The sequence below is a fragment of the Euprymna scolopes genome, chromosome 26 (assembly GCF_053919585.1).
Source record: "Euprymna scolopes isolate OS-2025 chromosome 26, ASM5391958v1, whole genome shotgun sequence".
NCBI lineage: Eukaryota > Metazoa > Mollusca > Cephalopoda > Sepiida > Sepiolidae > Euprymna > Euprymna scolopes.
This window is the reverse complement of record NC_136507.1, coordinates 30,661,829-30,806,007: the sequence shown is the minus strand read 5'-3', so window position 1 is coordinate 30,806,007 and position 144,179 is coordinate 30,661,829. Positions and strand designations below refer to the sequence as shown.

Genomic DNA, 144,179 nt, shown 5'->3' with positions numbered 1-144,179 from the left:
ATTACTAGCAAGCTGTCCGGTGCTGCCCGGTTGTAGCATACGCTTAAATATGATATTTTAATTTATGCAGGCTTCATATTTATTTGTATAGAGCCAATTCTCTATTGATTATTATATTGTACCCAATATATAGTAGTACTCCCCCCCTTGGCATTGTCAGATCATAAAATATGCTTAAGTATATTTTAATTCATGCAGATTTCATGCTTATTATATTGTACCGAATATATAGTAGTGATTTCAAGTTAAAAAAAATAACTTTGTTGCCATCAGCTAGAATTGAAACTAAAACCTTCAGTACTCCAGCCATAGTTGTTATCATTTGAACTAATGTCAAATGGATAAGAAAACATAAAATTAACCGATTTTAATGTATAAATGTATATTTGTGCATACATACATTGTGTTTTACATTGAATGGTGATAAAACAAAGTTTGTTGGATGTTCCTGACAGAAATTTGGTGGGCAAGTCAGTTATAGACTAAAGGTTATTTAGAACAAATCTGATTGGATTGCAAATAGGACCATAAAATTTTTTATTTATTTTTTTTTTGTGTTGGGATGAGGTAACCTGTACTGTGATTTATTGACTAATATTGATTTTTTTTTTTCTTTTTCCTTGCAGTATGAATATTCTTTTAGACTGGAGAATTCCGCAATAAACTGTCTTCCTATGGACAACAGTTAACAGTGTTCTTGAGCAACAACAGACCCCCCTCCCTTCCTTTCACCTTTACCTGCAATCCCTCCTTTCCTGCCGTCTCTTTCCTCCTCCTTCTCCTCTTCTTCTGTTCTTTGTATTCTTGTCAGTCCATTTGATTCTCCCTTCAACCTACCCCTCTCTTCACATCCTCCTTCTCCAGAATAACATTTTTTTTTAAACTTACCAAAACCTTCTCCATCCAACTTTAACATCCCACAATCCCTATTATACAGTTTGTACAATGGAAGAAGAAAAAAAAACAAAAACAAATACATTTTTTTTCTGTTTGTTTGACTGGAACTTATGTACAAGAAATGCTGTTTCACTGAAAGACGAATTAAAAAGACAAAATGTCTGCTGCTGTAGCCACTTGGTAGAAAGAGTCCAACAAAATAACCAGTGATGGACTTGATGATAATAACTATAATAATAATTAAAAAAAAAAAAAAATTAAAAAAAAAAAGCCTTGCTATTTAAAAATTCAGTACAAGTGCACTTTAATTCACTAGAAGTATTTTTTGTTTTTTGAGTTGATTTTTGGAAGAGTTATACTAACGAAAAAGGAAGACAATCCAAATTGTAATGAGTTTTTTTTTTTCTAACCAAATTTTTCTGATAATAAAAAAAATGGTTGGTAAATAACAACGTAACATAACAAAATTACAAAACCGAAATATTCATTTCAATTTAAAAAAACAAAACAAAAAAAAACAAACAAAACAATATAATGTAAAAAGCAAATAGGAATATTTTTATTGCCTTTTATTTTTCTTAAATTTCTTTAATAAGTTCAAGTAGTTTTCCTAAAGCATTGTTTAATGTGTATATAAGAAATTTAAGAAAATTAACACTAAATATTATAAAAAAAAAAACCTGCAAATAACATCAAGTAGCCACACACGTCTGATATTAATAAATTATTCATCTGAAACAGATAAATTAATTTCTAATTTCTGCAACCTGCTCCATCTACAATAAAACCGGCCATGCATGTTTTGAAAGTCGAGCATATGCCTGATGAAGGGAAGACATCCCAAAATATAGCATCACGGACACACCACCTGCGTGCCTGGTGTAAGAAAGAACATCATAATCATACATGTAAAATATTGTAGAAAAGACTGTGCATATACATATGTATGGTTATACATAACCACATGAATTAGATCAATAAAAGTGAAACTGCATTGCTGGTTCCATCATTATATATTAAGTTGCTTCAGTTTGAGTCTATCCATTACACCTTGTTCTGCCTTCTATAAATTTTAATTTCTTAAAGAAGTCTTGAGAATTGTAGCAATCATTTCAGAATATCTTGATATGTGACTTGTTTTTTTTTTTTAAGTTGAGTCTAGTGTTTAAAATGTAGAAATAAAATAGAATATTCACCTGTAACATAACAAAAAAAAAAAAACAATCAATTTTTCTTTGGTCCATAGCATAATCATGTTGACACACCGGTTCCTGTTAGATCGTCGAAGTTGAACAACTTTGAGCCTGGTCAGTACTAAAATAGGTGACCAATGGGGAAGTACAGGTGTTGTATGTGCTCTCTGCTTATCTTGGCATTGTTTCCAGTCGTGCTGGACTTCTCCTTACAATTGATTTAAACAGTACCGATTCAGGAGAGGTGTGGTTGGAGATTGAGCAATCTTTGCATCACAATTACACACGCAGCTAACCTTACAGAGGGTATCCATTGTCTCTTGAGGCATAGATAGAAAAAAAAGCTCTTCTAAATCGAGCGTGTTAGCATTTATTTTTAGAGATTTTATTTAATATAAAAAAATATAAAAAACTAAATAAAACATTAAATATCAAAACATTTATTAAATTAATTTTTTTTTTAATTGACTATTTTAGCAACAATATTTTACAATAATTTTTTTTTTTTTTGTTTATTAAATTTACAAATAAAATGTAACCTTCTATATTTCAAAATAATTAATTTTAAAATGAATATTCTTTTTGGTACTTATGCACTTATGTTACCATGCTGAAAAATAACGTTATTTAGGAATCCATTTTTAACATAGGGAGGGGAAGGTGTTTTGTAACTATTCTGTACTTTCACCTAATAATTTAATAAAAAGATATCGTGAAACTTGAAAATATTATTTTTAAAAATAGCATGGTAGCTTAAGTGCATAAACACCTTTTCTTTTTCTTTTTTTCTTTTTTTAAATGAACAAATAAAACAATCAGTTAAGAATATTATGGAACTAGCATGATCCGTGGAAATTTCACAAAATGAGAAATATATTTAATTAACAAATGTTTTGATAAAACCGATGTATAATTGACTGTATTTCAAAATATTTTTTTTTTAGTTTATATATAAAATGTAGCATTGTATGTTTCAAAATAATTGATTTTAAAACAAATAATTTCTCTTTTCGCTAGTACATCTCTTCCAAAAATGGAAAAAACAAAAATACTCCTGGTTAGTTAAAATGCACAAGTGCAAAAAAGTGTTATTAAAACTGAATAATGATCAGAACACAAAAGTTAGAAAAGAGATTAAAAAAAGAACAAAAAAAAAAGGAGGGCAAAAAAAACCCCGCCCATTACAATCCTTTTTAATGTATAATTTTTTCACTATTAAACGAACCTTTGCATCGTTCTCATTCAGAATAGTATCCTCACGATTCCTCTTTGTGTTTCGACTACATTTCCAGCCTTCTACAGATTTATTGTTTACAAGTAGTCACCACCAGAAATGAATAAGTATCCCCGATACTCCTGTTCCGGGCACTGTTTTCTGCACATTCTCTTTCAGTGCTGCAAACAATACTAAAAGTCCAACTTATAAATAAATATCATGGTTATAATTTTTTTTAGAGTTTACAAGTGATACCCGTCTACTTAGTTGAATCACAAACTTGCAACATCAGATCCTTGCCTGAATCCTTATCCTTAAGTGGCCTTTGGACCTAGATAAGTGATGACTCCCTTGTAATATAAAAAAAAAATAAAAATAAAAAAAAATTAACATTGTCCTTAATTAGAACCGCTGAGGAGTCTAACCGGGCCGGAGATGCACACTCGCCTAAACAGTCTGATTGCTCTCCCAAAAATCAACTCCCCACTTTAAACATTCAGTTCCCACTCTCTATCCCTCCTCCTCCTCCTCCTCCAGGGTGCTCAGTTCTGCCTCTCACTCTTCTCATTACCTTTGATTAGTTCTGGCCTTTTCTTAGTGGTCATTGTTCAGAAATTGGCCGATCCATACATCTATTGAAGATATCATTAACCCCTGGAAGACCGCAGACCTTGTTTCTCTCACAAAGCTGATTCCAGCAAAACTCTTCCCACTCAATGAGGGTCATATTTTCTTCAAACAAAGAGAATATATCTTGGGTGGTCTAACTCTGGCTAGAAATAATTTTAGTCCTCTGTGCTCCCTTCTTCCATTGGTCCAGCATCCAACAACTGCATGTCTGCCATTTACTTTGTGCCAGATAAAACATGTTATGTATCACGCGTTTACATCTGTTACTTAGTTATCTGCAATTGTGGCAATCGCATTAATTTCTAGCAGATAAGCTTGAGAGCCGAGGTTCACTTCAGTTGTGAAGCTTATCTGTTAGAAATTTGATTTGAATTTGTGTAAATATCTTATTAGCTATAATGTTTTTATAAAGTTACGTTTTTTTTTGTTTTTTTTTTTGTAAAAATGTAACCAAATACTTGACCATACTCAATTCTGACAAAAGTTGATGTGATAATTCAAATTGGTTCCTAGGTTGCTAGAATGAAGTCTATGTGAACCACTGCTAGTATGACAATTGCCAATATTCGATTATCCTATGGATCTGGACTTTACGGCTACACTGTATAGTATTTGCTCTTTATGAATGTCCGGCGTGAACGCAGTGACCATGATATTTAAATACTTGAACATTTTGAGTTGTGTCCATACCATGGTTTGCAATCCTCAAGGTGTTCATCTCACCATCTTCTGTCCTCGAGAGGCCTTTTAGCTTTAGTAAGCTGTGACTCATTAGTAAAAAAAAAAAAAAAAAAAGAAAGAAAAAAAGCACTACAAAGATACATATCCACTTTATTGTCGTATTTCCTTTGGTCAAAGATCTGATGTTTCATGGCATCTTGTAATTCTAATTACAGGATGCCATGAAACATTGGATCTCCCAGCTTGACGGTTTTGAAGATTGATTCTATTCTAATCCCATTGCCAAAGATCCATATTGATGGTCTGTATCCAAGTTTTCTTGAATCGTCCAACTATCCTCTAGCTTTCCACCTCAAGATCTCTGCACTTTTTATCCAAGAATTGCTCCTCTCGATGTAATCAAACTGACATAGCTGATTGACCATCAAGAGTTCATAAATTTTTGACATATTCAGTCTCCAGCATAGATAATGTTCCGTGCTTGATCTAGCCCGAAATGCGTTTGAAAAATAAATAGCATCAGTGAGGACTATGGTAGAAATATTAACGTGATACGATTGATGAGGAGAATAGTCTAAACATAAAACAAGATGCAAATAATAAATTCTCATCCCAAAAATTGCAATCAAATTTACCCTATAGCATAAAACAAATATTTTACGTGTCAGACTTTTTTTTTTTTTTTTTGAGATGAAGATTGTTAATGTGGATTATTTGGACTACTATTCTCATCTTATTTTCACGTTTCGGCTGATATAACCTTCTCGTTTTTTTTTTGTTTTTTTTTTGTTTTTTTTTTTTCAGGTGAAACTATATGGAATTTCAAACCAAACCGGTTATTTAATCTATGACTGTTTATTCTTGTCTCATCAACCATGATTGGGTAAATGCGTTAATTATTGTTTGTAACTTTTCATTTTTAACGGAAATAGCTCCAGACACGACATGAAACCACCTAATGTAAGGAGGTAAAAATATATTCAAATACTTAACCCATACATATACTTGATAATTTAAATGATTGTTAATCATTTATCATTATTTTACTCTTACCTATAGATTCGATGCTGAATCTTATTTCCCTCAATACTACATATTGTTATTTTGGTATCGCACCCACCAATGTGCTAATCAGGAGATTATCTCTAAATAAACACAATATTGTCTCTGAAATGATCGTACAATATCCTTGGTTGTTTTTTGTCGATTTCTAGGAACATATAAAATGAACTTATACAAATTCAATAAATTTATTTACATCACATTTAGAATATATATATATGTGTGTGTGTGTGTGTGTGTGTATGTTTATATATATATGTTTGTTTTAAAGGTTAAAAAAAACTTCCAAGACTAATGTCAAAAACTAGCCAAAGATAAGCATTATATGGGTAGGTTCTGATCCAGAAACCTTGTTCATGAGGTTTAAAGAACAAAATAAGAGAAACAAGTTACGATACGACCAAAAATAAATCGAACGTTCACTTTCTACTTTTAAGTATGGATTGTAGTAAGGATTGAACCTGCGATTTTCAAAAGAATATCACTTGACACTGATCTTGAATCCATGCCATGGGTCCAAGTTCGTCATGAAAAGAAATGCCTGCAAGTTGGAAGTTATATCAGTTGAAACGTTGTGAAAAATAACAACCAAGATAAGGATACTAGTTCAATTAAAACTAAACATTTTAATATTTAATTTAATCCAAAAAAACATTTAAACTAAAATGGTTCTTAAGTTTCTTTCCAGAAATTAAGAATTTTAATTTTTTATTTTAAAAGTTGGAAATTCCATTTTTTTTTTTTTTTTATGTTAATAAAAATGTATTTCTTGATTCAAAGTGATTGTTTTTTTTTTTTGTTTTTTTTTTTAACTTGCAAAGCATGCTCTAATGATGAGACTTGAGTCATTCTGGGTTATGAAAAAATAAAGGATAGAAGATTGAAACATTTAAACGTTTTTGTTTTTGGTGCCCCGACAAAGGAGGTATTGGACCTAGTGCTCATCTGAGCTCCAATCTCTCGTCCCCCCTCGCCAATATTTCACGAGAAACACCCGTCTGGCTGAAACTACTGTCAATAATTTTCCCCACTTTTTATCTGTGCCTAAATCCATGAGCAGAGCTTCTTTCTCAGAAGTGCACGACTATGGAACTCTCTTCCGTTTGCCTGTTTCCCACTTGACTACAACTTGGATGTCTTCAAGTCCAACATAAACAAATTCCTGACAAACCGCCCCTTTAAGTAAGACACTCTATCAAATCTCCAATACTAATGATTACTACAATACTATCTCATTGATTACTGTACACGCAATAACCCTTATCCCTGAGTGGCCTCTGGGCCTTGATAAGTGGTGACCATGTAAAAAAAAAAAAAAAAATTCACTCTTGTTCAATAACCATGTCTTAGGATTTTAAAAATTTTGCACAAACATTAGTCATGGTGAATGTAAATTTTTGCAGGAACAGATTTTCCAGGATAACTCTGGTTGCCTGCCTAAGGACCGTTATAGGGGGTAAAATTGCCTCAAAATCGTTCATCCATTTGTTAGTTCACATGTTTGTCAATAACCACTCCTTAAATTTTTACACAAACATTAGTCATCATATTGAAAGTAATTTTTTTTTTCACTGGGGGGGGGGGGGCTTGCATGGTCAGCTTGTTCTTTAATTTTTTCTTTAAAATAACTTCTATCGCCAATAGTATGGTTACCAATATTTCTGAGTAAGTAAGAATATATGACGTGTTTGCATGGAATTTGGAAGTAACTGTGAAATACCAAAATCTCTATAACATCTTGCTTGATGAATTTTAAATAACTGATGTTCAGTTTTGCTCTATTTTTCAGAATTTTTGAGATGAGGATTGATAGATATGTATTAGTTTGACTACTGTTTTCATCTTGGATGTTATCTGCAACGTTTCATGGTTAACATAGACTGTGTCATTAATTTCTGAGCCAATCAACCTGGGTGTGGCAAGTTTGAATTCGGTTTGTTCCACAGAAACACTATCACTTAGGATGTTGGCAACCTTCACATGGTCCCTCCTGTAAGTATCTGATGTCGTTTTACAGGGTGGAACAATAAAATTGTCGCCATAGAAAAGACATGATTCCATTTCTGTTTGATGAAAACCGGTTATCTTTTTTTGTTGTCTGTGGCAGCAGGGCTCAGCGCCGGCCTACAAGTCCAAAGAGTTCCAGGCTTGTCTTCAGAAGGAGTGATACTGAACCCGCTGGACTACTTCGTTTGGTCATACATCGAGAACATCACCAACATGACCTCCCACAACACCAAAGCCAGTCTGACAAATATTTGCTGAACTCTCGCCAGTGCTTGTGGAAAAGACATGCTCCCAGTTCCAGACCCGTATTGAAGCGGTGATTGAGGCTGAAGGCAACTACATTGAATAGATGTCAATTCTACTACATAATCAAGTTACCTGAATTGATTTTTTTTCAATAAAAGTTTTAAAATAAAGCTGTAGTGTTCTTTTGTTTAAGGCGACAAATTTTATCTTTCCACTCTGTAGAAAGAATTTTAACTAGAAAAATGAGGGGGGGGCAACAATAGAATCGTCTGATTCATACAAAATGAATGACTGGCTGACAGAAGAGCAGTCTACCTCCTTTAATTGAATGACTCGGAATTCTGTATAGATTTCCAAATTCGACAAGAATCAACTGAAAAAGGTCAGAGGTTACACCGTTTAAAACGTTGTCAAAATAACATCCAAAATAAAAATAAAAACTAATTGCAACCTTTTGGTTCAGAATTTTTGTTCCAATTCAAAGTGCCCCTTTTTAGGGAACTGTATTCTTCTCATATTAAAAACTAAGCTTATGTCTACTTGCCTCCCCACCAGGGTAGAGTTAAATAGGAACATCCAAGATGAGAACAGTCGCATGAATTATCCGAAAAAGTATTGACAGGAAAATTCTCGAGTCTGACAAGATGCATTGGCCGAAACACTTTTGTGAAAATAACACCTAAAATAAGAAAATAATTGTGGCCTTTTTGGCTCTGAAAAAAAAAAAAAACCAAACAAACAAACAAAAAGAAACTAAATATCTGGACTAAATCTATTCTGTCCTGTCATTGATAGAAATCCTTTTATACTGAGGCAATTAAATTTTTTTTTTTTTTGGGGGGGGGGGGGGTCCTTACATCAGAAACTAACCTTCTGTCTAACTCTTTCCTCATGGGGAGGTAAGTATATAGAAACATTCAAGATGATAAAAGTCCAAATAATCCCGAAAAGTATTGGTTGATAGGAAGATTCCTGAGTTTCACAAGACGAACCTGAAGAATGTCAGTCGAAACGTTGTGTGAATAATCTCCAAAATAAGAAAAATCTTCTGAAGAATATAATTAATACAGTTTGTATCTTGTTACATCTATTTCTTATTTTATTTTTCATAGCCGAAATCACATTTTTTCTTAGCTGTGGATGATGATAACTATGCACTGGCCATTTACACTATTAATACAATACCGTATTTAAACTTCCTCAAATTTATGTCCGTTTGTCCGAAAAGTGAACTCTTAGTTATCTTAGGTCCGATTTCAATTAAATTTTAAGGACCGATTAAGCTCATCATCATAAGAAGTTCTTAAATTATATTCAATCAAAATTGTTCGTTTACTTTAGTTATGGCTCTTTGGTTCCGATTTCAATTTAAACATCAGGAATCGTCTGGATCTTCATGTATATCTGTGGTTTGACTATTTTAGGTCTGGTATGAACTCAGGTTTTCAAGAAATATTCAACCCCCCCCCCCCTAAATATTTAAAACTTTTTTTTTTGGTTAAGATTAATTTATTCTCAATTCTAAAATGTACATATTTCAATCTATATATCAAGAAAAGTGAACGTGTTTGTGTACATTTCCCTACTCAAATAACTCTGTCAATTTTAAGTCTACAGACTCGAAATTTGATATACAGGGTACTGAGATTTGGGAAAATCTTGTGATTGGTTTTCGGCCAGAAATTTGGCTGTTAAGGGGTCAAAGTTCAACGATTTGATCTTTAAGAACTCTACCAAACTCCTCTGCCAATTTTGAGTCTAAACACTTGAAATTTTAAATGTAGGTTACTTGGACATGGATCTAACTTTTTAATTTGATTTGAGCCTGAAATGATGAATGTTAAGGGGTCAAAATTGAGGTCAAAGTTTAAAAATATTTAACCTTTGATGTCTCTACCAAATTACTCAACCAATTTCTGGTCTACACATTTGAAATTTTACATAAAGGGTATTCAGAGATAGGGCAAGCTTTTTAATCGGTTTGGGTCGAAAATTTGAGCTGCCAAGGGGTCAAAGTTCAAAAGATTTGACCTTTGCGATGTTTAGCAAACTTAGACAATTTTGGGTTTAAACATTTGAAATTTATACATACGGGTATTCAGACATGCGGCAAGCATTTTAATCAGTTTGGGGGCGAAAATTTGGCTGCCAAAAGGTCAAAGTTGAAGGAGTTGATCTTTACAGATTCTACCAAATTCCTTCGCCAATTTTGGGTCTAAAGACTTGAAATTTTAGATGTAGGTAACTTGGACATGGGTAAAACTTTTTATTTTGATTTGAAACCAAAATAATAAATGTTAAGAGGTCAAAGTTTAAAAAAATTGACCTCTGCTGTCGCTACGAAATTACTCGGACAATTTTTGATCTAAACATTTGAAATCTTACATAAAGTGTATTAACACATAAGGCAAGTTATGAACAGTACATAGGGCCCGAAGAAAGCCGAGCTGAACTGTTAGTCATTACTAAAACCGACATAAATTAAATGAAAAACTTTGGGAAATTAATCAAAAACTAGCAGAACCTGTAGAAATTCCACGGTAGTTGAAAGCATTGAAAGTAAATAGAATGTCCTCAATAAAATAATCAGTTTAATATTAGTTTTTTTTTGTTTTTTTTTTAATTACAAGAAATAGAACTATAGTGAGGCATCACTTTTTTTCTGGAGATTATAGTTTAATCAAAGCGATTATATATCAGTGGAGGTTGGTGGTAGTGGTGGTGGTCTGCGCACTGGCTGGCGATAACTAAGTTGTCTTAAACAATTGTTTACTGGGATTTTTAGAATATTCCATTTTCATTCTAAGGGAATGCATTATTATAACAGTTGGGACGATTTGGAATATTCCATTTCCAATGTAAGGGATGTTCAGGATGATAACGATCAAAGATAATAAGCATATTGATATATAGATTATTTTGTTTTACTCATTTTGAACCTATTTGCGTAAAAAAAAAAAAAAAAAAAAATTACTGTTTAACAATTAAAACAAGTTCAAAGCATTTATTTTACTGCCAATATGATTATTGAATTATTTTACTCACATTTACGATTTATGGCAAATAAAATTGGTTAAAAACTCTCTTTTTAAATATCTATATATTAATATTTTAATTTTTAAATATTTAAAGGGTTAAATGTGTTATCGGTTTTTCTGTTATAAAAAAAGAAAAAATTTTTTCGCCACTATCCAGAAAAATATCAGCTTTATCAAAACATATTTGTTGATTAAATATATTTCTTCATTTTGTGGAATTTCCACGGGTCCTGCTAGTTGTTATTATTAGAATACTGTTTTTTTTTTTTTGTTTGTTTTTTTTTTACAAAGATATGAAAAGAAAAATTTTTTTATCTTTACATAAAGAGGGATAAATTAAGACCTGTCCAGATAGGTTAGTTTTGAATTCAATTTCCAAAAGCTGTCCAACACATGCTAGCATGTAAGACAGACATTAAACTGAATATGGTGATGATGATGTGTTACATATTTGGGACTGTAGACCAAGAAAAACATGGGATGATGTGATAAAGCTGGATTTGAGAGAAAGAGGGATGAATAAAAACCTGGCCAGAGATAGGTTATGTTAGTTATTTTATCTAAATGCTTTTTGCTCCTGGACTGTGGCAAAAAAGGCAAACACAACAAAGGCCTACCTTTAAAATTTTATTAGATCCTTGGTTACTAAAAATAAAAAAAAGGAATGCCTGCTTTTTGCCTCTGTAAACACAACTGGTAACAATCTCGAAAGATGATAGTCTTTGTATCTTCACAGGAACTATATGTTGGTTCATCCGTCTTTGAAGATATGAGTTTGCAGCCGTTGAAGGAGTCGACCTTATGTAAAAACATTTGGTTCTCGCGCAACGAGGATAGTACAGTAGTTCTGAGAAATGTTCAGACCAAATTGGAAGTCACTAATGGACTTCAATAATAAAATGTCTCAAAGAGACGAAAGTTGGAGGCTACATTATGCCTCAAGCTTGGAGTGAGTGTCAATGTCCTTCTCATATGGGATGCTTGAACGAAACTGGAGTGGAATTCGGCTCCATCCGCACGATACGGCTGCCTGGTTGAAACTGAAAAGAAACGTCCAAATACAAAAAACCCGTGCAAGCGAAACGCTACGCAGTAAATACAATCAACCAATTTGATTGGGCCAAAACAACTACAATGGGAGACGATGTAATTGTCAAATTTCTAATAGTTAATTAGAAAGTTAATTTCTAAAAATCGTTTAATACATGCTGACATGCAAGACAGACGTTAAACTACATGATTATGAAAGAATGGATGAGAGCGTTTGGGTAAGTGGATGCAGAACAGTTGAGGTAGCAAGGCCAGTTCAGAAGGGAAGGCTAAAGAAAAACATGAGGAAGTGATAAAAATGGGCTTGAAAGAAAGAGGGACAAATAAAGACCTGGCCAGAGATAGGTTAGTTTGGAAATCAATTTCTTAAAGTCGTCCAACACATGCCAGCATGTAAGACAGACATTAAGACGAATATGCTGATGAAAGAATTGATGAGATTCAAAGAAATGGTCAGTTGGTAGAAGAGGGCCAAGAAGAAACATGAAAAGGAGTATTTGAAAGAACTAAGGATAAATAAAGAATTTCTTTTGAGGTAGATTTTCTGTTTAAATCAACGCCCGCATGTAAAACAAGTGGCTGGTTAATTTTAACGCATCCAGAACCAAGTTTTTATCTTTTCACCACAAATGCTCTGAACCCCCCCCCCCCACACACACACACACTTTACCCCAATTGATAAGAATGACCCTCATCAAACTTCTGGGTCTGACTTTTACTCCTGACTTGAAATTGAAGACTTGCATCAAATCTGTTACCAATGTCTCTGGAAAAATAGTTGCGTCATTTTAGCATTCCAGAAGGTATCTAATCCCAATGCAATCCTCTACCTGTATAAGTCAATTATGTCCTAAAATGAAGTACTCTTGCCATAGCTTGGCAGGAGTTGCTGGAAACACCCTATCCTGCCTTGACAAAGTTCAAAACCTAGTTGGTGATGCCCTTTTCTCTTCCCTGCAACCTCTTTTCCACAAAAGACACGTTGCGGGCCTGTCTCTACTTTATCGTTATTTTCATGGGAAGTGCTCTTCTGTGCTTCAATCTACGCGCCCTCCTGCAAAACTTTCATAAAACACTCATCTAACTACAACCACTATCAACAATTTCCCCTACTCACTATCTGTGTCTAAATCTAAACACAAATTCCATAAACAAAGTTTCTTTCATAGAACTGCCCACCTGTGTTTCGCTTGCCTACTTTCCAACTAACTACAACATGGTCATCTTCAAGTCCAATGTAGACAAGTTCTTGTTGAGCTGTCACTTTAAATAATCAAATTCTACCAAATTTCATACACTATACATTGTTGTCGTACTCACCAGCATACGCTCATTAATCTTTATCCTTGAGTGGCTTTCAGGTCTTGATAAGTGGGGATTCCCTTGTAAAAAAATATTGAAAACACTGCGGCAAGCGACAAGGATTAGAGCTGGCATTTATCTTTCCGCCACATTAGGAAGATGTGACACAAGGTCTGAAGGTTGGATACTAAAAGCCAGCGCCTTGGAGGAAGAGCATTCTGGCCTACAAAAAAAAAAATCTAAACACAAATTCCATGAACAAAGCTTCTTTCCTAGAACTGCCCGCCTGCGGAACTCTGTTCCGCTGGCCTGCTTTCCAGCTAACTACAATATGGTTGTCTTCATGTCTGATGTAAACAAATTCTTATTGAACTGCCCCCCCCCCCCACTAAGTAATCCATTTCTACTCCATTTCCACCATTAACTATTAATGCGCTGTTGTCTTGGTGACCACCATACAGTCATAAAGTGACGGTCCTGGATATGACCTCAAACCAGTGGTGAAGCCCCAGCTTGCGGGCTTTGGGGAGTGTGGAGCCACCCTTTAATCATCATTGCTCCCAGGTCCACTCTGACCCGGAGTGGTAGTACCTGTTAGGGTCCCAACTATGGGTTAAATAGAAACTGACTTGAAAACAACAAATATATTCTATTAAAAAATTTTTCTTCAAAATCTTTGGATTCAGCATTAAATAACCCGAAAAGGGTTGATATGCCGTAAAACAAAAACAACCAACAAACCAACCTAGAGTGACCTTCACGCCTTAATAAGTGGTGATTCCCATGTTAAAAAAAAAACAAAAAAAAAAAAAAAACAATAATGATTAGGTCAAGATTTATTGATTCTCAATCCCAAAATATACTTATTTCTCATACCAATAAGAATATATTAAGGGCAGGTGATACACCTTTTAGCTTTGGTAGGTAATCACAAGGGCTATGACAACAGCATATTCTTTTCATTGTTTTGACTCTTGAATGTGTATCCGTTTATATCTTATATGCTTTTATATAGAGTGATGTGGTTCTCGGTTGATTAACTGTGTCGGATATACACTCGAGAGTTAAAACAATGAAAAGAATATGCTGTTGTCATAGCCCTAGTAATCACCTAGAAATGGTTTCTCGATATAAGCATTGGTCTCCATTACCTAACTGGTTTGGTGTCATTCAGCTTCTAAAAATCTTGCCTAAATGACTTCCAAAGAAAATTTGTTTCATTCCAGGTTGTGCAGTTTAAATAAAGACCTGGTCAGAGATAGATTAGTTGATAAGTCAGTTTCTAAAAGCTGTCCTACACATGCCAGAATGTGAAATGGACATTAAAATCAATATTATAATGATGATGATGATGATGATGTTTACAAGGGAGGTAATTGTGTCATGGCAAAATAATTTAATTTTTATGATTTTCTTTAAAGATTTAATAAAAAAATATATTTATTCATTTATCTAAAATATAAAACTAGTGTCGACTGTCAGTTAAAAATTACAAGAAAAAAATTATGCTTCATCAGTGTTCGCACTTTATATTTATCAAAATATATTACTAAAATATTCATATAAAAATCAGTGATTTCACGGCTTAATCACATTGAGACACCAGTTCTTGTTAGATCACTGAAGTTAAGCAACGTTGAGCCTAGTTTGTACCAGATGGGTGACTACTTGGGAATACCAGGTACTTGATATTCCCATGAAACTTCCTTCTTAGGAGGAATCCTATTCAACCTGTCAAGGGTAAGTGATGCTTAGGTATGTTATAGTTATCTCACTAATTTAATTTTTCGTATATAGATCAGCAGCAGCAGCAACAACATCCATGTTATCATCTTACTTTGTTCTGGAGTCAAACATTTTCTGGCAAAAAAGAAAAACACATTTAAACATTCCGATATAAATAGGTATTAAATATCCTGTTATGATATTCAAAATGGACGATACAATTTTTTTCAGACGTATTTTGTATATGCTAAAAGTTAGAGTGAGCCAGCCTGATGTGAATGGCAGACTACGTAGCAATAAAAGTTAATAAAAATAAATGCAATAACATATTTCAAAGTAGAATTTGAAAAAAAAGAAAGATAAGTGATGACTCCCTTTAAAAAAAAAAACAAGGGAGTTACCACTTATCAAGATTAAGTGGTGACTCCCTTTTTTTTTCTTTAAAAAAAAATAAATAAATAAAAGACTGCCCAGGTAAAGAACATTTCAATGTAAAATTAAAAAAAAAAAAAAAAAAAAAAAAAAAGAAGTAAATGATCTTAAATTTGTTTCAGTGATTTGTCACAATTTCTTCTCTTTTTTACAGTTTATGCGAAGGCATAAAACGTGAGTGGCAAAGATGCATACGTCTGCTTTCAGCTGTTGAAGACCACATCCACTCACTCTGTGCAAAAAAATTAAAAATAAAGAAAAATGTCTGACACGACTGACATTAGTTCAGAACCAGAGTCCAGATATCTCTTTTTGCACAAATTTTTGTATTAAGATATGAAACAAAGACTCTACTCTATAAATTAATTCAATATATTGCAAAGAAGAAAGTAAAATTCTGACATGAGTGACGTCACTCATTCAGAGCTAGCCATTGGATATCTTTTTGCGCATATCTTTGGATTTTAAGATATTAAACAAGGGGTCTATGTTGCGAGTTGCATTTCAGTGAAAAGAGAAAAGGAACTGGAACGAAGATTTGAAGGAGGACACGAACACGTGTGTGACGGGTTTTAAGAGAAGTATATTTTTTTAGGACAGAAAGAGGAAGCGGGGAGTGAAAAAAGGGATTATGGGATTACAACGTAAAGGGAGGTAATCATAAAAAGGTCTATGGTAAGAGTTATCGTACTTACTTTCAACACTCTACTCTAGAAATTAATTTAATATGTTAGGCTTTATCTTGACACAAAAGAAATATACAGAAAGTCAAAAGGACAAGCGAGAAGTTGAATGGCTCACATAAAATTTGAAAGAAAGAAATTTCCAAGAACTTAAATGTATAGAAATGAGACAAATTTAATGAGATGAAATTGTTTATATTATTAGCATGTAATGAAAGACATCACACAAAAAGGAAAAACAAAACCTTTTTATTTAATTATATTCACCGTTTGGTGTAGGTGTAAGAAAGATGGACTGTCCAAGTGAAGAAATATGAAAAAAAGTTCTTTGAGTTTCAGAAAGTCTATCAACATTTATCTTCAGTTGAAGATAGTCGATGTTTGTGCCTCCATTGAACAGGGGTAGGAGAGAGAGGACGTTATTTCTGGTTGCTTTCAGAGTTCTCTCTGCTGACCAATTATGCTTTTCAAAGGGATTGAAGTAGTTCTTCAAGAGACAGATGGAATTTTTGTGCTCTGCAATCTGATTGGTCCATGTGTGGCCAAGTCTCTTGCAAGAGAAAATAAGACTTTATGGTATTTGTGCATCTATGTTGCCGTGCTGAAATAATAATATTATTTAGAAACCTAATCTTAACATGGGGAGGGTGTCTTGTAACTGTTCTATACTTTCACCTAACAATTTAATAAACAAAAATATCGTAAGAAATGAAAATACTACTTGAAACTACAAGGTGCCTTCAATAGGTTTGCAAACATTTTTGTATGGGCACTTTTACTGATAGTACACACATGAAACTCCAGTCCCCTTTGAAGTAATCTCCTCCGGCTGCAATGCACTTGTTGTATCGTTCCAACAACTTCTGAAAGGACCCATGGAAGTTCTCTGTGTGAGCATATTAATGACCTTCATCACAGCCTCTTTCATCTCCTCAATTGTCTCATAACGACAGCTTCTAAGATTTTCCTTGGGCTTATGGAATAAACAAAAGTTACAGAGGGCAAGGTCTAGAAAGTGAGGAACTGTCATGATGCCCATCTTAGCCAAATAGTCTGTGACACGGATGGAGCACCCTTGGGACAAACTTTGTACAAATCTTCTGCATCTTCAGTTGCTCATGAATAATTGTGTGTACAGTTCCCACACTGACATCAAACTGTGCACTTATTGTCTCTATAGACACACAACGGTCCTTATCCATGAAATTCTTTATTTGGCCAATCAACTCTGGTGTTCTGACTTCTTTACTTTCTCCCACACAGTCTGGAAACTTATTGAAGGCATCTTGTACGATTAAAAAAAATTGCACCGATAACAAAGATGCACAAGTGCTGACATTATCTACGACTGCTGCAAACGTAAGTTTTTAAAAGTCAGTGGAAAACTCGATTGTTATTTTTGAGAACATCGTAAAATATTTGTGAATGAAACTAGAAGGAAGAGGGGAAAGAAGCTTGGGAATTTTTAATTTAATAAATTATAATTAAACAAAAGAAAAAGAAAACCTATTCAAATGTTTGCCTCAGAGCCAATTTTCTTTTCTTTTTATAAACCTGTGTTATACAATATTTGCAGCCATTAAAATATTGAGTCAAGTGAGAAGGAATATTATTCTTATTTATTTTCAAATATATTATTTACTAGCAGGAAGATCTGACGTTGCCCGGGATCGAATAAGAAACACTAGTATGCCCTTTTCACTAGGATCATAAATAGAACAGTTCCTATATTTTTCCCAATTCCGATACAATTACCGATTCTTTTCTAAATTCCTAATTCTGATACTATAATCGATTCTGATTCTTTTAAAATCTCTAAATATTTAGCTATAGAGTTGTTATTTTTAACAAAATTTTTAATTTTCGGATTACTGTAAACAAAAAAAAAAAAAAAAAAAAAAAAAAGTCATGCCTAAACCTAAATGTAGATTCCATGAAAAAAGCTTCTTTCTAAGAAACTGCACACCTATGGAACTGTCTTCCGTTTACCTGCCTTCCAGCTGATTACAATATGGTACTCTTCAAGTCCAATGTAAATAAGTTCTTGATGAGCCGTTCCCCTTAAGTAATCCAATTTACCAAATTTACACTATATTAACCCTTATCCTCGAGTGGCCTCCAGGCCTTGATGAGTGGTGACTCCTATGTAAAAAAAACAAAACAAAACAAAAAAACAAAAAACACTGTAATATTGAAAAAAAAAAAAAAAATGTAATATATACTTATTTTCTCAAACATAAAAATACACTTGTGGAGGTTTTGATCGATAGAGTTTAGTTTCAATTGTAGTTGAAAAATCAATAAATATTTATTATTTTATTATAAGCACACGAAATGGAAAATTAAGTTTAAAAAAAAAAAAAAAAAAATTAAAGAATCGTTTTATGCATCAGAAAATAGGCACAAATATTTCCGATACCAATTCTGATGCCTCAGAATGTCCTGATTTTTCTGATTACGGTTAATCGTCCCAACACTGCTTATGACACAATATTACTTTCATTTCTATTTTTAACTTGCCGAGTCGTAAATGGTGCTAAAATATATTTTAATTCATGCAAATTTTGCATTTATTACTACAGAGCCAATTCTTTATTGAATATTATATTGTACCTAATATATGGTTCTGATTTCAAAAGTAAAAAAAAAAAAAAAATGACTTGAGTGTCATCAGCTAGAATTGAAACCAAAACATTTAGCGCTCCAGCTGTGTCTCCTATCGATGTAGCTATCTACATAGATAGAATAGAAAGATTTAATATTAAACGACTCGAAGAAATGAATTGAATTTGGGCATGCGCAAAAAGAAGTGAAAATATGTTGACTAGTTGAAATAAACAGTTTACATTTCAACTTGTCAATATATGTTTGTACTCATTATTCATCCAGCCAAACAAAGATTTTACTTGTCATAAACCATCCTTGGTGTATGATTACTATTTCCTGTTAATTTCAGTGTTTATGTGGCCAGTAGTTTAAGAGTTTATCAGTTAAATATTTTCACACGTACAGATACACACACACATGTATGCATCTACTGTTTTATTTATATACATATTTATTATTATCAAGTCAAGGATACGTCCTCGGCAATCAGTTCCACCACTAACTATTAATACACTGTTGTTTCAGTGACTATTGTACATTCATTAACCCTTATCCTCGAGTTGTCTTCAGGCCTTGATAATTCGTGACTTGCATGGTAAAAAAAAAAGAAAATTTCAGTTTGAATTGCAATGATGGCATGTTTTTTGTTTGTTTGTTTGTTTTTTACCGTTAATCTATTACAAAAAATTTATTTCAACTTTTAATTAATAAAAATGACTTATTTTTGGCCGCTATTGCTGCTCCACAAATTCTTGGCATGTTTTCCATCGAAGACTGAAGATACTTCCTGCAAGAATTGCAAAAGGTGAGCCGTGCTCATAGGTTGTTTAGCTCTGACTTTTCGGTCAAGTTCATCCGACACGTGGTATTTATGACCGCGTTTTTTGTTTGTTTGTTTTTGTTTTCATTTAAAATGATTTCCAATTAATATTAATGTTAGTAGTTTTATTCTTATTTTTTTATGGAAATCATACCAGACAAGGCATGAAGCCACATAATGTAAGGAGTTACAAAAAAAAAAAAAAATAAATAAAATAAAACTTGCCATGAAATAGATTCTGTCCCAGAAAACAGCAATTCTTCCCTCTTTGTCAAAAACATTGATTCTGGAATGTGAGGACTAAAGGACAAAGTAAAATATTTGAATGATAGAAAGTTGGAAACTTAAAGACAAAATATTTCCTCCTGCTTAGTCTATATTGAGATTTGCTTATTTTAAGCAGATGTCCAATGACTAATTTGCATATGTGGAGACCAATTGATTTCAACAAAAAAGACAGATTGAAAGCATATTTATTTATGTATTTGCAGACTGTTATTCTCATCATCATAGCTGTTGTTGTAGTTTCACGACGTTTCGACTGACTATTCCTCTGGCCTTCTCCAGGTGATTAACCGCGACAGGATAAGAATGCAGAATTTCCTAACTGTATCCTCAGTAATAACTGCTTTCCATATTTATCTTACCACGTTTTGGCTAACTAATCCTCTGGCCTGCTTTGGGTAGGATTGAAACCGCTATCTTCAGATAATGCTCACCAGGAACCTTAGAGATTGAACGCCTTTATCCACTGCGTCATGGGTCCGGAAGTGCAATCAAGATTGCATTTTTTAGATCTTATAAATCCAAGTTTTTATTCTTATCTGGTCCTTCCATTGTTGGGTCCGTACCGAATGGTATTTTATATTTTTATTGGAATCCTTTGAGATGAGTAATTTGTGTATTTATTTATTTGTGGACTGTTATCCTCATCTTCATAGTTGTTGTTTCACTAACTATTCCTCTGGTCTTCTTCAGGTGCTTGTTAACCGTGACGGGATAAAAATGTAAAAATAAATAAATAAATAATAAGATTAAAAGCAGTCGACTTTTGCAAAAAAACACCCGTCTAGCTGAATCCACTGTCAAAAACTTTCCCCACTCTTTATCTATGCGTAGATTCCATGAACAAAGCTTCTTTCTTAGAACTGCACGCCCGTGGAACTCTGTTCCGTCTGCCTGCTTCCCTCCTGACTACAACTTGGATGTCTTCAAGTCCAACGTAAACAAATTCCTGATAAACCGCCCCCTTAAGTAGACACTTTAAATATCCACACTAACGTACTGTACTTACAATAACCCTTATCCCTGAGTGGCTTCCGGGCCTTGATAAGTGGTGAGCACCTTGTAAAAAAAAAAAAAAAAAAAAAAGAGCAGAGCAGAGAGAAAGTGTTGGTGCTAAAAATTTAGTAAGAGTCATTTCAGTGTTTGGTAAATAGAAATTCAGTTTGAAGTTTGAATTGCAATTATGGCCTGATTTTTTTTTTTTTACCGTCAGTCTATTACAAAAACATTTACTTCAACTTTTGATTAATAAAAAAGACTCATTTTTGGCCGCTATCACTGCTTCACGGATTCTTGGCATGTTTTTCATCAAAGATTGAAGGTAATTCTTGCCAGTTTTTCTGCAAGAGTTGCCAGTACTAGTAGGTTGTTCAACTCCGATTTTTCGGTCAAGTTTATTCAACACGTGGTATTTATGCCTGCCTATTTGTTCATTTTCATTCAAAACTATTTTAAAATGAATGTCAGTAGTCTTACTGGTATTTATCTTTTTTATAGAAATCACTCCAGACAAAGCATGAAGCTACTTGATCTAAGGGGCTAAAAAAAATAAATACTACTTAAAAATAAAAAAATAAAAAAACTTGCCAATGATGAGTGTGAGATAGAATAGATTGTGTCCCAGAAAACAGCAATTCTTCCCACTTTGTCAGAAATATCACTCCTGGGACTAAAGGACAAAATAAAGTATTTGAATGATAGAAAATAAAATATTTGAATGATAGAAAGTTGGAGATTAACAGACAAAAAATATTGCTTATTTTCAATAGGTGTTTGATGATAACGGATTGATTGGAAGTGCCTACTGTCAGTTCGACAGTTGAGATTCAATCCCAACTTGAAGCACTTGCTTGTCTAACCACACTGAAGAGCTGTGATACAGTGAAACACTTTATTTGTGTATATATATATATACTGGTTGGTTGGTTAATGACCAAAGGAAAAAATCGGTTCACAATTATAATTTTTTTTTTTGGCAAATGCCTGTATTTTCTTCTTTATTGTCTTATGAATGTTTTGTAACCTGTAATGAAAAACATTGTCTTTAGTCTATTTGATTGCTCTTCAGAGACAATCAAATATCAGTAAAAACTGACACAACGTTTTAAAACAAAATAAAAGGAAGAAAGTTGTGTAAGAATGATAAGAGAGATGACAGGTCAAAAACATGAAAAACTCACTTTAAAGATAATACGCAGACAAAAGACTCCTCCTCAATAACAAGACATTTGACCCGACGGTGGAAGAGTTCTCAATATATATATATATATATAGTAATCTATAAAATATATATGGCGATTAAGCTACACTGAATATTCGGCGTTTCATCCACTCTAGGATTCCTCAGGCTTATAAGCCTCTGTTGTCAGTATTTGCAACAAAAAGGTAAAATTATGTTTATATAACATTGGCATGCCACATTCCACACACACACAAACACACACAAACACACACACACATACACACACCGACATTGCTGCTGAGGTGCTTCAAGCCAATGTTATTATGTATGCTATATAATATTCGTAATATGCTTATAAGCCTGAGGAATCCTAGAGTGGATGAAACGCCGAATATTCAGTGTAGCTTAATCACCATATATATTTTATAAATGACTAACTAGCTCTACCTACGTATTGAGCACTTTTGAAGTAAATACTTAAAGTTTACGCATAAATCTATACTTTCGTATATTAATTTTATGTGAGTAAATGAAGTAGTTATATATATATATATATATATATATATATATATATATATATATATATATATATTTAATAGTACAGAAGTTCACAAAAACATTGGTACCGGCGGTTTCAAGCCCAACATAAAGGGACCAGCTGGTCCTCTTTATGTTGGGATTGAAACCGACGGTACCAATGTTTTTCTAAATTTCTGTACTATTAAATAAATAAATATTAAGCTCTTATATCGAAAAAGTTTTTCTTTGTAATCAGGCACTTTGTTGAAATTCTTTCCCCAAAAAACAGTAAACAAATATATATATATATATATATATAAGAAATTCATTTTTATACTATGAAAAGGTTAGTAATTGCAATTACGAATAGGAAATTGGATCAAAATTTTTGTAACTTGTCTTCTTCCTAAGATTAAGGGTGGTGGTGGTGTTTGATCAACACTGCTGGGGAGCCATGATGTAATACACTGTTTTGTTTTTGAATCCCCGAAACAGTGTTTCATGGTAAACAACTGATGATCCCTTGAAAAATAAAAAAACTGGTATTATAGTAAATTTGAGAGAGTTGATGCAGTGATTGCAGGTGATTAAATGACTTACTGACTAGATGCATTTTTTTTTTTTTAACGAATGATAAAAAGTAATTTTTTGTATGGTTTCAAATGTTAAAAACTTCAAAGACTATATATATAGGTATAAAGAATCTCCCAAAGGGAGTGCAACACTGGTGTTGGTTGAGAAGCTTGCGTGTCTCAGTGACCCCAAAAGCTAAGCCGATGAGGGATTAGTCTCCTGGTAGGGCCACCCAGTTGTCATTTAAAGAAAATTGTGGAGATGGACCTGATGTAAAAATTTACCCATTAAAAATACTTGTAAAACAGGCAGAAGGATGCAACATTTTGTCGTCGATGGGACAAAGGCTGAAACTCAGCTGACAGTTCAGGACCTATTAGATTAGCGACTCTCTTTTGAACCCTGTCCAGGAGTGAGAGACTAATAGTAGGTGCACCAACCCAAATGTGACAACATTACTTCATACATGGTCGAATAGTGGCCTGGTTCTCAATGTGAATGAATCGAACAGGATACTTTCAAGCGTAAGTAACCTTCTGGCATGGTAGAGAGAGCCCACCTCCATATTACGAATATTATATAGCATACATAATAACATTGGCTTGAAGCACCTCAGCAGCAATGTCGGTGTGTGTATGTGTGTGTATGTTTGTGTGTGTTTGTGTGTGCGTGTGGAATGTGGCATGCCAATGTTATATAAACATAATTTTACCTTTTTGTTGCAAATACTGACAACAGATACATATATTGACCTCATGTCTAACTTGCTGTGGTGGAAGAGGGCAGGTAAATGTACTTAAGCGTGAAAGAACAATGGATTAACATTCTGTTCAGGATTGTTAGTTTTCGGTTTTAAAACGGTTTGTGTTGGTTGAAAATAATTTGAGTTAGCATGTTCCTGTGAAAACTGACTTGCTTTTGGAAGTGAAGAAGAAAGTGAATCGAAATGAAGCAGAGAAAGAAAGAAGTAGCAATTCGAGCTATTTACTTTTTAATGCTTGTCCAACTCGTGTTTTAGTCTCACTATAGATCCAAGAAAATAAGTTTTAACAAAAATTGGTGGTCCACGAAAAATGGATAGACCTGTAGAAATGATGACAGACAATAAGTCTCATTTTAACATTAATAATAGTTTTATTGGCTATTTTTGTTAGTATGACTTGTATAGAGAAAGGATTAGTCGTGGAAGAGTTCCTATGTAAAGACGCGTTGATGAATTATTAGACAGACCTGTTTAAAAAGAAAAGAGTTTGTGTGTGTGTGTTGAAGTTATGGTCTGTAGCCATGATGTATTATTTGTCTGCTTGGAGTTAGTAGTAGAAGTGTGGGTCACGAAAGATTAGAGACAGCGCTGTAGGAAGATAGATCATTTATGTACCGTATTGCAGTGGTAGCCATGTTGGATTCTTTGTCTTCTCGCCTCAGTTGAACCTTGGGGCCCAAAGGTCGGAGTGGGTTGTGTTGAGTTCCAAGAGAAAAGTTGGGGGCAGGTCTGTGCCACATGGAGTCGTTGTCAGTCCAAGAACAGTGAAGAAAAAAAGACAGAAAGTTGCCGGTTTAAACTTTTATAAACTCACGTGATTGAGAGCTGGTTTCTGATGGGATGATCCAGAAAGCAAGTATATTCAAAATCTCGAGCTGTGAGAATTCACTCCTGCTTGTGTTCCTTGCAATCCTATCTGCTACAGACCTCAAAGAAATTGGAAATGGTTAGTGGCTGAAGACGGAAGAGTAAGGATTGGTGAATGTTGGAATTTTTTTGTACCAATAATTATGCTTGCCCCTGTTCATACATTTATTATATTTTTATCCTGGTTCTTATATTTGATTTTCTGTATTTCGTATCTTTCATGATTCTTAGTTTCGTAAATTTTGAGTTCGTATGAAACTCCCTTTAATTTAAAGGAAAAGAGCAATGCTAGCTCCTTGATGACATCAAGAGCCCAGCGCGAAATTCGGCCTCTTTTGGATTCCAGTGACGTGGATATTGGACGTGGTTTCATTGCCCGGCGCAGATATGGAATTTTGACGAGCCCTCCTTCAAAGAATAATACCCGGCAGCAGAACACTGGGACGCGTTGAAAGCAAACTTCTGAAGATTTATTTACGTGGTTACAGTTTGCACGTATTTGGAAGGAGTGTAATTTTTAAAGGACTTTAAATTGAGAAAAGTAAAAGGCAAATACCTGACCACCATCAATTTGTGAGTACGTTCCTAAAATTTATTGCACGTGAGAGAGTGATTAGAAACTACTATTTTAATCATAATATTGTGTTCGTTCATTGATGCGACATTTTCAATATAAGAACCAGCATTTTTTTTGCATTTGGCATTCTTTGTTTTTGAGGACTTAAAAACAAGAAGAAAGGTGAAATTATTAAGGTCCTCAAGACGGTTAATAATAAAATAACCGATTCTCAAAGAGAGACGGTAAAACCTGGGTGAGTGGACCTCCTGAAACTGCACAGAACCACACCTGTCACAGGACCACTTCAAAAATGGACAGGAATCTGTCAAACTGATTGTTGGGGACGTGTCTTCGACTGGGATGACCAACCTCCCTTTGCACAAAGATGGAAAGATGAAGAGTTAATCCTTTGGTGACCGTGGGAGGAAAGTGATTGGGGGAGAGGATACTAATTATTTTGATCAAAGTTAACACACACTCATATACACACACACACACACACACACACACGACGCACCTGCTGTGATATGGGAGGGAGGCGGTGATGACTAAAAAAAAAACCCCTGAAAAGGAAAAGAGATAGAGGAAAAATGAAGAAGCTGGATGAGATGAAGAAGATAGAGAAAAAAAGAAAAAGAAAAAAAAAGAAGTGATGTATTTAGGTGAAATGCCGAAATACAAGACAACAGTTTAAGAGTGAAGAAGAATTTGGTACTCCGTAACAACAAAACCCAAAAATAGAAAATAGATTCCTGGTAGCAGAGAGAGAGAGAGAGAGAGAGAGAGAGAGAGAGAGAGAGAGTGAGTGAGTGAGAGAGAGAGAGAGAGAGAGAGAGAGAAGGGGGGGGGCAGATCTTGGCGGCTGTTCGTTGTTAATAGACTTAGTCAGTTCTGAAGTGCCACAGGTTCCAGATGCAGCTAAGTTAGGATTCTAAGAATTCATTATGGCAGACAAGGTAAAGAAACAAAACAAAACAACAACAAAAAAAACTATGAATGTTTCTTTTTTTTTTTTTTTTTTAACTTTTTCTTCATCATTATCGTTTTTACTTTATATTTTTCTCGAAAAATTAACCCGTTCTTAAAGTTTGCTGTTTTGTACGTATCTATATGTATATGTATATTTTTAATCGTCTTTCTTTATTGTCTGTTTTGAATGAGTCAAGTTTAAAATTGTTCAAAGTTGCATAAAGAATGGTTTCGAGATTGTGACGTAATTCATATTTATTTATTTATTTATTTGTTCACATTTTTTATTCTTAAGTTTTTTAAAACAATTTTCGCAATTTTTGTGATAATTTGATAAACTTTTGGGTGCTTATTAAGGCAGTCGACATATCGATTTTTTTTTAAATATATGTCATTTTAAGCAAAAAAACAACAGTACTTACCTAATTGACATGTCGAAAATAGTAATATATCCAAAAATTACGAAAATACCGAATAGAACAACTTCTGTTGTGTTTTTAGTTTAAAAAAAAAGAAAGAAAGAAAGAAAAGTCTATCGCTTTAGGCTACAATTTGTAGTACAAACGTTGGAAAGCCATTAAAGCAGCGAAAAGGGGGATAAGTATGTCCCTTGTATTCGCAATCTTCAAGGTGTTCGTTCACATCTAAGGAAAGTGCAATTTCTCACACTTTTCCGTATAAATTACTTGGTTATCTTTCAGATGCAAGGTTCCTTGTTTACTTGCGATTGTAACGATGTAAGATTCCGTTGTACGGAAGACCAAATCGGCCATAATTTAAATATTTAAATTTATTTACTGAATTTAAATATTTAAATTGATATACTGTTTAAATGATAATATACGTCTACGATGTTTTTATTGGCGCTTTTCTTCGTATTTTTTAATAACATTTTTTTGCACCATTTACAAGTTTCTTTTTACAAATATTTTTTTAATACTGTAATAGTAAAATTATTTTAGTAAAATTCTATATTGGATACGTTTTTTTATGAAGTTTAAGTAAAAAAAGTTCACTTTTTTTATTATTAAAAATACATTTCATGAAAACACTCATTATAAAATGTTCACGTTGTTTAATTAAAAGTTCTTAATTATAATCTAATAGTTTTATAATTTTGTTATTTTGTTACAAATTTCTAATAAAGATTATTTTAATTTTAACGGTAATTTAGTTTTCATTATAAACTCCGTCATGTTAAAGGCTTGAAAATCACTTTAAATCAATTTTAATATTAAAAAAAAAAGAGAAATCAACAGGAAAAAAATCTCGTGTGAAAACATTACGAGATACTTATTCCGTATAATTAATAAATGTATCTTTATTTTACTATTACAGTATTAAAAAAATTATTTGTAAAAAGAACTTGTAAATGGTGCAAAAAATGTTATTAAAAATACGAAGAAAAGCGCCAATAAAAACATCATAGACATTTTGGCCGATTTGGTCTTCCGTACAACGGAATCTTACATCGTTAAAACCGCAAGTAAACAATGAACCTTGCATCTGAAAGATAACCAATTACTTAGTTTTAACTATAAATAATTTTCTACTCGAATTTTCGTAATTTTTGGACATATTACGAGTTCCTACATGAAAGTAATGTTTTTGCTTAAAACCATATATTAAAAAAAAAATCGATCTGTTTACTCTTAACAAGCAGACAATTTTTACTTTCTTCCCATCTTAACAGTCACATTTAAAATCATTAGTATGCTGAAAACGAATATCACATTTAAATTTGGCACAGACAAGTAGTTTTCTAGATATTAAGACATTTTTTCCAATGCATTACTAAATACTTAACAAATGCCAGTGGCGTTCGCCATTAACATATGAAGTGTTTTGTAACACGCATGCGTATTAGTACTTTTCAATTGGGAAAAACATGGCCACTAGTGAAAACATAATAATGAATTGCATTGGATCGTAAATATCTTAATGTTTATCAAAAAAATGTTTTTGCCCCAAATTTAAATGTGATATTCGTTTTCAGCATACCCGAAAACTTGCATAACGTCGTCATTTTAAAGGTTTGTGTTGAGGTGGAAATAAAGTTTTAAAAAAAAAAAACCTATAATTTGGATTATTCGGGCTACTATTCTCATTTTGGTTGTTATTTTTAACGTCGTTTCGGCCGATGTAAACTCCGACTTTCTCCATGTGCGTCATTTTGAACTTGAGAATCTTTATGTCGAACTCCGAACCTGTACATAATTTCGAGGAAAACCTTTTATTTAACCAACGAAGTATATTGTTCTTATTCCGTCAGCCATGGCCCGGTAAAGTTTTAATTTAATCGCTTGTGGTAAAGATTGAACCTAAAACCCTCAAGAGACTCACTTTCAACTTTAACCGCCACACCACGAATCCAGTATTATGTCCAGTATTTTGTATGCATTTTGAAAGCTTTAAATCTAGTTTATTAATTACGATTAATACATCCTTCGTCAGAAATGGCGGACAAAAAATTATGCTCCGCCCATGTTCACACTAATATTCCATATTCATATAGAATAACGTTTTAACACTGAAGTTTAAAAATAAAAGAAAGAAAACGTCTCAAACTGGAAAGTTAAAATGTTATCAATCGATATACAAAGAAGAAAGGGTGAAAAAAAAAAACGAAAATAAAAATGTCTCATTATGAAAGAAAAGTGAAGGATTTCCCTCTCAATTTATTTTAGATGGTTATCAAACTTGCTATTTGCTTTCTCCCTTCCTCTAAACACTTGGTCACTTCTGCATGTCAGTGACATATAGGCAACGGAGACGAGTTATCGATTGCTGTTGTGCTGTTTGTCAAAAGAGATGTGAACCTCAAATATAAATAAGTGTTTACGATAACGTAAAAATAATAACAAAATAAATAACATAAAAATATGATAATCGAAACATTTATTGAATAAAAAATGGGTACTCATGCCAAGTGCATGAGTCAAGTGCACTTATTGATCCGTGCTGAAATAATAACTTTATTATTTAAAAAGCCATTTTTCACATGGAGAGGGGAGGGTGTTTTGTACCTATTCTGTACTTTAACCTTACAATTGAATTTAAAAAAAAAACATATAAAACTTTAATTAAACTTGGAAATACGATTTAAAAAAAAAAAAATAGCGCGGATCAGTAAGTGCATTAGCACCAAAAAATGTAATATAATTTCTTTTCAATGAGTGAACTGAAAATAAAATAATAAATATATGATAGAAACATTTATAGATTGTTTTTAGAATTATTTGTTTTTTTTTATGGTAAGGTTGTATAAAAATGTAGCAAAATATAATTAAAAAACATGAAACATTTACAGAGGTTTAAGAATAATTTGTATGTTTTGTTTTTTGTTTTTTTTTTTGTGCAGAAAGATTGTATCAAAATGTATAAAAATATCATTTTAGTTTGCACGCACTTTTAGAAAAGGAAGAATTATCGACTCCTGTTCTTTGGCTGACAAGTGACATCTGTCGGCGGTTTTTGAAACTATAATACACACATTCGCTTCATGTCACAGCCATGCAGACGTGCCAACACTTGAAATTGTTTCGCCCGGCTGTTTTTTTTTTTTTTTTCCTCGCTAACGCTTGTGTGTGACAAGACGAATATATATATATATATATTCATACACATACAAATAAATACAGATTGGTTTTATATAATATATATTCGTAGTTACGCAACAGAGCATTAGCTGTTCTCAAAGTTAATCTTCTGCAAGTTTTTCAACGAACTGTTGGGAATTTATCGACCCAATTCCACGTGTAATAAAAGACATACCTTTCATGGTTTCAACACGGGACCCCTACGCCCCTACGGTCGTTCACATTGCGTTAAAAATAGAAAGTGATATTTGCTTCTTGCTCGGGGTTGAGCCCTCAAGTAAAAGATTAAAGTAAACAGTTGACACGACAACGCAAGTCATACGTCTCGATAAAAGAATTGAGCGCTCTGGGCTGTCGACAATACGAAGCATGCAGATTATAATAGCTCTTACGTAACGGAGGTAATTAGCGCGCTTTTCCATTATAATTAGATATCTAAATAATTTTTTTTTAAAATAAGCACTTTAAGTGGAAATGCTATTTCCTACTGACGTATGATGTCGAAATTAGTAAAGATTCCAAAAATTACGAAAAATAATCAAGTAGAAGATCTGCTAGAACTTTTTCTTACAAAAAAAAAATCATTATTATCAACCCGCCATTTTCGCAATGCAAAATTCAAGGGAGATAAGTCAGTTTGTCATACAGAATTGTTCACACCCGATAAAACGGGATTATTTGATAAATTTCATTTTTTCTTACGATTAATTTTATATTCGATATTTTGAGGGTGAATTTTTATTAATTTCCATATTATATGTAAGTACGTAATACTGATTTTACGTAAAATGCACTTTTTTAATATCCAATTATAATGCGCATGCACCGAAATGTCGTATGGTTAAGAGATCCTTACTATTGGTTGGTTTGTAAATCTGCTTAAAAAGTTTAACATGTCTAGCCACACTAGTCAACCGTGATGCATTTATGGATGACTGTGTGTGTGTGTGTGTGTGTGTGTGTGTGAGGTGTATGTGTGTTTATTGTTTACGTTAATTCTTCCGAGCGTGACGTCATAATTTACACCATGTGTAAATTAAAAAAAAAAAATGGCTAGGGACAGATAATTGTTAATTACCCCGTTTACATGACGATTATTAAAGTTTTGTTTTGTTTGTTTTATGGCATATCGACCACCCATCAGTTATGCCGAATAAAGTTTGTCAAATATAATTCGATACATATGATACTTATTTGTATATAGAATATATTGCTTTTAGAATACCTTCCTCTTAAAAAACATTGCTCTCAGAAAAAATTTTTTTTTTTAAATTTTAGTTTTTGAAAATATTAAGCTTTGTCAATATCCACATCCAAACTAAGAAAAAAAGGACTTTGAAAGTAGAGATAAAAGAAGAGTAAACAGGAATGCCTTTCGTAAAGGTTTTATCAACTTAAAAGTATACACGTGTTTTCGAGAAATCAATATGGCAGAATCCTTAATTCTGGCCAAGGGGAATAACTACGATCCTTTATTTCCGGAAGAGTCAAAGCAATTTATTCTAACATTTTACCCTTCAACAATAATTAAGTATGGAATTACAGAAGTTAAATTTAGTCTGCTCAGTACTAGGTTAGGAAGTCCTTATATTTACTTGAAAATCGTCACATTCTGGACGATCTCTGCACTGACTCACAGGGATTTTGGTTCTCAGTGTCCACATCTTGGGGAGCATGGATATTTTCAGGATCAGGTAAGGGATTCTTCTCCTTAACATAGGTATAGTTTTCGTCAGTTGCCAGTTCTTTAGGGGCTTCAGGGCTTGCAGGATTGTTTTCATCGTGTTGGTCTTCTTGATTTGAGGAATTAGGAGCCAGGTCTCGCACATTGACAGTTGTTTCTGCACCAGAGGGTAATCGCACATGAGCATAGTAGAGGTTGACGTCTAATAAGGTAGCAGGGGTTATCGGAGAGTCGAGCTTACTAGACTTAGTATGGTTTCTGACATATATTGGGCCCGGTTTTGCCCAAGTGGGAACAGAAGTTCCGGAGGAAGATTTACGACTATATTTGAACATTCTGTCATGAGGAGTCATATTAGTGACAGTGCATAGTAACGACCTAATTGATTGGAGAGCATTTGGTAGTATATCTTCCCAATGGAGCAGTTTCATGTTGCTAGAGTGTTAGGTCATTTGGATGGCCTTCCATAAAGTCCCATTGAGTTTCTCAACTTGCCCATTACTCTCAGGGTGGTATCTACTTGTTTCAGAGGTGACGATACCTTTGCCACGTAAGTAATCTTTGATTTCTCCTGCAAGGAAGTTGGCAGCCCGGTCAGTGTGTATCATATTGGGCATACCAAAAATTGAAAATAGTTGGTTTAGGCAATGGATCATGGTTTTGCTAGTCATATCTTTACAGGGGAAGGCAAAGGGAAAGCGAGTATATTCATCAATTATAGTGAGTAAGTATTTGTTACCATGCACAGAAGTAGGTAAAGAGCCTTTAAAGTCGATGTTTAATTGCTGGAAAGGTAGTATCGCCTGTACGAGTGTTCCTTTGTTACAACTGGCAAATTTAGGTTTCAGATACTGACAGGAGGAGCACGAGTCTGTTATATTTTTAATTTGTTCTAAAGAGAAAGGAAGGTTTCTTGTCTTGATGAAGTGGTTGAGTCGTGTGACACCAGGATGGCATTGTGTAACATACAAGTCGCGAAGGTCTTGCAAAGTGTGCGTTAATGCAGAGATGTGAGAAAATGTGTCAGCAGCTGTATTTTCCGTTCCTGGGCGGTAAACAATACTGAATTTGAATTGTAACAGTTCGATCCGCCAACGACATATCTTATCATTTTTAATTTTAGATTTTCTCTTATTATCAAACATAAAACTGATGCTCTTTTGATCTGTAATAACTTTGAAATGTCTCCCAAATAGGAAATGTCCCCACTTTCGGAGAGCTTCGACAATCGCAGCAGCTTCTTTTTCGACAGCACGATGTCTAATCTCATTCGGGTTTAGTGTCCGCGAAAAGAATGCAACAGGTCTACCCTGTTGGTTTAGAGTAGCAGCAATGCAGTAATTACTGGCATCAGTTTCTACTACAAATTCTTTATCCGGGTCAACAGTTATAAGGGTAGCATTTCTTAAGTCGGTCTTCAGCGTCTGAAAAGAATTTAGAATAGACGGGGGCAGTGGAAACACCTTGTTATGATTGAGAGGCAGTATCTTATCAGAAAAGTTTCAAATGAATTTACTATAGTAAGAAAACATACCAATTATTCGTTTTTGTGACCGGAAATTTAGAGGTGGTGGCATTTCAAGGAGTGGTTTTAGCCTCAAGTAATCTGGAGCAATTTGATTGTTCTGGATTGTGTAACCAAGAAGTGTGATAGAAGTAGCAGAAATGATGTTCTTACTTTGGTTGAGCATGATGTTGTATCTTTTCGCTACATTATAAAACCTTTGAAGGTTGTAGTCATGCTCTTTTTGATCCTTTCCGCATATTGTGACAGTTTTTACATACACAAAAGTGTCTGTTAATTTTTCTCTTTCTACAATGCCATCGATGCATCTTTTAAAGGCACTTAATCTGTTAGTGACGCCAAAAGGGATAAGAGTAAATTGGTAAAGTTTTCCATTTACTTCAAATGCTGTGTATTTCCGATCGACGTAACTAATTAGGATTTGATGGCAAGCAGACTTCAGGTCGAGTGTTGTAAAAACGTTGTATCGAGCTATGTCATCAACTATTTTATTAATGTTCGGCATGGGATAGGCATCCAGTTTTGTAAATCTATTTATGGTGTCGCTGTAGTCGACCACCATTCATTTTTTTTTAATTCTCGTTAGAGGTTACTAAAACTTGGGCTCGCCAAGGAGATATAGAGGGTTCTATCATGCTTTCCCTCAACATTCTGGCAGTTTCCTCTCTAATAAATATGTTGTCATTGAATGAGTGATGACGAGATTTGGTGGCAATAGGGGTCGTCCCTGTAGAAAGATGAGAGAAAAGGGGAGGAGGAGAAATTTTGATACATGTAAAACTGTCCCTCTTACGCATTGCTCCGATAACAAGTTCTTCCCCGGGACCGTCGAATTTCAGGGTCACAGTTTTATATTGTTTTAGGAGGTCTTTTCCGATAATCATATCAATGAACAGATCCTTAATTACTTCCACTGTCATGGCGTGGTGGTTTTTACTGTTTAGGGAGATGTCAACAATAGTTTCGCCGATGATTTTGGCATGATGATTAGGGTCCGCCAATGCTACGGTTTTCTGTTTGGGAATAATAAAAAGTTTCAGCTTTCTTGCTGTATTTTTGCTGATAAACGTCCCCATGATGCCGGAGTCCACTGTAGTGTTCATTATTTACCCATTTATTTTGCATTTTGTGTATGTAATGTCTTTGCCACCCGTTCCTAGTCAGGAGAGATTGGGTGGGGGTGGGGGTTGGGGATGCGGGTCGTATAACACAGCAGCAGTGGAAGAGGAAGATTTACATACCTTCGCCCAATGGCCATTTTTCTTACATTTCCTACACTCGGCGTTACGCGCAGGACACATCGCCCGTGAATGTCGTGTGTTCCCACAGAAGAAACAAATTCCTTTTGGTAGGGTATTTCCTTTTATATGGCTAAGGGAGTGTCTTCTGGTTTAATTACAGTAGCGGCTAGGTTCGGGTAGTTATCGAAGCTTATCGTATGCTTCTCCGCTTGTTCTAGAGACCTAGCCATTGTAAAGGTCTCTTGTAGAGTTGAGAATGGGTTTTCGAGTAGGCGCTGATAAATAGATGAGGAGGAGATGCCGCTAATAAAAGTGTCACGGATATATTGCTTTTTGTTCTCCTCAGCGCTTACTGCTTGAAATTTGCAAGATTTGGCAAGTGCTTCCAGTTGTTGCATGAAATCGTTGATAGTTTGTGTCGGTTTCTGTTTATTTGTCAGAAGTTGATGTCGGTTAAATATAACGTTTGCCGCTTTTATGTAAACAGCGTCTAGCGTTTCTATAGCGCCATTGTAATCTGTAGCTTCACTTATTATTTCGAATATTGTCGCTGAGACTGAATTAATCACGGCAAAGAAATTTTGTGCATTATTTTCTATTTCCCTGTTGTTTAAAGTGCGTAAGTTAATACTCAAACGTCAATTTCCAGTGTTTATAGATTTTTTTCCGAATTCGGAGCTGTTGGTTCTACGTTAAATCTGTCCGGACGCAGTAGTTTGTCCATTTTTTTTTTTTTTTTTAAGTTGATAAGATTGAAATGATAAGTAGGGATAAAAGAAGAATAAATGGGAATGCCTTTCATAAAGGTTTTATCAACTTAAAAGTATACACGTGTTTTCGAGAAATCAATATGGCAGAATCCTTAATTCCGGCCAAGGGGAATAACCACGATCCTTTATTTCTGGAAAAGTCAAAGCAATTTATTCTAACACTCTGACAGTCCCCCAAACCACAAACCTATAGCATTAGTTTGATGTGGTTTATGGCATATCAACCAACTATGGGTTATTTAATGTGGGATAGAGTTATCAAATATCTCTAAAAGGAACTTTGTGTCTGTGTGCGTGTGTGTGTGCCTGTGTGATTTCGTTCCCTATGGACTTGAAAACGCCTGAGCCGATTTTTCTGAAATTTCACACGAAGGTATTCTATGTGCCTGGCAGTGTTCTTAGATAGGTTTTGAATTAGAATATCTTCGATAAGTATCAATATTGCTTTTTAATCTTTAATTCAATGCATTATATATAAAAAACTAATTTTATAAAATCAACAGTAAATTCTCTACAGTGCAATGTAGACTACAATGTATTGTGGACTAAGTCACTGTAGGGAGAAATGTAAAGTTTCCTCCAGGTGCATTGTGATGGGTCCCGAACTAGAGCAGGCAATTAATTGATTTGATTGAAAATAGGTGATTTGACCCTTTTCGATGACAATAAAAATATAGAAGTGTGAAACATCCGTTGATCGTTATTCAATCCTGGGCAACGTCGGGTCACCCTGCTAGTAATTGTGTAAATAGGGTAATTATTTGTATTCCTAGAATACATTGCTCGGTTCCTATTTAGAATTCAACTTAATTTTTTAAAAATACAGGAAATTATTATTCCATCATGGAACAAGGCTGTTATATTCCAAAAATCACATAAATTGATCAAATAGTTTTATTTTTAACTAAGAAAATTAGATTTTATAAGTAATCAAAAGAGGATTGTCTGGCGGCGATTTTCTTTATAAAAAGAAATTACTTTAGCAATTTAAAATTTTATGACCATTGGTAAAAAGAGCCTATATTTTCAAACCAATAAAATATGCCCAAATTTGCCTACACTTGTATATCTAGTGTCCTGGCAGGCCAGCTTCTGTTTTACTACTTTGGGATAAATTTTGTTTAGGGATTTTTTTTGCTTGGTTGTCTTCACTGTGTCCTTGCCATGCCACTAATATATATAGTCATTCACATACAGTACTGTTTCACTGTATCACAGCTCACCAGTGCAGTTAGACCAGGAACTACTTCAAGCCAAGATGGAAACTCGACTGCCCAGGCAATAGTTAGCACTTCTCATCGTAACGGTATTTGGATGCTACTGAGATGGGTATATGAAATTACAATGTCTAATTACATTGTCTAAACGACCTAAACTCCATTTGTTTACACAAAGGGCATTGTTTTTACGCTAGCAGTTTATTATTTCGTTCCTTAATATGCTCAACCCAAGATAGGGAGCATTTATAGTCGTCCACAGCTTACGAGGGGCATTCCAAAAATAATGCTACCTATTTTTTATTCTGCTTGAATGGATCAGAGGGGATTGCAAATTGCATTGTTATGATGACTGAACTTATACATTCATGACTATAAAGTTTCATCTCCCTGCTGCAGATATTGACGGTTTGAGACTCTAAGAAAGCAACTCCTGTCATTGATGTGCGTCTGAAGTCGAGATGCGTCATAGAGTCCCTGGGAGAAGTGCATTGAAAATGGTAGTGGCTATGTAGAAAAATAAATTCTGCAGCATAAAAAAAGGTTGCTCGTTTTAATGGTATCACTCCCGTCTTCATAGTTGTTAAACTTTTTGAGTTAAAACAAATACAAAGCTTTATTTTTGGAACAACTGTTGTATATATATATATATATATATATATATATATATATATATATATATATATATATATATGGGTTCTAGGTCACCTGAGGAAGTCTCTTTGACTGAAACAGATGGCTATTGTAGCGACCATATGTAACTGTTTACCCGCAAATAATAATAATAATAATAATAATAATAATATATATATATATATATATATATATATATATATATATATATATATATATATATATATATATATATGAGCAAACAGTTAATAAAACAAGTGTTTTTTTAACATGTTTTATTAACTGTTTGCTCGTATTATAAGCTCTATCTCCTATTTGGTTTTATCGAGCTTTTACATCTGGCTGAGATAACTTTATAAATATTAATTCTTTAATATTTATAATATACTTGGATCATTTTGGTAAATTTAATTGTAATTTTTTATTTTATATATATATATATATATGTGTGTATATATATATATATATATATATATACACACTCTTATAATTTTGTTTTTTTTTGTGTGTATTGATATTCATATTAAGAATCTTTTTTTGCTATTTATTTAGTTATTTATTTGCTTCTCCACTAAGCAAATTAGACACAGTTTTTTAATGTGGCGAGTTTGTTTTTTTTTGCTTGGTTGTTTTTTTTTTTTTTTGCCAGGCCACTAATATATATATATATATATATATATATATATATATATATATATATATATATATATATATATCCAAGAAGATACTAGTGTTGGGACGATAAACCGGAACTGGGAATGGGAAAAATTGGAAGGTTTATTGTAATGGAATTGTTATCAGAATCTGAAAATTTGTGTTTGTGACACACGATTTCTAAAATGCTTTTTTAAACTTTTTGTTTTTTTTGTTTTGTTTTTGTTTTAAACGGGATTTTTTTAGTGCTGGTACCTATGATAAAATCTATATACCCCCACCCCCAACTACAAGTGTTTTTAATTTCTCATAGCTTATTTATCCGTTATCTGTTGTGGACTATTATCCTCATTTTTCTTAGTTGTTGTTTCACAACGTTTTGATCAACTATTCCTCTGGCCTTCGTCAGGTGGTTAACCGCAACGGGATACAAATGCCATAGTTGTTGTCGTCTCACCACGTTTTGGCCAACTAAGCCTTTGGGCGACTTTGGGTAGGACTGGAACCGTGAAGATTCAATGTCTTTATCCATTGCGCTATTGGCCCTGAAGGGCAATCAACATTTATTTGTTATCTGATCTTCCATTGACGGGTCCATACTGAATGATATAGGAGAGAACTTGAATGCCTACTAGACACTGTCCTCAAGTGTCTAAGGTCTCTCTGTACAGGGGTTTGTCAGAACTGCCTGGCATGAGGATACATTTTCCATAGAAGTAAACCCTGACCAAATATTCAAAATCACATAGTATTCGCAGCCCAAATAAGATCTCCTCACTATGGCTAACTTATATTAGCTTTTACGAGGAATGGTGCACCTTCTCCAAGTGATGTTACCTCAAGTAACAGCACGAAGCTGGATACTCCACCAGACTAGATAAATTCTTGCCCTGGAATTCAGTAAGACCAAGAGACCAAAATGAAAGATATACTACAACGTATGAAAATGGTTATTTGGGGAGAGGAAAATTATGTTCTCAATTTCTTTACTAAGTCAGTGCTTGAGAGATAAAGAACTTTAATGGAACATTCGAATATCTATCTCATAAAGACTTCAAGTGTTAGCCCCAGGTTGTGGGCCCCTTGACTTCTGAGAACTTCGACTGAAGTAAAATAAAATAAAAAAAGAGAATGGTATATTATTTAATTAATTGGAATTCTTTTTTGAGGTGAGTAATTTGTATTATTTATTCATTTATTTATTGAGGACTATCATCCTCATCTTTATCTATCTTTCCTCAGAGGAATAGTTGGCCGAAACGTTGTGAAACAACAATTAAAAAGATGAGGATGATAGTCTGCAAATAAATAAATAAATAATACAAATTACTCCTCTTAATAAGAATTCCAACTGATTAAATAATATACCATTCTCTTAATAAGAATTCCAATTGATTAAATAATATTCTCATAGCTTGTATTAATAATGAAATTATAACTATTTATTGATTTAAAAAAAAAAAAAAAAAAAGAAACCAGTAAAACTAAAATCTATAGATCAACGCCTCACAAGGATATTTTTTACATTTGCGAAAATATATGCACATTTTACATGAGTTTTTAGAGTAAAACGAACATTAAAAAAGTAGGGTTCTTCTTTGTTATTGTATCGAAATTAGAAACTTAAAATATTGAATTTCAAGTGAAACTAATGGCATCTACTGAATTGTTATGTCGCAGTAATGAACATATCCAAAAATTATAAAAAATGATAAGGTAGAAAATTATTAATGACAATAGTTTTCGAAAAAAATTAGCGAAAATCTGAAAACAAAAATTTTTTACCTCCCTTTTGTTACGATTAGAACTCTCCAGCTTATTTTATTTATTTTTTTTGTAAAACAAAACAACCAAACCAAAGCCATGTTCATGCGCATTCGTCGTTTCCTTCTTCTTTTCCTTTTCACTGTTGTGCGTATTAAAAAAAATTTGATACCTTGGATTTTTATAAAATTTTCTGAAAAGTTGTAACTAACTGATTTCTATATAATTTTGTTTGTCTATACTTCGCAATAACTATTGGATGTGCCCCAGGGGCTCTTTTAGGGCTAATAAAAACACTCCATTTTTGGAACTATTTTCCCATATTTGTCCAGAATTTTCTGTGTATGTCTATTTAGCAGTTTTGCATGGTGCTGAACTCAAATTTAGTTAAGGCCTAAAACTGCACCGTTTGTTCATTTTCACCATGATTTGACGTCCTCTGGAGACTTTTGAGGGCTAAATGGAGGGGGGGGGTCAAATGCTGAACTTAGTCATTTTTTTTATGCCTCGTTCACTATGCACTTAGGGGGGGGGACCATGCATGCTTCACTTGTTTACTTGAGAGTGACCACTTATCAAGGCCCGTAGGCCAGTCGAGGATAAGGGTTAATGAATGTAGGTAATGGTGTAGTAATCACTTATGGTGTATGGGTAGAATTTAATTATATATGGGGACAGCTTAACACGAACTTGGAGATGAGTAATTTGTTTTATATTATTTAGAAGGCCAAAACACAATGAAGCAACAACTATGAAAATGAGGATAAGTCTGTAAATAAATAAACAAATATAGGAACTTGTTTACATTCGATTTGAAGGCTATCATGTTGTATTCAACTGGGAAGCATGCCAGCGGAACAGTGTTCCAAAGGCGGCCGGTTCTGTGGAAGAAGCTTTGTTCATGGAATCTGCGTTTACATTTAAGCACAAGTAGAGAGTGGGGGAAAATCGTCAATAGTGATTGTTCATCCAAAATATTAATCTGCTATGTTTAAAAAAAAAAAATAAATAAAATAAAATAAAAAAATCCATTTCACATCTGCCTCACAGACGAACATGACTTCATCGTACTAAACATACCAGCTTGGAACATTAAACAACCCTAAAAAAAAAAAAAGCTAGAATCATACAAACTCTAAATTAAAGAAACCCATCATCCATTTATTACAAAGAAAAAAAAAATCTTATGAAGTTTGAATTAAGAAACTTAGTCATATCTTTGAAAACATCATTACATAAGTTTAATTTGAACATTTAGAAAAACCTGGACGCCCGGCGTTGCCCGGTCATACATTATGCTTAAACATGATATTTTAATTTATACAGATTGCATATGTATTATAGAATCAATTCTGTATTGATTATTATATATTACGAAGAATAATTTGACTGATGAACTAATTTGCAAAAAAAAAAACAAATTAAAAAAAAACGATAAATAAATAAATAAATAATAATAATAATAATAATAATAATAATAATAATAATAATAATAATAATAATATCCCCGAGGAGCAGAAAGCATGCCAAAAAGGAAAAAGAGGAACACATGACCTGTTATATATAGATCAAAAGATCCTAAAGGAGGTAAAAAGAAGGAGAAAGAATTTAGCCATGGCATGGATCTACTACAAAAAAGCGTACGACAGGATCCCCCAAGCATGGATAATAGAATGCCTAAAAATGTATAAAATACCAAGCAGGATCACCAACGTAATAGAAAATGCAATGAAAACATGGAGACTGGAATTGATAGCTGATGGACAACACATAACAGAAATTAACATACAAAGAGGCATCTTCCAAGGAGACTCGCTATCACCACTACTGTTCATCATAGCCATGATGCCCTTGAACAGTATTCTGAGAAAGTGCCAAGCCGGATACAAGTTCTCCAATACAGAGGAAAAAAATGAACCATCTGATGTACATGGACGATCTGAAACTTTTTGCAAGGACCGAAAAGGAGCTAGAGACACTAATTAACACTACCAGAATTTTCAGCCAAGATATCCAAATGGAATTTGGAATGGAAAAGTGCGCACAACTAGTTATAAGAAAGGGAAAACTGGAAACGACAGAAGGCATAGAACTACCCAACCAAACAGAAATGAGGGCACTAGAGAAACAAGACAACTATAAATACTTGGGAATTCTGGAAGCGGACACCATCAGAGCAACAGAAATGAAAGAGAAAGTAGGAAAGGAATACCTCAGGAGAACAAGAAAACTCCTGGAAACTAAATTATATAGTAGAAACCTAATAAAAGGTATTAATACATGGGCAGTATCACTAGTAAGATACTCTGGACCGTTTATAGGGTGGACAAAAGAAGAACTGAGACAACTTGACCAGAAAACCAGGAAACTCATGACCATGCATAATGCACTACACCCAAAGGACGATATTGACAGACTCTACGTGAAAAGGAAAGACAGTGGGAGGGGACTGATCTCTATAGAAGACTGTGTGAAGGACACGACAAAAGAACTAGAAAAATACATAATGCAAAACACTGAAAGAATAATTATGGCAGCGAGAGACACTGAAAAAAACAAAGCAGAAAAGATAGAGACAAACGACAAAACGAGAAAAGAGAAATGGGAAGAGAAATAACTCCACGGAAGATTCATAAGAATGACAAAAGATGAGAATAACGAAAACACCGGGCCATGGATGCGAAAAGGACATATAAACCGAGAAACTGAATCTCTAACAACTGCAGCACAAGATAACTCGATAAGAACCAACCATATCAAAGCAAGGATCGATAAAACACAAGAAAACAGCAAATGCAGACTCTGTAGACAAAGAGACGAAATGATAAACCATATAGTTAGTGAATGCAGCAAACTTGCCCAAAAGGAATACAAAAACAGGCATGACCAAGTGGGGAGGGTGGTACACTGGGAATTGTGTAAATGACTGCATTTTGAGCGTACAGACAAATGGTACAAGCATAAACCTGCAACAGCACTCGAAAGCGAGAACCACAAAATCCTATGGGACATGGACATACAGACGGACAAACCCATCCAAGCAAGAAGACCAGATGCCGTAATAATTAACAAGAAAGAAAAATCCTGTCAAATCGTGGACTTTGCAGTCCCAGCTGATCACAGGGTGAGTATGAAAGAAAAGGAGAAACGAAGCAAATACACAGAGCTAGCCAGAGAGTTAAAAGGGATTTGGATGATGAAGAAAGTCCAAATAGTACCGATAATAGTAGGAGCACTAGGAACAATCCCGAAAAACTTCGAAAAAAGAATGTCAGAAATTGGAATCAGAAGAATAACTGCAAAAGTACAACGACTAATGATAATGAAAACGATGGGAATATTAAGGAAAACCCTTGAATGCGGAGAATAATACAAGACAAGATAATGAATAAGCGTTACAGGGAATGAAGAACACCGAAACTGCATATTTACAAGTTCTACACCCCCCATCATGCATTCCCCCCATTGTTTCATCACCGATCCCCCCCCCCCAAAAAAAATGATACCAAAGGGCCGAGAAGGGTCAATAAGGACTGAAAGACCGAGGAGCGAGCGCCAACCAGACCTCGGCTGGACAAGCGCAAAGAGAACTGGGACCTTGGGGAGGCTGAGTGCCACTCAAATTCCAGTATAAACCAATGGCCACTACCAGCGAGAAATCAATGGTAAGCGGCTGTTGCGATGATGCAAATTCATTTGCAAATGCTATCGAAGGAGGTGGAGAGGGCTGGACGTCTGGGGAGACTTGTTGTCATTCAGCTTCCAGAGAATACCACAGGTTTCCAATCAGATCATTTGTTGACTTGTGTGAAAGCTCCATGTGAGCCAATAATAATAATAATAATAATAATAATAATAATAATAATAATAATAATGTCGTTCATCAAATTTCATCTGCATTTGTTTACAATATCACGTCAGCTGATATTTGGGTTTGATGATCTTAAAAATAATCTTTCTTCTCTTATAAATAAAAAAGAATTTTTACAGGGGAATATTTTATGTTACACCGGCCAAGATTACACTGGTGTAATGTAAAATATTCCTCTGTAAAAATTCTTTTATCATTAAGAGAATAAAGATCGGACGTTTTCGATTTTCGATACTTATTGGATAAATTTAAATACAAAACATATCTAAGAACTCTACCAGAAATATAAATTACCTTTGTGTGAAATTTGCAATTTGCAATATATATATATATATATATATATATATATATATATATATATATATATATATATATATATATATGAATGGAAATGTATAAAAAAGAATACGAAAAGTATAAAAGCTTATAACTTTTCTTTATTCGTTTTCAATTGGTTACGTGCAGGAATACAAAATAATATTATGAAAAAAAATTAAAAAACTTAGTTTACAGGTACATATTTGCGACCGATCCTTCAGTCTTCATCGGTGTAGTGAAAGTATATATATATATATATATAAAATAAAAAATCCGATCCCGCATTTTGCTAATTCCTACCCTCTGATTAGAAGGAAAGAATTTCTTTGAAACTCTGCGGATTAAGGACTATCCACTTATCTAGTGTTTCCTTTTCAGATTAAATATGCTTTTAACTTATTTCAAAGTGTTTTTAACATGTTTTATTTACTGTTTGCTCGTATATATATATATATATATATATATATATATATATATATATATATATATATATATATATATTCTTCATCGGTGTAGTGAAATATATATATATATATATATATATATATATATTAAATACACTACTGTCACAGAATAAAGCGCCTCCTTCTCTTCACTAGTCTGTGGAAGATCCTTGGACAAGGTTGAGAACCCACTTCTGTCCCCCCCCCCAATCAGTTCATAGAAAACAGGTAACTGATGCAATATGGAAGCAATCAGTATTAATTCTCTCGATCTTGTCTCTTGGAATCTCTTGTTGGGTATCTCATTGGGTCTCTGCCGTCTTTACAGTACCAACCATATTTATATGGTTGACACTCCACATATGCTAATTAGGTGGATCCTACCACAACAGTTTCGTATCTTGGTTTGCTGGGCAGAATATCCCTTTGGGTACAATGGTCAGAACAGTCGTCCACTATAGACACTGCTCAGACAGAAAGAAACTGCAACCTACTCTCTGTACAACAGTAAAGAAAGTTGTAGCAAATACATCAAAATATTGTCTGTATTTTTGAGATGAGGTGTTTTCATTTATTGAGATTGTCGGACTGACTTCCTCATCTTGGTTGTTACAGTCACAACGTTTCGGCCGTTTTGCCCTCCGGCCTCCATCAGGTGTTTTGTATCGAACTGAGGAACCGTTTGTTAGGAGTCTCGAACCCAACCCTTTATTATTATTACGGGGGTACCGTGTTCGGACTCCAGCTAGGCTCTGGGACATAGTTGCTGATTCTCTGTTTTGAATGTTACTTTTCACTGCCTTCGTTCAGGATTGAACTCAGCACCTTTGGGTAACTGTAAACTTTGATACAACGTCTAGGACCACTCGGCCATATGTCACTAGCACAGTTCGATACAAAACACCTGATGAAGGCCGGAGGGCAAAACGGCCGAAACGTTGTGACTATAACAACCAAGATGAGTAAGTCAGTCCGACAATCTCAATAAATACATCAAAACATTTTGGAGAAACAACGTGAATGGGGTTCCAAATGATGAGCAACAATGAATTCATGAATGCTTTGAGGGAGATAGGTAGATGGAGAGTCATAAACATTTCTCAAATGATGCAGCTTTGATTTTCAAAATCACGTGATTGGAGGACCAACCTGGGATGTTCTAAAAGAATGGTTCCTCTGCTGCATCAAATGATCAGAGAAATGGGAAACTTTGGGTAGTTTCAATGTAAAGAAAAACTATTAATTCTACCAAGTTTCATTGTTCTAGTGCAATGAGAAGTGGATCAGGGACATTACTTATTGAACACCTCTCATATCAACGGCTTAAATTAACTACATACGGCATGCAACTCAAAAGAGATTAATCACACTGAAATAAAACTGCTGGGATGACGAAATTTTACAATTTGTTAGGTTGTTTTCCTTTTCGCTGACTATTATCAGATCTGGTCTCTGTGCTTAGATTGGTTTGTCTGTTCATACTTTCATGTCTTATAGAATTTTATGTTTTTCATTTTCCAATACTGTCTTTGATGGTGTGCCTGTACCATTTGTCCGTACACAGTGCAATCGCTTGCATAGTTCTCAGTGGACTGCCTTTCCGATACTATCATATCTGTCTTTGTATTCTTTTACAGATAGTTTGTGGCATTCGTTTATTATGTAATCTACCATTTCGTCCCCTTGTCCACAGAGTCTGTATTTACTTTTTTTTTATTTTTAGCTTTATCCATTTTGGCTTTGGTATAGTTTGTTCTGATCATGTTGTTCTGTGAAGCTGTCAATAGCAATTCCATTTATCTGTTAAGGAGTCCTTTCCATAGCCATGTTCAGGTGTTTTCATGCATTGCGATATTTTATAAAAAAAAAAAAAATGGCAACCATCTTGAGTGAACAATATCAATAAGACTGACAGAGTCCTGGGTATGCTGTGTTGGTGTGGCCTATTGGGCTGAGGTATGATCTTGCTGTTGTATTTCTGCTGTGCTTAAAATAATGACGACACACTGATATATGCAAATATAACAATATATCTTTATTGTTTGTGATGATGATGGGTGACTGGTTGTTAGGAAGGAGATGCGCACCCCGGAATTTGATGGGTCGATTTTTCTTGGGCCCAAATTGTCAACTAACTTTGATATAAATTTCAGGCTATTATTTAATCATTTGTGAGATAGCATTGTCGATGTAGGTTGATTTTAGGACGGATATGCATGCACAGGAATTCAACGAGTTGATTCTTCTCAGACCCAAATCATCATCCAACCGTGATATCCATTTCATGTTTTTATTATATAATCATTTGTGATCACCTCAAATGTTGCCTTGAGATGGCATCGTCACTGTAGCCAAACCCCAAAGGTGTTTTATTCGGCCATTGTCGTTTCACTGAATTGACCTGACTTTGGTTCAACTTGATTACACCTGTATATACTTCTTACTGAAAATGACCTTTCAACCATCCAACATTTAACTTATTTTTTTGACATTCGATCATGTTTGTTGTTTCTTCCCATGCAGATTCCGAGGCATCAGATTCAATATTTTTATTCAAATGACTTTTTGGTACATTTGATAATTATTTTATGTTATTTCATACATATCATTACCAGGTGCAACTGTTCTTGTCAAAAATGATTTCTCGGTATACATTGGATATTTAACATTGTGCAGTTCTAACAGAGCCACCCTCCCAGGCTTTGCCTTCTCGCTCTTTGAGAAGGGGTATAAAATATCATAAACTCTTCACTGTAAAAGGGACCCTGATTGATTTTAGTGATCTTGCTTACTGTGGAAACTGAAAAGGTCAGGCATTAATGTCGAAGAAAAAGGATATTGTAAGCTAAACGTTTTGGTTTCGATTCTTGGTGGTGGTGCTTGAGTCATTTTTTAAAAAACTCTTTAAATTATTACTATATATTGGGTCCAATATAATATAATGATAAATACTCAAAATATCATATTTAAACATATTTTATGACCGGGCAATACTGGGAGGCCTGCTAGTAGTCATCCACATACAGTACTGTTTCGCTGTTTCACAGCTCATCAGTGCGGCTAGACAAGCAACTACCTCAAGCCAGGATTGAAACCCGATCGCCCAAACGACAGTCAGAACTTCTAACCATTGCGCTGTATGGCTGCTGCTATGCAGGCAGTGAATTAACAATGTTTTGACATTGTCCAAAGTACCTAAGCTCAATTTGTTTACACAAAGAGCATCGTTTCATACGCTAATGGTAATTTGTATATCACTTCCCAAATGCTCAACCTAAGATAAGGAGCATTATAGTCATCCACATACAGTACTGTTTCGCTGTTTCGCAGCTCATCAGTGTGTTGGGTGTATGATTAAGTTTAATGTTGAAACAACTTCGTGTAACCTATCTATAATTTTTTTTTCATTTTAATGTACTTTCGCAAAAATGTTTTTCTTATAAAAAAAAAGATACTTGATCAAATTACGCAATTTTTAAAGATATTTTCTTCCCGCGAAGAGTATATACATATATATGTACATTAATTCCATATGTAACCGCGATATGAAAATATTGAGCCGTATGGTAAGGGAAAAGAAAAAAGACTATAAGAAGGAAACAGAGTACGTAAGAGAAGATGATCACGTTAAAGACGTGGGTGACGTCACAGCCGTAACGAGAAGTCATGCATAGCAGGAGAATGAGGAAATAAATGTTGTTAAAAAACAAAGGAGTTAAGTTATTACTTGTCCTATGTTCCTTGTGGAGAACTTTGTTACAACGTGTTAGGTCTACATGTGTAAACGTGTGTAACTGACTATTCCGCCTAGATATAATATATACTGACTTAACGAGTTACGATAATTAATAGAAGGTAATACAATGTAGATCGACACATACTGAAGCAAATTAAATTATGTAACAGATGTAGATTTACCTTTTATTAATGGCAGACACATGCACGGACTTGGTTTATATTCATAACACCCTCCCCATGACTAGGTAATCTAAATTACAAACAGACGACCAGGCCTTCATGTGCTTTAGACTAACTTTACAACATAGCGTTAGCTTCCTGTATTTTCTTTATAGCTTTCCGTCAACCCAAGACTGTACTCTAATCAATCACTGCTCTGACAGCATAGATGTAGCACCCTCCCTTGACACTAGTGCCCAAATACATGTATTTGGTGACTTTAATGTCCACCACAATAATTGACTTGGCTTCTCTAACTACACAGACACAGCTGCTAGCATCATCCATAACTTTTCTATATCCCATTCCTTGACACAGACAGTTACGATCCTGACCTGTCTCCCAGATCGTCAGGACCAGCAAGGCAAGCCTCACTGCTGGACCTATTCCTGAGGATTGTGTAGTAAATGCCCGTTGCCCACTCGAGAATACAGATCATGCTGTGATAATGAAAAACATCACTCTAAACTCTCGACTGCAAGTTGAAGAGCCATTGCTCAAAATGACAAGGTACTTCTTCAAATGCGGCACTTCCATTTCTCGTTCTCTTTCAGTTGAGGAGAAATCCTTCACGATTGAGACAATTTTTATTTTTGTACCTTTTCTCCACGTCAAAAAACGACCCTGGTGTCTAACTCTGTCCCGTGGGGAGGCATTGTAAATAGGTACAATAAAGCTGATTGCGATGTCCTCAGAGATCATTTCAGAGATGCCCCATAGGGAAATATCTTTTCTCTTATTGTGGAACAGTGTGCAAATAAGACCATTGAATGGTTCAAAGTGGTAATTGAAGTACATATTCCCACACGGAAGTTCTATAGCAAACCCCACTTTCCCCAATGGTTTACTTCTACTTGCACAGCTACCATTGCTCAAAGGCAGCATGCATATTTATCTGGCATAACTCCAGTACAAACAGATAAAAGTTAGAAGTAATGTTAAGAAATAAATAGCGACAGCTAAAAGAGAATACACCGAAACTACAAAAAAAAAATGCATCGAAGTGCAGAAATTAGGAACTTGTTATTTCTGAAAAATCTACAACAGTGTTGTAAATAATGGGCAATTCCCCCAATAATCATAAGTTGTTTTGCACAGCAACCAAGAAAGCTAATTTTCTATTGAATATTATATTGTATCTAATATATAGTACTGATTTCAAAAGTAAAAAAAAAAAAAAAAAATGAATCAGGTGCCATCAGCTAGAATCGAAAGCAAAACATTTAGAACCCCAGTATGTTCCCTACCATTTGAGCTAACGTAACAGACAGATAAGAAAGATTTAAAATTAAACCACTTTTAGTTATGATTAGTTTTATGCGTTTGCAAAAGTAATAGAAATATGTTGGCAAGTTGAAAAGCATTGTATGCATTATTTATCCATCCAAACAAAGATTTTACTTGTTGCAAACCATTCTTGGTGTATGATTACTATTTCTTGTTAATTTCAGTGTCATGTGACCAGTAGTTTTAAAGTTTATCGGTTAAATATTTTCACACAGACAGGCATCTACTGTTTCATTTATATAGATACATATATATTCTAATCAAGATATTATTTATCCAAGGAGATGCCATTTTGTTTTACCTTTAGCTGGACATAAGCATATACAAACATTTGCCCTTCATATAATAGACCAGGGTGCCTGGCATTTCTCGGGTGTTTAGAGGCGTAAAAAAAAAATGTTGTAGTAGGCAGTCAGGCTCGAACTCGTGACGCGAAGGCAGAAAAGAAAGTGAAAGAAAATCTGACATCTTACCGCTACTCCATGACGCGACTGAAAGTTTGGAAAATTAAAATTAGGCAAAGTCAATCCAATCGATACGATGACTTGCAAAAATGGCTCACAAAAAATCGACCATTGGCCATTTTTTTATATTTGTTGTCCGAAACGTCAAAATGATGTTGATCTCGTGAAAGTCCGTCACCTCTGTCGAAAGTTTTAGGCAGACATACATACATACATGCATACATACATACATACATACATACATACATTTAAACAGACAGGTGAGATTTATATTATACAAGACTAGTGGATGGGTGCTCGGCATTACCCATATGCTGGACTCTCCCTTAAAAAAATAAAAAAATAAAAACAACTTTTCTTTCAATCAAAATCGCAGCAAGTGCTTGTGCGACCGCAAAAAAAAAAAAAAGAGCTGCAATAGGCAGGCTCGAACCTAAAATATAAAAGAGGAAAAGAAGGGAAAAAGTTACTGACAAACGCTTTTGCCCATCGGACCACAATGACTTATGACGTCATGACCCTGCAAAATAACATTTTTAAACATAGTCTCAATTTGATACTTATGCATGACTTGCAAAAATCACGAAGCGAAAAGTGACCCTCCTTGCAAGAAATGGTCCAGTTGACCATCACAGAATTATTATTTTTTTTCTAATTTTCACATATTATGCATCCAAGGCATCACTCTTTCAGATGGTACCAGTTTTGACCCAGTCCGATGTGGCTGACGAGAGTTTTTAGCAGACATACAAACACACAAACACACCAATGTTTGAGATTTATATAATAGACTAATGGGGGTACCTGGCGTTGCCCGGGTGTTTGGCGGTGTGTATGTAGGAGAGGGTGACCCTGTTTTAATATTATTAAACACGATGTTAAAAAAAAATTGGAAAAACCAAAACAAAGCAAAACCGCGAACAAATATAAAAAAAAAAGAAGGAAAAAAAGGTGTAAAAGAGGAAGAAAACGTTTAGGTAGAAAGACAGGCTCGAACCCAAAGCATCGAGGCTTAGACAGAAAAAAAAATGCCCAACACGTTACCCTTACACCAAAGAAACATACACATAATATCGGATAAAATTAAAACTTCAAAAACACTTGCAGGTGGTTGAAACTAACGTCAACGTTTTCTAGGTCAAACATGACGTCATTGTCGTAGTAGCAGGATGAGAGAAAATGAAGGAACGATATTTTCGGCACCCCTTACTGTACAAAACTGATGATTTTAGGGTAAAGGAATTAATGTTTTTGGCCAATTTTTTTATATTTGTCGGGCGAAGGTTCCAACTTTAAAATGATATCTACGTGGCAAAAATCCATGGCCCGTGTCGATAGTTTTTGCGAGACATACAAACACACATACATACACACATTTTCGCTTTTATATATATAGACTAGCCTGGGTGCCCGGCATTGCCTGGATGTTTGGAGGTGTGTGTTGAGCAAAAAAAAAAAGAAAAGGATGTGAAAATAAAATGTGACGTCTTTGACCCGAAGTGGCAAAGGTTTAAATTAAGGCTAGTCAATCAAAAAGAGGTGAGTTTAAAAAAATATCAGCAAAAAAAGCGACCACATTCTTGTAGAAAGTGTCCTGTTGAGGGTGAAGAAATTATTGTTTTTAGCCAAATTTTCGATATTTGTCATCCAAAGGGTTGTGCTTCAAAATGATACTGATCTTGTGAAAATCCGTCGGCTCTGTCAAAAGTTTTAGGCGTATACATACATACATACATACATACATACATACATACATTTAAACAGACAGCTGAGATTTATATAATAGAAGAAGATGTTATCACAAAATATTTATAACTTTTCATTCTGTGTTTTAGGCTTTTGGGACACCCTTTATATGTGGCTTTGCAAAGGCGGCCACCTAATGGACTTTTCAGAGCCAAATGCCCTCACATATCAATATTTTGTTGTGTTAGGTGAAGAGATCGTTAAGATAAAACCTTGTCATGGTAGATGTGAGGGATATAATATTAATAATACGTGTTTACTCGGTGTTACCTTTTAATGGCAAATAAATAGGGATATTTTTTCATGTGGGGAAAAGGCTCCCTTCCCCACACCAGGTTCCAAGTAAAATACCAACATCTTCACTATAATAAAATAAACTTTATTTAGCATTTCGTTAAAACAGAGACACAAGCATGGAAGGCAAGTTTGCTTAGGCTAAAAACAGGATATTGAATTCTGGAGTTCAATCTCATCTTGCCATTTTCTGGCGAAGAAGCGAAAACATGTTTTTAGCATCTTATCTCCACAACGTCTTGTTCAGGAAGTGAATTGTATATTCCCCAGTAACAAAGTGAGCTAAAACACAAATTGTCTGAAAGTCACATGCAAAAGTGTTTTGAAATACACACAAGTGCTCGTCTGAGCTTCAATCTATGGTCCCTCCCTTGCCAAACTTTCATGAAAAACACTTGTCTAGCCAAAACCACTATCAATAATTTCCCACACTCTTTATCTGTGCCTAAACCTAAACGTAGATTCCATGAACAAAGCTTCTTTCTTAGAACTGCACGCCTGTGGAACTCTCTTCCGTTTGCCTGCTTTCCAGCTGACTACAATTTGATTGTCTTCAAGTCCAGTGTAAACAAGTTCTTGATGAACTGTCCCCCTAAGTAATCCAATTTACAAAATTTCCACTACTTATGATTACTATGCTATAATCCCATTGACTAATGTATACCCCCATTAACCCTTATCCTCGAGTGGCCTCCGGGCCTTGATAAGTGGTGACTCCTTTGTGTAAAAACACCACAAAAATATGGAACACTCTAGATTGGCAATGAAATGGTTTTTGTTTCTTGAAACTTTCCGACATTGTAATCACTGATTTGTAAAATATCGCCGATTTTAGCACAAATCTCTTTACAATAAAATGTTTAAAAAATTTTTTAAATTTGAATTTAATATTTATAAATATTAAAATTATTAAAAGATCTCAATTGTATATTTATAAATATAAAAAATTTCCAAAAAGTCTGAATTTAATATTTATAAATATTAAATTTTTTTTAAAATCTCAATTGTATATTTATAAATATAAAAAATTTCCAAAAAGTCTGAATTTAATATTTATAAATATAAAAAAATTTCCAAAAAGTCTGAATTTAATATTTATAAATATAAAAAAATTTCCAAAAAGTCTGAATTTAATATTTATAAATATTAAAATTTTTTTAAAATCTCAATTGTATATTTATAAATATTAAAATTTTCCAAAAAGTCTGAATTTAATATTTATAAATATAAAAAATTTCCAAAAAATCTGAATTTAATATTTATAAATATAAAAAATTTCCAAAAAGTCTGAATTTAATATTTATAAATATAAAAAATTTCCAAAAAATCTGAATTTAATATTTATAAATATAAAAAATTTCCAAAAAGTCTGAATTTAATATTTATAAATATAAAAAATTTCCAAAAAGTCTGAATTTAATATTTATAAATATAAAAAATTTCCAAAAAGTCTGAATTTAATATTTATAAATATTAAAATTTTTTTAAAATCTGAATTTAATATTTATAAATATAAAAAATTTCCAAAAAGTCTGAATTTAATATTTATAAATATAAAAAAATTTCCAAAAAGTCTGAATTTAATATTTATAAATATAAAAAAATTTCCAAAAAGTCTAAATTTAATATTTATAAATATAAAAAAATTTCCAAAAAGTCTAAATTTAATATTTATAAATATAAAAAAATTTCCAAAAAGTCTAAATTTAATATTTATAAATATAAAAAAATTTCCAAAAAGTCTAAATTTAATATTTATAAATATAAAAAAATTTCCAAAAAGTCTAAATTTAATATTTATAAATATAAAAAAATTTCCAAAAAGTCTGAATTTAATATTTATAAATATAAAAAAATTTCCAAAAAGTCTAAATTTAATATTTATAAATATAAAAAAATTTCCAAAAAGTCTGAATTTAATATTTATAAATATAAAAAAATTTCCAAAAAGTCTAAATTTAATATTTATAAATATAAAAAAATTTCCAAAAAGTCTAAATTTAATATTTATAAATATAAAAAAATTTCCAAAAAGTCTAAATTTAATATTAATAAATATAAAAAAATTTCCAAAAAGTCTAAATTTAATATTTATAAATATAAAAAAATTTCCAAAAAGTCTGAATTTAATATTTATAAATATAAAAAAATTTCCAAAAAGTCTAAATTTAATATTTATAAATATAAAAAAATTTCCAAAAAGTCTAAATTTAATATTTATAAATATAAAAAAATTTCCAAAAAGTCTAAATTTAATATTTATAAATATAAAAAAATTTCCAAAAAGTCTGAATTTAATATTTATAAATATAAAAAAATTTCCAAAAAGTCTAAATTTAATATTTATAAATATAAAAAAATTTCCAAAAAGTCTAAATTTAATATTTATAAATATAAAAAAATTTCCAAAAAGTCTGAATTTAATATTTATAAATATAAAAAAATTTCCAAAAAGTCTAAATTTAATATTTATAAATATAAAAAAATTTCCAAAAAGTCTGAATTTAATATTTATAAATATAAAAAAATTTCCAAAAAGTCTAAATTTAATATTTATAAATATAAAAAAATTTCCAAAAAGTCTGAATTTAATATTTATAAATATAAAAAAATTTCCAAAAAGTCTAAATTTAATATTTATAAATATAAAAAAATTTCCAAAAAGTCTAAATTTAATATTTATAAATATAAAAAAATTTCCAAAAAGTCTGAATTTAATATTTATAAATATAAAAAAATTTCCAAAAAGTCTGAATTTAATATTTATAAATATAAAAAAATTTCCAAAAAGTCTAAATTTAATATTTATAAATATAAAAAAATTTCCAAAAAGTCTAAATTTAATATTTATAAATATAAAAAAATTTCCAAAAAGTCTGAATTTAATATTTATAAATATAAAAAAATTTCCAAAAAGTCTGAATTTAATATTTATAAATATAAAAAAATTTCCAAAAAGTCTAAATTTAATATTTATAAATATAAAAAAATTTCCAAAAAGTCTAAATTTAATATTTATAAATATAAAAAAATTTCCAAAAAGTCTGAATTTAATATTTATAAATATAAAAAAATTTCCAAAAAGTCTAAATTTAATATTTATAAATATAAAAAAATTTCCAAAAAGTCTGAATTTAATATTTATAAATATAAAAAAATTTCCAAAAAGTCTAAATTTAATATTTATAAATATAAAAAAATTTCCAAAAAGTCTAAATTTAATATTTATAAATATAAAAAAATTTCCAAAAAGTCTGAATTTAATATTTATAAATATAAAAAAATTTCCAAAAAGTCTAAATTTAATATTTATAAATATAAAAAAATTTCCAAAAAGTCTAAATTTAATATTTATAAATATAAAAAAATTTCCAAAAAGTCTAAATTTAATATTAATAAATATAAAAAAATTTCCAAAAAGTCTAAATTTAATATTTATAAATATAAAAAAATTTCCAAAAAGTCTGAATTTAATATTTATAAATATAAAAAAATTTCCAAAAAGTCTAAATTTAATATTTATAAATATAAAAAAATTTCCAAAAAGTCTAAATTTAATATTTATAAATATAAAAAAATTTCCAAAAAGTCTAAATTTAATATTTATAAATATAAAAAAATTTCCAAAAAGTCTGAATTTAATATTTATAAATATAAAAAAATTTCCAAAAAGTCTAAATTTAATATTTATAAATATAAAAAAATTTCCAAAAAGTCTAAATTTAATATTTATAAATATAAAAAAATTTCCAAAAAGTCTGAATTTAATATTTATAAATATAAAAAAATTTCCAAAAAGTCTAAATTTAATATTTATAAATATAAAAAAATTTCCAAAAAGTCTGAATTTAATATTTATAAATATAAAAAAATTTCCAAAAAGTCTAAATTTAATATTTATAAATATAAAAAAATTTCCAAAAAGTCTGAATTTAATATTTATAAATATAAAAAAATTTCCAAAAAGTCTAAATTTAATATTTATAAATATAAAAAAATTTCCAAAAAGTCTAAATTTAATATTTATAAATATAAAAAAATTTCCAAAAAGTCTGAATTTAATATTTATAAATATAAAAAAATTTCCAAAAAGTCTGAATTTAATATTTATAAATATAAAAAAATTTCCAAAAAGTCTAAATTTAATATTTATAAATATAAAAAAATTTCCAAAAAGTCTAAATTTAATATTTATAAATATAAAAAAATTTCCAAAAAGTCTGAATTTAATATTTATAAATATAAAAAAATTTCCAAAAAGTCTGAATTTAATATTTATAAATATAAAAAAATTTCCAAAAAGTCTAAATTTAATATTTATAAATATAAAAAAATTTCCAAAAAGTCTAAATTTAATATTTATAAATATAAAAAAATTTCCAAAAAGTCTGAATTTAATATTTATAAATATAAAAAAATTTCCAAAAAGTCTAAATTTAATATTTATAAATATAAAAAAATTTCCAAAAAGTCTGAATTTAATATTTATAAATATAAAAAAATTTCCAAAAAGTCTAAATTTAATATTTATAAATATAAAAAAATTTCCAAAAAGTCTAAATTTAATATTTATAAATATAAAAAAATTTCCAAAAAGTCTGAATTTAATATTTATAAATATAAAAAAATTTCCAAAAAGTCTGAATTTAATATTTATAAATATAAAAAAATTTCCAAAAAGTCTAAATTTAATATTTATAAATATAAAAAAATTTCCAAAAAGTCTGAATTTAATATTTATAAATATAAAAAAATTTCCAAAAAGTCTAAATTTAATATTTATAAATATAAAAAAATTTCCAAAAAGTCTAAATTTAATATTTATAAATATAAAAAAATTTCCAAAAAGTCTGAATTTAATATTTATAAATATAAAAAAATTTCCAAAAAGTCTAAATTTAATATTTATAAATATAAAAAAATTTCCAAAAAGTCTAAATTTAATATTTATAAATATAAAAAAATTTCCAAAAAGTCTAAATTTAATATTTATAAATATAAAAAAATTTCCAAAAAGTCTAAATTTAATATTTATAAATATAAAAAAATTTCCAAAAAGTCTGAATTTAATATTTATAAATATAAAAAATTTCCAAAAAGTCTAAATTTAATATTTATAAATATAAAAAAATTTCCAAAAAGTCTGAATTTAATATTTATAAATATAAAAAAATTCCAAAAAGTCTAAATTTAATATTTATAAATATAAAAAATTTCCAAAAAGTCTAAATTTAATATTTATAAATATAAAAAAATTTCCAAAAAGTCTAAATTTAATATTTATAAATATAAAAAAATTTCCAAAAAGTCTGAATTTAATATTTATAAATATAAAAAATTTCCAAAAAGTCTAAATTTAATATTTATAAATATAAAAAAATTTCCAAAAAGTCTGAATTTAATATTTATAAATATAAAAAATTTCCAAAAAGTCTAAATTTAATATTTATAAATATAAAAAATTTCCAAAAAGTCTGAATTTAATATTTATAAATATAAAAAAATTTCCAAAAAGTCTGAATTTAATATTTATAAATATAAAAAATTTCCAAAAAGTCTGAATTTAATATTTATAAATATAAAAAATTTCCAAAAAGTCTGAATTTAATATTTATAAATATTAAAATTTTCCAAAACGTCTGAATTTAATAATTTTTGGATTATTTGGACTACATTTCTCATCTTGAATGTTATTCTTATGCTGTTTCGGCTGATGTAAGATCCATTCAAGCCTTTTCAGGTATATCTTGTCAAACTTCAAGAATCTTTCTGTCGAACTCAGCTTCTAAGTTCAAAGTAACACTCTTCTGGAGGTTGGAGGTGCAATCCACAATGAGAGCAGTAGTGAAAATACAATTGAGAATTACTTAAAATTTCTAATGTGGAACAAGAGCATGTTATCCCCGGGGATTAAATAAAAGGTTCCATTCGAAATTCTGTGTAGATTCCCGAGTTCGACAAGATACATTTTAGGAAGGTTGGAGATTACATCGATGGAAACGTTATGAAAAAAAAAAAAAAAACACTCAAGGTGAGAACTGTAGTCCAAACATTACAAATAATATCCAAATAATATTAAAAATCTCAACATGTAAGATAATTTGATTCTATTGTCCTCGTCTATCAGCTAAAAAAATTTATCATCCCCCCCTCCTTTCTCTCTCTCTCTCACTCACACACACACACCCATAAACATGCACACACACACACACATATCTATTTATCCCCTCTCCCTCTTACAAAATGATATTTTTAAAGAAATGTCAATATATTAATTCATTAACTTTATCACGGAAGGCATGTGTGATACATAAAGAACTTTTTAATCGACCCGGATCAACACTTAAACCAGTGCTTCTCAACTCTTTCTCCCCCCCCCCTCTTTGTGGCCCATTATGAAAAGAAATCTCAGGCCCACCACATAAGCTATTCATTCTACTGCCTTTGTGTAACTCGGTGAATCATTTCCATACTTTCCATGTCATTACAGAGTTTCCCTTCTCCTTGATTAGCTGCTCTAACCAAGTCCTGGAAGTTTAGTCTATTATACTATCTCACTCATAAACAAGCGCTTCTCAACTTTTTTTTTTTTTTTACCTTGTGACCCATTTTCAACATCAGAAGAAATCTCAGGCCCACACAACTTTGAATAAAAATTTGAAGTAGCATGAAAATTATGTTTATTAGCATAAAAAAAATGCAGTAAAAATTGTAAAACACTAAACTACCACTGTTGTCTATCTTCAAGGTCAACTACTACTGCTGTTCAAGGTCAATAGGGTTATACTATAGTAATTTCATGAACCCACATCAGTAGAAAAACCATAGCACTTGAACCCTCTTACATTTGGGGGGGGGGCATACTCTAGAACCATTTAAAGCTTGAGGCCTATTCCAAAATTCCTCAGGTTCACAAATACCCGTATGTTCCTGCTATCTATTTACAGCTTGTCAAATTGAATTTCCAAACCTCGATTCAACCTCAAGCATAAATCTCCTTTCTTTTCAATCTGCAGTTAGTTGCCCATTTTCAACATCAAAAGAAATCTCAGACCGACATAACTTTTAATAAAAATTTGAAGTAACATGAAAAAGATTTTTATTTAGCATAAAAAATGTAGTAAAGAAACTAAACTACTCCTGTTGTCAAATTGAATTTCCAAACCTTGGTTCAACTTTAAGCGTAAATCTTGTCTCTTTTGAATCTACAATTAATGATGTTTTTTTATGAGTAAATCTAACTTCAAGGTCAATTGGTTTATACTACAGTGATTTCATAAATCTACATCAGTAGAAAACCCATAGTATTTCAATTCTCTTATATTTTCCTTGTGGTCCACTTCAGGCCCAATAAAAGCTCCAGGCCCATTTCAAAATTACTCAGGTCCATGTTGAGAAACACTGACCTAGATAGATTACTATTCAAGAGAAGCTTTTTTTTTTTTTTATCTCTAACAAAAAACAAGTGAAGCATGTATGGTCCCCCATGAGGGCACAGTGAACGAGGCATAAAAAATAAGTTCAGCATTTAGCCCCAAAAGTCCCCTAGGCCTTAACATATTTAAATTTGAGTTCAGCACCATGTAAAACTGCTAAATAAACATACACAGAAAATTTTGGACAAATATAGCAAAATAATCCCAAAAATGGAGTGTTTTTATTAGCCCTAAAAGAGCCCCTGGGGCACACCCAAGAGTTATTGCGAGGTATAGATAAACAAAATCATATAGAAATCGGTTAGTTACAACTTTTCAGAAAGTTTTATAAAAATCAAAGGCATCAATTTATTTTAATAAGCACAAAAATGTTAATGTTAGCCATTTTAACCCGAAAGGCACCTCTGGGGTGGGGATGGGGGTGGGGGCAACCAGAGTTTTCTCAGAAAATCCGTTTTGTTGCTTTTTTACTCATATCATGTTTAATGTTTGTACAAAATTTTTTTAAATTCCTAGGCGTAGTTATTGAGAAAAGTGTGGACGAACAGACGAATGGACAAGGGTGAATTAACAGGTCCACCCTCCTCTTGTCAGGGGACCAAAAAGAGAATGATTAACAAATAAAAAAAAAAAAAAGTCGCTTGACAAGAGCCAATTAGGCTGAAAGCTTCCTTGTTCCTATCTTCCAGATAGCACAAAAAATTGAATTTTTTTTTAATTGTCATTTCATCCCAAACAAGGCACAGAGCCACTTAGTCGTGAGGGGCTACTATTTGGGACCAGATGTGCAGGGATATTATTTAAGGAGTTGGACAGCGAGATATCTGTTTACATTACACTTGAATTTGTGCATGTCAGTATAGTCAGGAAAACTGGGGCCCAAGAGGGAATTCCAAAGTGCAGCAGTCCGAGTGAAAAAGCTATCAGATTAGAAGGCTTTATGGCATCTAGGGATCTCTACAGTATAGGGGTGGGATTTTGCTGCTTGTCGGGGTTTGTTGAGGGTATTGTCGTCGAGGGGGATACTAGTTCGTTAGAGCATTTGCCATTGAAATTGCTGGACCTATCAAGATTTTAGCATGCTAATGATTCTATTGGTGACATTTTTTATTTATTTGGGGAAGGGGGGGGGGTCACCCTGTAGTTATTTATAGACCTGACTCGCTGGAGTTGAAATTGATTTACCGATTCCGTCGTCTGTGATATTAACCTTTGAGCCACGAGATGGATGGAGAACAAGAAGAAAGGAATTCTACAAGAATAATAACTAATAGAATAAAAATAAGTTCTGGCTGTTTAAAAAAAAAAAAAAAATGAAAGCCAATGTCAGAACTATGAATCATTGCGAAAGGTTACAAGGTTTTTTTAACACCTCCATCCGGATGAGGATGAGGATGGTGTTCATGATGATGGTGGTGGTGGCTGAAGGAAACAGTTGTTGTTTTGCAGAATTTTTTTTGTCTTGTTTTATTGTTGTTTTCTGCCTCCTGACCGAAGGTTTTGGCAAAGCTTCCTATTTTCAAAAGCTTGGCAAAATTCCTGGTTAGTAAGAAATATTTTATTACAGTTTAAAAGAAAAGGAGAGAGAGAGAGAGAGAGAGAGAGAGAGAGAGAGACAGACAGACAGACAGACAGACAGACAGACAGACAGAGAAAAGATCCGAGCTTTATAGTATGACTGACATAAGCGGGAACTACGTCATTAATCTCTGACGTAAAAAAAATTCCCATCACAACAGGAGGGAAAAGGATATCAAAATGGTGTGAGTTAAATGACGTAAGTAAAATGATTAGTATTTCAGGATTTAGATTCAAAAACTCTCCAAGAAAAAAACTAAAAAAAAAAAATACAATCTTATAATGCGCCCCTTTAGAGGGGGCCATGAAAATACGGGTGGGGATGTATTAAATTCGTTTCCTCTGGCCTTCTTCAGGTGGTTAACCGCAACAGGATAGGAATGCTGAGTCTCTTAACTTTATCCTCAGTAATTACTGCCTTCCATAGTTGTTGTCGTCTCATCACGTTTTGGCCAACTAATCCTCTGGCCGGCTTGGGGTGGGATTGAAACCGTTATCTTCAGACAATGATCACCTGGAGCCATAGAGATTCAACGCCTCTATCCACAAATAAATAAATACACAAATTACTCATTTCAAAAGGATTCCAATAAAAAAAAAGAAGAATGTATAATAGTTTTATATATTCTTTTTATTTTTACATATGAGTCACCACTTATCAAAGTCCAAGGGCCACTCGAGGATAAGGATTAATGGATGTACTGTGGTCACAAGAACAGTATAATAACCGCTAGTGGTAGAAAATGGGTATAATTTAATGATTTAAGGGGCCGGCTCCACAAGAACTTGTTTACATTCGACTTGAAGACGACTGTATTGTAGTCAGCCGGAAAACAGGCAAGCAAAACAGAGTTCTACAGGCGGGCAGTTTTAAGAAAGAAACTTTGTTCATGGACTCTGCATTTAGATTTAGGCACGAGTAGAGAGTGGGGGTAATTGTTGGTAGTGGTAGTAGCTAGGCGAGGGTTTTTTTTGTAGTAAACCTTCAATGAACGAGACTAAAACTTTTTATGGCATAATCATGTTTAAAGAATGAGTGAGAGTTCTTGTGTTAGAAATATACGGCACTAGCAAGCTGTTCGGCATTGCCCAGTCATAAAATATGTTTAAGTATGATATTTTAATTTATGCAGATTTCATATTTATTATTATAGAGCAAATTCTTTATTGATTATTATATTGTACCTAATATATATAGTAATGATTTCAAAAGTTAAAAAAAAAAAAAAATGACTTCAGTGCCATCAGCTAGAATCGAAACCAAAACATTCAGTCTCCAGCCATAATCGTTATTAGCGCTTCGGCCGTCATCGTTACCATCTGAGTTATCACCAGATGACTAAGCGACTTCCAGCTAAAAAATGTGTCCAAATGTTCAGAAGTTAGCTGATTTACTCCCGATTTTTACAAGCTAAAAACCAAATCAGAAGTGTTCCCAAGGTCCAAATACCCTATATATCAAGTTTCAAGTCTGTAGATCAAATATTCAGAGAGGAATTTGGTAGAGACGTTTCGCACACACACACACACACACACACACACACACACACACACACACACACAGACAAGGTCACTTTTATATGTATGTGTGCTAGAGAATTTTTATTCCAAATTTTAACAATTATGCAGAATGTAGAAACTATGCATAAAAGAATAATAGTTAAATGAAACCAATCATCTAATAAGAAGCCATAAAGTATGAATAATTAATTAATGAACGCCCGTTTTTCAAAGGAATATGCAAATTAGTTAACCTTCATGTAGTCGCTTGCATATCCATGACTGAGTATATTAACAAGTTTGTTTTAATAATTCTTAAATAGAAAAAGTAGGCTTTTAATATCAGTGTCAGAGCAAGAAAAAACTCAACTTTATAGATAATCCCGTTGACACATCAGTTATGTTGGATTGCCGAAGTTAAGCACTGTTAAGCCTGGTTGGTACCAGATGGGTGACTGTTTAGGAATAGCAAGCAATATATGTAGGAGGATATCGACACCTCACAACGGAGATATACACGCAACTGGGGACGGCTTGTGAATTTCATACTCTCGTGAAACTTCATCCTTTGGAGGAAGATGGTTCAACCGAGACCGCCGAGATATATTAACATTAAGGCCGGTCAAATATGAAATATGAAATGTTAATAATATATCTTGGCGGCCTCGGTTCAACCGGCCTAGAGTGAGTGCTGCTTAAGTACGGTACTTTGGTTAGAAAATGTAGAACAGTTTAGGTAGCAAGATCAGTTGGCAGGGAAAGACCAAGGAAAATATGGAGGGAAGTTATAAGGATCGATTTCAGTGAAAGAGGGATAAATAAAGACTTAGTCAGAGATAGGTTAGTTTGGTAGCCAATTTCTAAAAGATGCCTGCAGTGTGACACGTTAAACCGAATATGATGATGAAACAATGAGTGAGAGTGCTTGATTTAGTAGATGTGGAAGACCAAGTAAAAGATGGGGAGGAGTGATAAAAATGAGTTTGAGAGAAAGAGGGATAAATAAATACCTGGCCAGAAAGAAGTTAGTTTGGAAATCAATTTCTAAAAGCTTTTTAAACTATAGTAGTATGTAAGATGGCAGTTAGAATGATGATGGTGATGATGATGATGAGGAAGAGGAGGAGGAGGAGGGGAGGATATTTAAGAATATGCATGCACATTACCATAAAACTGTTTTTTGTTTATGATGGCCGTGTAATGTGAATCTTAATCGCTGACCTAAAAGAGGAAAATGAAATCTGGACAGGAGACTTCATTGGTTTGGTCACATTGAAAAAATGGGTGAGAGTCTTCAGTTAGTAGGGATAGAACAGTTGAAGTAGCTGGGTCAGTTTGTAGAAGGCCAAGGAAAAAAAATGGAATGAAATGGTAAGGATGCATTTGAGAGAAAGAGGGATAAATAAAGGCCTGGCCAGAGAAAATAGAATTCATTTCGTAAAAACCGTTCAGGGCATGCCACCATGTAAAACTATAATGATGATGATGTTTTTTGTTGTTGTTGTTGTTGAGAAGGAGGCAACGCATCATCATTCATGATGATTTGTTGTCAGCATCATTAACCCCTAAGTCATCATCGCCTCCCCACGATTACGGTTGCGTACCAGTTGAAGTTCTGAGCTTGATAATCTGTCCGGCAGAACTGGGCCATTTGGATGGACGTCTATATATCCAACTGGTGTATTTGTCCTGGGCAAAGTTCACTTTTCCAGGCCTTGCGTTCATGATTTTAGGGTGAAGTACGTTAATTGCTTACTGCCTAAGATGCTTTGGCCTAAGTATGTCAATGGAGCTGCTATTTTTAATAAGCCTGAATATACTTCCTTTAGAGATGCTGACTAGATTATCCTCATCTTCCGACTTTGTGCCACATCCTACTGCAGTGGGAATGAAGAAATACAGCAACCACGTGCCATTCATTTGATGTCTGGTTGCAATTGCCGTTGAGCATCATTCATGATTTTTGTTGGCATTCGTTTCCTTGATATCTTTCTGTTAAGAATTCTTTTGAGAAGAATATCGAGTACTTACACATGACGGTTGCCAACATCCTAAATAAAAATGTTTCTGTAGAACGACTTGAATTTGAACTTGGCACACCCAAATTGTCAATCCATATAATTAATTACTTAGGTACCGTCATCTTCCTGTTGTTGTCGATGCTGCTGCTGTTGATGACGATGATGATGATGATGATGATGATTGTGATGATGATGATGAGTAGTAGCAGTAGCAATATCGCCTATTCATTTCGTGTGATGGTTTTTATTGGCATTCATTTCTCTGATATCTTTATAGTTAGAATTCTTTCTAGAAAAACACTGGATACTTATGGGAGGGACCACATGAAGGTTGCCAACATCTTTAAGTAACAATGTTTCTATAGAATGAACTGGATTCGAACTTGGCGCATCCAAGTTGTCAGTCTGTGTTGGTAACCACTTAGCCACCATCATCTCACTGCTGCTGCAGCTGATGGTGATGATGCTGTGGATGATGATTTTAGAGTGAAAGTGTCTTCAGTTTTGTTTTTTTTTAAATCAGATAGAACAACCCTTTAGCTTTCATTCCATCAAAGAACAAATCGCTTATGGACTTTGTGACCCGTCAGTCGTTTATCATCCCACTTTAAACCACCTTCTTTACACCGTTTTTTTTTTTTTTTTTTACATTTTTAAACCCCTTTTTTCTTTTATCCTCCATTTTTTAATTTTTTTTTTTTTTACATTTTTAAACCCCTTTTTTCTTTTATCCTCCATTTTTTAATTTTTTTTTTTTTCTTACCCTTAATGCCTGCACCCATAAAACTGCATTCTTTGTCTTCTTCTCTTCGCAGGGGACTGGGGAGCAGGGGGAGAGTTCTGGAAAGAAAAAGTCCCTCAAAGAGTTGAAGGCAGAGGAAGAGGCGAATCACAGACTCTCGATTCAACGCCTTCTTGCCGACGCCATCACGCATTCGGCTCCGATCGACGATCTCAAGATCATTATCAAATATGGCGGAGACGTGAACGGTGTCGTAAACCGCGGTCTCCGCCCGCTTCACTATGCCGCCTACGCAAACAATATCGAGGCAATCAGGGTGCTGCTGAGGTACGGTTGCAACATCAACATGAAGGACAATGTCGGTTACACGGCTGTTCATCTGTGTGCACGGAAAGGTCATTACAACTGCTTGAAATATTTGATAAAACACGGAGCTAATGTAAACACTGACGGCGTTGATTATACTCCAAAGCCAAGAGAAAAACGATCCGAAAACGAAGACAAAAAGAAAGAAGATGGAAACTTGGATGGTCCACAAGAAGCAAAAGATGATGCTAAGGACAATGCAGGTGCTTGTGATCTATCTGCAAGATCAACAGAGAGTGATAACGATAAAAAAACTCAACAATCATCCATTCAGAATGATGACGTCAGACAAGTTCAAAATGAGTACTCGGTACCCGATGCATCAGCAGCAGCTCTTTCTCTAAACCTACACGATCTAACCATTGAGCCGATTAACTTAGCCCTGGAAAACAACCACGTCAAAATCGTGGAGCTACTCTTGGAGAACGGCGCCAATCCGAACCGTCGTTATTTTATGGGTTATGAAATAAACCTGATGCCACTAAAGAACCTTGAGTGTCTTGAACTGCTCCTGAACTATGGTGCTGATCCGAATTCTGTTAGCCGGACGGGCATAACACCCCTAATGAAGGCAGCGAAAGAAAACTTATCATTGGCGCTCCGTCTGCTAATAAAAAAAGGAGCAGACGTCAACCAACAATCACCGCCAAAGTTTGAACAGAAAACTGCCCTTCATGTGGCGTTAGAAGCTGGTAACTGTTCTATCTCTCGGACCCTTCTTCTACAAAACGCTAATCCCAACCGGATGCCAAACTACAAATACAACGCTCTCCATACTGCCGTTCTCTCGGACCGTGTTGATCTTGTAGAACTCTTACTTCATTTCAAGATTGACATTGACGAAGTAACTGACGAAGACTGCACCGCACTGATGTTGGCTTGTGCCGAGAGCGGACTTAAACAGCAGAAAGAGATTGTTAGCATGCTGCTGAAGGCTGGCGCCAACCCAAACGCCCATGCCAAAAATGTTAACTACATCGCTCCGTGCTTCTCCCCTCTTATCGAGTACTTACGGCAGCAGGAAACTTTCGATTACGACCTTGTCTTTGAGCTGATTCAGTACGGTGCTATTGTGCGTTTTGTCGGATTCACAACGGTCACACGAAAGAAGGACCCGTATGGCATCATGTTCTACATGCCCAAGATTGAACAAAATGAAAAACTTATTGCTCTCTTGACCGAAGCCAGCCGTGAGTTCGATCCGTATGCTATATCCAGGTGCAAAAATTTTACGGAGCAAGAGAAAGAAATGTTTTCAGAGATGGGGAAACGACCCTTACCATTAAAACGTCTTCTGCGGGCGTTTTTGCAAGACCATTTGCAGCCGCTAATTGTTGACAAAATCAAAAGGCTACCGTTACCAAGTTTCTTGATACGATACTTGCTTTTTAAAGCGGATTGATTTCTTTATCGTCATTAAAAAAGGGACATTATTATTTAACAAGCGTACCAGTGTCATAAAAAAAATGACTGCAAACTGTTAAATATCTTCTAACATATAAAGTTATCACGTGGGATTGAAAAAGTTTGACCTAAATAAAATTAAAACTGACATATCAAACTTCATTTTGTTTTTACTGTTTACTATTGTATCACATTATTGGCATTTAAAAAAAAAAACCCATAAAACTGTAACAGTTTATTTATAAAATTATTTAGTCTTGCTTGCATAACTAGTAAAATGGAAACATTTTTCGATTAATGGGAAAAATCAATCTCTAGACCTCTATTATTCCTGATATTCAAAAACGAACTCCCTGATAAGATTGTGTCCGAGATGGGTACATTTGCTGATGGCACCATACTCTATAATAGACATGAGGAAAAAACGAATGCACACACATACAAGACAATGGCAGAAACTCTAGAAAACGACCTTCAGTAAATGGATGGTAACATTTAATACTATTAAGACTAAACTTCTTTCTTTTAACAACAAAAAGAAAAACAACCTTCACAACCAACGATTGCCATGACAAATAACACACTATCTCAAAGCTCATCGTTCAAACTCTTCAACTTAACATTCACAGGCAACATGAATTGGAACAAATACATTGAGAACATTGCCAAGGTTGCTGCAAAGAAAGTAGGCTCTCTCTACCGTGCTAGAAAATTAACCACGCCTGACATATATTTCTATAAAGTCATCATTCACCCAAGCATGCAGTATTGTTGCAATATCTGGACTGGAGCATCAGCCATTAGTCTCTCCCTTTTTGACAGGGTAAAAAAAAAAAAAAAAATCTCACTATCAGTCAAGCTCCAACCTCTGTCCCATCGCTACAAAGTTACATCCATGTGCCCGTTTTATAAGTATTTTAATGGAATGTGCTCTGATGAACTGTTAAGGTTCTTACATGCCGGGAAAGCCTTCTATTCCGATAGTTTCTTCCCTCGGACTGCTAGATTTTGGAATTTTCTCCCTATTTCCTGCTTCCCTGACTGTACTAACCTGCAGAAATTTAAATGTGAGCAAACATCTTACTGCTCAACTCCCCACGGTCCCATGTTAGATATGAGTCCAAATAGTAGCCTCTTACGTCCAAGTGGGAATATGCCTTGCTTAAGGTGGAAAAGAGTAATAAATAAATAGATAAATAAATTTTATCTATATAATATTCTGCACTTTTCTTTCCTTAGTTAGTCTGTACGTTACGTTTCGAGAACGGCCAAATACAATTTTTAAAGTTCAAACTGCTTCAAAAAAAGGTCAAATTCGCAAAACTTGGCTTTAAAAAGGACAATCTGGTAACCCTAAACAAGAATATGGGAGCGACATCCCTTTGATGTAGCTTCGTTTTCAAATATCCTTATAATAATTTATGATCATTGTTGTAATGGTGTGAGCATCAAAGAAAGAAATCAACAAAGTGTTATGTAAAAAAAAAAGGGAACATTTGAAAGAAACAGGGTAAACAAAAGAATGTTGTTCGCCAAGAGGTGCTGGACTGAAAGAGTGGATTACAATGTGGTTTTATTATATGTATTGAACTATGTAGCACAATATTACTTTCTGTGTATTTATTAATACTTATTAAGTTATCTCATTTGGGTAAGCTCTGTATTTAAAATATGTTGGAAACTATTTTCATAGAAATGTTGATAAACTCATATTTGCTGCGTGCTATTGGTTTTTCCAATCCAAAATAAACTAATTTTTTACGCTATCAAGGAAAATATCAGCTTTATCAAAACATAGTTGTTGATTAAATATATTTCTTATTCCGTGGAATTTCCACAGGTCCTGCTAGTGAAGATTATATTTTAAGAAAAGTTATAAATAACGTATATATATATTCACCTTTTCTTCCCCCCCCCATCTCTTCCCCTACTTCAATTCTCTTTCACGTTTACATTAATGCGCTGTAATTCCTATTCTCTCTAGTAAAAGTTGAAAAAAAAAACTTTTATATAAAAAATAAGTCTGTAATTTGGCCTTGAAAATGATATTTGGCCTGATGATGTGGTCTCTCTGAAAAGAAGCACTATTGAAACATGTATGCACATGTGTAGCTAATAATAAACTATACAACCATTATATATACAGGGGTTGGACAAAATAATGGAAACACCTTGTGATTTTTTGCATGAATTAATAGGAGTTTTAAACTGAAAAATTACCAAAATGTTGGTTTCATGCTTTCATATTAAGGACTAGTACAGGGTGACCCCCCCCCCCCAAAAAAAAGGGCCCCAACTCTAATTAGGCCCCGTTTCTTAGTGTTTTGTCCGAATGAAATGAAACTTTGGTCATAACTAGTTTATTATATTCAAAACATCACATCAAAACACTAGGGTCTTTGGCCTTTTTTTCTCTGTTGACTGTAAAATGCTCAGAAAAACAACTGAACATCCTGGTTTTTTTTTTGGTTTTTTTTGGGGGGGGAGGGGGGTCACCCTGTATAAATAAAAGGTGAAATATAATTAAAAAAACCCAACAACAACAAAAAGGAATAAACACACAAGTAATTACTCATCTTCAAAATAATTTTCTTTTATTGGTAACAACCTGAAACAAGTGTTTCAGCCTCCGTATGTATATATATACATGTATATATATATGTATGTATGTATATACATGTATATACATATATATATATATATGTATATGATATACATATGTATATATGTATATACATATATATGTATATGTATATACATATATATGTATATGTATATACATATATATATGTATATACATATATATATGTATATACATATATATGTATATGTATATACATATATATATGTATATACATATATATGTATATGTATATACATATATATATATGTATATACATATATATATGTATATGTATATACATGTATATATGTATATGTATATACATATATATATATATGTATATGTATATACATACATATGTATATGTATATACATACATATATATATGTATATGTATATACATATATATATATGTATATACATATATGTATATGTATATACATATATGTATATGTACATACATATATATATATGTATATGTATATACATATATGTATATACATATATGTATATGTATATGCATATATGTATATGTATATGCATATATGTATATGTATATACATATATATATATATGTATATGTATATACATATATATATATGTATATGTATATACATATATATATATATATGTATATATATGTGTATATATATAATATATACATATATATATATATATATATATATATATAATATATATATATATATATATATATATATATATATATATATATTGACCTGGCCAAAATATCACATCAATTGAATTATCAGAAAACCATTTTTTGTGATTTTAGCAGTGTGTGCTGGGGCATTATCACGTTGAAAAATAATGTTCTGGGATATTCCCAGCTTCTGGATACTTAGTAACAGTCCTGTTTCTTATATTCGAATGTATTCCTTTGCATTGATTGACTTCTCACATCTAAAAGGTTCCCCAACTCCTACTGCAGTAAAAGTTCCCCATTATTCCTCCAGTGTTTAACTGTCGTTTTTATGCAACTTGGCAAAAATCTTTCTCCAGTTCTTCGATTGCACCATGTTGGAGCATCGAAAGCATCACTAACAAAAGAAAATCTTGATTCATTTAACCAGAAAACTTTCCTGAACCAGTCTGTACTTAACACAAGAAAAGTCTCTTTCTATCTCTGGTGTTCTTCTTAGATAAAAATGGCTTCTTTGCACACTTTTTAGAAGAAAATCCCATTTCTTCCATTCGTCTAGATATTGTATATCTAGAAAGAGAATTTCCAGTCCCTGTTTTGAATTCTTTGCTATGGTCAACATAAGATTTTTTTTTAATCCTTCAAAATAGTTAATTTAAGCCTGTGGTCATCCTTCAAAGCGGATGCTCTAGGGCGACCAGATCCAGATTTCCCTTTTACCAAGCATTCGACTTCGAACCTTTGACCAATTCGCTTCACTGCAGAAAGAGATGTTTTCATATTTTCTTTTCTTAAAATATCAAAAATCCGCTTTTAAGTCATTTTGGATTGCCTTAATCCTGCAATTCGGTTTTTTATATCCTCGCCAAAATTCATTCTTACCATTTTTAGGATTCATTTTTCCACTTATTATAATATGCTATAATAATAATGATCTATAAAACAGAAATTTTCAGTTAAAATTAACAAAAATTCATGGAAAAATATTGAAAAATCGATTTCTTCCTTCTTTCACTCTTGGCCCATTTTTTTTTTTTTTTTGCTCATGTGTGTATATATATATATATATATATATATATATATATATGCAAAAATAGTTGTATTATTCAGATTATTCAGACTGCTGTTCTAATCTCAGATGTTATTCTCACAACGTTTCTGCCAATGTAACGTCCAACCTTCTTTAGGTTGTTTTGTTGAACTTGGGAATCCATATCTCTTAAAATTCTGTGCAGATTCCAGAGTTAGTGGAATCTGCACAGAATTTTGAACAAAACCCTTTATTCAATCCACGGGGTTGTTTTTTTCTCGTTCTGTCAGCCATGACTGAGTAGAAGTTTTAAATAATTTGTACGGTGATACTAAGAATACAATTACTAATTATTTAAGACTTTTATGAGTGTTCAATGGAAGAATAATCTTTCGCCAATGTTCGAATTCAGATAAATGTGTGAATCAATAAAGTTTAAAAAATACATGTAAAGTTTAAAGAGAAAAAGATCAGAAAAAACGTATAAATCGGTATAGGAATCATAAAGATTTTTGATTATCATTATAATAATATGTGATCATTGTTGTAAAGAACTCATAGTAAGAAAGAAAATATCTCAGTTTGGAAATAGGATGAAGGTGGGGGAGTTTATATAGATATTCCGGCAGCCATCTTTGTTTATATTGTCTGACAATAAAAATAAAGATGGCTGACGCAGCAAACACACAATGTCGAATTTTCTCTGAACTTTATTTTCTTCTTGCAGCATTATATTGTCATGCATTTTTTTTCCTATCTAAGCAAAGAATTTCTAATTTTTCTGAAGAGTATATGCACTGAAAAATACAGTATTGATATAATAATAACCGTTTCTTTATTCACTACAAAACGGATCTGTAAAAGATGTACCGCAATTTTAACTTTAATACTGGAGGAGCTATTTTGCATGAAAAATAAATATTTGGATCTTGGAATGTAACTTTACTGTTATTCTTTTATATATGCTCTGTTGTAATATTTAACATATATTGAGCTTCTAAACAAAAAGGATTGGTATACACAAAGACATTTTACTAAAAAACTTATATATATTAGTATGAACGTATACTTATGGCAAGTAATCTGCAAATAAACGTTTCTTTGTGTAGCTTACTTGCCATGCATATATTTTTATAGTACTAAGCTATACAAACAATCATAAATAATCAAAATAATCAATACTCATTTTTTTAAATCCGAAATATACGAGGTGCCTTCAATAAGTTTCCAGACTTTTTTGTACAAGCATTTAAAATTGTTGTAAATTAGTATGTATATATTACTATATATTTTATGAGATGGCTGACCGATTTTTATGATTTTAGGTTCAAATGAACAACTACAACAGGAATCGGAATACACTCTACTAAAGCCTGATTGTTACCGCTGATGAATTTAAAAAATGCAATCGGGATGCGAGGACACATCAGAAGAACGATATGCAATAAAATTCTGTTTTTAACTTGGAAAAAATGCCACAGAAATGTATGGAATGCTTCAGACTGCTTATGGACCATCTTGCATGAATCCAGTATCAGTTTTGGAGTGGCATAAGAGATTCAAGGAAGGCAGGGGGGTATGCAAGGGATGATGAGAGGTGTAGGAGGAGTAAGGAAGTCAGAACACCAGAGTTGATTGGCTAAATAAAGAATTTCATGGATAAAGACCGTTGTGTGTCTGTAGAGACATTAAGTGCACAGTTTGATGTCAGTGTGGGAACTGTACATATAAATTATTCTTGAGGAACTGAAGATGCAGAAGATTTGTGCGAAGTTTGCCACAAGGTGATCAGAGAAGAAGATCAGAAAAATGGACGTTGTCATGACAGCAGGGAGATGGTCGAGCTGATCAAGTCAGATCCCGCAGTTCTTAATGATCTGGTAACCTGCGATGAAAGCTGGATCTAACGCTATAACCGAAAGACCAAGAAACTAAATTCCCAGTGATTCTCTTAGACCTAAGAAGATCAGACAAAGCCAATTCACACAGAAACTTATGATGATCCATTTTTTTTTTGACAGCATAGGCACTGTGTTCCCATTGGACAGAAAGTCAACAAGAAATACCATGTTGAAGTTTTAAAGGAGTTTAGGAAAAGATTCCACCCGAAGAGGCCAGCACTCTTCCAATCAGGTCAGTGGCATTTCCATCAGGACAATGCAGCAGTTCACAACTCCATAGACTATTTGACCAAGATGGATATCAAGACAGTTCCTCACCCTCCCTATAATCAAACCTTGCTCCATGTGACTTTTGGTTATTCTCTAAGCTCAAGGATAACCTTAAAGGCTGCTGTTATGAGACAATTGAGGAGCTGAAAGAGACTGTGTTACGAGGGTAATTGATATGCTCACACAAGAGGACTTTGATAGGGCGTTCCAGAAGTTGTTGAAACGGTACAACAAGTGCATTGCAGCCGGAGGAGATTACTTCGAAGGGGACTGGAGTTTCATGTGTGTACTATCAATAAAAGTGCTCATACCCATCAGCAGTGAGAAAGGCTCTGCTATATAAAAAGCACACCCGGGACTACACAGAGGACCAAGTCCCTTATCTACCACAGCTTCACCTACAGTGGCACAAGAACATTCAACTGTATTCCAGCCTCAATAAGGAATACAAGGAGAGTGTCCCCTGACACCTTCAAAAAACATCTGGCTGGAAAAGATAACTGACCAGCCACCAACACAAGGCTACCCTAGTCTTGACCTCAATTGTCTAGTGGACTGGACCTCTGTATTAGTGAAACTCCAGCTCAGCTGAGTCACTAACCGATGGAATAACAAACTATGAAAAAAGTCTGGAAACTTATTGAAGGCACCTCGTAATATTAGCAATTTCCTGATTCAGAATCTACTTAGAAGAGTAGAAAATTAACCTTGGGTTTACTTTTGGTAAATTTTGCCCTTTTGTTCTCACATTCCATAAGGGATGTTTCTAAGAAAGGGAGGAAGATTAGGTCGCAATCCATCCATACATCATTATTTACTTTTTTTTTAGCTCCTTATATCAAGTGGCTTCATGTCTTTTCTCTATTTTATGATGAAACAAAGATCACATGTCTCACTTTGCCATCTTTAAAATTCATCATTGGTTACCTCCCCCTTAACAACTTCTCCAGAAATAAAGATCAAAAGTACTTTATAATGGCTACGATTAATAGTCAATAGCTAAAAATCATTAAAAAAAAACCCTACTTGAACAATTTATGTGATTTTTGGAATATGACATTTTCGTTCCGTGACGAAATCATACAAAAATTTTCTGTACTTTTATTATTATTTTTTTTATAGGGTAAAATTCTGGACACGCACATATACCTTTGAATGTTTCTTGCGTTTTGTCAATATCTCATGATGCCATTTTTTGTTGTATATTTGATGTATGCAAAGTTCTCTGTTGTCTTGTGTTCTTCGTCAGTGGTGCCAAACTTCGTCTCGCATGTGATTCACTCCAATAATAAGAATCGTCTCTTGCTTTACACAAACCATGGGGTACTTCTTAGTCATTGTAGCAAAATCTGACAGCCAAAAAAATTGAGTTTTCATTAAAAAACAAACAAACAAACAAAAAATAATAATGATAACTACTTACTTTTTTGTTAATTTCGACAATAAGCAATGTTATCTATCTCATTGTCATGTCACAATTAGTTAAATATTTCTGAAATATTACATAATGATAAAACACCTATTTTCATTATTCAGAGAGAAAAAATGATTTCGGCCATGTTTGCTTTGTCACATGTGACGTACACAACAAAATAATTAAAATCAAAACGCGTAACAAATAAAAAAAATGAACATATCGTATAACTCATAGTTTGCGTTTTTTTCTTTGGAATTTTTTATTAGCTGAAAAAAAAAAAATAAATATCCTGCTGATTCAATACAAGTCCATTTTAAAAACTTTTCCGAAATTGTCCTAAATTTTTTATACTTTTCAAACAATGAATTATTTCCCCTGTTAATATTTAGCGCTCTTTAGTTTTATGTAAATGAAAATTGCGAATTTCTTCAAAAACTATTTTCTCTAATAATTAATTTTCTATCTTATCGTTTTTCGTAATTTTTGGATATGTTCATTACTGTTACATGAAAATTCAGTAGATACCATTGGTTTTACTTGAAATTCAATATTTGAACTTTCGCTACAATAACGAAGAAGCACCAACCACGATTATGTTAAATAATCTTATTACATTTTTACTTCAGCTTTCCGTATATCAAAAGTGTTGCTGGTGTATACCGAGGAAAAGTCCCTTCTGATTAATATTTACGGCATTCCAGTTTAATTTTAAAATTCTTTGTTAAAAAAAAAAATTGTCTTAACTTCGAAATGTTTGTTTTTTTTGGAATGGTTTCATATTTAATGAAATATATTATAATCAAAATATTTTGTTTAGTCTTTACTTGGTATTGTTTTATGTAATAAAAAATATCAAGATTTTTATCGCAACTACTGGCCTGAGCTTCAATCGATGGTTCCCCACTTTGCCAAACTTTCACAAAAAACATTCGTCTAGCTACAATGACCATCAACAGTTTCTCCCACTCTCTATCTGTGCCTATATCTAAATGCAAATTCCATAAATAAAGCTGGTTTCCTAGAACTGGCCGCCTGTGGAACTCTGTTCCCCTGACCTGCTTTCCAGCTGACTACAATATGGTCATCTTCAAGTCTAATGTAAACAAGTTGTTGTTGATCCTCCCCCCTCTAAACAATCCATTTCTACCCCATTCCCACGACTAACTATTAATACACTGTTGTCTCAATGACTACCATACACTTTGTAACACTTATCCTCGAGTGGCCTTTAGGCCTTGATAAGTGGTGACTCCCGTGTAAATATAAAGCAGTTTACATAACAAATAAAATAAAATATTTTTCATGTAAACTTAAAAAGAAAACAAATCATTTCAATGAAAAAAAAAAAATTTTTATTGCCAGACTAGCAGGGGGACTTGCCCAGTCGTAAAGTATGCTTAAATATATTCTAATTCATGCAGATCTTGTATTTATTATTGCAAAGGCAATTCTTTATTGAATATTATATTGTACCTAATATGTAATACTGATTTAAAAAAAAAAATGACTTTGGTGCCATCAGTTAGAAACGAAACCAAAACATAGCGCTCCAGCTGCGTTCCCTACTGTGTGAGCTAATCTGACAGACAGCTAAGAAAGTTTTAAAATTAAACCACTACTATTTTTTTTTTTTTTTTAATTTTCTTCCTTTGAAGATTGTAACACTGGGTATGGGGCAGCCAAACCAGCTGCCAACGTTGCCCTGCTTTTTATTGAAACCAACCGAGAGCTCTTTTTAGTATCCTCGTTGTTCCCTTAAGTACAATTGTCTGGATCTCTTTTGCACTTGGTTCACCAGGAATATTAGTTAGGTAGGACATCAAGTTCTTCTTCATAAGCCCTGTGGCACCTATAATAACTGGTATGATTGATATCCCCTTAAGATTCCAGTTTCTTTTCATATCATACATGAGACCTTGATATTTGGTCTGTTTCTCCCTTTTAGCTCTGTTCAGACCTCCATCATTAAGGACACTCACTTCAACCAAGGTTGCTACTCTCTCTGACTTATTCCATTGATTAGTTTTACACATGCACAAACTAATACAAATATATCAGCAAGTTGAAATGAACATCTTTTCATTTCAACTTGCTGCCATATTTCTGTACATGTTATTCGTCCATTGAAACAAATATTTTACTTATTATAAACCATCGTTGGTGTATGATTGCTATTTCCTGTTTATTTCAGTGGTTTAAGAGTTTATCGGTTAAATATTATACACAGACAGACAGACACACGCATATACATCTGCTTTATTTATATAGATATTTAAAAAAAAAAAAATAAGGTTTAAAAGTAAAAACTATTTTATTATGTAAACTTGTGAAATATATTTTTATTATATAAAACAATTCTGAAAAAAAAAATTCAAATTAAAGACTAAAAACATATCTTTTAATTATAACATATTTTAGTTCTCCTATAGGAGACGTCTCCCTAGACTACTATTCTGAATTCGTAGCAGTAGGCCGATATCAGTGGACTTTTTTCTACCAAAACGGTCATTAGCAATCCTTTTTTTTTTTTCTTTTTTTTTTTTAATGTTTAACATAATTCAAACTGATATAAACTATTGCACAGTAAAAATAATTTAAAAAAATATATCTTTTCTTATTTCAAATTATTTAATCAGGTAAAAATTTCTATTTTCTACTTGATTAGCAAATTTAAAAAGCTATTCTAGCAAATCATCTAACAGTTTAATGAACAAAAAATATCATAAAAACTGAATTTAACTTGAAAATGCCAAGAAAAACATAGCTTTTTAAAATTTCCAGTAAAAAAAAAAAAAATGAAATTTTTACTTGATTAAATAATTCAAAATAAGAAAAAAATTGATTTTTGTTTTAATTTAATCACAAACTGATTTATTGTGCAATAATTTATATTAGTTTGAAATAGGTTAAACATTAAACAAACAAACATTGTTAGTGACCGTTTTGGTAGAAAAAAAGAAGCCCACTGTCATCGGCCTGCTGTTATGAATTCGGAATAGGAATACGTGAGCAAGAAAATGCAAAAGTAATTCAGGGAGACGTCTCCTACAGGAGAACCCACATTTTATTAAAAATAACACCATTCCGAAAAAGAAGCATTTCAAAATAAATTTTGTATTTCTGCTGTGTTTAAAAGAATGATGTAACACTGCTATATGAAAATATGACAATATATATCAGTGGCGATTATGGATGGTTGGTTGTTAGGGAGATGCCCACATAGGAATTTGACCCAAATCATCAACCAACCGTGATATCTATTTCCAGTTGTTATTATATAACCATTTGTGATCACCTCAAACGTCGCCTTGGAACGGCATTGTCACTGTCACCACATCCCCAAAGATGTTTTATTCAGCCATTGTAATTTCACTGAATTGACCTGACTTTGGTTCAACTTGATTACACCTGTGTAAACTTTTGACGAAAATGACCTTTCAAACATCAAACATTTAACCTATCTTTTTGACACTTGATCATGTTTGTTGTTTCTTCTCATACATGTGCCTGGTGTTAGGTTCAATATTTTTATTCAAATGACTTTTTGGTACATTTGATAATTATTTTATGTTGTTTCTTGCATATCGTTGACAGATGCAACTGTTCTTATCAAAAATGATTTCTCACTATACATTGGATATTTAACATTGTGCAGTTCTAAGAGAGCCATCCTCCCAGGCTTTGCCTTCTCGCTCTTTGAGAAGGGGTATAAAATATCATAAACTCTTCACTGTAAAAGGGACCCTGATTGATTTTAGTGATCTTGCTTACTGTGGAAACTGAAAAAAAAAAAGGATTTATCCTATGATTCCAGTTGATAAAAAACAATAACTTTAGGTAATTGTTCTTTGCGTAATAACCTGTCTGTTAAGGTCCAAGTAATCCTATGACCAAATATCCTTAGATCGTGCATTGTCCCCCTCCCCCCCAAAAAAAATGTCTGCACAAATCGTCTGTATGTTCAAAGATTTTCCTAGATAATTGTGCTATTTTATTGTATTTTTTAGGAGACTAGTTTACTGCATTTACTTATGTGATTTACCATTTCGTCTCTTTGTCCATAGAGTTTACTTGATTTACAACCAGAATGCATAAAATATCATAAACCTTTCACTGTAAAAGAGAGACCCTGATTGATTGTGGTGGTCTTCCTTACTGTGGAAAATGAAAAGAAAAGCGAAAAAAAAAAAAAACCATGATATCAGTTGATAAAAAAAACAACTTCAGGGTGTCCTTTTCATAATGACTTATCCGTAAAGTCCTCAAGTAACCTTATGACCAAATCTTACAGTGAAAACTAAAAAAGAAAGAGGTCTTATTCCATGATACCAGTTGATAAAAAATGTTCAAATCATTTCTAAATACACACAGCATTATAGTTAAACTAACAATTTCTTGGGTAAATTCGACACACTACTGTCAAAACTTCCAACTCCAAAACATTCCAAAACTTGACACTTTGTTGTGAAAACTTCCAACTCCAAAACTTGACACTCTATTGTGAAAACTCCCAACCTCAAAACTTGACATTCTGTTGTTAAAACTTCTAACTCTACACTCTGTTGTCAAAACTTCCAACTCCAAAACTTGACACTCTGTTGTCAAAATTTCCAACGCCAAAACTCGACACTCTTTCAAGTTGACTTGCACACGACTACGTACGCCTTCTTCTAACTCGTCCCCTTGTTCGCTTCATGTCTGTGTTTATTCACCTGTCTTATTTGCATAGAAACGGCGACAGTCTGTGTCGCTCACGTGACCGTCAACCATAAAACTGACTGGGTTTCGCCATTTTAGCCTTTCTTTCTTTTTTGGTTACACGACCGACCCTTTGAAGCACATACACATTACAGCACGTACACATTACAGCACGTACAGCAAGTTACGCACGTACACATTACAGCATTACAGCATGTACATATTACAGCACGTACATATTACAGCATTATAGCAAGTTATGATTTTCCTTACAGATATCTAACATAAAGACTAGTTTTTATGTGGAATTTTAAAATTAAATTGGAATTACATAAGTATTAATCTGAATGGACTTTTCCTTGGTATATACCGGCATGACTTCCGCTAAACAGAAAACGGAAGTCAAAAGAAATAAGTTTATTTAACACAACGCAAATCACAACTTTACGTGTATTCACTCTTTTCACATTGCAACGCAATCCGTCGGGTGCACAATATGTAGTTGTTTCGTGCTTTGTTTTGTTTAATTGTGTTTCTTAAATATGAATATATCTTTTTTTTTTCTTTTCACTGTTGGATCATTATTTTGGATTTATTATTTTGGAGCATAAGGGTTAATGAGATGGAATGATAGTTATTGTTTCTGAATTTTTGCGATGAGGATTGATAATTTTCATTATTTGGATTCTTCAGACAACTATTCTCAACTTGATTATTATTAATGCAAGGTTTCGGCCGATGTAACCTCCGACCTTCTTCAGGTGTATCTTGTCGAGTTTAGGAATCTTTCTGTTGAACTCAGAAATCTGCATTGAATTTTGAACGGAACTCTTTATTTAATCTATGGGAGTAACATGCTCTATTTCCATAAGCGATGTTCACAAGGAGCTATGGCATAGCGGATAAAGTATTTGATAAAATTCTGTTGTAAAGTTACACTCTTCTGGAGGTTGAAGGTCCAATCATTGGTGCAAACTAGTGATGGGACAATTCCAATATTTTTCCCAATTCCGATACAATTGCCGATTCCATACTAAATTCCCAATTCCAACACAATTACCGATTCTGATTCCGATTCTTTATAAATCTCAAAGTATTTAATATATAGTTGTATTTTTTCTCTAATTACCGTAAAAATACACGTGTTAAATTTGCATATATTTTACTAAATGTAAAAATATACTTATGGGGGGGACGGTCTATGTATTTTAACTTCACCGGTGGCTTAAAATCAATAAATATTTATTACTAGCATGGGTGCCCGGCGTTGCCCGGATATTTGGAGGTGTATGTTGAGCAAAAAAACCCCAAAAAAACAAAGCGGTCAATTTTTTTAAACTTTGACCCCTATTATGACCCCTTAAAATTTATTGTTTTGGGCTCAACTTAAATTATTAAGTTAGATCCATGTCCAAGGAACCGATATCTAAAATTTCAAGTGTTTAGACCCAAAATTGTCGGAGAAGTTTGGTAGAGTTCTCAAAGGTCAAATCGTTGAACTTTGACCCCTTAATCGCCAAATTTCTGGCCGAAAATGAATCACGTCGATTTTCCCAAATCACAGTACCCTGTATATCAAATTTCGAGTTTGTAGACTTAAAATTGACACAGTTATTGCGTATGGAAATGTACACACATAGACACACACACAGACAGACAGACACTTTCACTTTTATAGATATATAGATTGTATCATTATTACCAGCAATGGAAGATTTTGATTAAAATAAAATCAAATAAATAAGACAATTATAAGAATCGTTTTGACATCGGAAAATCAGTACAAATTTTTCCAATTCCGACACCAACTCCGATACCCTCAAATATTCCGATTTTTCCAATTCCTGATCCCGATTCCGATTAATCGTCCCAACACTAGTGCAAACGACACTTAAAATACAAGTGTGAATTACTTAGGACTTCTACGCCGGTCATGGCTGATGGAATGAGAGCATGCTACCCTTGTGGATTAAATGAAAGGTTTTGTTTCAGATTTTGTGCAAATTCCCAATGTTTGACAAAAAGATTCTTGAATTCGATAAGATACACCTAAAAAAGGTTGGAGATTACATCGACCGAAACGTTGTGAAAATAACACTCAAGATGAGGACAGTATTTGGAAGAATCCAAATAATACAAGATGGTATTTATTTCAAAGAAAAAAAAATATCTTCTGTTAAAGAAAAGGGTTTATGATTCAGTAAATTGACCAGAAAAGAAAACGTTGTTAGAATGATGTTTATCCTGGCTGAAATGTCCTCTCACCTATTTACTGCAAGTTGTTGACTACTGATGTAATTGCTACTGTCGTTGTCTTGATTGCTGCTGACGCGAGATAAGTTGTAGATCGGAGGTAAGCAACCTTTTGAAGCGTGAAGGTCAAAAAGTTATGTTAATCATTGGAAGTGGGGGAGGGGGGTTAGACATCTTTGGTTACATTGCAATGGAGGACAACAGTGTTATTAAATATGCAAATAACCTTTTAATAATAATTTTAGTAAAAATAGTAAAAAATAAATAATAAAACAATTTATCACAAATATACATTATTTTTAGGTACGGGCAAAATGAATGCCGATGCTCAAAATGTATAAACATTTTGACCCCTCCCTTTACTTAAAAATTCACCAAAAATCAGAGGATTAACCAATTTTAATGAAATTTTCAATATTTAATGAAATATTGATCACGGAATATAAGGAACTAATTATTTTTTATTTAAATCTTAGTGGAAATGTATTATTTTGTTTAAACAAAAAATACCTTTATTAAAGTTATGCTTTTCTATAGTAAAAAAAATATTAAAGAATTTATTTTTGCTTTTTTTATGAAAATGAAGTATCGTAAATTATAATAATCTTTAAAAAAATATTTAATTTTTACAGGAACATTACGAAGAAAGCCCCTAAAGTCCGTATTAATGAATTCGATATAAATCAAAGAAAAATGAATTTCTCGAACTACCGATATTACCATTGAATTAAGCATTGTTTATTTCATATTTTCACACAAAAAAATTATAATAGCAGAAATATTTTTACTTTGTTTTTTAAATTACAGATTTTGCATAATTTTTATATGCAAGATTTTAATAATTTCGATTGGCTGAAATTTTGGGCTTCCATACAATCGTATTTACAACCCTTTATTTGTTGTGTTTTGGCGGACAGCAGAATTACTTGCTTTTTGAGGGCTTATTAAGCTTTATTTTGTATAAACAAGGTGTTTTTTTTTTATTTAATTCAATATCTTAGGACTTTACTAATTATCTTTGAAATAGACCCAGAAAACTAATATTTATCTTTTAAAGGATTTTTACAATGAATTTATTTAACTTCAAAATTTAGCTGAATTGGTTAGCTCGCCGTGAAAACATTTTTCATAACTTTTTTTTTTTTCATGTGTACAAATATTTTTTTCCTTAAGGAAATTAACTTTAGTCTTTAATCTTTCAAATACAATCAAAAAGTAGTCGGAAACCTACAAAAAAATTATGATGAATCGCCTTTTAAAACTAGGTCCCTCTATCTTTATCTGCCCATTTTTTGTCCGTACCTATTATTTTTGAATAAAGATGCAATAAACAATAAACTAAAATGAAAGTATCTTAAGATGGAGGAACAATTATACCTCTTGCTGTAACAGAGTATTATGATGGCTATATAAAAATACCGAGTTATGACTGAAAATGACGTTATGGTAAGGGGGTGAAAAAAGACTATAAAATATGGAGAGAGAGAGAGCACTTTGAGAGCACGTTTGAAATGATGTCCGAGAAAAAAGTAGTCAGCGAGAAGGAACATGATCATGGTTTATTCGGGAAAGTATCCGGGAATAAATGAAGAGCTGTGACACAGTGAAACAGCCTGTCTGTAGATGAATATATATATATATATATATATATATATATATATATATAATTAGTTACTATAATAATTATTAAATACCTACAGACACTAGTGTTTCATCCTTTCTGGAATCTTCAGTACAGGGTGTCACGATTAACTTAAATTAACAAGCGAACACGTTATCGATGGGACCATGAGGACACAAATGTTATCATGTTGCAAATTTAGCTTTTTAAAATGAAAGAATGAAATGACGGTTAGCATATGCGCAGTTTGCAAACAGCGTTGAAAGCAAGGTTTTTATCTGACCTATCTCCTTCAAACAAAACGACATTTCTACACGAAATAATTGACAATTTTTCAGTATTATATTTCCGAGAGATCACACTTTCTGGTGGTGCCACATTTGCACCGTCCTAATGCGGAAGACAAAAGTTTTTAGCAGATATACAAACACACAGACATTTGCCCTTTATATAATAGACAAGTGGGGGTACCCAACATTTCCAGGGTGTGGAGAGGTTTTATGGTAAAGGTATGATCAACAGAGTCCTAAAAAAATGTTTCAAAACCCCCTAAAAAGAAATGAAAAAGCAGCAGGTATTCGTGCGAGCGCAAAAAAAAAAAAGAAAAGAAAAAGTAGTTGGCGGGCAGGCAGACTCGAACCTGTAACGCTAAGAGGAAAAGGAAGTGAAAAAAAAGTGAACAGTTTAGTTGCTGCGCACACCGCGCTATACGACGTCGCTGCCATTCAAATTAAGCTTAGTCATTGCAAGGCAAATGATGACTTTGCAAAAAATGTCCATGAAAAAACTTACCCCTCTTTGTAAAAAACGGCCCAGTTGACGGTGAAAAAAATTAATGTTTTGGGCTAATTTTTTAATATTTGTCGTCCAAGAGACTGAGTTTTCTAAACCATACCAATTTTGTCAGTGTTGGTTGCATGTGTCGAAATTTTAGCAAGACATACAAACATACACTCTAACAGACAGGTGAGATTTATATAATAGATTTAACTGCTCTTCAAAAATCGATTAAAACAATAGTTTGAAAAGAAACTTTACAATATGTGTGTTGAAGAAGGCTGAAAACAATGTAGGACACCAGGATGATGAAGTGACGTAACGTATAAAGAAAAGCAGACAACCGGAAACACCATTTAAATCTTCGTATTTATTTTTCAAAAGATCGTTCATATATTAATCAGCAAATATGGAATTACTGTTAAGTATGGTATAAAGTCTTTGATGATTTCGAGAGTTAATATTTCTTTTTCAAAAGGAAAACGAAACAAAAGAAAATTTTCTTCTTCTCTCCTCTTCCCCTGATTCGGGTTTTTTTTTTTTTTTTTCAGCTGAAATTGCATTTTTGACTGCTTCACTGCTATTTCTTTCTCCTTACTCCTCATAGTTGATTTGCATGCTGTTTCATGGGAAATCCGGTTTCCAGCCTGTTGTTTTTTATGCTTGCAGCTTGATTTGCTTTTTTGCACTGTTTGCTGTGCCACATTGAAATGATTTGATTTAGTCTGACACAAGGTCACCAAAAAAATGCAAAGCGATATTGCATCTCCTTTTGTAAAATTGCCTTGAAAAACAAACTTTTGAAATTCTTGTTCTCTTCCTAAGCTTGAACCCAGGCCATCGGCAGCACCACGACTACTGAACAGATAGTTGCTGGTTTCGCTGGGAATAAACAGTAAAGAGAGACATGCCAAAATCAGCAAATTTGGCAGAGTGAAAAAGATGGAAAATAAATTAAGTTTGAATAAAGATTCAATTGAAAAAAAAAAACCTGAAAAACGCTTGCATAAAATAAACTTTTAATTTAAAAATTAAATTTTAAAAAGTTAAAATAAAAATTTTAATTAAATGGATAAAAGTTTAAATAAAATAGACATTTTAATATTTTTAAAAAAGTTTAAATAAAAAATAAAACTGGAATTTTAATTTCAAATCGAATTGATAAAATTTTTTATATAAAAATTAAAAAGGATATTTTAATTTTTTTAATTAATTTGCAAACGTTTAAATAAAGATGTAATTTAAATAAGAAAAGTGCATATTAAAAAGCTGATTAAAAATGTAAAAGTTTTAATAAAACTAAATTAAAATTTTAAATTGAAAATAAATCCAATAATTTAATTTAATTAAGATATTAAATTGAAAAAATTTGGAGGAAAACTTAATTTTAAATTGGAAAACTTGAATAAACATGAAATCGAATTGAGCGAAAAATGTTATTTTAACCTTTTTTTATCTATTACACCGAGCAAAGTTGAATTATTTGAACAAAAATTTAATAGAACAACATACTCTTTTTTTTTTAATGAAGGCTGTTTTAAAAAACATCTGAAGAATTTTTAATGTTTCTACCTTCAAGTCTAAACATAAAATTCAGTGCATATTTAGAATTACTTATTTAAACAAATAAAAATACAGACAAATCTTTATTGTGTATGCACTCGTAATGGAACAAAATGTCATATTCCAAAAATCATGTTGGAGTGGCTATTAACTTTTCTATTTGGCTAGTAAACGAAAATATTTAGTTGTCAAAGGTAAACTAAAGATAAATTTGTTCCTTAGAGCCCTGCCTAAAATGCATTTTTGGAATTTTTGCCTAAAATGCATTTTTGGAATTTTTGCCTAAAATGCATTTTTGGAATTTTTGCCTAAAATGCATTTTTGGAATTTTTGCCTAAAATGCATTTTTGGAATTTTTGCCTAAAATGCATTTTTTGGAATTTATACCTAAAATGCATTTTTGGAATTTTTACCTAAAATGCAATTTTTTTAACGTCCCATTATACGGCACAATCACCAAAAATTCTATAAAAAAAAAAAAAAATAATAAAAATTTGTCCTTTTTTTTTAAGGCATTGGAATAAAATCAACTTTTCTTGGGATGATACAGAATGGAAATCACTCTAGACAAGGCATGAAGCCACTTGATGTAAGGATCTAACACAAATGAAAGATAATTATCGCAAAAACAAGAGATGTCTATTAGGCTTAGTCTCCAAAAAAATCCAGGACTATAAGTAGAAGGAAACCAGTCAGCAGGAAGAGAGTCCCACAAGCCTGCAGGTCTTAGAAAAAAACTACTAGAATAGGAACAATGAATGGATGAAGACCATTATACTAATTCAAATAATTTTGACCAAAGGAACCGGATCAAACAATTCTGAAGAACACATGCCATAATAGTGGGCTTTTCCTCAGGAGCCCTTCACCCTGGATCTCAAATAATTTCTTATTTATGTTAATCTTGAAAAAGACTATAAAGCTCCAGGTAGAATGAAGACAGTGAGCAGAAAGAGAGTTTCTCAAGCTTGCAGTTCTTGAAACTATATTACAACGCTGTATCAAAACAACAAATTGATGGAGACCACTAGACTAACGAGTCAAACGAGCTGGAACAAAAGAAGAAGAGAATTTGGAAGAACAAATGCCATAACAGTATTTATAAAAAAGACTGCAACTAGCAACATCACGTGTGTGTGTGTGTGTGTGTGTGTGTGTGTGTGTGTGTGAGAGGTTGCAGTGAAGAAGAAAGGATGGGAGCCAATCAAATTACAGATACATTTCTGCATCTTATCAAGAACCTCCAAGTGGAATAGCGATTGTATGTCTGTAAATTAACACCATCTCAGATTGGGCATTACTTTAAAGTTTGGCTTTCTTGAAATATACAAGGTGGCCTCTACTCAAAAAAAGGAGTCTAATCTACACTTTTTGTATAAATCCTTCATTATTTAATCACTCACACTCTGTTTGCAGAATATGGTGGAATCGTCTTAGCCAGGGGTTTCCAAACTACAGCCCATAGGCAAGATTCGGCTCACCAAAGTTTTAATCCGTCCTGCAGAGCTCCTATGGAAAATGTAAAAATATCCATGATAAATTTAAAAAAAAAATGGAAAATGGAAGTGTGTGAAAATAGTGATGTGTTTTTTTTTTTCTTTTTGTTCAGAAAATAATCAAAAGAATGAGGTTTGGGAGAACCAGTTTCAATAAAAAGCAAAGCTAATGAGTAAAAGAGTATAAACCACGTCCATAAATTATTATTTTTTTAATTATTTTCGCCCATGTAGCTCTAAAAAGTCAGAAATATGGCCTCCCATTGGAAAACGTTAGAGACCTCTGATCTAATGAGCAGGAACGTTTTCGACTAAGTCATTCAAGACAATGCCAGAAATGTACAGTTAATCTAATTAATAGCATAAAAGAGTCACTTCCGATAATACTTGTATTAGCCATGCACAGGCTATGCCATCTTCCTTTCAAGAAGGAATTTTGCAGAAATACAATTCACAAGCGCCCCCCCCCCTCCCAGCTGCATGTATATCCCTGTCATGGGAAGATGATATATAATGGTCTAACATTTCCAAATCCCAACCTATCTGATATTGGCGAGACTACATGTTGTTCAACTTCAGTGATTTAACGAGGACTCAGACGTCAATACAATTATGCAGTAGTCAGTTCAGCAGAGTCTAAAAGATTCTGCGCAAGAATGAGCTGCAGACCTGTCACTTATTATAAAGTTCAGCAAGATGGAAAAGCATCACACCTCGAATGGGAGTTTTGAAGAATTTTTAAGGCTGTGCGATTAGTTTCAAGACTGATTCTATGCGGGGAACTTCACAGTGCAGATCTTAACACTCATTCTGATTTCTGCTTCTGGGGCTATGATGATGCATGGAGATCCAGGACCATCGCAGAACTTAAGAGAACCATCAGGAAAGAGATGAGAGCAAGATCGGTTTGTAAGGATATGAGGAAGCACCCTGTTTTGACAAGTTTCTGGGACTGACCTTAACTCCTGGTCTGAAATTGAAGACTTACATCAAATCCATCGGCAAGGTTCCCAGAAACATGGTTGGATCATTCTACCACTCCAGAAGGTAACTCATTCCCAACACAATTCTCTACCTGTATAAGAGCCAAATGTATTCTAAGATGGAGTAAACTTGCCACATCTGGTGAGGTGCTGTTCAGAGCACACTTTTCTGCCTGGACAAAGTACAAAACCAGCTTTGAAATCTAGTGAGTGATATCTCTTTTTTCTCCCTGCTATCTCTTTCTCATAGAAAAGACGCTGTGAGCCTATCTCTGCTCTATAGCTATTTTCATGGCAAGTGCTCGACTGAGCTTCTCTCTATGGTCCCCCCCTCCGATAAAACATTCATGACAAACACTTGTCTAGCTACAACAACTGTCAGCAATTTCTCTTACTTTCTATCTGTGCCTAAAATTCAATGAAAATTCTATAAGCAAAGCTTTTTTTTTTTTTTTTCAGAACTGCTGAATGACTCTGTCCATGTCAGAGGGGATAATTCTTTACAACTCTGAGAAAGTCTGAGATCATTTGCTGCCGAACTTAGACATTCCATAGACATTTTGAAACATTTTTTTTTTTGACAAGGTAGTCACCACTTATTAAGGCTGGAAGGCCACTTGAGGATAAGGGTTAATGAGTGTAAGGTAGTCAGTGAGATAGCAGCGTAATGATTGGTAATAGTGGAAATTGAGTGCAATTTGATTATTTAAGAGGACAGCTCAACAAGAACTTGTTTACACTTGATTTGAAAACGATCGTGTTTTAGTCAGGTGGAAAGCAGACCAGCGGAACAGAGTTCCACAGGCGGCCAGTTCCAAGAAAAAATAGAATGTGCGTTTAGATTTAGATACAAACAGAGAGTGAGGGAAATTGTTGACAGTGGTTTTAGCTAGACGAGTCTTTGTTTTGAATGTTTTACCGGGAGGAAGACCATAGATTAAAGCTAAATTGAGCACTTGCCATGAAAATAAGAAAAACAGAGCAGAGAAAGACTGGCAACATCTCTTCTTTGAGAAAAAGGTTGCAAAGAGGAGGAAAAGAACATTTCCCACTAGATTTCGAATTCGGTTTTAAATCCTGTCAAAGCAAGAAAGGGTGCTATGAGTAGATCCACCCTAGATGTAGCAATAGTATTCCATTTTAAGGACGTATTGGGGCCAAGTGGGGATCAGTGTTGGTGGTGAAAACATAGAAACTTCATTTTGGATGCGTTAAAATTAATCAGCCACGTTTTACCCTATTGCAGCACGTGCTCAAGGTTGGATGATAGAGACTCAGATCTTGTCATTGCTGGCCTTAGAAGTGTTGTCATAGATGGTAGTGTTGTTTGCATATATGTCGACGAATGAATTCAGAATGTGATTTGGGAGATCATTAATGAAGATCAGGAAGAGAGTTTACATATTTTAGGATATATTTGGCTATTATACAGGTAGAAGATTGCATTGGGAGTGAGATACCTTCTAGAGAGATAGAATAATCGAACCATTTTTCAGTGACCCTAAAAATGACAATTTTAAATTAAAAAGAAATGTTACGGCTAATGTGTGCTGAATTTGTGCATCTTGTGGGAGAAATATTGGGTTCAACTGTTGTATGCTAAATTGCATTTCGTTAATTTGTTTTATTGTTAAAACAGGGAAGAACAATACAACAAAAATGCTTTGTTCTGATTCACGTTTTTTTTTTCTTTTTAATTTTTTGCTTTTGACATGTTTTTTCTTTTTAATTATTTTTTAATTTTTTGTGTTTTTTTTCTATTCTTTAATTTTATGTTTTTCCTTTACTTTTAATTCTTTCGTCTTTTTTTTTTCATTGAATCTTATTTTATTTCCTTTTCCTCTAAAATTTTTTTTTGCTTTTCTTTTCTTTTTTTATTCATTTTTTTATTTATCATTTTTTTCATTCTTTTTCTTTTTTATTCTTTTTATGTTTAGTTTTTTTCATTCTTTCTTCTATTTTCATCCATTTTAATCTTTTTCATCCATTTTATTTTTTAATTTATTTAAAAAATTTATATATTTTCATTCTTTTTCTTTTTCATTGCCTTTTCTTTTTCATTTCTTTATCGGTTTTATTTTCTCTTTGAATTCGCTTCTTCTTTTTCATCCTTTTTCTTTTTTTCATTCCTTTTAATTATTTCTTCTATTTTCATTTTAATTTTTAATTATTTAAAAATATTTTTCATTCTTTTTCTTTTTCATTCACTTTTATATTCATTCTTTTTCTTTTTATTCTTTTTTGCTTTTCATTTTCTCTTGGAATTCAATTTTTTCTTTTTCATTCTTTTTTTCCTTGAATTCGTATTTTAAATTCTTTTATCATTTTCATCCTTTTTTCATTATTTTTTTACTTTGAACTAACTTTTTAAAAAATCATTTATTTTTTTCTTCTTTCTTTTCTTTGAATTTAGTTTTCTTATTTATTCATTTTGCTGTCTATCTTGTTTTTTTTTTTGTTTTTTTTCTGAACGTTTTTATATGTTTCACAAGTTTTTTTGTTTTTTTTAACAGAACTTTTGATTGACTGGATGAAAAGCATAATCGCATGCGATTTTCAATTACTTCCAATTGTTGTTGCATATGAAATGTCAGATTTTTAAATAAAACTAGCACACCACCCGACGTTGCCCGGTCGTAAAATATGCTTAAACATGATATTTTGATTAATGAAGATTTAGTATTTATTATTATATTATATTGGACCCAATGTATAGTAATGATTTTAAAAGTTAAAAAAAAAAAAAAATGACTTATGCACCACCACTGAGAATCGAAACCAAATCGCTATATATATATTAAGTGATAAAGTGGAGAGACCTAAGATGTTGACGAAATTTCGCCCCGTTTAGTGCAGGCCTTTCAAGAGTAAAAAAATATTTGTTGACGAGAAAGTTAGTCAATTAGGAATACATATATTAAGGGATGGGAAGGAGATAAGCATATTCATTTCCATATAAATAAAGAAATTATATATACATATATACATTATACGTATATGACTATTAATTAGTAAAAAAAAATTCATTTAAACAGTTGTTTAAAATTTCTTGAATTATTATTTTTAATACCAATGTACTAATGTATGCCGGATTTTTACCCTTGTTCATAATCACACACACACACACACACACACACACACACACACACACACACACACACACACACACACACACACACACACACACACATATACTAGCATTTCAGCCCGGCGTTGCCCGGGTGTTTGGAAGTGTATATTGAGCAAAAAAACAAACAAAAAAGCGGTCAATTTTTTTTAACTTTGACCCCTATTATGACCCCTTAGCATTTATTGTTTTGGGCTCAAATTCAGTTATTAAGTTAGATCCATGTCCAAGGAACCTATATCTAAAATTTCTAGTATTTAGACCCAAAATTGTCGGAGAAGTTTGGTAGAGTTCTCAAAGGTCAAATCGTTGAACTTTGACTCCTTAACAGCGAAATTTCTGGCCGAAAACCGATCACAAAGATTTACCCAAATCTCAGTACCTTATATATCAAATTTCGAGTCTGTAGACTTAAAATTGACAGAGTTATTGCGTAGGGAAATGTACACAGACACACATACAGACACGTTCATATATATATATATATATATATATATATATATATATATATAAGAGAAAAAAATTAAAGCTGTACGTTGAACTTTACAATAAAAATTTATTGTTCGACTGAATACTCCAAAAAACAATTTACAAAGTCCTTATTCCGCGAAGTATCAAAGAATATATATATATATATATATATATATATATATATATATATATATATATATATATATATATATATATATTTACGTCAGTCAGAGTTATCTAATCATTATATGATGATCTATGCATAAGAGCTAAATTGACCGACTTAATTCAATATATATAATTTTATATATAAAAAATTTAATTTAATATATATATATATATATATATATATATATATATATATATATATATATATATATATATATATATATATATATAACTATTTACTATAATAATGAAATACCTACAGACACTAGTGTCTCATCCTTTCGGGAATCCGCAGTGCAGGGTGTCACAATTGACACCAGTCGATAGATTCGAACACGGCGACACAAACCATCTCTGTTAACCACGTGAAATAACGTTGAAATTTAAACATTTTATTTTTAAATGTTTTTTTTACGACAGTTAGAGTGATCTAATCATTATATTATGATCTGAGCATAAGAGCTAAATTGACCGACTTAGTTCAGCTGAAAGTGCTCAACAATAAGAAACGAGTTTCTTAAAGGGGCTCACACACACACACACGCGCGTGCGCGCGCGCAGAGGGTTACAATAATTCACATTTAAAGTCCAAAATATAAAGTGGATAACGTTAGAATTATTTTTAATCCTGTATTAAAACAATTTCATGAAAGCAAAGATTTTTTTAAAGAAGGGGATTCGTTTCTTTTATTGAAATCTTTTAAACAAAACAAAAGAAATCTGACATAATGTACAACAATTGATTTATTATTTGCTATATTTTAAATAATTTTGTTTGTTTTATATTTAGCTTTAAAAATGTTTTTATTTTTTTTACCTTGAAAGCTTTCTCTTTAAAGAATTTGCTTTTTTTTTTCTTTTTTTTTTTTACATTTGTTTGTTTGGCAGACCTATACGGTACACACCTTCCTTGTCCGTCTGTATAATACGTGCCTTCCAACTTTGTGTGTCATCTCCTTTCCCACATATGAAAATGCAAATCTATCTATCTATCTATCTATCTATCTATCTATCTATCTATCTATCTATCTATAAAAGTGAACGAGTGTGTGTGTGTCTCTAGCAGTATCAGAATTTTTGTAGGAATTTTTGACACCCCTAACACGAAACTGCGAATACAATATAAAAATCTCGTAATTTCTCTGTTAAAAGTGGGTTATTTATTTTCTTTATGGATTATACTTCCAAAATAAACTATTACAGTTGTTTTAAAAGTAATAAAAATATTTTTTTTTTTAAAACAGTAATGAATTTTCCGAACTCAATATTTTTCAATTTTTAAACTCAATATTTTTCAATTTTTAAATTTTAAAAATCTATCAAAATTTTTCTATTGATTCTATTTTTACGATATTTTCAGGGTCAATGTGAAATTTTATGTTCTTTCCAATAAACCGAATATAATATTTTAGACAAACGTTTTTTTAAAATTCACGCCCCCCCCCCCAAGTGTCACCCATTTTCAACTTTCTCTTAAAAAGTAAATAATTAATTTATGTCGTGGAGTTTTATATATCACAAATTGAAGAGAAAAGGTCAATAAATAATATATTCAAATTTAAAACAAAAAAAAAATCGCTTTTTTAGAAATTTACCTGTAAAGTCCGAAGTTTAAAACCTTATTTTATAAGAACACATTGTTTCTTTTTTGTCTTTTTTTTTTTTTTAATGAAACCTTGGTCCTTGCTCCTTTAATTGAAAAAAAATTAGGGCTTGAATTACATTTTTCGAGGAGTTATAAGCTTAGAAAGATAGGGGGTCGAATAATTCACGCCTCTCATTTTGAAATGTCTATTAAAAAGTAAATAATTAATTTATGTCGTGGAGTTTTATATATCACAAATTGAAGAGAAAAGGTCAATAAATAATATATTCAAATTTAAAACAAAAAAAAAAATCGCTTTTTTAGAAATTTACCTGTAAAGTCCGAAGTTTAAAACCTTTTAAAAAAAAAAAACACATTTTTTTTTTTTGTTTTTTTTAATAAAACCTTGGTCCTTGCTCCTTTAATTGAAAAAAAAAAAATTAGGGCTTGAATTACATTTTTCGAGGAGTTATAAGCTTGGAAAGATGGGGTGGAATTATTCACTATTTTCACGAAATTTCTGACACTGCTAGTGTGTCTCTGTGTGATGTGTACATTTCCCTACGCAATAACTTAGTCAATTTTAAGTCTACAGACTCGAAATTTGATATACAGGGTACTGAGATTTGGGAAAATCGATGTGATCGGTTTTCGGCCAGAAATTTCGCTGTTAAGAGGTGAAAGTTCAACGATTTGACCTTTTGGAACTCTACCAAACTCCACCGACAATTTGGGGTCTAAACACTTGAAATTTTAGATATAGGTTCCTTGGACATGGATCTAACTTAATAACTTGATTTGAGCCCAAAACAGTACATTTTAAGAGGTCATAATAGGGGTCAAAGTTAAAAAAATTGACCGTTTTTTTTTGTTTTTTGTTTTTTTTTTTTTGCTCAGCATACACCTCCAAACACCCGGGCAACGCCGGACTGAAATGCTAGTATATCTATAAAAGTGAACGTGTGTGTGTGTGTGTGTGTCTGTGTACATTTCCCTACGCAATAACTCTGTAAATTTTTAGTATACAGACTCGAAATTTGATATACAGGGTACTGAGATTTGGGAAAATCTATGTGATCGGTTTTCGGCCAGAAATTTGGCTGTTAAGGGGTCAAAGTTCAACGATTTGACCTTTGAAAACTCTACCAAACTCCTCCGACAATTTTGAGTCTAAACACTTGAAATTTTAGATATAGGTTCCTTGGACATGGATCTAACTTAATAACTGAATTTGAGCCCAAAACAATAAATGTTGAGGGGTCATAATAGGGGTCAAAGTTAAGAAATTGACTACTGTGGTCTCTACCAAATTACTCAGACAATTTCTGGTCTAAACATTCGAAATTTTACATAAAGGTTATTCAGAGATACACCAAGCTTTTTAATCGGTTTGGGTCGAAAATTTTAGTTACCAATATATAAATGTATGTATGTATGTATGTATGTTTGCATGTCTGCCTAAAACTTTTGACAGAGGCAATGGATTTTTAGAAAATCAGTATCGTTTTGAAATTCGACCTTTAATATGACAAATATCGAAAAATTGGCTAAAAACATCAATATCTTCACCTTCAACTGGGTACTTTTCTACAGGGGGGGGGGATCGATTTTTCGCCGATATTTTTGAAAGTCATCCTCTCCTTTCGATTGTCTAGCCTTAATTTAAACATAAGTCACTTCCAGTTTGGTGGTAGTCGTAACAGCAAAAACGTCAGGTTTTTTTTCCCGTTCTTTTCCTCCTTCGCTGTACGGGTTCGAGCCTGCCTTCCTACTACCACTTTTTTTATGCTGACCAGACACATTTAAACACCCGGGCAATGCCGGGCTGAAATGCTAGTATATCTATAAAAGTGAACGTGTCTGTGTATATGTGTGTCTGTGTAACTGTGTGTCTGTGTGTCTACATTTCCCTATGCAATAACTCTGTCAATTTTCAGTCTACAGGCTCGAAATTTGATATACAGGGTACTGAGATTTGGGAAAATCTTTGTAATCCGTTTTCGGCCAGACATTTGGCTGTTAAAAGGTCAAAGTTCAATGATTTTACCTTTTGAGAACTCTACCAAATTCCTCCGACAATTTTGAGTAGAAACAATTGAAATTTTAGATATAGATTGCTTGGACATGGATCTAACTTAATAACTTGATTTGAGCCCAAAACAATAAATTTTAAGGGGTCATAATAGGGGTCAAAGTTTTAAAAAAATTTGACCTCTGCGGTCTCTACCAAATTACTCAGACAAATTCTGGTCTAAACATTTGAAATTTTACATAAAGGGTATTCAGAGATAAGGCAAGCTTTTTAATCGTTTTTGGTCGAAAATTTTTAGTTACCAATATATAAATGTATATATATGTATGTCTTCCTAAAACTTTCGACAGAGGCAACGGATTTTTAGAAGATCAGTATCGTTTTGAAGTTCGACCTTTCTGACGACAAATATCGAAAGATTGGCTAAAAACATCAATATCTTCACCTTAAACTGGGCACATTTCTACAAGGGGGGGGTCGCTTTTTTTCACCGATATTTTTGAAAGTCATCTTCTCCCTTCGATTGTTTAGCCTTAATTAAAACCTACGTCACTTCCGGTTTGGCGGTGGTCTGGTCGTAACAGCATAAACGTTAGGTTTTATCCCCATTCTTTTCCTCCTTTACAGTACGGGTTCGAGCCTGCCTTCCTACTACCACTTTTTTTTTTTTTTTTTTGCTCAACACACACATCCAAACATCCAGGCAACGCCGGGCTGAAATGCTAGTATATCTATAAAAATGAAAGTGCCTCTGTGTGTGTATGTCTGTGTGTCTGTGTACATTTCCCTACGCAATAACTCTGTCAATTTTCGGTCTACAAACTCGAAATTTGATATAAAAGGCATTGAGATTTGGGAAAATCTTTGTAATCGATTTTCGGCCAGAAATTTGGCTGTTAAGGGGTCAACTTTAATCATTGTTAAATCTTCTATTTTTTTTGCGTGATGAATAAATATACTTTTCTCTGGCGATTTTTATGTTTGCATTTTACCATGGGTCAGAAGTTAGAAGTTCTGAAGAAAATAATTTGTGTTTTTAGTAAACTATCAGAAATTTTATTTTCTGTGCTGTCTTTTATTTTTTTCAAACATTTATAAACCATAAACCAGATAACTCGTATTTAGTATAAATTATAACAAAATAATCTAATAATAAATTTTGAAAATGAATAAATATATATATATATCTTGGATTCTCAGTAGTTGGATAACAAGACCCCTTGTTTGAGACGAAGTAGGTTCATTCCATACAGATTTTGTCGCAGTTTGCTTGATCTGTGTTAATTAATAGACTTTCTTGTGTGTGGAGCACTTGCTCAAATGGCAGGGCACATGGCTTGCATGCAAGAGATTCTGGTTTAGAATCCCAAGTTAAGATGTGTTCAACTGATGAATCCAAATGAGGGTGAAACTCGAGTCTTAGACTTCTGGTTTGTTGGCTGTCATGGCTTATGTGAGCTGCGACATTGTTTGATTGTTGAAATAATTATTCTGAAAATTCTAGTACATACGCACACACACATATGTATTTCTTCTTCTTTAAGAAATAAGTTTATTAATAGTTGAGCACTGTCTGTTGAAATGAAAAAAAGTCAGTTATTTAATCTGTGTGCGGTTAGAGACAGCTTGATCGCTCAATCACTGTAGACTGTTCTTGCATAATGTTTATGTCTTTATAAATGTTTGATTTTACTTGAATATTGTTATGGTTGACGGTAACCCTGTGGTTTGTTCCTTGCTTTTATATGAAAGGGAAAGGTAGTTTGATTGAAGCATTGTTGGTAACTAAGGTGTAAATGTATAAGAAGGCTGTTAACAATGTAGAATACCGAGAGACAAGGTCACTATTGATTGATTTTAAGCTACCAGTAATGCTAAAATCTATAGATCACCTGCAAGCGTGTTTTTACATTTCAGAAAATATATGCACAGTTAACATGTCGTTTTACGATAACCGGGAGAAAATGACAACTCTGTAGTTAAATACTTAGAGATTTGTAAAGAATCGGAATCGGGAATTTAGTATGGAATCGGTAATTTTATTGAAATTGGTAAAAATACTGGAATCGTCCCATTACTAATAGATAGATAATCCGAAAATTAATTGTTTCAGAATTTTTGAGATAAGAATTAAAAATCTCGATTACTTAATTATTCGAACCACTATTCTTGGAGTGGTTGTTATTCTTGCAACGTTTCAGCCGAGGTAACCTCTGACTTTTCGTTTTCTTGGTCCCAAAGCCAAAAAAGTCAACACAAGTCTTGCAACGGCCTTTTCTCAGCTGATTGCCGTATGTTGCTAGTCCTATGCAGCTCTAGGGGGTCCATACTCCCAGGCTTTGTCTTTTACTCTTTGAAAATGGGTTACATTTTTTTTTATTAATCGCCTGAAGCGCCCTTACCAGGGAAAACCGACAGGGCTTTCCAAGCTCTTTTCTCTAGAGGCGCTGGCTCTTCAATCCCACTTTATCGCCCCTTGCATAACATTTTTATGTTGTAGAAGGAAGATAAATACCACCACCCCCGACCTTCTTTGAGCGCATTTTAAATTTTTTTTTTTCGAAATTGGGAATATTTATGTCTAACTAAAGAATCTGAGAGAACCGCTTGAAATTCTACATAGATTGGTATAAAGATTCTTGGTATATAAAATTCCTGACTTTAAAAAGGATACGCCTCAAGAAGTTTGGAGATTACATCGGCCAAATCGTTGTGAAGATAACAACCAAGCTAAGAATAGTAGTCCAAAAAAATGCAAATGAACTGCTTAATCGATAATAATTTAAATAATTTTCAAAAGCAAAAAATTTTTATATAAAAATGGAGGGATGAATGTGCATTTAAGGAGCATAAACTTCAATAAAACTATGAATTTTTTTTAACCAAAAAAGGGCTAAAACTAGGGATAGCATAAATTATTAAACTTCAATAAAACCATGAATTTATTTATTTTTTTTTTGGTAAGACTTAAATGGAACCAAAAAACTGATAGAGCTAAGGATAGTAGTCTAAAAAATGCAAAGGAACTGCTTAATCGATAGTAATTTAAATAATTAAAAAAAAAAAATTTTTTATATAAAAATGGAGGGATAAATGTGCATTTAAGGTGCATAAATTATTAAACTTCAATAAAACCATGAATTTTTTTAACCAAAAAAGTGATAAAGCTAGATATAGCAGTCAAATGAACTGCTTAATCGATAGTAATTTAAATAATTTTCAAAAAAGAATTTTTATATAAAAATGGAGGGATGAATGTGCATTTAAGGTGCATAAATTATTAAACTTCAATAAAACCATGAATTAAAAAAAATTTTTTTTTTTTGGTAAGATTTAAATAAAACCCAAAAAGTGATAAAGCTAGGGATAGCAGACTAAAAAATGCAAATGAACTGCTTAATCGATAGTAAGTAATTGAAATATTAAAATTTAATATTAAAGTGTAATTTAAATATTTTTTTAAAAATTTGATAAAAAGGGAGAGATAAATCTTCATTTCAAGTGCATAAATTATTAGGCTTTAAAAAAAAAAAAAGCATAAAAAGTTTGGGTCTTTTTTTTTTTTTTTTTTTGGTAAAACATTTTATTCAAAGATTTAAATGAAACTATACAAATTTTCATCATTAATATTATTTATAATTTATTATACAACACAATCTACAACATTAAACACGTTAAGTGAAGCATTGGGCGTCATTTGTTTATTATTAGACTTATATAAACCCATAAAAAGCTAATTTTTTTGTAAAACATATTATTAGACCCGAAGACTTAAATAAAACCATAAAAAGTTTCATGATTATCATTATCATTAATAAAAATAAATAAAAATACTATTAAAACTGTTTTACAAGTATTTTAATGATAGGTGCTCCAATGAATTACAGGTCCTTGTACCCCCTCGACGTTATACCCCCGCCAAACCTCACATGCAGCAAAATCCCACCCCTACACGATAAAGATCCCCAGATGCCAGAAAGCATTCTACTTTATTTTCTTTCCTCAGACTGCTAAATTTTCAAATTCCCTTCCGAGTCCCTGCTTCCCTGACTGTACTGACATCCAAAAGTTCAAGTGTAATGTGAACAGATATCTTGCTGCTCAACTCCCTACATGGTATCCCTGCAAATTATGTTGCAGATAGTAGCTCCCTACATCAAAGTGACACTATGCCTTGTTTGAGGTGAAAATGCAAAAAAAAAAAAAAGAAGCATTTTAAAGTTTAATAATTTATGCACCTGAAATGTACATTTACCAGGGGAGGTGTGTCTTATGTGTTTGCCATTTGTTTTAATTGTTGTTCATTTTTTTCTTTTTCTTTTTTTTTTGTTAAAACTTTTAATAAATAAATAGAATCCTTGGCGGATCCCAAAATTCTGAGAGCCACACCTTTATCCCTCTCCCCCATTGTTCGCATTCGTTCACATTTGTAAATCGTTACTGTCTTTGTCTTTTCTTAACAGGAAATGGGGAATCACATTAGGTTAAAGGGGGAAGAAGGAGGAGGAGGCGAAGAAAGTCTCGAGAAAAAACTAAAGACTCCTGAAGAAGTAAAAGCCGAAGAGGAGGACCGCGAGAGGAGACAAGTTCAGCGTCTTCTGGCCGAGACGGTGGCCCATTCGATGCCTATGGATGACGTGAAATTGATTCTTAAATATGGCGGTGACGTTAATCGGCCCGTGAATCGGGGTATGATGCCGCTTCACTATGCTGCATATGCAAACAATTTGGACGCTATGAAACATTTTATCGAGTTGGGCTGCGATGTCAACGCTAAGAATAAAGAAGGCCACACGCCTGTACATACGTGCGCCAAGAGAGGTAACCACAAGTGTTTAAAGTACCTCATCCAACATGGCGCTCATGTTAACATCGACAACAAAGAATACACACCTATGCCAAGAAAAAAATCTGTTATGCTTGTAGAAGACACCCTTGCCGATACCATGGAGAACGGCATCACTATCAGCAAATTGGAAGCCATCCAAGAATTTCCGAGAGAGGAAGACACGATCAAACCTTCAAAGGATGATGAATCGGAAACAGCTCTGTCATCTTCTGAATGCAACGGTTATACTGCTACGGAAACTGACATTGTATGCGATGCTTCCGACGATTCCAGTGAGTACATAAGCCGAGATGCAACCGTGGAACCAATAAATTTGGCGTTGGAAAACAACCACGTCAAAGTCGTCAAATTGCTCTTGGAGAGCGGTGCGAATCCCAATCGGAGGTACTTCATGGGCTACGAGATAAACTTGCTCCCGCTCAAGAACATAGAATGCCTAGACCTTTTGCTGAAGTACGGCGCGAACCCGAATTGCGTGAATCGGTTGGGGTTCACGCCATTAATGATGGCTGCCAAACAAAATGAGACCCAGGCCTTGCGCTTGCTGATCAAGAAGGGGGCAGACGTAAATCAGCAACGTCCGGAAAGGTTCGAACAGAAGACGGCCCTGCATATTGCTCTCGAAGCTGGCAATCTCTCTGTGACAAGAACTTTGCTTTTACAACACGCCCGCGTTTTGAGATGTCCGAATTATGAATACAATGCTCTTCACACGGCTGTCCTTACGGATCGAGTTGATTTAGTTGAGCTCGTTCTCTGTTTTCCGCAGGATGTTGATGAGACCACTGATGATGACTGCTCGGCCCTGATGCTGGCAGCCGCTTCAACTGAGTTGAAGAATCAGTTCCAGATTATTAAACTACTGCTGCAAACTGGTGCCAACCCAAACTTCCATGCTGGCGTGATTAACTATATAGCTCCCTGTTTATCTCCCTTAGTTGAATATTTAATGAACAATGACAACATCGACTATGATATTGTATTTATGTTGATCCAGTATGGAGCTCAGGTGAATTTTGCAGGGGCTTCTACGGTTTTCAGAAAGAAGGATCCTTATGGCGTTCTCTCATACATACCCAAGATTCGTAAGAATATACGACTGCTTAAGCTTTTGATAAAAGCCAGCAGCTTTTTCGACGTCTACATGATTTCGAAGTGTAAAGAAGTCACTGAAGATGAGAGGAAGTGGCTTGTGGCACTCGGAAGCCAGCCATTTTCACTCAAAAACTTGGTTCGTCATTTCCTTCGCAAACAGCTGCTGAGACCATTCGTGGAAAAAATCAAGAATGTTCCGTTACCAGAAAACCTTATAAATTATCTACTTTTTGAAGTAGATTAGATTATATAAATATTTTTTAAAGGAACAATATTCATAAAAAAATGATTTAATTTCTGCTGTGATATATTTATATTGAAAAGATCAAAAAAACTTTATTGGTGCTTCTGCAGCTGGAGATGTTATGTTCTATGCATAAGTGATCAACAAAATAAACAAAGTCTTTTTATACGTAGGTGTCTATATGAAATCTTTTTTCCACGAGTGCTTCTTCTTATTGTCGTTTCATGAGTGGCCTTGTCGTCTAGTGGTTGTCGATCATCTCGCCTGTTTAACTAAATGAATAAAACTTTTTATGAATGACGGACACAAGGAGACTTTCGCCGAGTTTTCTTCAAGGTTTTATTGGAGAGAATGCACTTAAGGAGAGAGGTTACTGTTATCTCAGCTGATTGTTAACTTTTTAACTTAAGAAATGTACCACGCACAGATGGACAGACATCAAAGTGAGATTCACCTGTCCCATCTGCACAGCTTCCAGTTTTTAGTTTTCTCTCATTCGAACAATGTGACGTCATTCGCCATCTGTGATTGTATGACTTTGTTTTATCTATCAAATCTCTGCCCGTTTCTTTTCACATCACCTAAAAGAATTTACTTGGAGAGAGATTACATAACTAATATTACTTCCTTCTTAATTTAGTCTTCTAACTTGAGAACTAAGAGATACAGACGGACAGACATCAAAGTGAAATTCCCTTTAAGCTATTCTATATCATTAGGTTGCGTTCCATCTGCACGGCTTCCTGAGCAAGAATGACTAGAAAATCTTTGTTTTTGTCTCTCAAAAACAAGACACCATGTCATATTGTAGTCGTTCGACTATATGCTTTGTCTACAGAGTTTGACCACTTGCATCCCCACTTCAACTCATGTCACTCATCTCTGGGTATAATTTTTTTTTTTTGCAGATAAGTTATAGTGACATGCACTAAAGGTGACTCTTATCAAAATTCATACTAGCTAATTTAACTGCTACTTATGTTGGACCCCTAACATGTAACAGAGATACGTATCAACGTGAATGTTCTTATTGCGATTTATGAACAAATCAGAAATGGACAAAGAAGTTTACAATTTGAAAGCCGTGTAAAAATAAATAAATAAATAAATAAAAAAGTAGTAAGGCAGACGACAACAAAAGATGTGACTGCAAAACTAAAAATGATTTAACTGCGATGATAGCAATTGTTCAGTTTCTCAAAAAACTAATCATATTCTACAGACCCCCTCCCAAAAAACAGTTTCATAGCATGATGTTCTGCTAAAAGGATATATTCGTTTGAAGTAGCTGAGTGGTCTTGGCTACATATTTGAGTAATAATCCTGTAAGTCGCCTATGGAATGAGTGTTCAGAGCTGGTATGTCCTTAGCGTTAGGATTCGGCGTATCTTTTGACGTCTCTCCCAGGCGGCTAAAGCAGTCAGTATTTTTGGTTTAACCACCTAATCATGTTATTGTAAGAAGGAATCCGGATATACTCATTTATTACATCGATATTTTTTATAAAAAGCTGAAGGGGAGGGGCGCCTGAGCTTACCCAGTCGTAAACTATGCTTAAACATATTTTAATCCATACAGATTTCGTATTTATTATTACAAAGCCAATTCTTTATTGAATATTATATTGTACCTAATATATAGTACTGATTTCAAAAGTTTAAAAAAGTATTACTTGTGTACTATCAGCTACAATCGAAACTAAAACATTTATCGACTCAGTAGCGTTCCCTACCGTTTGAGCTATTGACAGATAGAGGAGAGAGATTTAAAATGAAACCTCTTAAGCTATGAATTTGCACGTGCGCAAAAGTAATAGAAACAATAATAATCTTACTGAATGGGTGTTCGTGGTCAGAGCTGGTATATCCTTAAACGTGGGGATTACGGCGTATCATTCCACGTCTCTCTCAAGTTAAGTCGGTATTTATTTATTTATTTATTTATTCTTGTGAGGAGGAACCCGGATTTACTCAGATTCTTTACAAAATCATAAAATTGCAACAAATATAATACGTAAGGTTAAGGCTAGCAGTAGGGGTAAGAAAAAAAAGCTCATAAAAGTAAATTGAAGAAAAAAAAGTTCATTCACTTAATGACGTGAAGAAAATTATTAAAACAATTCTTAACATGGAGTGGAGACGGAGCAGTTAATTAATGCTAAATTTAAGTCAGGGAGAAAAATTTTTTTTAAGTTGTTTAATTTAATACCGGTATTAACTGTTTGACGACGGCTCAGCCATTTCCGGTCTGTTCTATAGATTACAATCAGAAACATCCAGGTCGATATGTATCCCCAGTTGTAGAAGTACCTTTTTTATTAGATGTCAGTTTCAATGTCTGTCTGTAATGTTCTGTAGTTCTGTAAAAGTTTGAATTATCAATGTTGAATTATGTGATCCTATTGTGGGATGTGGTTATCAATGTCGTCTTTGTGAAGTTCAGTGTTATTTATTTATTTATTTATTTATTTATTATTGTATCATTATCTGGCAAAACAATAAAATGATTACTTCCGGTTTATCGTGGATTCAGAAACAAATGTTCAAATTCTAAAATGATTTTGGAAAATGGAATTGAAAAAAAAAAAAAACCAAAAAAAAACAATAAAATGATTACTTCCGGATTTTCAGAACCAAATGTTCTAATTATAGAATGATTTTTGGAAAATGGACTTGTACAATTTTTAACTGGAGAAGGGAGGCTTCTGTTTGCTATCTTAAATCCTCCCCCCCCCCATCCCCGCGCCCAGGGCACTTATTTTTCCTTCTCTTAATGTTTTATTATCTAGTAGCAGGGATAGCTGGCTTTGCCAGGGGCGATAAATAATGTGTAACATCTTTATATTAAAACTTCTATCACCTCTCTCTCTCTTTCTCTCTCTCTCTCTCTCTCTCTCTCTCTCTCTCTCTCTCTCTCTCTTGTTACTCTCTTTCCCCCTTCACTATTTTTTCCTCCTTCTCCTTAAACCTTTTCTTCATCCTCTGCCTAACACATTTCTCTCTCTTGTTTTAATGTGCTGGAAACAAATGTAATTCACATACTGACGCTATTCTTTTTAAATATGATACTGTAATCTCATATTTATTGCTCCTGGACAAGGAGGAGTAAAGCAAAACACTGATATTCTTAATCCTGAGTAATTCCGTTCCCTTCAACCCATCCACTTTCATAATATGAAGAGAAATTATATTGATAATGAAAATAATCCAGACAGATTTACATGTAATATCGTCATTCACATTTATTGATCTCAGACAATTCAAAGTAGAACCAAATATAATACAATAATGTTAATAATGACAATTTTATTGCTCCCTGACAGCACCATTTACAATGTAACTTTAACATTAAATACAATAGCATTCTTAATCCCAGGTAATACTGTTTTTCCCACCCGTTTTCGCAATGATATGAAAAGAAATTATGTTGATAATGAGAATAGTCTAGAAAAATCAAAATGTACTTCCATAATTTACATTTATTGCTCCCTGACAACTCCAAATAAAAAAAAGATTTTGTTATTTCTACTCACTAACCTAATGTAATACATTAATGTAAATAAAGACAAATTTATTGTTCCCTGGCAACGCCATGTATTACCTAACTCTAGCATTAAAATGACTTCCTCTTCTCCTGTCACCCAGGGAACTCATAAATGTTCTATGATTTATTATATAAATGTTTTATTATCTATCCTATAAATGGTGGTTGGCTGTTTTTTGCATGTGTTTGTGCCCCTTCCTCCCACTTAAAAGTCACACTACACAAGACACATAAAATTAATATATTCTTTTTTTCAGCATTGCTCCATACAAAATATGGTGACTTTTATTTTTACAGTGTTCATTGGTTTGAAGTGGGCCGACAGGAACAAAATTAGTTTGTTGCATGGTCCCTGGCCTTGACGATTTTGGGTATTGTCTAGAACCACACAAATATTTAATATAAATTCAATATAAAAATTATGTTTTAGCGAAGGAAGAAAATGAAAAAAAAAAATATATAGAACATGCACACATATAAGAATGGAAATAAATGAAACATTGAGAGGTTAAAAGGGTCACCAGTTAGTAAGTGCTAACTGTTGCAATATTTTTAATATAATTAAGATTCTACTTAATTAATAGGTATGACTAAAGAAAATTAGAAGGTTCTACTTATAGACACTGGTGATAGGAACTGACCAATCAAATGGAGCCACGTTCTGCTAGCAACCAATCAGAAACCGGGATTGCTCCATAAAAATATCAGATTGTTTAGAATTCCTGCACATAATTTTTCGTGTCTACATGAGAAAGATCTTTGCTTTTTGTCTGCAAATTTTTACTGTTCAAGATTTATACAAATTAGCTATCCACTGAAAACTTTATTTTTTTTTTATTTTTGAACTTGTACAGATTAGCTACCCACTGAAAACTTTTTTTTTTTTTCATCTTTGAACTTGTACAGATTATCTACCCACTGAAAACTCTATTTTTTATCTTTGGACTTGTACAGATTAGTTACCCATTGAAAACTCTATTTTTCATCTTTGGACTTGTATAGATTAACTACCCACCAAAAACTCTATTTTTCATCTTTGAACTTGTACAGATTATCTATCCACTTAAAACTGTATTTTTCATCTCCGGATTTGTACAGATTAGCTTGCTATCAGAAACTCTTCTAAAATTAAACATGGCTTTCAATTCAAAACTAACAGGAACAGAATTTTGTAAATGAAAAATGGAAGAAAAGCAAAATTCTATGACAAAACATATCCGTACATGAGATAAATATATAAAAAATAATTTCAATAATGATAATTTATGCAAATTCGTCCTATAAATAGTCACAAGGCTTAGAAATGTGTATGTCAATAAATTCCGAGTGTGATTATGTGTGTGTTAGTAATATATGTATATGAGTATTTGGCAGCGTGGCATTGTGTGCGCAGGTGCGTTGGTTTGCCATGTTCTTGTTAGTACGTGTGAGTGTGTAGTAATTCTTCTCTGTTTGCCTGAATTTCGCTAGTGTGTGCAAGAGATGAAGAAAACTGGTATGTGAGGAAAAAAAGAAGTGGAAAGATAGAGAGGGAAGATAAAGAGGATGATAAAGAAAAAGGGAGTAGTAGAGAGAAGGGGGAAAAAAGAGGGGGATAGAGAGAGAAAGAAGAAGAAAAAGATGGAAATGGAGAAAGGAAGGGGTGATAGAGAGAAGAGAAAGAAGAGGGAGATAGAGAGAGATATCGATAGAGAGGGGATGGGGGGGGTAAAAAGAGAAGTTTTAAAAGAAAGATGTTATGCACACTTTAAAAAATTTTTTCACTTTGTTGGCCGCCCTCCCGGATAACTCCAAGTAGCCATACTAGCTTGATTAAAAAAAAATCAATTTATGTAAACTTTACGTGGGAACTTCAACTTCCTACTAAAAATTAAATGGAGTGGTGGGTAGCTATCTTCCTTTTTTTCTTTTAACAAAGGAGTCGCCACTTATCAAGACCCAGAGGCCACCCAAGGATAAGGGTTAATGAGTGTACGGTAGTCAATGGGACAATATCGTAGTAATCGTTAGTAGTGGAAATTTGGTAAATGTGATTACTTAACGGGAATGGCTCATCAAGAACTTGTTTACATTGGACTTGAAGACAACCATATTGTAGTCAGTTGGAAAGCAGAAAAATGGAACAGAGTTCCACAGGCGTGCAGTTCTAAGAAAGAAGCTTTGTTCAAGAAGTCTACGTATAGGTTTAGGCACAGATAAAAAGTGGGGGGAAATTATTGATAATGGTTTCAACTAGACAAGTGTTTTTGTGAAAGTCAGATAACGGGGAGGGACCATAATTTGGAGCTCAGAAGAGCACTTACCATGAAAATATCGATAAAGCAGAGACAGGCTCGCAATATCTCTTCTGTGGGAAACAGGTTGCAGGAAAGAGAAAAAGGCATCACACACTAGGCTATGAAGTCTATTTTGAACTATATCAAGGCAAGATAAGTGCTTCTAGCACCTCCTGCCCAGATGTGCCAACTGTACTCCATCCTTGGACATACTTGGCTCTTATACAGGTAGAAAATTGCATAGATATCTACTGGAGCAGTAGAACAATCCACCATTTTTCCAGAAACCTTGGCAATGGATTTGATGTATGTGTTCTATTTCAGATCAGGAGTAAAGGTCAGACCTAGAAGCTTGTCAAAACATGGAGCCTCCCCAAGACGAGAGTTATTCATTTCAATTGATACCAGATGGAGATCAGAGCATTGATGATGTAAAGATAGAAGCTTGGTTTTAAATGCATGAAAATTGACCAGCCACCTTTTTCCCCATTGCACCCCGTGCTCAAGATCAGAGGAGAGAGAATCAGAGAGAACTTGGTCTCTTTCTCTGTCTGTTTCTGTCTGTCTGTATGTATGTATGTATGTATGTATGTATCTCTCTCTCTTTCTCCCCTGTCTCTATTTACTGAACCCCTAACACCAACTACCTTTACCTGAAGCATTATCAAAGATGCCATTTCTTATAGTACAATATGCAAAATAAACGCCACCATAGAATGCATCGTGGAATAGTAGGTAGCTTTCTGTGTGAGTATATACAGAGACAGAAATATAAGGGAAACAATATTTTTATGCAAACAGTCAATGAGATGAATGGCTTCCATCATGTTGAGTAAATAATTAAATTTTTACTTACTACAAGCCACATTTTGTCTTTTTGTGTTTTTTGCCCCCTCCTTTGAGAAGTCGAGTGAAATTTTTTTCTTCTTAATTTAAAGCACCAGTAGGGCAGCCAGAGATAGGCAGGCAGGCATTTGCCTTGTCGTAAATAATTTGCCTGCTAATGGGGAAATTATTTACTGCTTGCGAATCGATTTTGTCTGCCATTTCATAATGAATGGCTCAAAGTTTACCTTCCTATAAGGGAATGTAGCAGGGTTAGATTCGTTTCATTTCGTTCCGTTTCTTTCAAAATATTTACTAATTTATTTTCGTTATTTTGTATGGAAACGAAACAAAACTTTTCATATCGTTTCGTTTCGTTCATTTTTCGTTTTGCTTCATACATCTGTAAGTATTTAATTACAACCATAATGTGGCAAAAAGGTACTTAACAAAAAACTATGAAACATGAAAAAGTTATAATTAGGGCAACCCAAAAATTGCATTTATTAATCAGGTCGAGTAATTTGACAAAATAATTTTATAAAAAATTTAAATCAATCAAAATATTTAATTTTCATATCATAAGAATATTCAGTAAGCATTAATTGTAATTTTTAGGTTGCCCGAATTATAATACAAAAAAAACAAAAAAACGAAACGAAACATTACTGAAACGAAATGACCGAAACATTATATTTTGTAAAATTTTTGCTATGAAAGTTTGCCACCCCCTCCTGTCCACTTGGTCCCTTTTGGCTACACCCTTGATATATGAACAGATATCTTGCTACTCAACTTCTTGCATAGTGCCCCTGTAGACATAGTCCTAAATAATAGCCCCTTACGTCCAAATGTAATATGACTTGGGACCATGTCTATAGGGGTACTATGTAAGGAGTTGAGCAGTGAGATGTCTGTTCTCATTACACTTAAACTTCTGCATGTCAGTACAGTCAGGGAAAGAAGAAACTATAAGAGTAGAAGGCTTTCCGGTATCTAGGAACCTCAGCAGTAAAGAGGTGGGATTTTGCTGCTTGTCAGATTAGTCAGAGGTGTGTAATATCTGTTATTAGTGCATCAGACTGAAGATTTATAGAATCTGGTCTCTATCTTGGATATCAACACACCTAGTCCACATTAGTGTCTGTTGGGGACGCACCCCTATTACTAGGAATAATGAACTGCTCCATGACGCCACTTCCATCCATGACGTCACTTCCAGAGAACGAGAAGCGGTTGACGACACAGACGCGAGGCGGATGGTCGTTCACAACTAGTCTTGACATGAGCAAAGATATTGTTCAATTACCTCTTTTATGTATTTTTTTAAATACATATTTATTTAATTGTTACTGTGTTTTTCTCGGTATTTATTCAGCCACTCATACCACAAGAGTGTCCAATTTAGAAATGGCGTCTTTTATATTGCTTTTCTAACAAATAGGCCGCTTCCCTTTTTCCCACCTGACTACAACTTGGACGTCTTCAAGTCCAACATAAACAAACTTCTGACAAACCGCCCCCTTAAGACACTCTATCAAAACCCCTAATACTAATGATTAATACAATACTATCTCATTGATTACTGTACACACAATAACCCTTATCCCTGAGTGGCCTTCGGGCCTTGATAAGTGGTGACCCCCATGTAAAAAATTAAAAAAAAAAGTTTTCTTACATTAGGGATACAATTGGAATGCAGGGAGAAGCAGGTGCTAGTGTGATTGTAAGAATTAAGAGTGGATAGAGTAACAGCAAGGAACTACTGTCATTACTAACCAGCAGAGCGTTACCAGTGTCAACCGAGGAAAAAGTCTATCAGGCACGTGTACGCAGTATGATTATGTATGGAAGTGAAACCTGGACAGTGAGGGTTAAGGACATGCGTTGCATGAAGAGAGATAATATGAGAATGATATGAAACGATGAATATGTAATGTGAGTCTTCAAGACAGGCTTGGTTCTGATGACCTCTGAAAGAAGGCTAAATCTAGGCAGAATAGGGAGATGTGTGCAAAACAGGAGACTTAAATGGTATGGTCACGTTGAGAGAATGGAAGAGAGTTTTTGGGTTAGTAGATGTAGAACACTCGAGGTAGCAGGGTCAGTTTACAGAAGGAGGACAAGAAAAATATGGGGAGGAGGGATAAATAAAGACATGGGCAGAGATAGGTTAGTTTAGAAATCGATTTCTAAAAGCAAGACATGCCAGCATGTAAAATGGGTGGCAAGTCGATGATGATGATGATGATGATGATGATGATGATGATGATGATGATGATGAAAAAGAAGTGGAGTGATTATCTTTAGAGAAAGAGGGATAAATAAAGACCTGGACAGAGATAGATTAGTTTAAAAGTCGATATTTAAAAGCCGTCCAACACATGCCAGCATGTAAAACGGCTGTTAAACCGTTGTTGTTGTTGTTGTTGTTGTTGGTGGTGGTGGTGGTGATGGTGATGGTTATGATGATGATGAAAAAAACAAGACTGCTTGCCAAACGTGAAGTGATTAATTGTTGTTCGCAGGAATTAAATGGAGTATACTTCAGAGAAGCTGGATCGCTGGAGAAAGCATCTGGAATTCAAATGGAAATGTTCAAACGATGTTTGCCGATCATCAAAGAAAAGTTCAGAGGAATAAAAATAAAACAAAATAAAACATAAAATCACATATTTCATATGAATGTGTTTTCTCTCCTTTTTTTTCTTTTCATTGTATGTCCTCACATATCAACAATTTCCCCCATTACTTGTGCCTTAATCTAAATGCAGATTCCATGAACAAAGCTTCTTTCTTAGAACTGCCCGACTGTGGAACACTGTTCCACTGACCTACTTCTCGACTGATTACAATATGGTAGCTTTCAAGTCCAATGTAAACAAGTTCTTGTTCAGCTGTCCCCTTAAACAATCCAAATTCTACCCAATTTACACCACTAACGATTACTACATTACCGCCTTACATTCATTAACCCTTATCCTCGAGAGGCCTGTGGGCCTTGATAAGTGGTAACACTCTCGTAAAAAAAAAAAAAAGAAAAGATTTCTTTTAACATTTTAAATGTCACATAAATGTTTGTACATAAGTTTTCACATAAACGTGTACTTTTGCACACCTGTGGTTTTGCCAGTGAGCGATAACCCCCCCCCCAGAATTTTTATACATACATGCGCGGTCGCCAGTTTTCCATTCTTTTAATAGTCGTTTTTCCATGCATGGGCTTAGCTGGACATGAATTTACTCATGCATGGAAATACAACTGAGACTTGCTAGCTTTCAAAGGTTTTATTTAGAGAGAGATTTTATTCATGGGAGAGTGGAGAGAGACTACTAAGGCTAAAATTAATTCCTTTTTATTTGTCCTTCTACTTGAGGATTGAGAGACGCAGACCGCAGGCAATGAGGTGACATTCACTTAAATTCTCCTTTTGTTTTTCTCCTCAAAGTTATGACGTCATCACCTCCTATATTTTGACACCTGCATTTCTCGTGCATTTTGTCTAGGGAGATAACTTTTGACTTCTTCCATCAATTACACCACCTACAGCTGGTTCTATTTCTGTTTGCCGCCAGGTTATCCTAACATGTACTTGATATAACCCTTACCAAAATTCATTCTAGTTAACATACTCTCTAATTACTGGCGTAGGGCCCCAATACATAATACATGTTTGATGATGAAAATAATATTGCAAATCCAAGAGTGACAGAGAGACGAAGCATCTTATAGTGATGCAAAGACACATCTAAAAAAAGTTTATATCATTTGGATTCATTGGACTACTGTTCTCATCTTGAGTATCATTTTCACAACGTTTCAGCTGATGTAACCTCCGACCTTCTTCAGGTGTATCTTATCAAACCCAGGAATATTTCTATCGAACTCGGGAATTTGGATGAAATTTCAAATAGCACCCTTTATTTATTTCACGGGGTAGCATGCTCTCCTTCTGTCAGCCATGACTGGATAGAGGTCCTAAGTATTTCGCAAATGTATTTTCTTGGTCGCCCACACTGAGAATTGAACCTTCAACCTTCAGGAGAATATCACTTTTATAATGGATTTTTCTAAGTACTCTAATCATTGTGCCATAGGTTCTTGTAAAAGTGATATTCTTCTGAAGGTTGAAGGTTCAATTCTCAGTGCGGCCGACCAAAAAAATACAACTGTGAAATACTTAGGATCTCTATCCAATCATGGCTGTCGGAACAAGAACATGCTACCCGTGTGAAGTAAATAAAGGGTTCCGTTCGAAATTCCATCCAAATTCCCGAGTTCGACAGAAACATTTTGATTTCGACAAGATACACCTAAAGAAACTTGGAGGTTACATTGACTGAAAGGTTGTGAAAATCAAACTCAAGATGAGAACAGTAGTCCGATGAATCCAAATAATACGAATAATCAATCCTCATCTCAAAAATTCAGAAATTTAAAAAAAAAAAAAGAAAGTTTTTTTAATGTGACACTGGCCAAAACCCATACTAGTTAACATAATCTCTATTTACTGGCATAGGATCCTAATATATAACGCTTGATTTCCTTATGCGTGCATTCATTTAAGATTCTTCTTACCTCTCGAACCTTGGGTTAGTTAAACAATAGAAAATATTTCTTTCTTTCTTGCCAATTATTAGAGTTCATTTTTTTTGTTATAGTCAAGATTGTCTGCTCTTTTTGACTTCCGGTTTCTGCTTTGGCTGGATAATTACGTAATTAAACATGGTCAAGCAAACAAGCCATTCTTAACATGGGGAACAGGGAGGGGGGAGGACTTTCACGTTATCTGAGGGTAAGACAATTGTTAATCAGAAGAGACCATATCTTGCTTGCTATTGTCGTCCTGTCTGCGGAGCCAAACCCAGAGTCAGAAAGAGCAAATAAACTTGATTATAAACATTTTTCTTGTGTTCTTCAAGGCAAGAATTTATTTCATTTGATGGTGTATCTATTTACCTTCTGTTCAGGAGGTTAGACCCAAGGTTAAGTGTACTAACTTGTCAAACAGAAAAGAAAGCCATTCTTAACATAGGGAAAAAAAGGGGAAAGGCTTTCATTATATTATCTGAGGGGAAGATAATTGTTAATCAGAAGGGACCATATCTTACTTGTTACTTACTTGCTTGTCAATTTTACTTCTCTTTCTTCCCCATGTCTGAGGGTTGGAAGTTCATTCAGAACCACCCTTGATCTATTGCTTGCTCAGGTTTGAAGCCAGTGCTCTTAAAATCCTCATTAATGCAGTCAGTCCATCTTTTTCATGGTGTAGGTTTGATAAGAGTGTTTCTGTGGATTCTTTCGATCCGTACTTGACACTCTGGGGTTTTCAATCCATTTTGTTAAACACTTAATCATCGTCACTGCCTTTGGATCTACGTGCTGTTATTTATTTTTTATGGAAATCACTCCAGACAAGGCATGAAGCCACTTAATGTATGGAGCTAAAAAAACTGCACGCCAGTGGAACTCCCTGCCGCTTGCCTGTTTCCCACCTGACTACAACTTGGACGTCTTCAAGTCCAACATAAACAAACTCCTGACAAACCGCCCCCCTTAAGTAAGACACTCTATCAAAACCCCCAATACTAATGATTACTACAATACTATCTCATTGATTACTGTACACGCAAAAACCCTTATCCCTGAGTGGCCTTCTGGCCTTGATAAGTGGTGACCCCCATCTAAAAAAAAAAAAAAAATACTATTTCAGGTTCAAAAATTTGCCAACGATATTAGAGAGGTGTCGATGTCCTCCTACATATAGCGCCTATGATTCTCAAATTGGTCACTAATTTTAGTAATGACCAGGCTCAACGTTGCTTAACTTCTGTGATCTGATGAGAACCGATGTGTTAACATGATTAAATTGTATATGCTGCAGTGTTGCAAAATGTGACACAAGGTTAGAAGGTGGGAGAATTAAGTCAGCACCCCTAAAGAAGGAGCAATCAGACCTAGCAAAAATTGCCTGGACAGCCCCGTCGGTATTCTCCAGTAGGCTCAAGGAGTAAGCAATGAACTTACTCTACCTGATTGCCAGGTGGCAAGGCATGGAAGGGTAGAACTTCTATGTAATACCCAGGCGGTGTACCTCAGTCCGACACGTAAATGGCCCAGCACCTGTCGGGCTGATTGTTGAGAACAGATTCTTAACTGGTGTTTCTATCCCAGTCTCCAAACAAACGAAGCAGCAAGGAGACCACCAGCATAATATACTGAGTATGATCACAAAGATTTGGACGATTATATTTAGAGCCAGGCATGATAAGAATAAACCAATCAGTAACCAGAATCGTTGTATATAATATACTGTAATCTCTATGAAGTTTTCATTTATAGCTTTTGTCTTCATATAAGACGAATGCCACTGCTGATCCTGACCGGATTAATACTACCATTTTTCTCCTGAAATTCTGTACAATTCAAAGCTTCTTCGATTGGATTGATGCTATAAATTTTTGCCTAAGACAACTAGATTTAATAACCGCAAATTCTTTATGGTAGAATTTTTTTTGTCATCCCATTTGTTTCTTTTTACTAATAATCACATCAAACAAGTAACAGTGCCACTTGAACGTAAGGCGCTAATATTTGGAACCATATCTACAGGGGCACTGTGTAGGGAGTTGAGCAACAAGATATCTGTTGACATTACACTTGAAATTGTGCATAGCAATATATTCAGGGAAGCAGGAGATCGGAAGGAAATTTCAAAGTCTAGCAGTCTGAGGGATGAAACAACTAGAGTAGAAGGCTTTTCAGCATCTAGGGACTTGAAGGGGTGGGATTTTGCTGCTTATTGGGTTAGTCAGGAGTATGTACGTTGAGGGGAAACAAGTGCTATGAGTTTGTCAGAACACATTCCACTAAAATAAATTTAAAACAGGCACCTGGATGCAACATTGTGGCAGTGGGTCAGGGATTGGAGTTTGGTTGATAATACATGACCTATTAGATAGGATACTCTTTTTTTGGACCCTGTTATAAGAGTGAGAAACTAATGATAGATGCACCAGCCCAGACGTAGCAACAATACTCCTCAAACCTGAACAAGCAATGGATCGAGAGTGATTATGAATGAACATCGGACCTGGTCGACATGGTAGAACTTCCAACCTTCGGACACGGAAGAAAGGGGACTAAAACTAACAAGCAAGTAAGTAACAAGCAAGATATGGTCCCTTCTGATTAACAATTATCTTCCTCTCAGAAAACGTGAAAGCCCTCCCCCCTTCAATTTTCCCTGGCTTTCTTGTTTGCTTGACAAGTAAATACACTTGACCTTGTGTCCAACCTCCTGAACAGAAAGTAAATAGATACGCCATCAAACTGAAATGAATTCTTGCCTCAAAATCCAGCAAGACCGTAGGAAAAATGTTTATAATCAAGTTTGTTTGTTCTTTCTAGCTTTGGGTTTGACTTCGCAGACGGGACGACAATAGCAAGCTAGATATGGTCTCTTCTGATTAACAATTGTCTTATCCTAAGATAACGTGAAAGCCCTCCCCCTCCCTGCTCCCCATGTTTAGAATGGCTTTCTTGTCTGCTTGACCATGTTTAATTGCGTAATTATCCAGCCAAAGCAGAAATCGGAAGTAAAAAAAAAGCAGACAATCTTGACTATAATCAAAAAGATGAACTATAACATGCTTAAGTGGTCAATTAGCAAGAACGAAAGAAATATTTTCTATTGTTTTACTAATGCAAAATTTGAGAGGCAAGAAGAATCTTAAATGAATGCACGCATAAGGAAATCAAGTGTTATATATTGGGACCCTATGCCAGTAAATAGAGATTATATTAACTAGTATGGGTTTTGGCAAGGGTCACATTAAGTACATGTCAGGATAAGCTGGCATGATTGGAGCAAGTGGTCGAATAGTATATGAATAGTGGTTTTATAGAGATATAGGATACTTTCGGGTGTGAGTAATTTTCTAGCACAGTAGAGAGGGCTAACCTGCTTTGCAGCAGTCTTGGCAATGTCTTCAATGTATTTGTTCTATTACAATAATGCATCTACACTACAGCTTATATCCTTTGTTTCTATTGTTTCATTTTTAATAAAAATTGTCCATTGAAAAACCGATTCCATGCAGTCTTCATCTAACATTTTTTATGGTTTTTTATTTTTGTTTTGATTGAAATTTTGGGTATGTTTTACAATCCACAGAGATTCGAAAAAGTGGTCAAAAATTCCAATATATAACAAATAAATGTTATCAAAGGCAAGATAAGTTACTCTTCTGCCTATCTGGAAAAGTTTTAGCGGTTTTACTCACTTTAAAACTTTTATTCGGTTCGAAAAACATATAATGTTGAGAGCCAGGTGGGAACAAGAAAAATGGCTGCAAATTGACACCAAAATATTTGAATTGTTGGAAATTACTTAAAACTAAAAAATTATTCAAAATAATGTTAGAAACATACGCAATATATGTTACCGTGGCATATATTAGGCAGGTTTTTAACAGTATTTATTTCATTTTTATTTTTAAGTCATTATCAAAATTTTAGGTGTCAATTCGCGGCTATTTCTCTCGTTCTTACCTAAGGCTCCACATTATGTTTTTCGAACCGAATAAACGTTTTAAAATGAGTAAAACCACTAAAAACTTTTCCAGATAGGTAGAAGAGTAATTTATCTTGCCTTTGATAACATTTATTTGTTATATATTTGAATTTTTGACGCTTTTTCGAATCTCTGTGGATTCTAAAACATACCTGACATTTTTTGTTTTTTTTTATTTAAGAGGGTTAGGGTTTGGGTGTAAGGATTTTGTTTTTTCTTTATTTATTTATTTATTTGTTCAACATTTTTTTCTCTATTCCAAGATTTTGATTTACCTACTAACCCACATTATTTTATCTTGCATTGTCTGTGATTTTGTGTGTGTGTGTGTGTGTGTGTGTGTGTGTGTGTGTGTGTGTGTGTGTGTGTGTGTGTGTGTGTGTGTTTGGGAGGGGGGGTATTTTCTTTTGCATAAGTGCCAAAATACAAAACATGAATAAATGTAATATGTAATTAAAAAGAAAAAAAAAGATATCCTCATCTCACCGCCATTAAGTCTTCCCTCCAGATAATAAACTTACTTCAAACATTGATTTTTTCCCCCTGTACTTTTGTATTTAATTATTTCTCACTTTTTACATCTGGATTGACTTTAATGTTAAAGAAATTCCGTTTTGCTCCATTTCTCAGTTTGTCTGTTTTTTTTGTTTTTTTTTTTTTTTTTTTATTATTATTATTATTCATTTTCCCACCTTTTCATCTTAGTTTATTTTCTTTTTCTTTAAAATGGCCATTTTTTTTCTTTCTTGTTCTTGTTCTTTTTTTAATTTCTCTTTTATCGTTTTCCTCTTTCTTTTACATTCTCCTTCATTTTTATTCTGTCTTTTTTGTCTTTCGTTTTTTTTGTCTTTCTTTTTTTTCTTTCTTTTTTTTTGTCTTTCTTTTTTTTGTCTTTCTTTTCTTTCTTTCTTCACTATCCTTTTTGTCAAGAGACTTCTTTTAGTTACCCTTTATTCAATATCTATTTTCTTTTATTGTTATCTCTCTCTATCTATCTAGTTATATATCTCTCTTATTATTCTTTGACTTCTTTTTATTTTCTGCTTTATTCTGTCTTCTTCTTCCTTCCTTTCTTTCTTTCTTTTTTCTTTCTTTTTTGTTCTTTCTTTCTTTCTTTTTTCTTCACTATCCTTTTTTGTTATCCTTTCCCCACCGTCTCTTTTCTTTTATTGTTCAACCTCTCTCTCTTTCTCTCTCTCTCTCTCTCTCTCTCTCTCTCTCTCTCTCTCTCTCATAATTCTGTCTTCTTGTTCTTTTTATTCTTTGTTTTATTCTTTTTATTCTGCCTTTTTATTATTATTTTTTCCTTCTTCTTTTCTTTCTTTTTTTCTTTACTATCCTTTTCCTAATCGACTTCTTTTTTGTTATTCTTTCTTTGCTTTCCCTTTTCTTTCACTGTTTAATCCCCCCCCTTTGTCTTTTATTATTTCCTTCTTTCATCCAGTTTCCTCCCTCCCTTAAACTTGCTTCAATCTCCCCTTCAATTCCTCCTCTTCTGCCTTTTTTTTCCTATCTTTTTGCACCACTTCTTTTATTTCCTCTTGAATTCTTTCTTCCTCTCCTTTCATCTCTTTTTTTTCTCTTTTTACTTTCTTCTCATCCTCTCACCTCTACTCCTTCCTTTGAATCTCATCTTCCTTCCTCTATTCCCCTTAAACCCCTCCTTTCCCAATTTCCATCCCTTCTTTCTTTCTTTCTTTCTTTCTTTTTTACTTTCTTCTCATCCTCTCACCTCTACTCCTTCCTTTGAATCTCATCTTCCTTCCTCTATTTCCCTTAACCCCCCCTTTCCCAATTTCCATCCCTTCTTTCTTTCTTTCTCTTCCCTCACCCTTTTCTTTCTCTTTCATCCTTCTCCTGCTTTCTCCCTTCACTTCCATCGCTTTCTTCTCTCTTTCTTGTACCCTCTCCTACTGTCTCTCTTTGAATCCTTTCTCCCTATTTTTCTACCCCATTTTAGATGAATGAAAGAAATGGGGGTTCTTGCCTAAAATTCCATCTTTATTAACAAAACAAAATTAAAGAAAAATCTGTATGAGTTACAGTATATTAAATCATGGCTCCCCAGCAGTGTTGATCAAACACCACCTCCCTCAAACAAAAGAACAAATACGTGACGAAACGAAAATATCATATTCTAAAAATCACTTAAATTGATCAAGTAGTTTTATTTTAAAATACCACCAGCTCCACCTCCTCAAACGGTGTTGAGGAGAAAAAGTACAAGGGTGAAAAGAAAAGTTAACCGACTTAGCCCCAGGTCTAAAAACAAACAGTATTAAGCAAAATTCTCCAAGGAGAAATTGGCTTGGGGGGGGGGTTATGTGGAGATAGGTAATCAACCCAGAACATTCTACATAAGGAACCGAGTCACTGGTTTTCACCAGATTCTGGTAAAAAACAGAGACTTCCTCCCTGGACATTAACACACTGTATTTGTCTCTATGTAAATACGTAAATAAACATCTCTTTCAGTATTCAAACCACAGTGCATATTTATTTATTCCTTTCATGGCATACTTTATCTTTGATATGTCCGAATAATAGGCCACCTTAGGACATATCAAAAATCAAATTTTATAAGTAACTGAAGAGCAAAGGGCTTGTCCACCATTTTGAAAACAATCTTAAAAAACAAAGAAATAAAAAATAAAGGAAGATAACTCAACAATAATAAAAATTTGTTTGGTTTATGTTGTAATGCCTATGGATCCCTATTAATTCCTTAAAATTATTTTCTTTATAAAAAATATATGTACTTGATCAATTTACGAATATGGTATTGGAATATGATATTTCCGTTTCATCACGGGTACATGTAACATAGTACCAATTTACATACGCTATAACATGTAGACACAATCACAAGGCAACCAAGACAAGGAATACCTCAACTCACTTTTTTCTATTGAAACAAAGGCATTTATTTCTAGGTACTCTCTTGAATATGGCCTTGTCTCTTGTTCAAATTGGTCGCTTTCAGCCGATGTGGGTAACAAATCTTTCTGTCCGTCTCTAACATTTTTTTTTTTTTTTTTTTACATAGGCATCACCACATTATCAAGGCCCAGAGGCCACTCAAGGATAAGGGTTAAAGAGTGTACAGTAGAAATTGGACAATATAGTAATCATTAGTAATGAAAATTTGGTAAATTAGATATGGAACGGCTCATCAAGAACTTATTTACTTTAGACTTGAACACAACCATATTGTAGTCAGCCGGAAAGCAGGAAAACGGAAGACAATTCCACAGGCGTGCAGTTCTAAGAAAGAAGCTTTGTTCATGGAATCTACGTTTAGGTTTAGGCACAGATAAAGAGTGGGGGGAATTATTGATAGTGTTTACAGCTAGACGAGTGTTTCTTGTGAAAGTTTAGCGAGGGGGGACCATAGATTGAAGCTCAGTCGAACACTTTCCATGAAAATAACGATACATCAGAGACAAACTCGCAACATCTCTTCTGTGAGATAGAGGTTGCAAGGAGGAGAAAAGGACATCTCCTACGAGGTTACAAAGTCTATTTTGAACTCTATCAAGGCAGGACAAGTCCTTTCTAGCAGCTCCTGCCCAGATGTGGCAACAGTATTCCATCCTTGGACGTATCTGGCTCTTATATAGATAGAGAATAGCATCAGCAGTGAGATATTTACCGGATCGAATAGAAAGATCCCACCATTTTTCCAGCGGCCTTGGCAACAGATTTGATGTACGTGTTCCATTAAAGATCAGGAGTAATGGTCAAGCCCAGAAGCTTGTCAAAACTTGAGGCCTCCTGAAGACGAGAGCCATTCATTTCAATTGATGCCAAATGTGGATTAGAATGTTGATGATGTAAAGAGAGAAGCTTGGTTTTAGATGCATTAAAGTAACCAGCCACTCCTTTCCCCATTGTACTACGTGGTCATCAGTCTGCGCACACGTTCTTGTTTTTATAATCTTTTTTCTTTTTCTTTGCTGTGACGTCACTTTGCACATGGTTTGGTATTTGTATACAGCTACCATACACACATCCGCGATATGTTACATATTTTTTTTAATATGAGGGAATTCTAGATAAAAATAATTTCTTTCTCTCAGTCACTACTTATTTCCTGCGCCCCCTCTTACTCCTCCATTATCTCTTTCTCTTCCTTTCACCTTCTCCTTTCCTCCTTCTTCCATCCACCCACCTCTCTTTCTTGCACCCCTTCTCCTATGTCCTCTCGAATTCCTCCTTCCCACTCGTACACCTTGGTTTTCTTTTTTCTTTACTTCTACCTCTTCCTTGCTCCTATTTAGCCCCTTTCTTTCAACCTCCTCCTTCTACCTGGCATCTGTTTCTCATCTGACCGTGGATTTTATGATAACCGCTGGAAAAAATATTTTTTTTATTCATTGCTTTCATTTTCTTTTTGATGAAATAATGATGATTCCAGGCTGATAATGCTTTATTTATGCTTTTGATCCAAGAATTGTTAATCTCATTGTTCCAATTTTTGGTTTCATACGAATTCATTCTTTATTAATGTTTTTTTATACTAGCACCCCGTCAGGCGTTGCCTGATCGTAAAGTATGCTTAAATATGGTATACGGTGGGTTCCCTCTATCGTGCTAGAAACCTACTCACACCTAAGAGTATCCTGTACATCTACAGGGCCACCATTTGTCCATGTATGTATGGGCTGGTGCATCTACTACTAGTCTCTCCCTCTTGGATAGAGTCCAAAAGAAGAGTCTTTAATTTAATAGGCCCCACTTTGTCAACTAAGCTCCAACCCCTGTCCCATCTCTGCAATGTTGCGTCTTTGTACCTGTTTTACAAATATTTTAATGGAATATGCTTTGGTGAACTCGTTGCACTTGACTTATGCGCCCTTGGCGTACATATCCCCAACAAACCTACTTAGCTACAAAACCATGCCCATTTCACTGCTGAGGTCCCTAAATGCCAAAAAGGTTTCTATTCAAATAGTTTCTTCCCTCAAATAGCTAGACTTTGGAATTCCCTTCCTGCTACCTGCTTCCCTGACCGTACTGATATGCAGAAGTTTAAATGTAAACCAACATCTTGTTAATCTTTCCTAGACATGGTCCCAAATAGTAGCCCCTTACATTCAAGTGTTAGGGGTGAACATGAGTAAAAAAAATTAAATTAAATTTATGAAGTTTTTGTATATATTATTATAGAATCAATTCTCTATTGATTATTATATTGTACCAACATGTAGGAGTGATTTCAAAAGTAGTGTATATATATATATATAACTACTTCATTTACTCACATAAAATTAATATACAAAAGTATAAATTTATGCGTAAACTTTAAGTATTTACTTCAAAAGTGCTCAATACGTAGGTAGAGCTAGTTAGTAATTTATAAAATATATATGGCAATTAAGCTACACCGAATATTCCACATTTCATCCACTCTAGGATTCTTCAGGCTTATGCGCTATATATATATATATATATATATATATGTATAGTCATCCACATACAGTACTGTTTCACTGTTTCACAGCTCATCAGTGCAGCTAGACAGACAACTACCTCAAGCCAGGATTGAAACCCGAGTGCCTGTACGATAGTCAAGGCTCCTAACCATTACGCTAATCGGCGGCTACTGTGTGAGTTGTGAATTAACAATGTTTTGACATCGTCCGAAATACCTAAGCTCAATTTGTTTATACAAAGAGCATCGCTTTAGACACGAATGGTAATTTGTGTAATGATAAAAAACTGTATTAAAAAATTCATGATGTTGACCATCTTATAATTTATTCATTTAATTCAGTTGACATTTGCAATTCTTGACAGTATCTGACTTATATATATATATATATATATATATATAAGTGTGTGTGCGTGGTAATGGTGTGTGTGCGTGTGTGCACACACACACACACGCACACACACTAGCAGCCCATGAGACGTTGCCCGGTCATAAAATATGCTTAAATATGATATTTTAATTTATGCAGACCTCTCTATCTCTACTATTATATAAAAGGAACTTTGTATGTGTGCGTGTGAGATCGTTCCCTATGGACTCAAAAACGGCCGAGTCATTTTTATTAAATTTCACATGAAGGTGCTTTATGTACCTGACAATGGTCTTACATAGGTTTTGTATCAGAATGTCTTTGATAAGTATTGGTAATCATTAATTGAAATAATCCGATGAAAAAAGGAACAGGCGATTTTGATCAAAGTTAACACCTTACACAGCCTAACAATACAAGCGCATTTGAGAAGTTTTATTCTCACACAAGCTGAAAGGCCTAACATATAAAATCAGCAGTAGATTCTTTGATATGACAGAGGCGCATTTGAAATGAATATTTCTGTTTAAAGCATAATTGCATTATGATACTTAACTTTTTTATTTTAAACTTAAATTCAAGTTATTATCACCACACAAGCAGTAAGGCCAAGCATATAAAATTAACAGCAGCTTCTTTGGTATGACAAGGGCGCGTTCGAAATGGATGTTTCTGCTTAGAGCACAACTGAAGCATGATACTTGACTTTCGCATTTTAAACCTTAATTCAAGCCATTATAGATAAAAAAATCTTTTTATAAAATCTACAGTAGGTTCTCTAGAGTGCAATGTAGACTACAATGTATTGTGGACTAGGTCATTGTGGGGAAGTATGTGAAGTTTTCTCCCAGTGCAACGGTAATAGGTCTTTGAACAGAGCAGGTAATCAATCGGTTTGATTGAAAAATAGGTGATTTTTTTTAAGTCGCTGGTATATTCACCACAAAGTATATATGGAAGTTGTAAAATGTTTTTGACTTCTAATGGGTGCACGAGACGAATGGATTTGCCAATCATTTTTATAACCAACGGCTGTGCTAAACAACCAATCAAAACGTCGCAAAATTATTATAAAAATCGTCGAATTTTGGATTCAATCAGTTCGCCATTTGCTACGTCACGGACCGCATTTAATTCTTCACCGCCATCTTGGTTACTGATCTGAACTACGCCGCCATCTTGGTTACTGATCTGAACTACGCCGCCATCTTTGTTCAACATAATATCTCAGAACTTAAGAGGTTAACAACGCGACGGCCCGCATTTGAGTCTTGGTCGCCATCTTGGTTACTGATCTGAACTACGCCGCCATCTTTGTTCAACACAATGTCTCAAAACTTAACAGAAGTTGTATTCACTTTTAAGCTCTGTTAATTCCTTCAGCACTCTTTGACAAACACAAAAGTTTCAGTGGATCTACATCTGGGAAACCAAACCTGTACAACCATTATATTAGTAGATTACTGCATTAAAATATAATAAATAAATAAAATATTATTTGTTTACGTCCAAATAAAAATATGGGCAATTTTCTAAGAAACCCGAGTTTCAAGGTGAAGACGCTCAATTAAGCGTATTATCGTTTAAAAAAAATCAATAACAAATTTACGTATATATATATATATATATATATATATATATATATATATGTCATCCACATACAGTACTGTTTCGCTGTTTCACAGCTCATCAGTGCGGCTAGACAGGCAACTACCTCAAGCCAGGATTGAAACCCGACCGTTTGTACGGCAGTCAAGGCTCCTAACCATTACACTATTGGCGGCTGCTTGAATGAGTAGTGAGTTTAACGAGTAAAATTGTCTATGGCTTATATGTATATGTGTGTGTGTGTGTCTGTGCGTCTTTATATATATATATATATATATATATATATATATATATATATATATATATATATATATATAAGAATAACAGTGTAGTTACATGGCCAGATCTAAATATTCAGATCTGTTTCGTTATGCAGAAACAAACGGTTATTATGATGTCAATACCGTCTCTTTTCATGCATATACTCTTCAGAAAAATTAGAAATTCTTTGCTTAAATAGAAAAATGCATGGAAATATAATGTTGCAAGCAAGAAGAGAAAAAAAAAAGACTCAATACCGTGTGTTTGTTCGGCAACCAACATTGTTCTTGTACATGTATATATATATATATATATATATATATATATATATATATATATACTGGACGCCTGGTGTTGCCCGATCGTACAGTACGCTTAAGCGTGATATATTAATTTACGCAGATTGTGTATGTATTATCATAGAATTAATTCTATATTGAATATTATATATTATGAGAAATAATTTGCTCAGTGAAATAATTCACAAAACAAAAAAATAAATAAAAAATAGTAATGATAATGTCCCTCCTCAAATTTCATCTGTATTTGTTTACAATATCACGTCAGCTGATATTTGGCTTTGGCGATAAATGCCCTGGAAAAGTCACTTCTGATTAATGTGTTGTCTTAAAATATGCAAATGAAGAAATGATTTGCGGTGATTTTAAATGGTAGGTCATCTTTTATCGTTAATTGAACTCATTAATAAGAAAATATTAGAATAAAATGGTGAAATACACTCAGGCTTGAACAGGGGACCATTAGATCAGTAGTTCAATACTCTACCACTAAGCTATATCTCCAGATGACAATAGTTCTGGTTTTTTCTTTTAAGAAGAAATGATTTGCTGAGAATTGAATCTTCCTTGATTTGTTGAGAATTATCTCCCTTGGCCGGTGTAACTGAACAATATTCTCCACTAAAAATTCTTTTTTTGTCTATAAAAAAAGAAACACTATTTTTGAGATTAGATTTTTTTTAGATTTTCGATACTTATCAGATGAATTTCTGTACAAAACATATCTAAGAACACTGCCAGACATATAAATCACCTTTGTGTGAAATTTGAAAAAGATAAGCTCCGCCGTTTCGGAACCTATGAGGAAGAAACTCACACACACACACACACACACACACACACACACACACACACACACACACACACACACACACAAAGTGACTTTTACATAATAGTAGATATGTGTGTGTGTGTGTGTGTGTGTGTGTGTGTGTGTGTGTGTGTGTGTGTGTGTGTGCACTATTACACAATGATTGTATTATTATTATGCCAATTTCAGAAAATTATTTTTTTTATTTCACTGATCGATGTGTTCAGTATTAAAGATGGTGAAACAAAAAAAAAACATTTCTGACCTTTTGGTTGGGAGTAAAGTGTAGTATCTGATTTGATGGTACACTTCATCTTTTCTGTCCTCGTCAGTGGATCAGAAATTCTTCTATACTAGAGGTAATTTTAATTTTTTGTCCCAATCCAGAGTGCCACTTTATTTTGACGGGAGCTGGATTTTGACCCCCCCGCATTAAAAGCCGACCTTGTGTCTAACTCTGTCCTTGTGGGGAGGGTAAGTAAATAGTGTCCGAGGCTCTGAAATATTATTCCACATGATACAAAACTATAAAGCTGCTTATAGTTTGGCGCTTTGCCAAAATGAGTAATCGCGTTGCCAGACTCATCTGAATATTCTCCCTGCGAGAAAGTACCAATTTTCTGCCAAATTATTTTGCTTCACACACGTAGGCGTCGCACACATGCACACATGCACACACTCGCGCACTCACCTACACACACACACACACGTGTAAACACACGCACACACACATACACAGACGCACTCGCACACGTACACAACATATACATACACACACATACAACATTTTAATGTAGGCATGTTCAACAGTAAATATCTTGATACTTATATGAAAATCGGTATTTGTCTTATTTAGATTTTTTGGACTACTGTTCTCATCTTGAGTATCATTTTTAGAGCGTTTTGGTCGTGGTAACCTCCGACCTTCTTCAGATGTATCTTGTCACACTCGGGAATCTGCACAGAATTTTGAACGGAACCCTTAATCCACGTGTGGTAGCATGCTCTTGTTCCGTCAGCCATGAGTAGGTACAAATATTAATTAATTCACAATTGTATTATTAGCGTCGCCACATTAAGGATTGATCAAGAATCAATCCTCATCTCAAAAATTTAGAAACGTAAAATTAGGTATGTATATATGTGTGTGTGCGTGTGTGTGTGTGTGTGTGTGAGAGAGAGAGAGAGAGAGAGAGAGAGAGAGAGAGAGAGAGAGAGAGAGAGAGAGAGTTCTCTATTAACTCCAAAACGGCTGGGGCTGATTTTTTTTTTTTTTTGAAATTTCACACAAATATACTTTATGTGTTTGGAAGTGTTCTTAGACAGGTTTTGTATTAGAATACCTCTGGTAAGCATCAGAAATTGATAATTGAAAACATTCCATTAACGAAAGAACAGTCCAATTTTGACCAAATTTAACACAATCCTAACCCCGCAAACGTATTTGAGAAGTTTTATCACTGCACAAGCAGAAGGGCCTGGCATATAAAATCAACAGTAGATTCATTGATAGGACGCGGGTACGTTCGAAATGAATATTTCTGTTTAGATCACAATTTAACCATAATATTTGACTTTTGAATTTTAAACTTTAATTCAAGTCATTATATAAAATAATTTTGGACAGCAGTAAGTTCTCTACAGTGCAATGTAGACTACAATGTATTGTGGAATAAATTACAGCAGGATACAAAGATAAGCCATGTCAATAGAATAAAATATCTTATCTATTATCTATCATACCCGGCGTGTATGTGTTTGGAGAGCGAAATAAAAGCAGAATAAAAAGAAATTGTCTTGGTGTTACCTTGCATGCATCGACATTGGAAAGATATTTATTCCAGCGTCTCCAAGTCGAGTGCTGCCACAGAGGAAGCAGGGTAAAACAAAAGATATACCTGTTTATATATCTCTTTGTTGTCCAGGAACATTTTGAAGATTATCCAAGTTTTAAATAAGAAAATAATAATTATTTATCAAAGTATTAAAAAAATTTTATGAAAAAAAAATACATCCAAACTTTTACCTCTCGCGGTGTTGTGTATTCGTCGACTGGTTCCAATATGGGGCTCGATACGCTAGAAAGTTGTATTAGAAACTGAGCACTTCCTAAAAATCTTTAAATATTGATGAATTTTTTTTTTTTTTTTTTTTTTTTGCATAATCTGGTTAATTAGTGTCCAATCTATAATAATCCGCTGAAAAATTGAAAAAAAGACGAAAAGAAAAAAAAAGATATTGTGGGGGGAGGGGGAGTTTTATAGGTCCGCCAAACTCTAAATTGTTTTAATAGAAATTATCCTTGAGGTAACTCCATCGATAAAAAGCTGTGTTGGGGGGGGGGGGGTTAAGGTCCGTTAAATGTAAAGCGTATTAAGGATCATACCTTATACTGATGAAATGGTCAATAAAATCTCCCAAATATAATTGTATAGTGATAAAAAAGAAACTGTTGGCATTTTATTGAAACTTGATGGGCAAGTCAATTTATTTGTACTAAATATGCTTTGATTGCAGAAAGGGATTGTGAATCTTATTAACCGTTTTGGGAGATGGTCAATCCTATTATTAAGAGCCTTTTATCTTCTATTTTTAGACTATTAATATTATGAACTTGAAATTTTGTAAAGAAGTAAAAGAGAATTGGTATCTATTAATTGGAATCAGGAATCGGAAAAATCAGATATTTTGAGGTATCGGAATCAGAAAAATTGGTGCCATTTTTCGATTCTAAATGATTCCTTTCATTTTTTTTTTTGTTTTTTTGGTTTTAGTTTTGTTCAAAATTTTCCATTGTTGGCACTAATGATAAAACAATAAATATTTATTGATTTTTTTTTTTTTTTACTTGGAAGTCACCACTTATCAAGGTCTGAAGGCCACTCAAGGGTAACGGTTAATGAAAGTAAGATGGTAGTTTAGTAATTGTTAATGGTGTAAATTGAGTAGAATTTGATTATTTATGCGGACGACTCAACAAGAACTTGTTTACATTAGATTTGAAGGCTACCATATTGCATTCAACCAGGAAACAGGCCAGCGAAACAGTGTTCCACAGGCGGATAGTTCTGGGAAAGAAGCTTTGTTCATGGAATCTGCGTTTAGATTTAAACACAGATAGATAATGAGGGAAATCGTTTATAGTGGTTGTAGCTAATCGAGTGTTTTTGTGGAAGTTTAGCAAGGGGAGACCATAGACTGGGGCTCAGACGAGCACTTGCCATGAAAATTATGATAGAGCAGAGACAGGCTCACAATGTCTCTTCTGCAAGGAAAGAGGTTGCAAAGAAGAGAAAAGAGAATCATCTACTAGGTTTCAAAGTCTGTTTTAAACTCTATCAAGGCAGGAGATGTGGCAGCAGTATTCCATTTTAAGGCATACTTGTTGAGTGTTTTTTTGTGAAAGTTTGGCAAGGGGGGAAGTACCAGTAAAACTAAAATCGACAAGACGCACCTAGAGAAGGTCGTAGGTTACATCAACTGAAACGTCGTGAGAATAACAGTCAAAATGAGAGCAATAGTTTGAATGATCCAAATTATCAATCCTCATCTAAAAAATTCTGAAACACAAGATTTTAAAGAATGCATTAATAAAAAATTTTTACGTTTCAACATAAAAATTAGCATTCTTTATTTTTATTGATGTTTCAAAGTTTTTCGTGTTTTTTTGTTACAAATGATCCCTGTTTATTGAGATTGTCGGACTGACTTCCTCATCTTGGTTGTTATAGTCACAACGTTTCGGCCGTTTTGCCATCTGGCCTTCATCAGGTGTTTTGTATCGAACTGAGGAACCGTTTGTTAGGAGTCTCGAAACCAACCCTTTATTATTATTACGGGGGTCCCGTGTTCGGACTCCAGCTAGGCTCTGGGACATAGTTGCTGATTCTCTGTTTTGAATGTTACTTTTCACTGCCTTCGTTCAGGATTGAACTCAGCACCTTTGGGTAACTGTAAACTTTGATACAACGTCTAGGACCACTCGGCCATATGTCACTAGGCCGAAACGTTGTGACTATAACAACCAAGATGAGGAAGTCAGTTGGACAATCTCAATAAATGAAAACACCTTATCTCAAAAATACAGACAATTACTATGATCCCTGTTGTCCAAATTATGCCATCTATGAACAAAGGTTGTGTACAAACTAGTGTTGGGACGATTAATTGGAATAGAAAAAAATTAAACCCTTTTGGAGTATCAGAATCGATATCGGAAAAAATTTGTGCCTATTTTCTGATGCCAAAAACGATTCTTTTGATCGATTTTTTTTTTGTTTGTTTCAAATGTTATTTTCTATTGCTAATAATAATGCGATGATAAATATTTATTCATTTTAAAATGCTAGTAAAACTAAAATATATAGGTCACATTCACAGGTGTATTTTTTTGCATTTGCAAAAATATGTATGCGTTTTTACAGTAATCCGAAATTAGAGAAAGGACTCGGAATCGGAATCGGAATCGGTAATTGCATCAGAATCAAGAAAAAAATATGGAATCGTCCCATCACTAGTATCTATACTAGTAGAAAATGGATACAAAGATAAAGAATTTCAAGAGATCAAAGTATCCATTCATTTTATTATTGATATGGTTGAATTACAGGTTGTGAATTTTATTAATGATTCCATGGGTAGCATTTTTAGGGGGGTCACCTTGTAATCGCTTTCAAAAGTATAAAAAGACACCCAAGATGTTTTGTCTTTTTGTCTTGAATAATTCTTCTCCCACCCCGAGAAAGTCTGAGAGTCTTGAAAACAATATTAAAAAGAGAAAAAGTAATTTGCCATTTCTGATAGCATCTGTCTAAATGGCCAATCTTCTTCTGCCTTTTATTCTCAGGAATCGGAGAGACGGACAGAAGAACCAAACCACGGTGCCGAAGAGAATCCAGAAACTGGAGTAAAGAATTCGGAAATCTTGAGCAACTTTATGGAAGAATACCAAAGACGATCACTCCAGAGTGAGCTGATCAAAGCCATTATTCATAAATCGCCGCTGGAGGAGATTCAGAAGCTAATTCATCTCGGAGCCGATATTAACGGAACCTTTGAATATGAAATGCGCCCGATCCATTTTGCTGCATCTGCTGATAATGTAGAAGTTTTAGAGCTTTGTCTTAACTTTGGCTGTGATATAAATAGTAAAGATTGTTGTGGTCTAACCCCTGTTCATCTAAGCACTCAGAAGGGGCACATTGATTGCTTGACGTATCTGATAAGCCAGGGGGCCAATGTTAGAGTAGACGAGATGGGGTACAAAGCAGCTAAGAGAGTGAAGGATAAGCCAGACACCCTTCTTGCAGTTGGGGACAAAAATAAAAATGCCGGAAGTAACACGGAAGTTGATAAAAAGCCGATTGAAAGTGATGATGAAAGTGAAGACAGAGCAAGTAATACTTCCGGCAAGGCCCCTAAAGGTTTCACAATGGTCATGGCCGTTGAACCCCTTAATTTTGCTCTAGAAAACAACCACATAGACGCAGTAAAATTGCTTCTGGAGAATGGCGCGAATCCAAACCGATGGTATCCTGTCGGTTACGAAATTAACCTTGTGCCACTGGAAAATATCAGGTGTCTGGAGCTTATGCTAGATTATGGCGCCAACCCAAATGCCGTCGACAGGTGTGGATACACGCCGTTGATGATGGCAGCAAAGACAAACCATATATCAGCCGCCAAACTCTTGGTGAGCAGGAATGCAAACATTAACCAACAGCGGCCTGACAGGTTTGAAAAGAAAACAGCGCTCCACATTGCTCTCGAATCTAAGCACCGTGATATCGTGAAACTCTTGTTATTAAATGAAGCGATCATTTTAAAACTACCTGGTTACAAGTATAATGCACTTCACACCGCCGTCCTGACGGATCAGGTCGATCTCGTAGAACTGATCCTTTTTTTCACGATATATATCGATGAAATGACAGACGATAACTGCACAGCGCTAATGTTAGCCTGTGCCAATACAGAGTCCCGCAATCAGATGCAGATAATACATAAATTGTTACAGAACGGTGCTAACCCAAATTACCATTCAGGGTTCACGAACTACAGTGCGCCTTGCTTATCTCCCCTTGTTGAGTACCTGAGTAACCAACAGATTATCGACTATAACATTGTTCTTAAGCTTATTCAGTATGGCGCCAAAGTTCACTTTTCCGGTTCTTCTTCAGCTATCGGAAAGAAGGACCCTTTCGGAATCCTTCCCTATATCCCATGCCTAAAAGCCAACGAGAACACGTGGTGTCTTGTTATTAGTGCGAGTAGCTTGTTTGATGTGAGTGCTATTTCACAGTGTAATTATTTGAGTGACGAAGAGAAAAAGTTTCTACTGATGCTAGGCAACAGGCCGTTTTCACTCAGGCATCTTGTGCGGCGTACGATCCGGGGAATGTTAAAGCCACCTTTAACAAAAAGAATCTTCTCCTTACCTCTGCCAACGTTCTTGTTAAAGTACCTACTTTTTTTAGTGGGTCAGTAAACGCCACTCCAACAAAATTGAACTGGTACAACTGTAACTTATTTTGAATGTAGTTTTTTTTTTTTTTAGCATGGCGCCAAGGTTTGTTTTACAAGGGTTTCTTAAGTTACCAGAAAAACTTCTTTTTTTTTTTAAATTTTTTTTTCAATTATATTCTATGCTTAAAAGGGGATGAAATCGCAGTTATAAGAAACCTGGATTTATGCCCCTTGTCCACAATTGCAATTCCACAAGAGGAGGGGTGGTGCATAATTTTAGGTGTTCGCTCCCTCACAAATTTATGTGTTTTTATTTAGAGTTGTAGTGAGTTTAACGATTTAAAAAAATTTTTTGCAGAAAAAAAATAAATAATAGACTATAAAAAAATAATCCATCGGTTGTTTCGTGAAAAAAAAAACAAAAGATAAAATGAGAAAGAGAGAGAAAATAAAATAAAAATAAAATAAAAATAAAATAAAAATAAAATAAAAATAAAGAAATAAAAATGTTAAATTGTTAAAACTGCAACGCATTTATCTAAGCTAGCAGAGACGCCGTAAAGTATGCTTAAATATGATATTATAATTATATTTCGAATATATTATTATAGAGTTAATGTTTTATCGATTTTTATATATTATAAAGTTGCGATTTCAAAAATAAAAAAATATGTCCACATGAGTAGGGTGCATTAGCTTGAATCGAAATCAAAACCAAAACTTATGAAAAAAATATATGTATCTTGAGTTCCTTCAGCTATAATCGAAACCAAAATTAAAACTTATGAAGAATTCTTGGTAAAATTATTTATTACAAGAAATGGAAGTCCATAACAATTAAACGACATTCACTCGGATGTAAGCGTTACACACAAAATAAATAACACGCACGCTATCCTATTAAGATATAGATAATAAATTCCCAACAAATATAGCAGTGCCGTCATCAGAAATCGAAACTGAAACTTTCAGAACTTCAGTTTAAGGTTCTATCGACTAACCTGTTGTAACTTTCTTATAAATAGAGCTTAAAACATTACCCTAACAAAATAATTGGAGAATTGGTATGACGTCATAGATTTATGATTTACGTCATCAATTCAAACATAAGCGATAATATAAGGATTCCAAATTCGATGCTAAAAATTTATTTATTTCTATTCAATAAATGAAAACATTATAAATCAAATATTTCGGTCGACTCCGACCTTCTTTTGTGAGTTATAGACACTGTTATTTTTTTATTTTATTTTATTTTTCTATAACGAATTATAGCTATAAATGGCAATGATTGCCGATCTCTCCTGACGGTTTTGTGTGTGAGTGTGTGTGTGTGTGTGTGTGTGTGTGTGTGTGTGTGTGTGTGTGTGTGTGTGTGTGTGTGCGTTTGTGCAGGTGCGTGTATTTGTGTGTGTGTGTAAGTGTGTGTATTTGTGCATGTGTGTAAGTGCGTATGTTTGTGTGTGTGTGTGTGTGTAAGTGTGTGTGTAAGCGTGCATGTGCGTGCGTGTGTAAGTGTGCATGTGTAAGTGTTTGTGTGTGTGCGCTTACATATGTGTGTGTGTGTAAGTATGTGTGTGTGTAAGAGTGTGTGAGTGCAAGAGTGTGTGTGTGTGTAAGAGTGTGTGTGTGTAAGTGTGCATGTAAGTATGTGTGTGTAAGCGTGCATGCATGTGCATGTGTAAGTGTATATGTGTAATTGTGGATGTTTATGTATGTGTGTGCGTTTAAATGTGCGTGTGTCTAAGTGTGTGTGTGTGTGTGTGTGTGCGTGTGTGTGTGTGTATAAGTGTGTGTGTGTGTGTGTGTGTGTGTGTGTGTGTGTGTGTGTGTGTAAGTGTGTAACGGGTCCTATATTTCTACATTGAAAAGCACTGTAGAACTGAAAATATAAGAAATCATTTTTGAAGCCAAATTCTGTGCTTAAAATTTATTTATTTTTATTTCCAATAAATGAAAATATTGTAAATCAAATATTTTGCCACAACTCCGACTTTCTTCAGTGAGTTCGAGATATTGCTATTTATCTATTTTCTTTGTTGTCCAGCTGTAATGATGAATCCCAATGATAGCAGATCTCTCCTGGCGTCACATGGCGATGGTTAATAATGTTTTTGATTTTGTTTAGAGAGCACGCTCGTGGCCATCATGAAGAAAGCCTGGTCACTGAAAAATGATGTCATGAAATGATCCGAGCAAATAAGATCTGTCGAAAAGAAAAGAAAATATAGTCCCTGGGAGATATAGAGTATAGAGCTTCAATCTATAGTCCCCATAATAAAACTTTTGCAGCAAGCACACGTCTAGCTACAACCACTGTCAATAATTTCTTCCACTATCTACCTGTACCTAAATATAAGCCCAAATTCTATGAACAAAACGTTTTTCGTAGAACTACTTGCCTGTGGAACTCTGTACCAGTGGCCTGCTTTCCAGTTGACTACAACATACATGGAGACGGTTATTAATGCCAATTTTTTTTGCGTAGATAGAAACTTTCAGTCTTGACAGACTATGAATATCCACTGTAAGGGTGCCTGTAGGTGGATTTTTTGTGGCAAGAGTTGCACAATCTCCAACCACACTTCTCCTGAGTTTGCGTTGTTAAATGCCAGTGGCAAATGGAGGTTCAATGCCGAGATGAGCAAAGAGCACCTAGAATTTCCAAGTAGTCACCCGTCTGGTACTAGCCAGGCTTAACGTTGCTTAACTTCTGTGATCTAACGAGAACTGGTGTGTCAACGTGATTATGCCGTAAATACCACACTGGTGACGTGTGTAAGGGTAACAGATTCAATATTGGTGAAAATCACCGTAGAATTGAAAATATGAAATCATATTTTTTTTAATTCGGATTTGTATTACTGTACACATAGATTCGAAAAAGTTGTCAAAAAACAAATATATAACAAATGAATTTTATCAAAGGTAAGATAAGTTACTTTTCTACCTAACTGGACACTTTTTTAGTGTTTTTATTTAATTAGTTTGGGAAAAGTAGTTAAAACTAAAAAAAAAATAACTATCCAAAATACTGTTATAAACTCGCTCAATATGTTACCGTGACATAGGCTCACATATATTTGGTGAGTTTCTAACAGTATTTTGTATGATTTCTTATTTTTAACTACTTTTCCAAAACTTACCGTGTTCAAGAGAGAGTCGGGCGCCATTTTAAGTTTTTCAATACATCGGTAAACACTGTACGTTTTTCGAGCTGAATAAACATGTTACATTAAATAAAAACACTAAAAAAGTATCCAGTTAGGTAGAAAAAGTAACTTATCTTGCCTTTGATAACATTCATTTGTTATATATTTGTTTTTTGACAACTTTTTCGAATCTATGTGCATAGTAATACAAACCCAAAAATTCTATTCTAAGAGACTTTTTTTTTTTCAATAAATGAAAAGAATAAAAATAAGTAAACATTGGAAATTATTTTAATTGTCCGAAACAATTTATTTTGCTTTAAATAATGTACTTACATCAAAAACCATTTTAGATTTACCATTCTAGAGTAAAGGTCACCTGAAATGACACTTTTATGACCTTTGACACAATATGGTGAGTAGTTGTGGAGTGGGGGGGGGGGGAGAAGAATATCTTTCTCACAGAAAAGACGTTTCGAGTATATCTCTGCTCTTTCGTTACTTTTATGGTAGGTCATCGACTGAGCTCCAATCCATGATCGCCCCATGTAAAACTTTCACAACAAACATTCGTCTGGCTACAACAATCGTCAACAATTTCCTCCCCCCACTCTCTATCTATGCCTATAACAAAACGAAAATTTCATGAACAGAGCTTCTTTCCTACAAGTGTTCGTCTGTGGAACACAATACCGTGGGGCTGCTTCCCAGCTGACTATAACATGGTCGTCTTCAAGATCAATGCAAATAAGTTCTTGTTGGGCTGATCTCTTATATAATTAAACCCTATCCAAGTTCCACAAATACTGATCGTCACGGTGCTGGCTCATCGTCATCTACCCAACACTCAATAACGCTTATCTTAGAGTGACCGCCGGACCTTGATAAGCGATGACCCCCAAGTCAAAAAAAAAAAAAAAAAGAAAAAGGTCCGCTTGCAATTTGCTGTGGGTCTTCACTGCTTCTCCAAAATCGGTCCTGGTCCTACTAGATTAGGCTGTCTGAAGATACTGGATTCCTTACTTTAAGTGCAACAAACATTTCCTTTCCTTTTGCGAAAACTCAATCATGTTTCTTTCCTTTTGCGAAAACTCAGTCATGTTCTGCAAAGTCAAAAATAGAAAAGAAAAAACAATTTTCCTTTAAAAAAAAAAACCAACACAAACACCATGAATTTGAAGATATAAAGAACTTGAAGCATATAAACCTCTTTCCAAAATTATTGGATTCGGCATTAGATAATCTGAAAAAGGGTTGATATGCCATAAAACAAAACAACCAAACTAAACTCCATGAATAAATATTTACAGATATAAAGAACTTGAAGAATTAAAAAAATTTTACCAAAATTACTGCTCCAATCTTACACCCCGTAGTCCACAAAGCCATCGGAATAATTCTAGTATTTCAAATTATATTTCCACAGACAGGACATTTTTTAGTGATGGGTCATCATTTATCAAGGCTTCGGAGCCACTCGAGAATAAAAGTTAAAAGGATCGTCATTTGGATGATGATTACCACCATAAGAGGACTAGAAACAATGGTTTACTTTTCTAAAAGAATTGCTTAACAAATATTTGTTTATATTAGATTTGAAGATGACCAGGTTGTAGTCGGTTGGGAAGCAGACTTGTGGTATCTGGTTCGACAGGTGAAATGGTGTAGAAAAGGAACTTTGTTCATGGAAGTTTCGCTTGGTTGAGACTCCATGTTCTGTAGACTCTCTTTCATCCATTAATTTTTTTTTTTTTTTACATTAGAGTCACCACTTATCAAGGCCCAAAGGCCACTCAAGGATAAGGGTTAAAGAGTGTACATTGGTCAAAAGGACAATATCATATTAATCGTTAGTAGTGTAAGTTTAGTAAATTGGATTACTTAAGGGGAACGGCTCATCAAGAACTTGTTTATGTTGGACTTGAAGACGACTATATCATAGTCAGCTGGAAAGCAGGAAAACGGAAGACAGTTCCACAGGTGTGCAATTCTAAGAAAGAAACTATGTTTATGGAATCTAAATTTAGGCTTAGGCACAGATAAAGAGTATGGGAAATTATTGATAGTGGTTTCAAATAAACGAGTGTTCTTTTCGTGAATACACCCATATAATTAAGTACCCCATTTGTTTACATCTACCACTAACAACTAGATAAGCCCCAAATCACAATAATAATCCATAATAACGCCAAGCCAACTAATATTACTAGAACACCCTCAATAAAATAAATACCTAAACTCTGATCATTATTTCTCTAATACACCTTCTGCAGTATTACATTCGCACTTAATATATCGGTTTAAATAGTTAACTGTAGCTATTCCCTAACATATATTGGAAAATATCCAACTAAGGGGTCCCAATAATATAGTTCAAAGTACATACTTTCAAAGATATACAAAATATTAAGAAATGGCGTTTTTACAAGGATAAATAAAGTTCCTAAAAAATACACTGTAAAATTTTAGAAAAAAAAAAATCAAACTGTAGGGATATAAGGTGACCTTAGGTGAATTTAAGAAAGAAGCTTTGTTCATGGAATCTACGTTTATGTTTGGACACAGATAAAAGGTTGGGGAAATTTTAGACATTTTCCAGAATCCAAATCATGTAATAGCAGCGTTGGGGCGATTAATTAGAACCAGAATCGGAACTTTTACAGGTATCAGAATCGGAAAATTTTTTAACCTATTTTCCAATACCAAACACGATTCTTTTATATGTTTTTTTTTTTTTTTTTAAATTTTTACTTACTTTTCCACTACTGGTACTAATGATAATTATTATAAATATTTATTGATTTTAAACAATTAGCAAAACTAAAATCAATATATTCCGACATACATGTATTATTTACATTTGCGAAAAGATATGCAGATATGAATATTTACAGTAATTTTAAAATAAAAAAATAAAAAACAAAAATATATAGCAATTAGAGGTTTTAAAAGAATTGAAATCAGATTCAGCAATTTAGAACAGAATCGGTAATTGTATCGGAATCAGAATCGAAAGAAAAATATTAAAATCGTCCTATCACTAATGTAATGGATTTTATGTCAAAAATTAGAATAAGGATTTAGCACCAAAAATGAAAGAGAGAGAGAGAGAGAGAGAGAGAGAGACAGAGAGAGAGAGAGAGAGAGAGAGACAGGAATTTAGAACAGAATCGGTAATTGTATTGGAATCGAGAAAAATATTAGAACCGTCCTATCACTAATGTAATGGATTTTACACCAAAATTAGAATAAGGATTTAGCATCAAAAATGATAGAGAGAGAGAGAGAGAGAGAGAGAGAGAGAGAGAGAGAGAGAGAGAGAGAGAGAGAGAGTTCTCAAGTGGTTTTCTAGGTAAGGGTTTTTTTTTTGTACCACCATTTGTAAAAAAAAATAAATAAATAAAAATGAATCGATTTCTCTGACATCACAACTTGAAAGAAGAAAAACAAATGAACTGCTTAATGCCTATTTTTAATGGAATCCCTATTTTTAATGGAATCCATATTTTTAATGGAATCAACTGTTCTATGTTAATTAAATCCATATTTTTGTATTTTTTATAAAATGCAAATAAACTTTACTCGTCCTTATTCATATCTTCCTTTTTTTCTCTTGAACGTAGAACATGAATTGTAACTAGTAGTTTAATTTGATTTGGTTTGATTGTTTTGTTTTACGGCATATCAACCCTTTCCTGGTTATTTTACGGCATATCAACCCTTTCCTGGTTATAGAGTAGAACATGGATCTTGGGTTTACTTTCGGCATCTGCATAACTCTCACTTCTCTTATTTTGTCCTCTAGTCCTCACATTCTGGGACCAATGTTTCTGACAAAGAGGGAAGAATTGCTGTTTTCTGGGTCAGAATCCATTCCATCTAACACTTATAGTTTGCAAGTTTTTGACCTTGAAGTAGTATTTTTGTTTTAGGTCCTTACATCAAATTGCTTCATGCCCTGTCTAGAGTGATTTCCATAAAAATAAATAAATAAATAAATAAATAATTCCAAATCCGGTCATTTTGGTAAAAGTTTTTATACTTCAAGTTATTTATATTTTCTAATATTTATTCATAGTGTTTGGTTTGGTTATTTTATAGAAAAAAAAAAGTTGTTTTTTTCTTTTTTGGCTTTGCAGAACATGATTGAGTTTTGCATAGATAAAGGGGAAAATAACTGAATAACATCAATTTTTGGTACAGTTTAAACCAGGAGGCTATTATCTTCAGACAGCCTGATCTGGTAGATACAGTCGTAACGAGTGTAGTAAAATAGTGCATTTATGAGAAATAGTTATAGTTTATAAGAACATCTTCATCTTCTCATGAACTATAAGACAAACTCAACATTTACCCTACCCTCCTTGAGCCAAGGATCAAAGATCAAAGTGTAGTATCTGTTCCGGCTGATGCTGTACTAAAAGTTATATGTGGGAGGGGGCCCACATATCAGATCATTGCTCTTGTAGCAATCAGTTTTGGTCAATGTAGGGAAAACCCTTCATACCAATTATCCCCCTTTTCCCTTCCACTCCCCTTTCTCTCCACATTAAAAAACGGCCTTGTGCCTAATTTGCTCACTGGGTAAGCAAATAAATACCAACTATAAGACAAACTCTTATAATATTTTGTATCATTCAACCACTACCGTGGTTGTCATTCAACCACTACCGTGGTTGAATATATGCTTAAGTCCGAAATTGAATGAATCGAGACACATTCAAACCCCCACCACTAATTCCGTTCGCAACCAAATTTCAAACACGTTATATAGTTGGATAGAACACCTCATTAGCTACATTTTGAAAAAGAAATTTCGAAAATTGATTCAGTAGAAAAAAAGTTACAACAAAATATGTGGGTTCACAAACAGGAGAGTAAGTACATAAGTGACTAACGCTTTTTTTTATTTTGCATAACTTTTTTTGTATATAAATATTTTTTACTGCGATTTTGCTAATATGACATGTTAGCGTAATGGTTAGAGTACCGGGGGTTGTTGGAAAGACTTTAGGTTCAATCCCGTGTATCGTTTTTTTTTATAATGAAAAATTCGAACTTTTTTTTTAATAACTAATTTTTTTTTAACTCTCTTTATGATTTTATAGCAAAAAATGGTGAATTTATCGATTAAAAATATTAGTGAATTCTATGATATACATATTCTTTGAATGAACTCAAATTTTTCGTTATCACATTTGATGAAAAATGTAGTCCCATTTTGGCAATGCGTCTGACCAATGATGCTTTTGAACCCGCGACCAGCACTGCGATGTCATCAGCAGCAGCCTGGGCATAAATATTCCTATTTTTAAACTCCTTTAAAAGAGGATTCAGCATAAAGTTCTATAGTAAAGGTGATACAATCCCACTTTGGGGGTTTCATTTAACTACTTCCCTTTTAACAGTTGCCCTCAGTAGTTCTACTTAAACTGTTCTGTGCCTCACCATATACTCAATCCATCGGATGAGTACTGGTGGCACATTGAGTTCTCGTAGCGACTTGAACATACTACTGAAGGGTATGTTGTCAAAAGCTCCAACGATATCTAAAAAAACACCAAGTGCCATCTTCTTTTTTTGTTAGTTTACGCTCTATACAGATCACAAATTCATGAACCGCAGTCTCGGTAGAGACCCTGGCTCGGAACTACTGTGATTGAATGATAAATATTGCATAAATGTGTGTTTGAGAGCTAATTTTTTTTTGACAATCATTAATAAATATTATGAATTTATATATTAATACAATAGCAATGCCTGGAAAAATCATGGATTATATGGAAAAATGCGCGCATGAAAAGTAATATTCTTAAGATTTTATTAAACCTGGAAAAGTAAAGGACAAGAAATTCAACCTGGAAAAGTAAAGAACAAGATATTCTAGTAAAGTAAAAAATAAGAATTTTTTAGACTTAAAATACTGCAGCTAAAAATAATTGAGTTAGAAAGAATTAAATGATCCTAATTATGATATAATAAAATTATTAATTTTTATGTAAATTATAAAATTATTAATTCCATCTACTAACTAACTAACTAATGAATTAATTTTATTCAAACAATTTTCACTACATAAATATATGCAAATAATAGGGGGGGAAATAAGTTCAATCCAGCGACTGACACCCTTTCTAACTCAACAATAAACAACAACATATGCAAATAATAAATAAAATATTTATCAATATTCAAATTTTATTTTTAGCTGCAATATTTTAAGTCTAAAAAATTCTTTATTTTATTAATGCGAGACTGGCCATTGGGCTGGATGTCTTTGCATTTCTCAAATTAAATAAAACAAAGCCTAATATTCAATGCTTGTTCCAAAGAGAAAATTCGACCCATCCTATGAAATCTATTATTCATTCACAATCATAGTATTACCCATTCTTTTTGGGAGAAGCTCTTTTATTCCAGCTTATCTCTGAATGATTCCACAGATCATGAATGGATTCATCGGGAACAGAACATATGAACTAGATCTGACATCACTTTAAAACAGCCAACAAACATCCACTAAAACAAAGGGAGGTAATTCATCCACATTTGACACAGCAGTAGTATAAATACAGCTTTACTTATACATGTGTAAACAGGAGGATGACAAATTAAAAAGATATACATATATATATATTGACGAATTCAGAGTTATATCCCCTTTTTTAATTTGTCGCCTGCTTCTTGTTTAAATATGCAAACAAAGCTGTATTAATACTACTACTGTGTCAAATTTTGATAAGACGCACCTGAAGGAGGTCGGATGTTACATCGGCAGAAACGTCATGAGAATAACATCCAAGAATCCAAATTATCAAGCCTCATTTAAAAAATTCAAGAATGTACATTTTATTGTTTAGTTTCTCCATTTGAAGAAATTGGATTAATCATGTTTTTGTATGTATGGAAATGAAACTTGAGAGGTGAGGGTTGAGGACATGCGCAGCATGGTGAGAAATAATATGAGAATGATATGATGGATGTGTAATGTGAGTATTAGTTCTGATGTCCTCAGAGGAAGATTAAATTTGGACAGTATAGGGAGATGTGTGCAGACGGGGAGACTTGAATGATATGGACATGTTGAAAGACCCGATTACAGTTCTTGGGTGACTAGATGTACAACAGTTGAGGTAGCAGGGTTAGTTCACAAGGGAAGGCTGAGAAGGACATAGAAGGAAGTGATAAAATGAATTTGCGAAAAGAGGGATAAATAAAAACCTGGCCAGAGATAGGTTAGTTTGGAAGTCAATTTTTGTAAAGCTGTCCAATACATGCTAGCATGTAAAATCGGCATTAAACCAATGATGACGATGATGATGATGACGAGCTAAAATCTTATCAGATCCATTGCATTCATTTATGACCATTGCGAAAGGTATGAACCCACAATTTCTCTTGAGTTATGGATCAAGTTCGCAACTTGTATTAAATTAACTGTATATAATGAATCGTTTACAATGAAGTACATTGTGTGTGAAATAATGTTAAAAATGGAAATTTCAAAATGTGAATTTTTCATTGCAAGACAAGTTAAATGTTAGGATGACGTGTACAAGAAGTTGTGTCATGGGAGGAAGTACATAGCAGAGAAGTGAGATTCATTCTTTCTCTTAGGTATTTAAGATTAAAGCAAGCGGACGTCTGTTTTTGAGGCTTTTTTTGTCATTCTGTGGAAGTTGGCTGTGAAGCTGCAGTTTATCCAGATGTACTTGCTGTAAAAAGTAAAAAACCCAGAGCAAAAAATGGAGTTTTTGATGTTGTTCCTTTTTATTTTTATTTTTACATTATTACAGCCGCAAGGGAAAGGATAAAGACACAGAAACTTCTGCTGCTACATCACTACAACAACTACTTTTACGGTTAGATGTAGTTATTTTTACTTCCTTTCCATGCGAGAAACATAATTTCATTGAGCTTGTTATTTAAAACAATTTGAACGTTATTATAAGAAATATATCCCTTAAAAAAGTATATATGATGTAAATAGAAAATATTTAATCTTTTATATATAAACTAGCAGGCCATACCCGGTGTTGCCTGGGTGTTTGGAGGTGTATATGATTTTAGGTAAATCAAAACAAAAGAATAATAAAAAATCGTTGCCCGAGTGTTTGTGTCCGGGGGGGGGGTTAAATTTTAAAAAAAAAGTTTTGGTAGGTAAGTATGAAGGATCGAACCCGAACCCAACCCTTGAGACGAAGTTGGAAATTAAAGTGTGAAAAAAAAACATGCGACGTTAACCACTGGGCCACCACGAAATAGTGACAGAACCATGTTTGAATTTATTTAAGTATTAAGAATTGGCAGGTGCCCGTACTTAATGACTTAATGAGGTCAACTTTCACTGCGGGGCAGTATTTTATTTACTGCGGGGCAGCTTTTTTTAGTTTTTTTTCTCCCAAGATGTTGGGGGATGGACCAATTCCCCATAAAAAGGGGATGTCCAAATTGAATAGCAATTGTCTGATATAAGGAGAAACTCCACATTGATCAAAGCTGATTGCTTTCGGACGTTCCCAGCGGTCCCACCGGGAACGATGTCTTAAGCTTCATTTCGCTTTTATTATTATACAAAAAGGCCCAATCCAAACGCGGCGATCAAAAAATGTTAAATATTTAGCTTTTCAAACTCAAGCAAATTAAATAGACAGGCGACCCCCATTATTAACTCATAGATATTATCATTTAGATGTGATATAAAAAGTTTTAAGAAGTGAGCCGACTGATCGCTTCTCAGAAAAAAAGCCTTTCTCAGACAAACACAAAAACGAACATACATATACACACACATTTTCGCTTTTATATATATATATACTAGCGGGCGGGGGGCGTTGCCCGAGTGTTTGGAGGTGTGTGGTTGGGATGGGTGGGG

At 33.6% G+C, this 144,179-nt stretch overlaps 2 protein-coding genes and 1 long non-coding RNA gene across 6 annotated transcripts in view; all 3 read left to right on the top strand.

Moving 5' to 3' along the window:
- Window positions 1-5,609, top strand: part of LOC145247962 (multivesicular body subunit 12B-like) — a 169,945-nt gene extending 164,336 nt beyond the window's left edge. For 2 of the 4 annotated variants that reach the window (XM_080109610.1, XM_080109612.1), the window contains one exon: window positions 5,422-5,609. In XM_080109610.1, the coding sequence (XP_079965736.1) occupies window positions 5,422-5,496 (75 nt within the window). In that variant the 3' untranslated portion in view covers window positions 5,497-5,609. Of the gene's footprint in view, window positions 1-626; window positions 1,168-5,421 lie in introns of those variants that run through there. The other 2 variants (XM_080109611.1, XM_080109613.1) reach the window with 1 other exon arrangement.
- A 1,859-nt stretch (window positions 5,610-7,468) lies between these two features.
- LOC145247964 (uncharacterized) lies at window positions 7,469-8,098 on the top strand. The gene is made up of 2 exons (XR_013863310.1): window positions 7,469-7,671; window positions 7,790-8,098. It is a non-coding gene; the product is annotated as an uncharacterized LOC145247964 (long non-coding RNA).
- An 18,086-nt stretch (window positions 8,099-26,184) lies between these two features.
- Window positions 26,185-138,895, top strand: LOC145247807 (uncharacterized). The gene is made up of 4 exons (XM_080109441.1): window positions 26,185-26,293; window positions 65,124-66,815; window positions 99,960-101,675; window positions 130,534-138,895. The coding sequence occupies exons 1-4, from the start codon at window positions 26,282-26,284 to the stop codon at window positions 132,172-132,174; spliced, it is 5,061 nt and encodes a 1,686-aa protein (XP_079965567.1). The 5' UTR covers window positions 26,185-26,281; the 3' UTR covers window positions 132,175-138,895.
- The last annotated feature ends 5,284 nt before the right edge of the window (window positions 138,896-144,179 follow it).

Coding starts and splice junctions, on each gene's coding strand:
- LOC145247807 (XM_080109441.1), top strand. Junction 66,816..99,959: donor ACTTGCTTTTTAAAGCGGAT/TGATTTCTTTAT, acceptor TTTTCTTAACAG/GAAATGGGGAATCACATTAG. Junction 101,676..130,533: donor TAAATTATCTACTTTTTGAA/GTAGATTAGATT, acceptor TTTTATTCTCAG/GAATCGGAGAGACGGACAGA.